We start from the raw sequence: 144,179 nt of genomic DNA, 5'->3' as shown, positions 1-144,179 counted from the left end.
TAAACCACAACAAGTTGTAGACCTCCCTTCTTCTATGTTGAAGGTCTCCCTCTTCAAAACATTAAGGAGCACTTCCTCTAGTAGAAGACTTCAACTTCTTGCCAAACTTGGAAGAGTTTCAAGAGTTGCACTAAGCATTCCTATGGTCAGTGGCCTTCCTGAAACCAACGTAGATTGTCGACCTCCCTTTTTCCAGGTTGAAGGTATCCCTCTTTAAATCATTAAGGAGGACTTTGTCTAGCATAAGACTTCAGCTTCTTGCCATATTTGGAAGAGTTATGAGAAATGAGCAAAGTGTTCCAATGTTGGTGGTCATCCGTAAAATACAACCAGTTGAGACTTCGAGTTCTCCCACCATCATCTCAGATAGCACACTCAACTTATTTTTGTCATGAATTATTGTATTTTTGCAATAGAGCTCTCTTCTTGGACTAGTCTATACCCCTTCATATTAAGGAGGAAATTTTGGATACCTAAGCCACTAAGGGTTGGTGTGGAATGTGAACAGTGACCAAAGTCCAAGGGACAACTTGGTAGATGAAGACCAAGGGTCACAAGAATGTATTATAAATGCATATGTTTCTTAATAGAAATGTAATTCATGTTTATCTTTCACATATGGTCCATTCCATTTGTGTTTTTTAACACAAAGTAAATTCCTTTTGAGAGGCTCTGAGAAAGAAACAAAATGGACCCTTGCTGGATGGGACAAGCTCTGCAAGTCAAAACATGCAAGAGGACTAGGCCTGAGAGACCCAAAATTCATGGGAAATGCCTTAGGAGCTAAAATTTGGTGGAAATGGCTAGACACCCCTACCACCCCGTGTACTTAACTCTAGAAAGCTAAATATTCCCCTAATCATCATAATAAGGATCTCATTTGACTATCAGTTCAAGTCACAAGTTTGGTTATTTGGAACTAGGTCTGAAAAAATAAATGGATCATCTAATAACATAGCTTCTCGGAGATCCATAATGGAAAATGTTCTCTCATCTGAGAGAATGCTTTGCATCAACTCCCAACCTTAAATAAACAACGTCATGCCCCTTACAAGGGCTAATGCAAGGAAGAGGAAAAACTCTAGTGGCTCATTACTAGAAACCAACCCCACAAGGAAGTAGACGGGGAGAATGGTTGGGAATATATGACTAGCAACCCTTTCTAGGAAATTTCGATTGGGACACTTTCAAAGGACTTATTAAATAATTATAGATTCTTGTGGATAAGGAAGATGATAAATTAAGATGAGTCAAAAACTTAGGAGGCATACTTATCCTTAAGGAATCATGTTTCTACTTAGCCAACTGTAAACAATTAGAATAGAAACAATGATGGATTTTTATATGGGGAAATAAGAAATGGACAAAAATCATGCTTTTTCTATGGTTGGTCCTCTAATGGAAAATTCTCACCTAATATAACCTCATAAAATGAGTGTTGTTGGGCCCTTCTCAATGTTGTCTTTGTAAGAAATAGTAGGAAACCATTAATAACCTCTTGAAATATTGTGTTTATGCTTCAACTCTTTGATATTGGGGGGCTGAGGTTTTCAGGATGTCTAAAAAAAATAGAGCATCAGTTCAAGATACCATGGATAATTGGAGACCTCATATTAATTCACACCACATTATCAATAGAGCTTGGAATTTATTTCTAGGGTCCCTTTGTTGGGTAATTTGGAAGAAAGGAATGCGAGAATCTTTAGAAATCGATAGGAAAAATGGGAATTTCTTCTTTCCAAAGTCAAGAAGATAATCCAAGAATCAGTCTCTATTTCCAGCCTTCCCCCCATGCAAGGCCCTCCGCCACCTTCATACCTTTGAATCCTACAACTTCTATATCTGGAAAACATCATTTCCACTGTCACCAAAGTTCCCTATGTGAGCTTTGATACCCATGACACATGGTGCCCCACAAGCACTGACGTTATTAAGCTCAATTATGATGAGGCCTCTAAGGGAAACCCTAGATTTGTAGGCTTCATAAGAATATTCAGAAACCATAAGGGTGAAATCCCCTCAATCTATTATGGGAAATTGGGTATCAACACTAACAATGAAGTCAAGCTACATACTATGGAGCGCAGGTTTGAAATTGCTAAGTATATGAAATTTGTTTCGTTGATTGTTGAAGGAGACTCAAAGTTGGCCACCCTTACTGCCCATAAGCTCTAGAATGGAACTCCATTCGATAAGATGACTGCCAACTAGAGGCTTACGAAGTCTCTCCAATGCATCCAACAACACATCATCAACATTGGTAGGGTGTACTTCTAGGCACTTAAGAAAAACACCGACTCTATGGAAAACCAATTGGCTAACAAGGGAAAAATTGGCACTAGCGAGCTAACCTCCCATGCATGGCATGAATTACCTAATGGAAATATTTATAAGGAATGTGAATATTTCCATCAAATGGACGGATATAGTTATGGTCTTAATGAGCCTCCAAACCAATGTACTAGCTCGTAGATTGCCATTGATGGACTTGTACAAGAAATGTGAAGGTTGTGTGATAGAGAAAATCACTCACACTATGCATAATGATGCTCCTAATGAGAATTTGATATATGTAAATTTGATGATGGATTGCAATCGCCTCAATTTACATCCCTCCACTGGACATATAAATCAATCAATATGTAGGGTTGATCTCATCGTACACGCTAGCCTTTCCTACATTGATGTCCTCATAACTCTCCTTGACCTTCTTAATCCTAGGAAGCTTTATCTTCTCCCAAACCCTAGTCTATTCTACTTCCAATTACCTCGCTCCCCTGCTCATTTCACTGCTTACTTCCCTCTGTGTTCCATCCCCTTCCTTTCCCTCCTTTTGGATAGATCATGCATGACTCGTACCCACCACTCTAGTCGCAACCCTTGTATAGTGGGAGAATGAGAATTCAAAACATGGAACAATGGAAACAAAGTGACATGAGGCCCAAAACTATGTCCAATTCGATATCCCAACAAGTTGCGCTCAATTATCAACACCATCCCTTCAGATATTCAAGAGAATATCAACCACCTAGGCAAGGAAGTGATGAAAATCTAAAGGCATATTAGTATAGAGGAGGTATATGAGCACCTTAAGTGGATTATGAATTTGGGATTCACCAGAGCCCACACAAATATTTGCAGTCGTGCTATTAAACTTACCTAGAATATGAAAACCATAATGGGTTTGGCTCTATAGGAGAGTATGCAGGAAAGACAGGATTTGGAGGAAAAGCTAGACTTATTGGATGCAAATATCATTGTATTTGTTGAAATGGTGCACCATAGGAAATTTTTAACCAAGGGCTCATCGCATTATGAATTGCTCAAGTGCTGTGTAAGAAAGAAGCAAGATGGGAATGATCACTCACTCCCAAACCCCAACCAAATGAAGAAAGAGGGTGTTCCTACTAACTAGGTGAAGAGTCAAGGTGTTCCAACAGGCGGAGCTCCAAAGAAACCCATTGTTGTTGGAGAGGATTAACCAGTCAATATAAGTACCATGTTTTGGAATTTTTTTAGTTTTTTTTATCTCAACCCTATGGGTCTGTCAATTGAACATCTCATTAAGGGTCTTAAAACTTAGCCAGGTAATGGTCTCTCATATAGCTCCTCTTGGGAGTGTTTTGCCTCCAAATTTGCACCTAATTCTAATATCAAGTTCGGTAGGGTGTCGAGTCTAATTTAGTACAGACCTTCAAAGACTCATTTTTTTGTAGATGGTTGGGCTTCTAGTAAATCCGACCAGGGACAAGAGATTTGTATGTTTACTTCAATTCTCAAATTCAATATAATATTTCGCTTACTCACTGATCTAAATTTAAATAGGGACACAATGAATTACAAATATAACCATAAATACAAAGATGCAACAGAAATAGCACTTCCTTTCATTAATATCAAATAATGAAATATACTTACAAACAAAATGGAAATGAGATTAGCTCAGATGATGGTAGGTTATCTCTGAGAAGAGATGTGGCAGCTACCTGCCTCTGATATGAGTTACAATGAGGCTCAAGGGACATTTTATTATTGAACAATAAGAGAAAACCCTAAACAACCAAAACCCTAACCCGAGGAGATGTAACACCAAGAGTTTATGGGCCACATTGGGGTTAGTTGGGAAGCCAACTTTTCAAGATCGTAACTTGGTCATATTATCTCTATTTGACATGCATGATACCTCGTTGGAAAGATCTCTCTAAGGACTACAACTAAATATGTGATTTCAATGAGATTTCCATGATGGAATATTGCTAAAAAACGTCGTTTAGGGCCTCAAAACGAATCTGAAAGTTCAGGACCCGAAAAACTGCCAAGAATAGAAAATTGTGCTATAATTAACGAAACTTTGAGTTCTTTCATGAGATGAGGAAACTTTTGTTGAACTTGTTCCCCAGTGATCCATTTTCCTTGGTGCGAGAGTTGGTCGAATTTGACAACTCAATATAGTTGGATCTTCTGTTGGCAAGTGTTCTTGATCTACGTGTCCATGATCTGATCAGTTGCATCTTGTTCCATGCAGTTTGGATTTAACTCTATTGGTGTGACTTGTTTTGTAATGTTGGATGTGTCCAGTAATGGTGGAAAGTATGGCTGAAGGCGATCCACATTGAACACTAGGTGCAGGCTAAGGAATGGGGGAATGTTGAACTCAAAATAATTATCTCCCACATCCTTAGTGATGGTGTATGGCCCATATCGAAGTTAGTGAATTTTACGGTGGAGCTTAGCAAGGTGCTCCTTTTTCAAATGTAGCCAAACTTTGTCACCCACCTAGAACTTGTGTGGCACCCAATGTTGATCATGTTGCCACTTGTACTTAGCATTGGCTTTGTCCAATATGTCATGGACCTGTTGGCGGATGTGTTGAATGTGCTCAATGAAGTTATTTGCCTTGTTGGCTTTGGACAGGACATGAGTCGAATCTATCAGACTTGCTACATATGGTATGGCCACATCAATGGGACATAGTGGCTAGAATCCCAAGCCCACCTGAAAAGGGTTGTGGCCAGTCGAGTTGTGGAGAGCCTAGTTGTAGTTTTTTTGGACATAGGGGAGGCTCTCATCCCATGTGTGTGGATGCTTTACTTTGTACATGCACAGAATGTGTATGATCATCATGTTGACGACCTCTGTCTGGCCATCAGTTTCGGGATGGAACATTGTGGAATTAGCGAGCTTGGTGTCTAGCATTAGCCAGAGACTAGACCAAGATGTACTGAGGAACCTGTTGTCCCAATATGAGATGATAGAATGTAGTATCCCAAAGTGTACCCACACTTGTTCAAAGAAGAGTTTAGCAGTGACTTCTAATGTGATACTCTTCTCGCAGGCTTCCATAATGGCCATCTTCAAGAATCTGTCGATGACCATAAAAACACAGTCGTTGCCATTCTTAGTAGAAGGAAGGCCTAACATGTAATACATGGAGATGGATCCCCAAGGTTGATTAGGCATAGGTAGTGGAGTATAAAGACCTTTCTTCTTGATGGTCGATTTGGCAATGGCATAGCAATGCAGGATCTGATGTACTTCCTGACATCCTGTCGGAGATTCATCCAATAGAAATACTTCTGCAGTACTGCCACCATTTTTTCGACCCCGAAATGCCCAGTGGCTTGACTGTAGTGCACTTCCCAAATCATCTTTGCATGCTCACTTGTAAGAACACAATGGTGTCATAGGTGGCATAATAGAGCATCCTGGAGGAGAAAATCTGGAACTTGCTGACCCCCCAAGAGCATTGTATGTGTGGCCAAATTCTGGGTCTCTTTTATAGAGAAGTGGCCAATCGGAAATCTTGTGCCCAAAAGAGTTGAGCATGGTGGTTAACACCATGATCGGTGGTTGGTTGAGGCATTCTACAACATTATTTATGATGCCCTTCTTGTACTTGATATTCAAATGGAACTGTTGCAGCTATGTGGACAACTTCTTATGGCTATCATTCTGCAACTTCCCTTATGACTGTATGAACTGTAGGGGTCGGTGGTCTGTGTGGGTGATTGTTTCCTTCCCCAAAATGTAATGCTTCCATTGTAAAAGAAATTATTTATAAGTTTGGGTTTAATCCTTTATTCTTTTTTTATATAGGTCAAAGCACCCATTGAGTGCTTCTAGGGTTTGTTTCATGAGTCATTGTCCTTGACATCTTGTATTAGACCCTTCTTGGGCTTATTATGTCAAAGAAAGAAAATTTATTTCATGTAATTTGGTAATTTATGCTTCCTCCATAAAGTCGACCTCAATGAAGGGATTCGACCACCTTAAAAGGTTATATATAGAATTGAAATTAAACCTATTGTGGCATAAATCTAAGAATAATTCAATCTTTGGTTCTAAGTGAAGGAAAAAGGTGCGAAGAGTGAAGAAAATAAAGAGAATTTATAGCAAAGGAGGAAGAAACACTTATCAAGAAAAAAGGAGTTGAATTTCTCTCTTGTTTTTCCCACATGTGCAAAGAATCTTGTTGCAAGAAGGGACAAAAGTTTCAAGATTGTAGTAGGGGCCAAAAATCTAATGCAAGAGGGCCAACACATTTTATTGGAGTAGTTTTGAATAAAGTTGACTTTCATAGACTTGAAGCAGACTTTTGTCGTCTTGGAAAGAACTTGTTGGGAGGTTGACTTGGTGTATTAGAGGAGGTCTATGTCTTGGTCAAAGGGTCTTCTTTGTCTCATTCTATTTGGTTCTAAAGGAAGAGAAGAGTATTTTTGGGTTTTCCCATAGATGAGGGGTTCTTCCCTAGTTAAGAGCCATGGGGGATTCACTCAATGAACCTATTGTAGAGACTACAACCACCCTCCAAAATTTTTCCTATGATTCGTTTTGTAGCCTCCCTCCTAAATCACAACAGCTCATCTCACACTGGCCCAGGTACTTGAGATTTGATGAAGCTTTATCTTTTGCATTATGGCTTGTGTTTTCTTACTTTATTTACTGTCTAACCCACAAGCCGATCTCTTGACTTGGTTTCAACCATGTTCGAGGCTTTCTTTAGTGAATTGCACAATCCTTGAGGGAAATCAGCCTTGCTCTTAGGAATTGCACAGTCTAAGTTGACAGTGAGGTTTCAGCTCCAAAATTGCACAAAACCAACTAATATCCAACCTTCAACTAGGAAACTATGTAGAGCATGAGAGGCAGCCAAGGCCACTCAACCCAAAAATTGCGTAAAAGATTTTCCCTCAACAGTTGCCCAGTGCATGAGTCAGTGAATTGCCCAATTCTCCCCAAAAATGTGCAATCTCTTTAGGCAATGCATGGAAGCTTTCTCTAAAAATAAAAGAAGCAATAAGTGAAAAATCATCCCTAGAAAATATGGATCTATTTTTATCGACCCAAAGGAGACACTCAAGTTATTTTGGAAACTACCGCCAAGTGTCACTTTTTCCTTGATTTTTAGCCTTCACATCATAAACCCTAAACTAACCAAATATATTTAATGGATGCTACTTGATATCATTAGCACATTTGATATTAGAGCTCTGGCATTCCTAAGGAGATCTAGGAACCTTTGGTGTGATCATGATTGATTTTCTGGGTAAGTATTTCTTTTCTAGTCTTTTGTTGTTTTTTCTGTCACTTTAGTTTGATTAGCCTATGAGAGTGTTGTTTCACTCATTTTGTTGGAAAATGGTTGTCATTTCAACTTGTTTTAAATTGTATAAGTGTTTTTTTAAGTTTTTCATTTCCTTTCCTAAGTGTCACATGCATCACCCAATTTCTACTCTTACGATTATCGTTGTGGTGACTCTCTCCTTATGCTTCATTTTCCTTCAATTTGATTGATTCATGCACTCTTTTCACTTGCATGCATTATCATTCACTTAGATTTGCACTCAAAATCATTCAATCCTTCAAATATGTTTGATTTCTCACTTCCATTGGGCAGTTATGGGCTTCCTTGGCCCGAAACGTGTCTTCCCAAGAATGCACTATGCATTTTTGACACTCAGGGCCTCAACCTTGGCTTCCAGAAATTCACAGAGATTTCCTAGGCTAGGCTCCAACTTCACATTGTGCAATTCCAAGAGCCAGCCCTGATCCTTAGCCACTGAGACTGCACAATGCATAGTTTTTCCTGGCCTGTGCTCAAACTGAACTGCACATTGTGCAGTTTCAATGAAAAAGACCTCCTCACTGACGATTGGGACTGCAAAATTCACAATTCCAACTAGCAGTCAATCACCTCTGAGAACCAATATTGTGCAATCCTTCATAGCAGTTGCCTAGTTTGTTGATTGTTCTAGTCTTGAAGTTCTTTTGGTTTCAAGCTAACATTTACATTCCATGAGTGTCCTCTTTGTCTTCAGCTACAATAGTTGTTGAGCAAATCTCCAACAATTACAAGTAACATGGCTTCCAAGAGATCTAAATCAAAGGATATTGTCAAGAGTAGCATTGGGGAAGTAGTTGAGTAGGTGTTAGTGAATTTGCCAATTTATGTAGACATGTAGTTGTTCATTGAGAAGGGCATGAAGTTAACATCGCAAGAAATAAAGGATATGTTTGCAGGGGACTTCAAGGAATATCTAGAGGATCAAAAGGTTTATATCAGTGTCCACCAGTCAAGCTTACTTAAGGCTTCATGTAGGTACCCCGCCTTCCCACGTGCATACATCATCCACTAGATTATCTCACACACAGATCCAGAGACTATGACATTAAGTAGTTCCAATTGGATACACCTTTCGACCTTTAGGTCAGAAAACTATTAGCAGATGTATCATTTACCTCAGTTGGTGAACCATATGGATTCACTTTTCTATGCCACCCACATATTTGTGAACACCAGAGATACTGTAAAGCATTAGGTAAAAGAGATGCCAAAGTTAAGAGCAACACCCATTCATGTTTATAATACTAAGTCACTCAAAAAGTCCTACCAGTTCTTAATCATCTTTTCATGCCAATTATATGGTCAAGAGAGCATGGATACCTTTCTGGAAAATTGGGTGGTTGTGTTGGACCAGTTGGTGAATGATGGAAGGCTATTCAATTGGTCGATCAATTGGATCTTCAGTTGGAAATCCATGTCACTAACGCTTGAAATCCACCCAAGGATGAGCAGGAAAGATTCTATATGTTTACATATTTACTTGATGCAATATTTGCCCAGCATACTTTCTTGGCATGGGTTGGACATGGAAACCAAAAGAGACTGATGTCAATATTTATTACAAGTTTCTTTCTGAATGTAGCTACCGAGGAGTGATGGAAATGCTAGCTAACCATTTCATCATCACGTTGTACAATTTCATCTTTCAGGAGGATCCACCTTGCATCTCCCAAGAAGCGATGGAGGAAATGCTTAACATTGCAGATTGGTATGCCTCACCTAGTGGCACCTTCATCAGAGTGATTGGCAGAGAGAATCTTCCACATATTCTACCAAGGTATCCCATGGAAAATTTGGTTATGAAAGAGGTCACATATCACCTCTCCATAGGGTTATCATCAAGACTGTATTGGAAGAAGAAGGCACCATGACCTGCCCTTCCTTTGCGGATTGGGTTGTACGAAATTAAGAGCTTGAAAGATGTAGATGTTGAAGCTAAGGAGATAGTGAAGTTCAAGTTCGACACCATAAACTACAATTCGTATGATCCCCACGGTATTCTCAAGAACCACTATGTGAAGGTGTACTATCCATGGATCCATGGGACATGTCATTGTGCAGAGGAGAACCCTTGGAGGTACTGTTACAACTACTCTAGGCTCAATGAACCAATCAGTATAGCCATAGCATGGAAAACTTCTCTGCAAGTAACATCACCACAAGAAGCAACAACAATAGCAGCACTAAGCAACAAACTGGTGTAGGGCAAGGGTAAGAGGAAGATTTTCGAGAACCCAGAGGTTGAGAAAAGCTACAAGTTCATAGAAGATCCTCTCATTGAGAAAGTAGCTTTGGCAATAGAGGCAAAGAGGAAAAAATGCATAAACAAGGCATGGTGAAGGAAGAAATAAAAGAAAAGGCTGGAGGATGCAGAAAGGAAATTGTAGGAAATGGAGAAGAAGTTGAAGGGAGAGTAGGAGCTAAGAAGGAGAGAGAGGGAAGAGAAGTAGAAACAGTAAGAATAGGAAAGGCAAGGTGCAATGACAGAGCAAACAACTCCCATACAGATTAGGAGTCAGAATAGCTAGCGGCTAAAGAATAGGGTGAGAAGATGCAGGATCGGGAGCTTGCTAAAAAATTTGAGCAACTGATTAAAGTGGTACACATGGAGTTGTTGGATAAACCACAGAATCAAGACACTGACATCATGTGGCATGCACCTGAGGTCATCCCTTAGTCTCCACCACCTTCAGAATCAGAACCAGTCCTGAGTGAGCAAGGAGAGGTTGTGCTCCTTGATGATCATTTGGTGATGGATGTGTACAATATATTATTCGAAGAGTTGCAGAAGAATATTGTCCAGGCACGGAGAAATAATTTCCTAGATGATCACGTGTCACTTGCATTCATGAAGGAAAGGGTGATAGTGCCAAATGTCAGAAAACATCCAGTTGCCATGGTTGATGCCACCTTGGCTTATGCAAGATCCATGAGCTCAAATGTAAAGTTCCTATTAGCAAAGAATGAATATATGGAAAAGAACTTGTAGGCAGCCAGGCAAAAGGCAGAATAATCTATAGGTTCCCCAATGGCAGAGATGAGGAAATTGATGCTTCCTAAAGTATCAACCCTTGAGGGCACCATGTGGAAGCTCTACGACAGCTTTTTCACCATGCATAAGGTGTTTGTCCATCTATATGGCTTTCAATAATGAAGAAGAAGTATTGTCCAAAATCTCAAGGGCATACATGCTACTATCACCCATGTGCAAAAATGGAGAATGAGGTATAAGGGATCCCCGATTCACTTTCCAAATATGATGAAGTTGCAAACAGAGCTAGACAAAGCAAGCATCCTCATGTTGATCCAAAACTATGAGCATATCACCTTATTCATCAGCAGCATACAAGCTTCATATGCATGGTTGTATAAGACTTTGGTTGTCATGGTGAGAATGCATAGAATACTGTCAATCGTTTCCCTCACCGAAGCTAAGCACAAGAACCAATTCTGACTAGAGATAGACCGGTACATGGAGCAGATAAGGCGAGGGGCCACTAGTGATGACTTGGAGCTGAGCACACAAAACATGAAGAAGTACATTGGTGGTCTTTTCATGGTCAAGACCATGTTTCACAAGATTTAGGATGAGTTGGACAAACATTCCAAAACCATATACCCATCATTTATGGAGGAAATATTCTTCTATCATAAATACACCATCAGGTTGTTTGGGGACATCGTAGCACAGTACCAAGCTTGGTATCATTATGTCACTGAGATGCATCAAGGGAGGTTTTCAAGTTGGTATTTCCCCAAACTTCTAAGTCATGGTATTTTGCCTTGTTAGGTTGTCTCTACCCTATTTTGTCTCACATGGGTACATGTGGAAAATGTATATTATTTGTAAATATGTTGTAAGCAAAATTCCAAGTGTCATTAGTAGAATGTGAAAAGTCACTATGTAATGTAATGATTTATTTGTAAAGAGGTTGAAGATTCATGAGGGTAGTCAAAGAGTCACAAAAGGGAATGTCAAGGGTCACCCCACCCTTTGTTATAAATAGAACCTCATAACTCTTAGTACAGGATTTTAGGAGCCAAGCTTTTGGCTAGGCTTAGGCTTAAAAAAGGCTTGGTAGTATTGTGACGAGCCTTAGCTTCTCCACAACGTAGAGCGAGTATAATTCTTTGGAGGAGTAGGTGTTATTGATTGTAATGTTCCACTATTGGGGTTTGTGGATGCCAATGGTATATGTATGGATGGAACTTTCACTTATAATAATATTAACTGATAAAGCATTGTTTCATGCATATGTTGTTATTCTAGTTGGACTATTATGGTTGCTTTAGCAATGTATGTTGTTTAACTTACACAATTTCTTATGAACTACTTTGTATGCAATTGTATGAATCTTTTTAAATGCATGTTGTTGGATTAACCTGTCACTTTATTTTGTGGACTATTCCGCATTTCAATTTATGATGTCATTTTGCTTGTGTGTTCCTTTCAGGTTGCATACTATTACAGGATTCTAAGGGACACTCTTCCTTTTCCCCTCCATGTGTTAGAACCCCCATGCATCTCACTTGACTCGCTGCAAGGTTACACACTTGCTTCCGACCAAAGTCATCATACTTATCGTTGCGCACTACCATGGTCAAGGCACTACATTACCACCCACTTCTGGGACTCCTACTCCGAATGGTTTGAGGTCTAGTTGAAAATTATTACCAAGGAGATCCCCGGAATGTTGGTGGGTCCAGCACTGTCAACAGAACCTCTGACATATCACATGTGTTCATGGAATACTAAAAAATACTCTTAATTTGACTACATATTGCAAAATACCTCTAAAAGTCACATTATTTAACCCCCTACCAATATGAATCCAATACACATTTATAATTTAAAAAACCCTACTTTCACCAGATATTGTAGGTATCCATTTTTTCATTAACATTTTTTGTAACCCTTTATATTTTTTCATTAACATTGAGCTCCATTTTTTTATACCTGTCAATGTAAAAACCCTTTACCCCCTATTATATGCTCAATACATTATGTCATTTTTTTCCTCAATATATATCCCCGAATATGAACGCACATGGTACGGTATTGCTTCCCTAGTGAAACCCTCGTGCTGAGAGCCTACATCCTGTGTCCTTGTTGTTTTGATATTCATGCATTTATTTTTTTGCAGTTGTTTGATGATAAGAAGATAAAAATAATACATAAAAGAAGTTAAATAAGATTGCAAATAAATCACAAGTAATTATCAAGATAAGAAAATATTTCAGCCTTTCTGATTTTCTAACAAAGGGCAAGAATGATATTTGACGATAGGAATTAAAGAATGTGAAGAACATTAGGGAGGAAGATTTGTCCTAGAAGGAGTTTGAGAAGTATTTCATAGAAAAGTACCTGTCTCAGAGGTACTATGACAACAAGGCTAAGTATTTTTATGATTTCAGTTAGGGTAGCATTCATATAAAGAGTATATAACAAAAATTTTAGGTATGTGCCCTACCTCAAGAATGAGAAGGTGAAGTTTTAGAGGTATATGAGTGGGTTTCCACAATGATTTAAGGATTGGATTAAGTTTTATATCCTTTAAATTGATGTCAAAGGGGGGAAGAAATATATCGGTGGCTCATGCAGGGAAGAAAAATCTCAATGAAAACCATTAAATGGATGACATTGTGTTTGCTAGATGTAGCATTAGGACTGACCATGAATTTGGAGTAATGAGATGTTGCCATCAATGCCAAAGGGGGATATTGTTGATATTGTTAGGTTGGAAGATGACATTAGTGTGTTGGCATTGATTTAAACTTTATGTATTAGTGTTTTATAATTAATGTCAACCTAAGTGGAGTGATTTCAATCTCATTGTATGGATGAAATGATCAAGTTAAGGGATACTTTTGAGCATAATGTTGGCACTGATGTCAAATGGGATTTAATGTCAAATGCATAGTATGTTTGGAATTGATGTGGTGTGTTTCCTATTCAGTTGGAGTCAGAGCCTTGGCTAGAGTCAAAGGGGGGATATAGATTTGATTTTATTTCTACCTCAATATATTAGTTTAGATGCTCCTCAAAATGGAAATGTTGAATAGTGCTCAGAAAGAGCTTTCCAATGGTATGTTGAAGTCCAAAAAAGGATTCCTAGAGCAAAAGAAATGGTCAATCAAGGTATGTAGATCAAAAAGGTAAACATGCAAGGTTCTAAGGCTAAAGGTTTTGCCTCCCCCTTATGTTTTGCAAAGAAATTTATTTATTTCAAAATTAGGTGGATTTTTTATTAAGGTCGTGACTTAGGCGTATTCAACCTAGTCTGTCATTAGGCAACTAGGGAGAAACAAATATTTTCTCCCATATATCATGATGAAAAAGGGGAGATCGCTTCAACTGGACTGAATAAATCCTTTTGCTATGCAATATCAGTAGTAAGAAAATCTTATTCAAAGACTTGTTGCATTTATCTTCATAAGCCATAGAGAGGTTGATTCTTCTTATTAAGTCGATCCAGCTAATCTTGGACTTGTCGAAATGTTTCTTAAGAGTCAATCATGACCTGCACTAGACTCTCATGGAATGAAGATCCCTATGAAATATCTTGTGCAATCTGCTAGGTGAAGTGGTCAACTAGATTAGGGAGTTCCTTATGTAGTTCAACAACATTTCTTTGCATCTCTTTATTAGCAATGACTAGCTCTTAACAAGCAACTCCAATAAACTCACAATACTCAGATGGTTGACACATAAAATAATATTATGGTGCATTAGGCGGAAATTTAAAAATGGTTGGCCACATCTACTAGAATCTAGAGCTAATATCAATAATTTATTTCTCTAGCTGCTCCTTTTCCCCTTTCAACTGGTCCCTCTCTACAGTGACCATAATATGTTGTTCTTATTGTTGCTCATGACTAGAAACAAGGTTAGTGTATTTTGTGTCTCCAATGACTAAATGGTCTTCCAATTGAGTGGAAAAGCCTTTGATAAATTTAAATAGTTGAGAGATGACTAGGTTTGAATATCATCTATAGATTATGTATCAATCGGAGGAAATATGGCCTATAGAGGCTCAGCACTTGTAACCAACTTTTTTGACTGCCCCTGAGCCAAAGTCTTGAGTTCTTGGATCTTTTAATTTTTTAATTCATCTTGGATCTTAGAAATAACACTAAAAGGTAAAATAGGAATGATATCTTAGGACTGTGCAACTAGATGTAAAACTTCTCGACATTGAATATGATCTTGATTGAAAGCAACAACCTGAGATACTAAAAGAGAGGTACTAGGATCTTGTTGTATCTCAGATGAAGTTTGCATAGGTAGCATGGTAATGAATTTTTCATGTGGTTCAACACAAATGAGAGGGTTTTCTATGGTACTCTTGGGGGTTGACTCAATATCCATCTCAATAGTTTCTCTACCAGTATTTCTAGAGCTGGGAATATCAGAGGTAGTGGCAGATTGTGATGCAATGTGCCGTGATGAAACAAGGGAACATGTGGAATGGATAGGCAAAGAGATATGATTTTCCTTGATAATTTAGGTAGTCGCAATAGGGTATTTGGGCTCATCATCTGTAAGGTCAACAATATGAAAAATTTGAAAAACTGGATTAATTTGGGCATAAGCTTGAGCAAAAGAAAAGGTGTAAAGAGTGGAAGTAGTAACAGGAATGGTAGGTAGAGCAACATAAATTGGACTCATAGAAACAAAAGGTACTACTGGTGACTTAAATGACTCACAAATAAGAGTACCAACACTAGGCATTTCAGAAGTAAAACCAACAAAACTTACTATGGAACCAGCTTCAGACATGGTATGATGGGTAGAAGTCACGCACTCCTAGAACTTCTTTAGTATAAGTTGGAGATCTTGTTCAGTGTTAGTTGCACACTTTTTGGAAGATGACACTACATTATCAGAAGTATTTCGCAGTTGGATTAAATCAAGAGAATATATGGTCTCTCCTTCCTTGATGATACATTGAACTCCAGTCTAAGATAAGACCTCATTATCAAAAGCTTCTTTTGAAACATAATAGGGAAATGTATTCAACTTAAATGTATCTAAGCTGGTAGTTTTAGGGTAAATATAATTATTTCCATGACTTATCCCAAACCATATTTGATGGTCATATTTTTCCAAAATCATCTTAGGCACCCTAGCCCGTGTTTCTATAACATGCACCATTTTAGTTTACCAATTTTCAAATTCTTGCTCATTAATAGTTCTATGAGTAGAACCAACAATTGTTTTCCACAGAGCATGGGAATGAGTAAGGGGTTCATCATCTACAACTTTAAATGGTTCTCTCCCTTATGGAATTCACCACTTCATCATAGCAATTGACATGACTCGACATCCATATATAAAATTGGTTTTTCACTTAGAGACATCCTCGGGGATTCAAAAATTTCATTCAAAAGATAGTTGCATCAATTTAATGATTCTCCTCTATCCCTGGCTTCAACATCAAAAATAACATCTAGGGTACGCTCACCTTTCATATAATGTCGCATAATCTTCCCTGTGATGATATGGAATACAAATTTTATTTAGGGATGGTTGATCATATCAATGACAACGCCGCAACCTTTACGTCAAGTGCCATATTTCATGTACAAATTATCATTACCCTTCTTTTTCCATGTTTAGGTAAATATTCTGTTATAGCTCCAAATATCACCTTATGTATTTTTGATGCTTGGTTTATGGCCTAGGGCAACCCCTCCTTCTAGACTTGGTCCAAATATTTAAAAAACAGTGTTTTACTCCCTGTACGCGACTTTGCCCTGTATTAAACGCGTGTAAACGTAGATCAATATATACCAAACCCAGGTATATGTATTAAAACTCTTAAAAAATTAAATTTCCTTAATTATGGGTGGAGATCACGGGTTTTACCTATTGATTACCTATTAGTGCCTGTGGCCCAACTGTTCCCAACTAAAAAACTACTTTGGGAGAAGTATACAAAGACTTCAATGGGAAGGCCTTAAGGAGGAGAGAAAATAGAGAATTACTTTGCTGAGATTATCCCCTGATCAAGTCTGAAGATCCCTATGCTTCAAGCACTTCCCCAAGTTCAGGAAACCCTTGTTTCCTTGAGAATTGATATCCTTTCACTTGTGGGAGATATCCTTGTGTCGGTTATGGAAGGAGCCTTTTGAAGACCGGGACTGGACGGACCTGGAGGATGGTTCCACTTGGAGCCGAAAGAGGAAGACTCAGGTGAACTCTTTCTATGTTTTTGTCATAGTTCTCTGTAATAAAAGAAACACTGTCATGTTCCTGATATCAATTTTGTTCATGCATCTGATGTTGTTGTTATGGTTTATGTATGAATGATTATTTCAATGTATAACTAACCATCTACTTATATGTTATAAAGTTGATTTCACCATAATTCTTTATCTATATGTTGTTGTGCGTCTTTGAATTGGTTGTTTTGTAGGTTCAAATATTGTGAGGACTTGCTGAGGGTTTGAACCCTGGCTAGAACTACCCGAACGAAGGACCCCCGAGTATGTACATCCTCACATAGTTTGCTTGTTTAGGCATTTTGCCTAAGTTATTTGCTTGTTTCTTGTTGTAGATTACTCCTGCTCTACTAGGGTTCTGACCCAAAGCCCTAGGGGACTTTATCCCTTAACAGAATTGGCGACTCCATTGGGGACAAAAGTCTTATTGTTCCTACTTTGGGTTATTTAGTGCCAATTAGGGCTCAGCGTTCAGTTTGATTGCTGTGATTGTACTGTCTGCTTCTGTAAACTCAGACTTCAAGTCTGATCCTTTTCATCTGGCCTCATTTTTTGTTTTTTCTTGTAAACCTTTATATACGCCCCTGTGTCGGGTTACAGAAGCGTATACACGCTAGTTTCTCTAAACTGAAACCGTTTATACATGGGTTTCTTTTGACTGAAATGTGTGTACACGCACATGTGTAGAGACACAATTACGTATACATTTGTTTTTCATGATATTTTCAAGTCTTTTTATCTGGAAAGATTTGTTTCCTGGGCTATAAGCTTCCGGAGTGGTCAGTTTCTGTTTTCAGATTTTAGTTTTTTAGTGAGCCTACTGTTTCAAGTTCTCTCCTACTTTGAAGAGTTTTTGGTCTTGGTTTGCTTTACAATGAGTGTTATCATTTGTGTTTGAACACACAAGGCTTCTTGTAGAGGCTCTTGATTGTTCTAGTTTTCCAGAATAGAAGATTGCTTGCAATCTTTGTGTCAAACTTCATTTTTATGGTTTGCTTGCTTTGCTTCCCGTTAAGTTTGTGGCCATTCACTTATTCTTGCTTTTCGAAAGTTTTTGTTGACAAGTTTGAAAGCATGCCTTTCCTGATTTCTTGATCAGTGTCTTAAACCTCTTTTTGCTGCTTTTGGATCGTTTAGTGCATCTTGAAACATCTATTTTGTTAAGTTTTCATTCATGTTGAATTGACAACTTGCAAAGTTTCCTTGTGATTTGCTTTCGGTCATTGAGCCTTTGGTAGCATTTTGAGTACTTTTGAAAAGTTTCTTTTATTGCTTTTTTGAAAAAAGAAAAGTCCTTCAAAAACATTGTTTTTGCCTTCTTTTCCAAATTTTTGTTTGGTTTCTTTTGGTTTTTGAGAGTGATTTGGGATCTTTGTGTTTAGTCCTTCTTGTTTTGGGAAAGGATTTGTGTTCAAAATTATTATTCCTTTCAAAACACTTAAGTTGTATTATAAAACAAATTACTTTCATTTTCATTTTAGAGTAATCTAGAATTTTGGCATCATCATGTACACTTTGCATTAAGGTAGTTTTGCATCATTAGAGCATCAATAGTTTTTTAGTTTTTGTGAGTGTGAAGTCTGTTACAAGAAAAGAAAAGGAAAAAGTTTATTGCTTTAATAGAATTTTCTTAGAACTCAAGTAGAAGTTACTTTTCATCGAAGAACAAACAAGTGCATTGCATATAAGTTAGTTTTTCATTAATTTCTTTTGCGTCAACGAACACCATCAGTTTCACTTCTGTATTGTCCCTTTGACTTAAAAATAACAACCACTTAAAATCAAGCGCTAATAAAATAAACTAGAACTTTTTGTATTGTCAATAAATACACCAACAAGTTTTAGGTGATTTAGGGCCTTTGATTAGGCGAGAGGAAAGTAAACTCTCCAAGGTCACTCTAAATTGTCAAACGTAGAAGTCTGAATAAAGACTGAAAATCCAATAGCGTTAGGGATATCAGGAAAGCTCCATGACTGGGAGTTAAGCACGAGGATTTTTGAAGATAAGGATGAGAGATACCCCCTCTCTTACTTGTCAGATCTTACCTCACGAATGTACCACCTGGCTTCTAACATGAGTTGGTATCTTTAGTTGCCTATCCTAGGGATCTACACAGGTGGTTGTGGATGGGAATCTAGTCGCACCTAAGGTAGACGTTGCATCACTTTCAACAGTACTTCTGGAGGGCACTCTTGTGAAGCTTGGGGGCTTGCACCAGCAAAGGTTGTTGTTTGGAGGTCAACGTAAATTCCTCTGATACCTTCGCTAGTAGACCTAGGGTGCAATTGCCCCAATCTATTTTTGGAAGGCCCTTATTATTCAATTTCTTGTATTTTGGTGTCTGGTTATAATCACTCGGAGCGGAAATACTTGGAAGGTGTTTGACTACTGAATTCTTTAGCGACATTTTTAGTGTGTGTTTTGTGCTCCTAGTCACCCTAGCTTTCAAATTTCTTGAGCCTTTAAGTAGATATTATTAAATAATTCAAAGTGGTTGACTGATCACCTAGATGTTCCCGTAGACTTTGTGGGTTTTCACCTGAGTCCAGAGCCTTCTCCTAGAAGGTGTAGGAGCGATTCTACCAGTGGTTTTCAAACAGTGGCAACTGGCGCATCGTAGATTGATCCTCCACTTGGGGGCATCAGTGTACAAGGTAGACCTGGTACTACCATAGAGCTAGAGAGGAGCACACCAGTTCTTTCTTGGGTACTCTTCCAGTCGGAATATAATATTGAGGTAAAAGAGCTCTCAGAGTCGGTTACGGCTCCAAATTCTCCTCTCCCTTTTGATCATTCGGATGTATTGTTATACGTCGGAACTCCGACACAGAGGCCTTCAAGCCCAGGTCCACACACAGACATCCCTTTGATGACCACTTCTAGAAGCATGACATCCACCATGAGTTCTACGAGTATGCAGACTCCTATATCAGTACAAGGGGGAGGAACTATTTACATCCCTTCAACATTGTTATTTGGATCTACTACCAGCACAACCTTGTTTGGGTCTACTTCCATTCCGTCGACGAGTGGAAGTTCCCAAGCGTATGCATCTAGTTTTGGATTCTTCCCTTTTGGAATGCCCTCTCAAGGTATTCCTTCAGTTCCATTAAGCATACCATTAACTACCTCCATGTCCATGATGATTGGATCGACATATTTTCAGGTTTTTCCTTTTAGAAGTGGTCATATACCACATTCCAATCCGACGGTGGGGTCTATGAATTTTCCTTTCACGGGTCAAGGTACTAATCCTTTTTAGAGTTGGGCTAACCCTGCGGTTAGTGGGATCGGAACTGGGAATCCATTTTTTTGCCAACAAGGGAATGTGTCGTACTCCTCGGTCAATTAATTTCGAATTTTTCCACCCTTAGCTAATGCTTGGAACCCTTACCAAGGGTTGTCCACTCTGTATAATAATTCGTTACGGGGAAACTTTACCGGTTACAGAGGTGTTTTGGCTGGAGTTGGTCAAACTTCGAGTTTTGCTGGACCATAAGGGTCACCTTTCGGTTCAGCAGGTTCTACCAGTTACTATGGGCAACCTGGTGCCTTTCAAAATCCAGGTCATTCTTTTCAGACTTTTGGGAACCCCGCCCAATCTAGGTGGAATCCCCAAGGACCTCTAAGACTTCCTTTTTTGGCCATGCTCAATCTGCCAAACTTGACTAAGTTAATGAACAATCCAATCAGATACAATCTAGCTTGGCCTCCGGTCCCAACCAAACTTCCATCGAATATCCCAAAATTCGAAGGGAAGAGTGGGGAAGACCCGGGCGACCATGTAACCACATTCCATTTATGGTGCTCATCGAACTCCCTCATCGATGATTCAATTAGGTTGAGACTATTTCAACGCACCTTAACTGGAAATGTGGCTAAGTGGTATATAGAGTTTCCAGGGGGCACCTTTACATCTTTCGCTGATTTGGCTAACATTTTCTTAAACCATTTTCAGTTGCCTGTCCATTACGAAGCAAGAACTGAACTTCTGGCCAATTTTCATCAAGACACGACTACTCACATTTCTAATCATATTTAGGAATGGAGACGGAGAAAGAGGCTCATCAAAGACGAAATTCCACATGAATTCCAACTCGAATGGTTTTTAAAATCATTACAACCCGAGATCTCCAAGGATGTTTCCATGTTTAGATTTTATTCCGAAGAGTAGGATATCTTTCGCTCCCAATAGTTAGAACTGATATATTCTCAGTTTAGGACCCTTCAGAAGATCTTGCCTGACGCTCCTAGATCCACAATTGATGTAGCCAAATGGAAGCTAGGCCCGCATGCTGATGGTATTGTTGGATCGATTGATGCAAATGTGTTGAACCTTCTGAGCAAATTACAGCAGTTGTCTATACAAACTGCTTCTTCCAATCAGGTTGCACCATCTACTACTCCACCTTCTCAACCTTATTTTCTAAACATCGTTTAGGCTTCTAACCCCAAAGGAAATCAAAATTCTGATTGGAAGAAGAAGGGACGAGGTAAAAAGAAGAATCAATATGGAAAGGGTAATGCGAATAAGCCCGAAAATAATGCTAGTGAGGGTGGAAAAGAGTCTAAGAAGAAAGTTAAGTTTCCATCCAAGCTATGTAGTGGAGACCATTTGACTCATCTCTGCCCAAAAATTCAAGATGCTCAGCACTTGTTAGTGCAGCAAGGGTCTTCTAGCTCCCAAGCTGTCTTAACTAACCCTTTCCCCTAAGGGCAACAGTTTCTTGCTGGCATGAATTCAAATACTGGTACCTCTATAGGGGGCAACCAGGAGGGGGACAATTCCTCAAATTTTTTCATGATGGGTTCTCACGTCAATGTGGCCACACGGTCACGTGATTATGGTGAAGTTGAAACATCTAAGGATAAATTTGTTCCTGGAACTACGGATCCACTTCATATTGAGCAACCCTCTGTCGAGTCTATACCTCAGATACTGAAAGGTTCCGCCAAACGCGCGACTATCAACCCTAATGCTAGGGCAGCCCAAAACTACTCCATTGTGGAGGATCTGGCTCAAAGTCCATGCACTATGTCTGCTTTAGAGGTACTCCAGTCATGTCCAGCTCAACGAAGTGCTTTGCTTTCAGCGATAGGGACAGTTGATCTAAATAATTCTTTAGTTCTCAATGTCAAAAAGAGACTCCCTCATCATATGGATTTTAAAATAAAGTCTACTTACCAGAAAACTAATATTTTTCAAACAGTTATAAATGAGGGAGCTTCCACATGCGTCATGTTGATATCATGTTGGAAGGTCATTGGATTGCCTTCAGTTGTTCCTTCACCCACACTCTTGACAGCATTTGACAGTCATTCTCATAGGCCACACGGGATTATCCCAACCTTTCCTATATGTGTTGGAGGAAATGTCATTAATATCGAAGTAGAAATCGTTGATGCCAACCTAGATTACAATCTCCTCTCCTCTTAGGACGAAATTGGATTTATGAAATGGATGCCATTGTTTCGACTTTGTTTCAAGTCCTTTGCTATCCTCATGAGGGGAAAATTGTTAAGGTTGATTAATTGGATTATTCTCCAGTTGACCCTTGTGCAAATTCAGATTCTATTGTTCTATTGGTGGATAACCCCCGTCAACCTATCGAGAATCTAGGAGTTGGGATTTATTCTTCATTGATGGGTACATTTGATCTTCCCACTCCTATAGCTAGAATCAATGTCATTTCATCTTCCAAAGAGTCTTCACGAGAATATTTCTTATGGACTCGTTATTTTTCGGACCCGTGGACCTTGCCTTCGCCTACAACCACATTAGATGAAGGACATGTTGGTGGAATGGCATTCCCTGTGTCTGCAGTAGAGCTTAGATATCAGCCTATCGTTAACTCTGCAGACGAACATCCTACTTCTTTTTCAAAGGAAGAGTTAGATGGTGACGTGGCCCCAGCTTGGACCCTTGACTCTACTTCTGTTATGGATTGCTTAGATACGGTTTTACCATCTGAGGAAGTAATCTTAGAAGCAATGATGGGTGTAGATCAACCTTGGAAGGACTTACACCATCGTTCATATTTTCTTCCCCCATTGCGAGAAGTCAAGTCGAGGTTCTCCAATCTGCTCACTAGCGATGTTTATACGGTTTCAAACCCTTTTGCTCCAGCACACATTCATGCTGAAGGTAACATGTCGGTCATTTCAAAAACCATACCAATAAACGTCTCTAGGAACCCTAAGATCTAGAAAATGTCTTCATCGGAGCCGAATGTTCCCCTGAAGAAATTCAAATTTACACCGACCTCTTTAAAGAGTTTCGAGATGTATTTGCTTGGTCTTATGAAGAAATGCCTGGTATTGATCCATCCATCGTTCAACATGAGATAAAGACGTATGAAAACACTAAGCCAATCTGTCAGAATCTTCAGCCGGTCAATCCTAGGAAAGCAGCAGCTATTAAAGCTGAAGTAGAAAAGTTTCTCAAGGCGGGTTTCATACATTCTGTTCCTCTAATGGAATGGGTTTCTAATCCAGTCCTGATTAATAAAAAACAAGGAACAATCCGTGTATGCATTGACTTTAGGGATTTGAACAAAGCTTGTCTGAAAGATAATTACCCCACACCGTTTATTGATCAGATAGTTGATGATTGTGCGGGCAATGAGATTTTTTCCTTCATGGATGGATTCTCCGGTTATAATCAGATATCTATCCGTCCAGAAGACTAGCATAAGACAACTTTTGTATCTCCCTGGGGTACCTTTGTGTACAAAAAGATGCCTTTTGGTTTTAAAAATGTTGGAGCCACATTTCAGTGAGCCATGTCATATGCTTTCCATGACATCAAGCATGTCATCAAAGCATACTTTAATGATTTAGCTACTCGTTCTCGAAAGAGAATCGATCATCCTTGTCACCTTCAGTTGGTTTTTGAAAGATGTCGATTTTACAAGATCCGGTTGAATCCAAATAGATACGTTTTTGCGATTACATCTGGTCGGTTGTTAGGGTTCATTGTGTCAACTGAAGGGATTCGAGTTGATCCCTTCAAGGTGGAGGCAATAGTTTGGTTGCCTCCCCCATCTTCCATCTGAAAACTTCAAAGTCTTCAGGGGAAGGCAAATTCCTTAAGACAGTTTATAGCGAACTATGGTGAGATAACTAAAGGGTTTATGCGTTTGCTCAGGAAAGGAGTTCCATTTTTATGGGATGACTTTGCGCAATGAACTTTTGATGCCGTGAAGCAGGCGTTGATCTCTACCCCGCTTTTGAGTCCACAGGATTATGGTAGAGATTTCATTTTATATCTTGTAGCTCTAGAATCAACCATAGGTATGGTTTTGGTTCAGGAAGATGATGCACTCATGGAGCATGTCATTTACTACTTGAGTTGAGGCTTGGTAGGCCCTGAAATATGCTATTCTCTGGTTGAGAAATTAGCCTTGGCAGCCGTCCATGCTGTCCAGCGGCTTTGCCCTTATATTCTGCTACGCAAAACATTTGTCTTAGCGATGGTCAATCCTTTACAATTTTTCCTCAGTAGGCGAGTGATTGGGGGCATATACAATCGATGGATTGTTATTTTACAAGAATTCGATCTCGAGTTCTTATCGGCCAAGTCTAAAAATCAGTGGTTTTTGTAGAATTAATTTTCGAGCTGCCTTGTGGAGAAGATATTGTTTATGAGGAAACTTTTCCCGATGAACATTTGTTCCTCATCGCTTAATAAGATCCATGGTATGGAGATATCATAATCTATCTCCAGACTTCAAAGTTCCCTCCTGCTGCCTCCAAGGATGAACGTTGAAAATTACATCACTTGGCTAAGAACTATGTCATCATTGGTGATACATTATATTGCTGAGGGGTTGATTCAATCCTTAGGCGTTGTTTAACCTTAGAGGAAGCAGAGTCTGTGCTTAATGATTGCCACAATGGAGCTTGTGGTGGTCATCTTTCAGGGCTTGCTACAGCCCAGAAAATCTTGCGTGCCGGCTACTTTTGGCCTTCGCTTTTCAAAGATTGTATTGAAGCGGTCAAACGTTGCCACCCTTGTCAAGTCTATACTTGGAAGATGCACGCACATCTAGCTCCTCTTTTCCCTGTTTTCACTATCGATCCTTTTACAAAGTGGGGTATTGACTTTACTACTTGTAATCCACCTTCAATAGTAAATCACAAGTACATTATAGTGGCCGTAGACTACTTTACAAAGTGGGATAAGACCATGCCCACTTATAAAAATGATAGTGAAACAATGGCATTGTTCCTCTTCAATCAGATTATTTCACGGTTTAGTATCCTGAGAGAGATTGTCACTGACCATGGCAGTCATTTCCAAAACTAACTAATGTCTGAATTGGCTCTTAAATTGGGCTTTCGGTAGGAGCATTCGTCTCCATATTATCCTCAGACCAATGGCCAAGTAGAATCCATTAATAAGTCCCTAAAGACGATCCTGCAAAGGACAATTCACAAAAATCGCTCCAATTGGCATCTCATTTTGTATCCGGCTCTCTGGGTGTACCGAACCTTGATAAAGACTGCCACCAGTTTTACACCTTTTCAATTAGTTTATGGGCTGGAATCTATCTTTCCTATTGAATGCGAAATTCCATCTCTTAAGCTAGATGTTGAGCTCCTTCTAGAGACCTCTACTCTCGAAGAGCGCCTCCTTCATTTGGAACATATCTATGACCATCATCGAGATGCCACCACAATCAATGAGGCTCATAAGAAAAGGGTTAAAACTCAGTACGATAAAGTTGTCTGTCCTCGAGTCTTTTCTGAAGGTGACCTTGTCCTGGTCTATGATCAAGATAAAGACACCTTCGAGGCAGGAAAATTCAAGTCTATGTGGTATGGTCCCTTTATAGTGAAATGAGTTTTAGAAAAAGGGGCTTATGAATTAGTCGATTTTGAAGGGAACAAGTTGGCAGAGCTCCGAAATGGGCTCTACCTTAAGAAGTAGTTTGCCTAGGTTATGGCCAAGCAATGGCTTCCTTGTATATTTTGTATTTTGGTACATATCTTATCGGAAGTTCTTGTGATATTTACACTTTTTTTATCTGCTTTGGTAGGTGTTGATGGATGACTTGGTCTATTTCAGATTCGTCGATGGTGCTAGTCGACACACTCGGAACGTCCCTTCCGCAGCTTGGGTGATATATTATCCAACTGGTCAGTTGATAGTATCAAGGGGAGTATGTATTGGTCGTGCGTCAAATAATATGGCCAAGTATACTACCATCATTAATTTACTATCCGAATCTATTTCTTATGGAATCGATTCATTGGTAGTCTATCTTGATTCACAACTAGTAGTGTCACAATTGAATAACATTTATCGGGTTCGGGATTCTTATTTATATCACCAATATTTGAGAGTGAGGGTGTTGCAAAGATCATTTGTTTATATTACTTATTTTTACATTCCACGATATGATAATTCATTAGCAGATTCTATCACTAATCAAGCTTTAGATTGGCATATCATTCATTTATCAAATTAAAATCAAAAATCAAAAATCTGGAACTATATATATCTATATATATATATATATATATATATATATATATATATATATAGATATATATATATATATCTATATATCTATATATATATATATATATATATATATATATATATATATATATATATATATATATATATATATATATATATATATATATATCATAAAATTGCCCGTGTGTACATAAATTGTTTCAAAAATAATATACAAAATCAGGACTAAAATGCCCATAATCATGTCCAGTACATCTAATGACCCAGCTCAAGATGAGCGGCTAAGTAGGTGACCACTGCTTTGGCCACACACTGAAAAAGGCGAACCCAGTCACATGGCACTCCTACCACACGGTGCTGCATATCGTCTAGGAGATCTTCTATGGCCTCCATCGGTACCTGATGATTCAATCTCACCAAGTTTCCCTGGACTGCGTATAAGACTCTCTTAGTCTCCGCAGTCACCTCTTCAACACCTCTTCCATGATGCCTGTGCCGTAGAAATCTGTCTGGTCATATCGGACCCACATCTGGAACATGATCATTATATCAGTCATTTAATCCCATGAAAAATATCTTTAAGTTCATTTTCATATTTGAAAAACATAAAAAATCATAAAAATTGACAAAACTTTAAAAAATGGTTACCTATCTCTCCCCATGCTATGCCTGGTGGCAACACCAGATCCGAATCTCCCCTGAAATCCATGCCAACATAGGGATAGTCGTCCACAACGATGATTTGCTACCCCCACCAGGAGAAGAAATCATCGTCAAAAGCAGTCATCGGTGCGTCTCTGCCTCCAAGGCATTTCATTAGGTCGGCCCACCTACCCATCCGAGGATCTCGAGGGCTATTGATAGGAATTGATACTCTGGGACATAACCCTGGAACCTTCTCAAAGAAGAAAGAGCACAAAATGTTCCCATATCTGAAGTTATTGGTTTGTACCTTCTAAATGGAGGATAGTTGACTCTCCATATTGGTCAGAAGAGGTGTACACCAGTCAAACACAGTAGTGAGACAATCTACAACCAAGCTCATGGATAGTCATGACGCTTGGTGCAATGAAGCTGATCCATTTACCTTAGCTATAGTGAACAGTATGATCCTCAAGGACAAACTCTCTACATGTTTGATTGAAATTTGGCTTCCAATCTTCTCCGGATGCCCTAGACTGTATATATGCACATAGTCTTCCACTGAAAGACTACCTTGTGATCGTCCAGTCGAATGCACCACTTCTCCTCTCTAGGAGAGTCTAGTGATCAAGTAAATATCTTCTATCTCTATCCTTAAAGGCATTTAGTGAAACGAGTTTTAGAAAAAGGGGGTTAATAATTAGTCGATTTTGAAGGGAACAAGTTGGCAGAGCCCCGAAATGGGCTCTACCTCAAGAAGTAGTTTGCCTAGGTTATGGCCAAGAAATGGCTTCTTTGTATATTTTGTATTTTTGTACATATCTTATCGGGAGTTTTTGTGATATTGACACATTTTTTATCTGCTTTGTCAGGTGTTGATGGATGACTTGGTCTATTTCAGATTCACCAATGGTGCTAGTCGGCACACTCGGAACCTCGCTTCCGCAACTTGGGTGATATATTATCCAACTGGTCAGTTGATAGTATCAAGGGGAGTATGTATTGGTCCTGTGTCAAATAATATTGCCGAGTATACTGCCGTCATTAATCTACTATCCGAATCTATTTCTTATGGAATCGATTCATTGGTAGTCTATCTTGATTCACAACTAGTAGTGTCACAATTGAATAATATTTATCGGGTTCAGGATTCTTATTTATATCGCCAATATTTGAGAGTGAGGGTGTTGCAAAGATCATTTGTTTATATTACTTATTTGTGCATTCCACGATCTGATAATTCATTAGCATATTCTACCACTAATCAAGCTGTATATTGGCATATCATTCATTCATCAAGATAAAATCAAACATCAAAAATCTGGAACTATATATATATATATAGATATATATATATATATATATATATATATAGATATATATATATATATATATATCTATATCTATATATATATATATATATATATATATATATATATATAGATATATATATATATATATATATCTATATCTATATATATAATATATATATATATATATATATATATATATATATATATATAGATATATATATATATATATATATATATATATCTATATATATATATATATATATATCTATATATATATCATAAAATCGCCCATGTGTACATAAATTGTTTCAAAAATAATATACAAAATCAGGACTAAAATGCCCATAATCATGTCCAATACATCTAATGACCCAGCTCAGGATGAGTGGCTAAGTAGGTGACCAGGGTTTTGGCCACACACTGAAAAAGGCGAACCCGGTCACATGGCACTCCTACCAAGCGGTGCTGCATATCCTCTAGGAGATCTTCTACGGCCTCCAGCGGTACCCAATGATCCAATCTCACCAAGTTTCACTGGACTGCGTATAAGACTCTCTCAGTCTCTGCAGTCACCTCTTCGGCACCTCTTCCATGATGCCTATGCCACAGAAATCCATCTGGTCATATCGGACCCACATCTGGAACATCATCATTATATCAGTCATTTAATCCCATGAAAAATATCTTTAAGTTCATTTTCATATTTGAAAAACATAAAAAATCATAAAAATTGACAAAACTTTAAAAAATGGTTACCTATCTCTCCCCATCCTACGTCTGGTGGCAACACCAGATCTAGATCTCCCCTAAAATCCATGCCAACATAGGGATAGTCGTCCATAGCGATGATTTGCTGCCCCCACCAGGAGAAGAAATCATCGTCAAAAGCAGTCATCAGTGCGTCTCTGCCTCCAAGACGTTTCATTAGGTCAGCCCACCTACCCATCCAAGGATCTTGGGGGCTATTAATAGGAACTGATACTTTGGGACATAACCCTGGAACCTTCTCGAAGAAGAAGGAGCACAAAATGGTCCCATATATGAAGTTCTTTGTTTTTCCTTTCTGAATGGAGGATAGTTGACTCTTCATATTGGTCAGAAGAGGTGTACACCAGTCAAACACAGTAGTGAGACAATCTATAACCAAGCTCATGGATAGTCATGACGCTTGGTGCAATGAAGCTGATCCATTTACCTTAGCTATAGTGAACAATATGATCCTCAAGGACAAACTCTCTACATGTTTGATTGGAATTTGGCTTCCAATCTTCTCTGGATGCCCTAGACTGTATATATGCACATAGTCTTCCACTGAAAGACTACCTTGTGATCGTCCAGTCGAATGCACCACTTCTCCTCTCTAGGAGAGTCTAGTGATCAAGTAAATATCTTCTATCTCTATCCTTAAAGGCATTTAGTGAAACGAGTTTTAGAAAAAGAGGTTAATAATTAGTCGATTTTGAAGGGAACAAGTTGGCAGAGCCCCGAAATGGGCTCTACCTCAAGAAGTAGTTTGCCTAGGTTATGGCCAAGCAACGGCTTCTTTGTATATTTTGTATTTTTGTACATATCTTATCGGGAGTTTTTGTGATATTGACACATTTTTTATCTGCTTTGTCAGGTGTTGATGGATGACTTGGTCTATTTCAGATTCGCCGATGGTGCTAGTCGGCACACTCGGAACCTCGCTTCCGTAGCTTGGGTGATATATTATCCAACTGGTCAGTTGATAGTATCAAGGGGAGTATGTATTGGTCCTGTGTCAAATAATATGGCCGAGTATACTGCCGTCACTAATCTACTATCCGAATCTATTTCTTATGGAATCGATTCATTGGTAGTCTATCTTGATTCACAACTAGTAGTGTCACAATTGAATAATATTTATCGGGTTCGGGATTCTTATTTATATCGCCAATATTTGAGAGTGAGGGTGTTGCAAAGATCATTTGTTTATATTACTTATTTGTACATTCCACGATCTGATAATTCATTAGCATATTCTATCACTAATCAAGTTGTATATTGGCATATCATTCATTCATCAAGATAAAATCAAACATCAAAAATCTGGAACTATATATATATATATATATATCATAAAATCGCCCATGTGTACATAAATTGTTTCAAAAATAATACACAAAATCAGGACTAAAATGCCCATAATCATGTCCAGTACATCTAATGACCCAGCTCAAGATGAGTGGCTAAGTAGGTGACCACTGCTTTGGCCACACACGGAAAAAGGCGAACCCGGTCGCGTGGCACTCCTACCATGCAGTGCTGCATATCCTCTAGGAGATCTTCTACGGCCTCCATCGGTACCCAATGATTCAATCTCACCAAGTTTCACTGGACTGCGTATAAGACTCTCTCAGTCTCCGCAGTCGCCTCTTCGGCACCTCTTCCATGACGCCTGTGCTGCAGAAATCCATCTGGTCATATCGGACCCACATCTGGAACATCATCATTATATCAGTCATTTAATCCCATGAAAAATATCTTTAAGTTAATTTTCATATTTGAAAAACATAAAAAATCATAAAAATTGACAAAACTTTAAAAAATGGTTACCTATCTCTCCCCATCCTACATCTGGTGGCAACACCAGATCTAGATCTCCCCTAAAATCCATGCCAACATAGGGATAGTCGTCCACAGCCATGATTTGTTGCCCCCACCAGGAGAAGAAATCATCGTCAAAAGCAGTCATCGGTGCGTCTCTGCCTCCAAGACGTTTCATTAGGTCGACCCACCTACCCATCCAAGGATCTCGGGGGCTATTGATAGGAACTGATACTCTGGGACATAACCGTGGAACCTTCTCGAAGAAGAAGGAGCACAAAATGGTCCCATATCTGAAGTTCTTGGTTTGTCCTTTCTGAATGGAGGATAGTTGACTCTTCATATTGGTCAGAAGAAGTGTACACCAGTCAAACACACTAGTGAGACAATCTACAACAAAGCTCATGGATAGTCGTGACGCTTGGTGCAATGAAGCTGATCCATTTACCTTAGCTATAGTGAACAATATGATCCTCAAGGACAAACTATCTACATGTTTGATTGGAATTTGGCTTCGAATCTTCTCCGGATGCCCTAGACTGTATATATGCACATAGTCTTCCACTGAAAGATTACCTTGTGATCGTCCAATCGAATGCACCACTTCTCCTTTCTGGGAGAGTCTAGTGATAAAGTAAATATCTTCTATCTCCATCCTTAAAGGCATTTGATTAATAATGAACGCATCATCTTCGATACTCCAATAGCGGATTAACATTTCAAGCAAGTGAGTGTTTGCCTTCATATTTGGCATTTTGAAAAATTTTAATAAACCGCATCCTCTCAATGCATCCAAGGCCTGTTGATCATTCATAACCTCATCATCAAAAGTAGCATGCTCCCTTTCCCTCCAGGTGATTTTCATTTTGAAAGAAAATCAAGTTTAACCATTAGATTTTTATGTTTTAATTTCAAACCACGTATACGCGGATCCATTTCATACATAGTTGTGTGTAGGGCCTGCGTATATGTGGGTTTCTCATAACCAACCTACGTATACACTGCGTTGAGATTTTTAACATAATTTCCAACTGTGAAACCTTAATTAAAATTTCTAAAAATAATCACAAATTGATGCAAGCTAGATTTGGGGGTTCCCTGGTGATTTTGAGCCAATTTGAACAGTTGAATTCTTTGGGGGGCAAGATTGATTCTTTTTCTCCATAGCTTTTTCTCTTAGAACAAATGGTAAAAATGGTGAGTCAAAAAATCATTTTATAAGCTTTCAAAATGTCAAATTTTTTCAAAACTTGATTTTGTTTCGTCTCATGAATCTTTTAACTTGGGAGCTTGGATTGTTGAGGATAGGTTGTTTTTCAAGACATTTTGGATGCTTTTTCAGAAATTTCATGTCGGTTCCATGACTACTGACCTGTCATGGCAGGTATCATTTACTCACTGGCATATAGGTTAGGGAAGCCATTTTTCCATTGCATTTTGCATACTAGCCTCCATTTGTCGATACACTTGTCATAGGGTCGATCTCATCCTGTTATGGTTCGTAAACCATCTTCACTTGTTGACTTTTTAAATCATGACACAATGGTAGAGCCATCCTTTTCATGGGCATCGTAGTTAGCACCTCACTGACATTGGTTGCTCATGCTGCTTCATTGAGTAGGCTCGAGAGTCCTCTCTACTCCCTCCATGACTTGTGCGTTGAAGACTCATTCCTCTTTGCTTCTTTGCTTCATTTTGGCCTTATACCCTAGAGGATCCTTTGTGTTGAGTTGTACTACTACATTGCATTTTGACCATTAGCACCTTTTTGGCCTTGAGCCGGCTTCACTTGGACTCGTGTTTAAGCCACTATTTGACCATGACATCTGCAAAATCAAACTTTCAATCCCTTAGCTTCTACAACTTGACACACCCTTAGACCTGTGGAAGGAACATCCCTTTGAGTGTCCTTGACCAACTTTGCCTCCTTGCATTGAGCATAGGAATGTTCCCATCCCAGGAACTAGATCATCTATTTCAATAACACTCATTCTTTCCACTATACTATAGCATTCTTTTATTCTTTTTCCAACTTAAAGAAAAATACAATTTAAAATACATATTCCAAAAAGAGTGGGAACGGGACAACATTTCCATTTATTGTTGGCAGCTAGATTTAGTCGTGCCACCCTTGAACAAAGCACTCGAACGAAGCATCTCCTCCATTTGGGTGGGATTTAGCTTGACTTTGGTACACCTTAACCTTGTGATTGAATCAGTTCTCCTCTGATTGGTTATCTCTTCTAAACATATGGAGAGTTCGTTCGTGCCTCCTACATGATGAACTTATACAGAGTCATCATATGCTGCCACATGATCATCATTGAGTCGTGCATTTGTTCAAGGGAAGTAAGCCTGAGTCGGCCTCTCTGCAATGTCTCTTGACCTGTTTTTCAGTCGGCCATCCCTGGTTTTCAATGTCTTATCTATCATCACATCAGTTATATTGGTCCTTTACTCGTGCCGGTTTGATAAGGTCTCCATTGACTTCTTGCTAGTGGGTCTTGTCCTTATCAATGACGACATCTTGCTCTAAGGATAGGCCTTGAGCTGCACCCTGGCCCTATTTTCATTATTGATAGGTCACCCTGTGCTCAGCATCGATCAGTATCATGGGTCTTTGACTGAGTGGTTTCCCTTGTGTTCGACATCATCTTTCATTATCACACATTGGGAATCATGCAGTGCCTTGGTTTCCATTTGACCCTATTAGTGGATTCCTCGCCTCTGTGTCAGCTTTCATTATTGGTTGGTTTAGAGGGTTTCTATCATTCACTAGCTACATCTTGTGTATGCCAGAAACATGCTTCGGTCAGGTTACTACATCTTTTTTCATCCGATTCCTTCCACATTATTGGCCTACGAGTTACACTCGTGCTAGATTGATGAAGGATGCCTTAATGCCTTCCTTCTAGCAAATATTTCCCTATCGTCTACAACTCATTGCTCTAGGGAAAAGGTCTAGAGTCCATTTGGCAGTACCTTGGGCTTTACAGTCATCAGTGACAGATCCTTCACTATCAATAGTGGGAAACCATCATTGTCTCCTGATTGATAGATTCTTACAGGTGTTCGACTTTAGCTCATCTATTCACACTTATTGGATTGTACTAGGTACCTTGACTCCCATTATCAGTATCGGTGAGTAGTCTCGCATTTGTTAATGGTATACATCAATGACCGGTAATCAAACAATTTCTCACATGGTCGACTTCAGATCATTTGTTCCCATTGTGTAGAAATGTACCATGACAGTTGGTGAAGACCTAGGGTTGCATCAGCATTCTTTGGTTCACTTTTCAGTTTATCCTATTGCTGCTTGTTGATACCATTTCACCTTATATGTTGCAGTCCTTCACAGCGACATCCTATATGCTGGCATCCAAGTTGCGATGTAGTACCATCTTATTCCATCATGTTAATTTGGTACTCTTAGGATCAGTGTTTGACATCAGTGACCAACTCCATCTTTCAGCCTCATTGATCATCTTCTTATATGTGACATTCAGACATGTACTTGTTCGATCATGATCAGATGATCCATTATCTACTTTCAGTTCCTTATACTTGTATACATAGTGGATCCACTTGTGCTTGATATGCAGACATGCTTTACTTTCTCTGAGCATGGGTATGCCTGCCTCAGACAGTTGTTTCTTTCTGATCTTCTTTCGTTGGCTTGGCAAGCTGAAATCTAGTGAAGTCCATCTCAGTTTTTGACAGGTTTCCTCTCCATATACTTAATACATTTCGGCCATCATGTTCCCCTTTTGACCTCATATATTAGGGGGCATCTGTTATAGCTCCAAATATCACCTTATGTATTTGTGATGCTTGGTTTATGGCCTAGGGAAACCCTCCTTCCAGACTTGGTCCAAATATTTAAAAAATAGTGTTTTACTCCCTGTACGCGATTTTGCCCTGTATTAAATGCGTGTACACATGGGTCAGTATATACCCAACCCACGTATATGTCTTAAAACACTTAAAATAATAAATTTCCCTAATTATGGGCGGAGATCACGGGTTTTGCCTGTTGATTACCTATTAGTGTCCATGGCCCAACTATTCCCAACTAAAAAACTACTTTTGGAGAAGTATAAAAATACTTCAATGGGAAGGCCTTAAGGAGGAGAGAAAATAGAGAATTACTCTGCTAAGATTATCCCCTGATAAAGTCTGAAGATCCTTGTGCTTCAATCACTTCCACAATTTTAGGAAACCCTTTTTTCCTTGAGAGTTGATATCCTTTCACTTGTGGGAGATATCCTTGTGTTGGTTATGGATGGAGCCTTTTGAAGACCGAGACTGGACGGACCTGGAGGACGGTTCCGCTTGGAGCTGGAAGAGGATGACTCAGGTGAACTCTTTCTATGTTTTTATTATAGTTATCTACAATAAAAGAAACATTGTCTTGTTCTTGATATCAACTTTTTTCATGCATCGGATGTTGTTGTTATGGTTTATGTATGAATGACTATTTCAATGTATAACTAACCATCTACTTATATGTTATAAAGTTGATTTCACTATAATGCTTTATCTATATGCTATTGTGAGTCTTTGAATTGGTTGTTTTGCAGGTTCAAAGATCGTGAGGAGTTGTTGAGGGTTTGAACCCTGGCTGGAACTATTCGAACAAAGGACCCTCGGGTATGTACATCCTCTCATAGTTTGCTCGTTTAATTGTTTTGCCTGAGTTATTTTCTTGTTTCTTGCTATAGATTACTCCTGCTCTGCTAGGGTTCTGACCCAAAGCCCTAGGGGACTTTATCCCTTAACACACTGGAATGCATAAGAAACATTAGGACCATATGACGACAAACCTATAAGCTTGTGAATATCCTCAAAATTAATGGGATATTATTTTTCTAGCCACAATGAACAACCATAAATTTTGCCGATAAGGAATTTAATTTCATCAAAGACAATTTTTGCAAAGGTTGAAATTCATGTTTAAGCCATAAAGTAGTACCACCACATGGTTTATCCATAGAATCCATGAACACCTCAAGCTTCAGAGTTGGAAATAAAAAATGATCAGTCAAATCATTATCGGCCAAGGCAGCATTTTCAAATTTTCCTGAAGTATCTTCCGTGGATTCAATATAGGGGTGTTGTAGTGGCTACAACCACCCTCTAAAATTTTCCCTATGTTTCGATTTTGGATCCTTCCTTACTATCCGAAACATCTCATCTCGCACTGATCCAAGTATTCATGCTTCGATTGAGACTTATATTTTCTTTTTCGCTTTTGTTTGTTAACTTAGCTTATTCTTCTAAGTCACAAGTTGATCTCCCAACTTGGTCTCACAGCAGTTCTGGGCTTGCCTATAGAAACTACACAATCCTTGGGGAAAGTAGCCTTGATGATGGGAATTATGTAGTCCTAAATGCCAGGAATCCTTGAGCTAAAAAACTGCGCAGTCATGGGAGGTAGCCCAGAAATTGTGTAACCCTCACTAAGCTCAGAAATTGTGTAGTGCACTGAGCCAAAAAGTTACCTAGCTCTCCAAGACTGCACAGTCTTTCTTGATAGTGTGCATGGAAAGTTTCACCAAAAAAAGAAAAAAAGAATCCCTAAAAATAGGGATCTATTTTTAGTATCCCAAAGGAGGCACTTTCTCCATTTTTAGAAACTTTCATGAACTACTACTTTTTCCTTGATTTTAGGCATACATGTCAATAACCCTAATTTTTAAAAATCTATTTAATAAATGCTTATAGAGATTATTTGCAAAATTCAATCTTGGAGATCTAGCATTCTCGAGGATATTAGGGAACCTTCGGTGCAATCTTTAACACTTTTCCAGGTGAGGTATTCTTTTGTTGTCTTTTTCTGCTTTTTCTATCACTTTTTATTTGTTTGGCTTGTGCGAGTGTTGTTTCACTTGTTTCTCTTCATGGTTGTTGACATATTAACTTGTTTTAATTTGTAGAAGTGTTCTTTTGAGTTTTAGATTTCCTTTACCAAGTTTCACATTAGTTTTCTTGTTTTTACACCAATGGTCGTCATTGCGGCAACCCTCCTCACACACTTCATTTTCCTTTTGTTTGATTAATTTCTACACTTGATCCACATGCATTTATCTACACTTAGTTGGGTCTACACTAATCTTCACATTATCTCTCAAATCTACTTGTTTTCATACTTCCTTTGGGTAGATTTGGGTTTCCCTTGGCCAGTTTTCAACTTTCCCCAATTGGACCTGCACAATCCTAAGGCTCAATCCACAAGAATGGCCTCTAGAATTACACAGTGCATAGTCCAAGATGGCTTCAACTACACACTATGCAGTTTTAGGAGCCATCCTGCCATCCTTGGCCACTAAGACTGCACAATGTGTAGTCTCTCCGAGGCCTCTACCCAAGATAAACTGCGCATTTCACAGTTTCAACCATAAATTCTCCACCCTGGCTGCTGCGACTATGTAGTGTGTAGTTCCCACAAGCAGCCTTTACCTCTTGCCAAAGAAAATTGTGTAATCCTCCCCATCTAATGCCCAGTTTTCTACTTGGACTTTCCTTGTAAGTTGATTTTCTTAAGACTGCCATTTTCTTTCCATGAGAGTCCTTTGTATCCCATAGGTACAATAGTTGTTGAGAACCTCTCTAGCAGTCATTGTTACCATGGCATATAAGAGAGTTGCATCAAAGGAAACCACTCAGAGTAGTATTGGGGAAGCAGTTGAGAAAGCATTAGTTGATTTTCCAATGTATGCAAATACTTAGTTGTTTATAGAGAATGGATCATCACTGACATGGTAGCAGATTAAAAATGTTTTTTCAAAATACTTTGAGGTAGACTTAGAGGACCGAAAGGTTTATCTCAGCATCCACAAGTCAGGGTTATACAAGTTTGCATGCTGGTACCCAACCTTCCTGTATGCGAATGTCATCAATTTGATTGTCTCACACATAATACTTTCAGCAAATGTATCACTTTCCTGAGCCAGTAGAGTGCACAGACTCACTCTTCTATGCCACCCATAGCTATGAGAACACAAGAGACATGGTCAAACACTAGGTGAAAGAGTCATCGAAGTTTCGACAAACACCCACCCATGTGTACAAGATAGATTCCCTCTGGAAGGTTTACTAGCTCTTGGTTATATTTTCTTGCATAATCCATGGTCAAGAGAGCACTAAAACCTTTCCTGAAGGGTGAAAAGTCTTGTTTGACCAGTTGGTGAATGATGGGAGGTCATTCAACTGGTCATATCTATTGACTCAAAAATTGAAGGCCCATGTAGCACAAGCTCAAAATCTACCCAAGGGTGAGTGAGCAAGGTTCTATATGTCTACGTACTTACTGGATGAAATGTGTGTGCAACAGTAGTTCCCTAGCATGAACTAGACCACCACGAGAACTTGTCGTGCACATCTTTTGCAAGTTTATTTCAGAATGCAATTATCAACGAGTAATGGCACGAATAACTGACCACTTCATCATCCTACTATATAAGCTTATCTTTGAAGAATATCCACCTTGCATGTCACAAGAAGCAATGGAGGTAATAGTAGATGTCGCAGATTGGTATGCCTCACCAGGTGGCACCTTCATTAGAGTGTTTGGCAGAGAGAATCCTCCACATATCTTACCAAGGCATGCAACTAACAAATTGATCATGCAAGAAGTATCATACCATCTCGCTTTAGGGTTTTCAGCAATGTTGCACAGGAAGAAAAAAGCACCATGGCCCACTCTTGTTTTTTAGATTGGACTATACAAGATAAATGGATTGAAAGTTGCAGACGTCGAGGCTAAGGAGATAGCGAAATTTTCATTCGGCACTAGGGACTTTAATCTATATGGTCCTTGTGGTATTTTTAAGGACCATTGTACAAACTTTACTTTCTGTGGATCGGTGGGGAGTTTCATTGGCCAGAGGAGGATCCTTGGAGGTACTACTCAATGCCTCCAGACTCAATGAGCCAATCAGTTGAGAAAGGAATTCATTGGCTTCTCCACAGACAGTGACAACATTGGAAGTAATAGCATCAGAAAGAAGCAATCCCATGTAGGACAAGGGAAAGAGGAATATTGTTGATAGTCTAGAGGAGGAAAAAAGTTGCAAGATGAAAGCAGATCCTCTTCTCATGAAAGAAACTTTGGCAGTAGAAGCAAAGAGGAAGTGGAGGATACAGAGATCAGAGTGGAGGAAGAGAGAAAATCAGAGGTTGCAGGAAGCATAACTAAAGCTATAGGAGATAGAGAAGAAGTTGAAGGAAGAACAGGAATTAATAATGAGAGAATGAGAAGAGAATGAGAAGAAAGAAGAAGAAGAAAGGTGAGGTGCAATGATAGATGAAATGACACCAATACAGGTTGAGGAAATGGAACAACCAACAGTCGAGGAGGAAGGTGAACAGATGTAGGATCAGGATATTTCTCAGCATATTAAGAAATTAATGAAAGTGATAGACATCGACTTAGAACAGGAGCCGCAGCATGAATATTTTGACTGATGCTGAGAGCACCACATGTCATCCCTCAGTCTCCACCATCTCCATCATTAGATGTGTACAACCTATCATTCGATGAGTTCCAAAAGAGGATTGTACAAGCATGGATGAATCACTTTCTAGATGATCACGCATCACCTACATTCATTAAAGAAATCATGATAGGGTCGAACACTAGAAAGCATCTAAGTTCCATTTTTGAAGCCAACTTTCCCTATGGAGGAGCAACAAGATCAAATGTTCAGTATTTGATGGTCGAGAATGAGAAATTGGCATAGAAATTGTAGGCTTCCAAGGAAGAGGAAGAACAACTCCGAGGAATAGCGCAGAATGAAGTTTCCATATTGGGGGAGATGAGAGCAATGATACTTTTTGAAGTATCAACATTTGGAGAAACCATGTGGAAGATCTATGAAGGGGTTGTCACGGTACATAAAGTAGTTTTTCATTGGCATGGCTTAAAACAGCAAAGGAAAGAGTTTGTTAAAACTATCAAAAACATACAAGCTTGCATTGCCTATGTGCAAGAGTGTACAATGTAGTACAAAGGGTCCCCACTTTACTTAGTGAAGAAAATAAAGCCATAGGAAGAGATGGAGAAAGCAAAGTTTCGAATATTAATTCAGAACAATAAGAAGCTCACCTCATTCACTGGTAGAATTCAAGCCTCATATGTACAGTTGTACAATAGTTTGGATGTCTTGGTGAGAACACACCAGATCTGACCAGTTTTTTCCCTCACTAAAGCTAAACCTAAGAACCAAGTTTGGCAGGAGGTCAAAGAGTACTTGGAGTAGCTGAGACAGAATGCCACCAGGGAAGACTTAGAGCTGAATGTACAAAACATGTAGAAGTTCATTGGTGGTCCTTTCAAAGTCATAGCAATGTTTCTCATGCTTCATAATGAGTTGGATATAGGTTCCCAGATAGTGTACCTGGATGCCATCGAGGCTAGAGTCCACTTTCAGCAAGACAATGTTAATCATTTGGGGGACACCATCACACAATGCCAAGCTTGGCACCAATATGTGACTGAGAAGCATCAACTGAAGGTTGTTGAGCTAGACTTCTCCCAAACTCCAGCATCATAGTGTTGTGTCTTGTTAGGATGTCAAGTTGTCTCTACCCTATATTTTCTTATATGGCTACAAGTGTAAAATGCAATATTATTTGTAATTATGTTGTAAGTGAAATTCCAAGTGTCGATAATGGAATATGAAAATTCATCATGTAATTTGATATGTTATTTCATGAAGAAGTTGAAGAGTCATGAGGGTAGTCCGAAGGTCACAAAGGGGAGTTGAAGAGTCACCCCCACTTGTTATAAATAGAACCATGGACTTTTGGGAGTCAAGCTTTTGGCTAGGCTTAGGCTTACAAAGAGCTTGGGAGTTTTGTGAAGAGCCTTGGCTTCTCTGTAGCATAGAGTGAATATACTTATTTGGAGGAGGAGGTGTTCTTGATTGTAATGTTCCACTATTGGGGCTAGTGGTTGTCAATGGTGTATGTGCGGATGGACCTTTCACTTATAATAATAAAATCGGAGCCAACACGCTTTCATGTATATGTTGTTAATATAAAAGGACTATTCTTGTTGTATTGGAAATGTATGTTATTTAACTTATGCATATGCTTATGAACTATTTTTTTGCATTTGTATGAATCTTTTTGAATGAGCGTTGTTGTATTAACTTTTCACTTTAACTTATGGACTATTCCGCATCTTAGCTTGTGATGTCATTTCGTTCATGTGTTCCTTTCAAGTTGCGTACTATTATAGGCTTCCAAGGGGTGCACATACTTTTCCCTTTAGTGTGATAGAACCTTCATGCATCACACTTGACTCTCTACAGGGTCACACACTTGCTCTCACCTAAATTTATCATACTTCCTGTTATCACTTGGATTTAACCTTAGGCTAAAGGAAGGCAATGCCAGGGTAACCACAAACCACGCTTAGCCAAGTAGCTAGCCCCACTAGGCTAGGAGAGGGCTCTCTCCATAAGGATCTCAGCCAAAATGACTAGATCAGGTAAAGGATGTTAGGCTAGGTATAGTAGCACGAAGTTTTGATTGGATTTTGTAGGGGTTTTGCCAAATTAGGAGAAATTTAGGTCTAGGGAACTAGGTCAGAATTACAGGGTGTTCATCTACTAAGGGTATGGCTTCTTTTAGACAAAATGAGCCATCTTCTCAATATTACTGAACAAGAATTAAGGGAGGTTTAACATCCTCACCCTGGTAAAATGCATGAGAAGCCTGATGTGATAGGTGTACAGCCTAGAGAATCTGCCCTCACAAGTGAAGTACTTCATGATGATTTTCATCATGGGACATACTTGTCCTCAAGAAATCTTAAAGGAAAAAGCCTCTTCACATCATTTCTGTACTGGGGTTTGATGTAAGGCTCATAGTAGTGTTCATCCAGGTCCTGGGCCTTGTACCACTTCTCCCCGACATTCTGAATCCTGGTGGCATATGAAATGATGGATGGTGAAACTATGAAGGTTACCCCAACAAGAGTTATCTTGTTGCACTGAATATGGGCTACAAAGAGTCTAGTGAGCTCTAGGTGGTATTGAACTCTCTCCACCTGCTCACAGAACTCATAGCAGCCAGGATATCTGAAACTTGTGACAGCCAACTGAGAGGCTTCCAATTCCCTAAGTTTTGATGGCTCTTCTTTGATAATCCTACCTCCCTTGTGTGGTTTTCTCTATTTCCTAGCTCTGTCTGTTGAGGTGTCACTGCCTGTGTTTGCCTCCTCCTCATAGTCTCGGTCCTCTTGGTCCATGTTTGAAAAGTTGAGGTTGTATGGAGGGAATGAGTGAAAATGTTTTTAGGAATGAGGGGAAGGGAGATGAGCTTGTGGCTAGGAAATGAATGGAGTAGGAAATGAGAGGGAGGGCATGTTTTGAGAAATTTCCCTTGGGGAAGAGGGATAAAAGGGATGGGAAATATGAAATAGGGATAAAGGGATAAAGGGATAGGAGATAGGGAAATAGGGATAGGCTTTAGAACTGTAGTGAGTGATAGGAGGAAGAATGATAGTTTAGGGTTTTTAGGCATACAAGGAAGATTTTAGGTTTTCATGTTTCTCAAGGAAAATGATGTTTATGATGTGGATATGCAAAAAAAACCCAATGTGAGGGATGTCAACTTACTTGTAGGTAGGTGAGAGAGAGAAAATTTAGAGTTTGTTGGAAGTTTTGAGGCTTTTCTAGCCTTCCTACTCAACACGCAACGCCGGTGCCCAGACGCGCAATGCCACCATCAACACGTAGTGCTAGTGTAAATTTACACTGGGAATTTTACCTAGACGCATAGCACTAGCCTCAATGCACAGTGCCAAGCCTTCAACATGTAGTGCCAACCTATCTACCTCAGAAGCACAATGCCAAGCTTCTTTCACCCAAAACTCACTCAAGCTTGCCTCTTCTTCTCACTTTTTTGACTCCTTGCTTGTCAATGAGAATAATGAACTTAGAAATGAAATGTGGGAGCTTAAATAGGAGTATATTTTGATTTTTCATTTGAAAAACCCACTTTCTAATGTTTCTTGTCCTTCTTGAAAACTCTGTTTTAATGCCTTTTTCTTCTTTGTGTCTTTGCAGGTGGATAAATGCTCAACTTGAACTGATTTTTGAAGTGTTTCTTTGTCTTGAAGCAAGGAGAGATGCTCTGGTGCAGCTGGGATTAGTTATTACATATAGTGACTTAAAATTACATATGAAATACAAATAAACTCAAAATACTCTGTTTTCACCTCAAAAACATGTTTTTGAGGTGAAAATTACATTACGTTAAAAGATAATTATTCAGTGGCTATGACCTACAATCCATCATGCTTGACTTATTCATCATCCTCATACCCTTTCTAACCTTTATTTACATGTTAAAATCAGGCTTTTGACCTTGGAAATAAAACCCTAAGACCTAGTGAAAACATGCCCTATGACCTAATGGAACATGATTGCAAATTGACCATGAAACCATAACTGCAAATAACCTGAAGAAGGGTCAGCAAGTATAATTCATGAGGGGGAAATTGGAATTTTTAAGGAGAAGACAACCATCATTGGATCAGCTTGACATGACCTAATGGAATGATGTGAAAATTTCAGTATGGGACCCCTAAAATGACAATACAAAGAGCAGATTTGATCCTTGATGGAAGTAAACAAATACTGACACTAACATTGGCCTTATTGGGGATGGAAGCTCCTTGGATGTGTCAAGAACACCATAGACCAAATGCCTCGTTAATTGGGCAATACAGTCAAAACAAAAAGTGAAAAGATGACTCAATACAAACTGAAAATTGACTCATAACCAAACCGACTCTAAACTTGACTTTAAAACCAAATCAACCAAACTTGACACTAATCATTCAAACTTTATAGCCTTCACTTTGGGCCCCAAGCTCAGATGACACGATACTTGAAAACTTGCAATGGAAATCAAACTGGTATATACAATGAAGGTGAAGTAACTTCAAGGAACAACCTCAAAAGTAGTAGTGCTTTAGGAGCCTACCATTCACTGGCCCTCCTGAACAATCCTGACCATCCATTTCCTTCAACAAAAATGAATTATGTCCCCAATAAGCTGAGATTTTATACAGTCCTTTCCATAAATTTTCAAACTTACCATGCTTTCCCTTTTCCTCATTCCATGCATCCCATCACAACACTACATCTTCCAGCTGAAACTTTTCTGCTTGGTTTTTCAGTCATAAATCTTCTTTATCTTCTCTTGCAACTGGAAAGTTTTTCGGAAACCTCTTCCCTTGTTTGTTGAAAGTGAATCATTTGATTAATTCTGCACTGAATATCATCCTCTTTATTTCCAGCTTCCTGTAATAATCTCATGATTGGGACTGCAAGTGATTTAGGAAATATTGTATCAGTACCATAAACCAACTCAAAAGGTGACATACCTATGGATTTCTTGTTGCTCACTATGTTGGCCCACAAGGCATTAACAAGCTTCCAATGCCAATTCTTCTTATTTGCCTCCAACATTTTCTTGATAATGTTCACCAAGGACTTATTTGATGATTCAGCCAATCCATTGCCTTGTGGGTAATATGTCGTGGAATGACTCAATATAATATTGTACTTGTTGCAAAACTCAACCATATTCTTGGACTTAAATGCTGCTGCATTATTTTTTATAATATTGTGAGGGAACCCAAAACGAGACAAGATATTAGATTCTAAAAATTGGATAATTATCGTGTCCATGGCTTGCCTTGTTGGAATGGCCTCAATCCACTTGGTGAAGTAATTTGTAGCTGTCAAGATCCATTTGTGTTGTGCTGATGATGTAGGATGGATTTCCCCTATGAAATCAAGTCCCCACCACTGGAAAGGTGCATTTACTTCGAGTGGTTTCAAAGGAAGAGGAAGCAACTTCCTTTTTCCTTGAAAAACTTGGCATTCATGGCAGCACATCACTGTCTTATACAAATTTGAAAGCAAATTTGGCCAATAATATGCTGCTCTCAACACTTTGTTAGCTATTTTTTTCCAAAACAAATGACTGCCACAATCACCTCTATGAAAATCATTCATTACCTGCTGGGCTTCATCTTCAACCAAACAATTAATAAGAACTCCTCCCGAATCTTTCCAATAAAGAGCACTATTTAAAATGTAGAATTTTGCAGACTTGAGTTTAAGTGATCTACCTTTACTTCTTGACATTCCAAGAGGAAAAAGATGCTAAAGAACATAAACTATATCATAATACCAAGGTGATTTGAGAAACATTTCCGATACCAGAATGAGTGAGCCAGCGTCTTCATCCTCTAACATTGTTGCAATCAGATTTATGTCTAGAGCATGCAGATTTGATTCAGCCATCAACTTTGCCAAGCCTTGTCCTTTGATCAGTTTGTTAGGCTTAATCTCAAGATCATACTCCAACATTGCTACTATCCACTTACCTCTTCTTCCCTTCGGATCAGTTTGCATTAGAACATCCTTGACTACTGCATTAGGAACATAGGCTATAGTATGTGAATGTAGAATGTATACTCTGAAATCTTTCAATGCCTTTATAAGAGCTAGTACTTGTTTTTCAATGATATTGTACCGCAAGGCAACATATCGAATGGTCCTATTGAAAAAAGCAATGGGTTTCTCCACCTGATCCCTCTTTTGCATCAATATTGCAGCCATGGTGTGCTCGGATGAAAATGAAAATATAATGAAATCATGAGTATAATCAAGACTAATCAAGACTGGGGCTATGGTCAAAGCAAAATTTACCAAATTGAATGATTTCATGGCATCCTTGGTCCATTTTACAGTGATGTCCTTCTTCAACATATTAGTTATTTCATGTAAATGCTCAGCCAAATTGGGTATAAATCTGTGTAAGAAATTCATCTTACCATTGAAACCTTGAATCTCCTTTTTGTTGCGTGGGAAGTATGTGTGTTGAATTGCCTCCACCCTTGAAGGATCAATGCTAATACCATCTTTAGAAATGATATGACCAAGCAGCTTACCCTCGTGCATGAAAAAAAGGCTCTTCTTTGGATTGAGAGAAATCCCGAACTTCCTACTGTTGTAGGGAAAAGTATCCGACTCAGATGACCCTATCCCACTCTAAGGGTGATAGTTCCTTAGCAACAACTGTAAAACAAACTACTTAAGGTTTACTTCTTTATGAAAGCGAAAGAGAATGGAGAAATGCACTAACCGTTGCCTTGCGCTTAATGTCGAATCCAAACTCTTCTCTTTGGCCGCTTGCTCCTAGCTCCTTGTTCTTTTGCTTGCCCAGCTACAATGAGATCCTGCAAAATAACAAAGAAGGAAACTACAAGAGGCATGCAATCATAACTGGTTCATGGATTAGTGTAAACCAAACATGCAATCATCACAATATATTATTGAAACAAGAGCACATAGAAGAACCTCAATAGCTTTTATTAATGAAGAAGTAAAGGTTCTGAGAGTATTACAACCATTCAAGGCTCCAACCCAGCAACACCTCCCAGCAGAAAGAATTTCTCCTCTTCACCTCTCTCAAACAATCACCCAATAGTTCTATAGTGAAACCAACAGCATATCATTACTTTGCACAAAATTCCAGCCCCCTGAGCTCATAGGAGAGAGCTCAATATATAGATGAATTGAGAAAGGATGAGTCAGCTTGCAACTGATGTGTAGCTGCCTTGTGTCCTCTCTCTCTTCAGTTAATCTTTAGTTGATCTTCAGTTCTTGAGTCCACTTGGAGAACCTTGCTTCCACTTGGAGAAACAGAGCCTCTGACTCATCACAAGGCGAAATACCTGATCCAAGTGTCATTTTTGGAAGATTCCAGAGCAATGACTCAGTGTGCCACTTGTCCCATCTCGCTCAGCGCAGGTGGCCTTTGTTCCACTTGCTTTGCAACGCAGGTACACCATGGAGCAACTGAGTTTCAGCGCAGAAACCTAGTGGAGCACCTGCTTTGATTTCAGGATTGCTTGTTTTTGAGTGTTTTCAGGTGGAGAACTGATCTGAGAGCTGTTGGCTTGCTGACCTTGTTCCTCTAGGGGTAGGAACATCATGCTTAGGGAACTTTGGATCCCTTGGATTATTGACAATTCATGCTTGTTGCTGTAAGGCACAAATTTGTCTATAACAGATGCCCCCTAAAGTATGAGGTCGTTTATCGGGTGAAATGCTTTATTGAGAGGATCCGAAGTTCATTCAATCTGCTGAGAAGTGTCCTGTAATAAGATACAATACGATACATTATTTTTCATACATTTTCATGATCTAGCTGAGGCGGGCATTCCCATGCTCAGCTTTATAAATACATTTTGGTACATAGAACAGATGATCGTCTGATTGTAGACTGATAATTCTCTACTGTAATTATCATCCTTTGAGAAGGATGATCATCTGCTGCAATGATGTACATATCAAATGTCTTTATATCCTGAATATATATCGCAGCCCAGATGGATGAAACTAGATCCGGGGTCTTCAATCTCTTCCAATCTTCACTCGATGTACAAGTCGATCCATGTGAGAATTTCTTGAAGTCGAACATGGAAAGACATCGCTTGATTACCGGCCAATGATGTAAACCGTTAACAAGCGTGAGAGGAATCACCGATAAGGATGATGACCCTCAAGGTACAGCAGTACAATTCACATGGTGGGAATAAAGGACTTGGCGTCGACCACCATGCAAAATCCTTTGGTCGAAGGTCATTGATGTATACCTGTCGCCGGAAGTGAGAAACTTGCCATTGAGGCATGCAAGCTTCAAAGTACTGAAGGGGTTGTTCCTAGATCAACTCCTTGGATAATGAGCTGATGTCGACAAGGAGCGATCCGTCAAAGGAGGGCCTTAATGAATCCCACATCAGTGACACGGAATGGAGCTAGTGACTGTGATGAGGTGAAAACAAACTGTGATGTATGATTCAGGGTGGCGGTCATGAAGTGGATGAAGGATAATGTATGGCAGTGGATGGGACATGGTTGACTCTTTGCAGAACCACATCTCTTGAACATATAACGACACTGATGTGATGGATCGGTAGCATTACCCCAATTGTGGATGGTGTGGCGAGGACCATGGTTATGAGACCGGTGAATGAAACAACCCAACCCGATGTGATACGGAGGACAAAGTGTCATGTTCAAGAGCGACTTGCTACCATTAATGCTGTGAGGTTCTCCCAATTTTTCCCCAGTCATTGCTGACCAGTACCTCTTTATTTTTGTCAAGCTTGAGGAGGATAACATATGCTTGTTCTATAACCTGCCCTTCGGGCAAGCCCATCGCTATGTTTTAACGAGCCTAGCGATAGGGAAACTCGTTCTCGTCTAAAGACAAGTTTGTCGCTATTTAATCATTTTAACGAGTCTAACGACAAGGAAAACTCGGTCCTTTTCATTTTTAGAGAGTCTGAAAAGGTACGGAAAGTTAACTCCAAAATTCCTTTTTCGTCTTCTAATCCCTTAAGTCCGAAAAAGTATAAAACAATACAGAAGGGATGAATTTTCGATTGTTTTAACGAGCCGAACAAAACAAGCGCTCGATCTTTTTGTGCAATAATCCCTCAAGTCCAAAAAGATTAAAATCTAGAGGAGGGATAGCTTTCCGGTCGCTTTAACGAGCTGGAAGGCCAAAACTCGGCAATCTTTTCATATTTTACGAGTCAGTGAAAAGAGCTTAAAGACGACTCGTCTTTCGAGGAATGAGTGATTAATAGGGCAGCAGCAGATTCCAGGTACAGGTTGGAATATTCCAATCACGGCAGTGTCACAAGGATGGCTTAGTGAAATCACTCTTCGCAGCTGTTCCTCAAAATGGGTAAACAAACATATGGAGATGAACGATTGGCCAAATGAACGGATGGAGGTGAGACTGCAAGAACACGACCAAGGGCTTTAATATGGCTGTCAAAGGTTACATTTACCAAGGTTATTTACCGGTTCATTTTTTCTGGGTGAGCTTGAACTCTAGGGGAAGATTGCTCACAACTTATGTTTATTTTTTAACGAGCATGAACTATGTGCTAAAACTGCTCGGATCTTGCGTTTATTTTTTAACGAGCATGAACTGTGTGCTAAAACTGCTCGATTATACCAGTCATAATACAAGAAATGCCTCAGGTGAGGTAGTCATATTTAAGGAGCTATACCTCACTAGTTACTCCAATTTGGCAAGTTTTAACTTTTGCCCCACATCCTTTCTTTATGCAAGCTGGAGACGGCTAATCCTACGAGTTTAATGGGTTAGACCTACAGGTTTAAAGGGAGGACCTAAAAATTTAAAAAATAAATAGTCGTCCCATGCTTGCACTCCAAAAGGTTTGCATGCCCCCAGGTATAAAGTATAATTTCGAGGCGCTGCCTCTTACTTATTATCCGAAAAATGGTTTTGCTTGCTGCCGCAAACTAAACTCTCTTTTCGGCGGTGTCTATCATTAGGTTGCTAAGGATGGTGACTACTTGTTGCAGCAATTTCATCTCTTTCTTTGAAGACTGCCCCTACTTATCCTTCAAAACATATTGTTTTAATGGGTGAGGCTTGACATTCAAAGATGGTGGCTACTTGCTGCCACAAATGGATCTCCTCCTTAGGAGAGCCTACTTTTTTAGACAAAGGGAGACGATCTTTTCGCTCACATAACTTTGACAAAAGAATTTTATCCTAGAACAACCCTCTCTTCCTTTTTCGGACGGGGTACGGACTAGTCTATTCTTCTGCGGAAATTAACTTTATACCCAAGGTTTTCTCTGCCCAAGGCAGGCCAGGGTGCATGCCCCCTGGGTCCCAGTTCTTTCTTTCCGAATTACTCGCATTCATCGGGAAGTAGAACCGGGGGTGGAGGCATTTCTTGAGTGAATAAGCCGTTTAGGGTTGGTATTTGACTATTTGCGATGCGAGATCCCGGAAATGAAAGTTGGTCTACGAGCTTGACCATCTTTCCTTCGTGCGGAAAACACATTACTCTAAAGAGTGAGGAGACTATAGCTCCCATGCAATATATATAGTCCCGTCCAAGGAGTAGGTTATAATCCAAGGGTCCTTGGACGACCATGACATTCATATGAACTGTCTTCTTCCTCAATGTAATGGGAACATTGGGGAGAATCCCTAATGGGCGACTGGTTCCTTTATCAAAACCCGATAGATTTCGCATCTCAGGTAAAAGCGCCGGGGAACCCAGTGCTTTCCAAGCAATAGAGGAAAGGATACTCACAGATGCCCCTTCATCAATGATGGTTCCAGCCATTACCATTCTATAGATTTGGACAATGATTCTGAATGGTATACTGGCTGGTAACCGGGGTCTGCCTAGTTGGTTCCAATCAAAGGATACAACCAGGTTGCTTGGTGGTGGGACCAAATACACGGCCGGATACGACCCTGACGATGTTCCTTCCTGCGATAAAGGAATGGGCGCATTGCCCTGATGCTCATCAGAGTCTGTGTTGATGAAAAGAATCTGGACGGTGTCATCCTTATTCTCTTCAGTGAGGGTGTCATTTGAAGATGAATCTTCAACGACGGTGTCATTTGAGGATGAAACCTCCGAAGGAAGAACCGGGTCAACTGCCGTTTCGACCTTTAGACTTTCGTCTAGTCTGGATTCAGTTGGTTCATTCTCAATGACTGACACTTCAGCTGACCACTTGAGCGGGCCAGCTGGATTTTCAACTATCGAGGGATTAGGCACGAGTTTTTGGTATCCAGGAGGAAGTCGTAACGGTGATACCGGACAATCTTCCAAAACTCTTTTCGCCTCATCTAAGAATGGACATCGGTGGATGGCGTGATTGCCTTCACACAACATACAGGGTGATCTTGGTCTCCCTTTTCGTCCTTCACTCTCGCTAATTGACGGATTGCAATCAACATGACTACCAGAGGTTGATGCTACCGGATTGTGCAACCTGGGGGACCAGTCCCTTAGTATCCGGGGAATACAAGGACAATCACGATGGAAGTGGGTCCCTTTGCAAATGACACATGGCGATTTAGGCCCGGTCGGTGCAGTGTGTGGATTTTTGTCAGATGTCTTTTGCTTGCCCCTAGTCGCCTTCACCATAGGCCCCTTCTGCTTCTTTTCTTTCTTCTTCTTTTCCTTCTTCTCCATGGGAGGCTGACTTTTGCCGGCTCTACCTTGTGAAGATGAAGGATCAGAGGAAGAAATGTAAGAAGTGGAAGGCTGGTGGGCAGCTCTAGACTGGTCTGACTGTTGATTCGACTGCTCAGGATTTGTGGCGATTTGAACTACATTAGTTGAAAAGAGCCATACAGGTAGGCCAATTGTCAATCCTGGAAGTGACAATGTGGCCATATGAGGCGCACCAACATCTCCCCAAGAGGAGAAGGGATTTGGACTTCCACCAAGGTTACTTCCTTGGTTGGTGGGCTCCATACTTTTCAACTGAAAGATCAACGTGGGAATAAGAGGTGATTATGTTCCGTTTAAAATAAATTTTATTAACGACGCTTTTAGACACAAACTTGCTTTTTCATGTTTTAAGAGTCGAGAAAAAGCTAACGATGACTCTAGTCTCCTTCGATGTATTAACGAGCCCGAAGTGACAAATGCTCGGATGGACTTTTTCAGTTATAGAGTTTGAAAAAGGCCAAAAGAAACTTCTCTGGAGTTCTAGGCAGAGGGTGTGCCAAACTTTTCGCGAAACCACAGAATACGTTTTACAGTACGGGTGGTCAATCTTCGTGAATGCTGTGTTCACTGCATCGCGATCAGTAGGGCGGCCGACACGGCTTCCTATGGATAAAGGCTTTGTTCCTATAGGGGTCTCCCAATATATACGCGACGGTACGTGGGAGCACAAGTCCGTATTAGTGCCACCGACTCTCAGGAGGAATCACCCACCTTCGTAGAGATCGACAGTCACTATGTTTAACGACGCCGGAACACGTCTCTACCTAGACCTCTATTTGTTTGCGTTATGTTACAAAGCGTTGTTATGTAAATTGGATTTATTTTAATGTTGATCTTGCTTAGCAGTTTGCCTTTAAGGATCACCACGAGATGTATGTAACAAATTCCTGAATGCAGTCTAAGATGAGAAGTAATCTTTTCAATCTTTCAACTTTGAAAACCTTAACTACTAAGGGAAAAGAAAGGCAAACCTTTTCACACAGATCATAGAGCACACACTAAATGCAAATTTTTCCTAAATCGTCAAGCAAACAGTCAAATGCAAAATGCACAATGCATGTATTTTCTTTTCCCTTTCTTAATGTGGATGGGTTACAAAAAGAAAGTTGTTATATAACTTTGATTTCGATTTAAAGCGAAAGTAAACAAGCTTGTCCAAAATCAAAAGACACCTTAAGATTTACTTGTTTAATCACTGGAAATACATGAAATCAAACCATAATGACGAAATTAAATGACTAATCAGCTATGGACAGCAAACAAGCTAACTCTTTAGACCAGCAAAATGCCTAACACAGGTTCAGATCTAAGAGGCCAAAAGCAAGACTAGTTTACTCTTCGTTATGGGAAATTGTAAATGAATAAGAAATACAAAGAACAAGTACAATTTCGTTATATAACGGAAGCAGAATGATGGCAAGTAATATTGGTTTCAGAACAGGTGCAAGACTGGTAACTGGCAGCCAAATCAATAGTGAAAACAGGCAAGAAAAAGGGAGGAAACCCCAAATGCACTAGGCAAATTTGGGCCAACGCAGGTGCTGCACAGCCAGTCTGGCTCTCAGCGCAGGTAGCCCCTTTGGGACCTGCGTTGCAAAGCAGGTAGCCTGTGTACTACCTGCTTTGGAAAACGAAAGTTGCGTTTTCTCAGTTTCCGGGTCACAATTTTCTCAAAAATGCACAGTTTTTGCTCAAATCAGAAGCAATCAGTCAAGCACACTCAAAGGGATGATTAGGAAGATGAAAAGCTATCACTAAGAGCTTACAAGGATCCTTGTAGATCAGCTCTTCAAATCATGAACTTGCTCAAAAATGAGCCAGAGTAGTTGCCCTCTACTTCGCTTTTGATATAGTCAAAAGCTTTTCGATTTGGTACTCTCTTGTTCAGGAAATGAATAGCAAAATACTACAAACACAATCAAACGGATATGATCCCCAGCGGAGTCGCCAGTTTGTTGTAGGGAAAAGTATCCGACTCGGATGACCCTATCCCACTCTAAGGGTGATAGTTCCTTAGCAACAACTGTAAAACAAACTACTTAAGGTTTACTTCTTTATGAAAGCGAAAGAGAATGGAGAAATGCACTAACCGTTGCCTTGCGCTTAATGTCGAATCCAAACTCTTCTCTTTGGCCGCTTGCTCCTAGCTCCTTGTTCTTTTTCTTGCCCAGCTACAATGAGATCCTGCAAAATAACAAAGAAGGAAACTACAAGAGGCATGCAATCATAACTGGTTCATGGATTAGTGTAAACCAAACATGCAATCATCACAATATATTATTGAAACAAGAGCACATAGAAGAACCTCAATAGCTTTTATTAATGAAGAAGTAAAGGTTCTGAGAGTATTACAACCATTCAAGGCTCCAACCCAGCAACACCTCCCAGCAGAAAGAATTTCTCCTCTTCACCTCTCTCAAACAATCACCCAATAGTTCTATAGTGAAACCAACAGCATATCATTACTTTGCACAAAATTCCAGCCCCCTGAGCTCATAGGAGAGAGCTCAATATATAGATGAATTGAGAAAGGATGAGTCAGCTTGCAACTGATGTGTAGCTGCCTTGTGTCCTCTCTCTCTTCAGTTAATCTTTAGTTGATCTTCAGTTCTTGAGTCCACTTGGAGAACCTTGCTTCCACTTGGAGAAACAGAGCCTCTGACTCATCACAAGGCGAAATACCTGATCCAAGTGTCATTTTTGGAAGATTCCAGAGCAATGACTCAGTGTGCCACTTGTCCCATCTCGCTCAGCGCAGGTGGCCTTTGTTCCACTTGCTTTGCAACGCAGGTACACCATGGAGCAACTGAGTTTCAGCGCAGAAACCTAGTGGAGCACCTGCTTTGATTTCAGGATTGCTTGTTTTTGAGTGTTTTCAGGTGGAGAACTGATCTGAGAGCTGTTGGCTTGCTGACCTTGTTCCTCTAGGGGTAGGAACATCATGCTTAGGGAACTTTGGATCCCTTGGATTATTGACAATTCATGCTTGTTGCTGTAAGGCACAAATTTGTCTATAACACCTACATTTCTGAAAGACAATTCTCAAGTGGTGCAAATTCTCATCATCAGAACCAGAAAATATTGTCAAATCATCTATGTAAACAACCAAGAAAACATCCTTCTCATTAGCAAAATATATGTCCATCTTCCACTGAAAAGTGGCTTCAGCATTCTTCAATCCAAATGGCATTTTGGCATTCTAGAAAGTTCCCCATGGTGTTGTGAAGGCAGTTTTGTCTTGGTATTTTTCGTGCACCAAGATCTGATTGTAGCCTGAGTAACCATCAAGTAATGACATCCGTGTTGCTCCAACTACTCTTTGCAGAATATGATCCATCTTAAGAAGTGGGTAATTATCCTTTAAGGACACCTTGTTGAGGTTCCAGAAATCTATGCACAATCTTATTTCTCCGGTCTTCTTTCGTACCGGGACCAAATTTGAAATCCAATCAGAAAATCTAATTGGAACAATGATGCCAGCTTTAAACAATCTATTTACCTCTTTCTCAATGAATGGTAGCAGCTTTGGATTGATTCTTCTCAACTTCTGTCTGAAAGGATTTTGATCCGGCTTGATAGGACATACTTAGCCTTTACTTCCGGTGACGATGATTTTGATAGATTTACAAGCTTTGGCTTGTCAGCTGTTCCAAGATTTACATCTTCAACTCCTTTGTCCATAGGAATCAAGATTGGTTTTCTTGACACATCATCCTGATCAAAATGCTCCTCTAAAGGTATGAGACCTCTAGGAATAATGTTATCCTTCAGTTGTAAAACCTCCATCTGATTTACCTCAATCTCTTATTCATCGGAATCACCATCATCATCAATGGAAGCATTTTTAAACTTTCCTTCATTCTCAAAAAAGGAATTAATTTCATTATCATCCCAAAACACTTGCCAATGCCTTAAGTTACTAGGAACAACGGGCCTATGTTTGACATGAATTTCAAATTTGTTGCTAGAATTCATTGGAATCTTCAAATTGTTGGCCACAGTAGTGAGTGAATCTGCAATGATGTTTTGAGTCTGGGGTACTGCTGTCAAGGTATATTCAAGAAACATCCTCAAAATATCCAAAACTGTATTTCTATAGGCCCTCATCCATGGATGCTTTGCTTGATATTCTCCTTTTACCTGTTTAATGACCAGCTCTAAATCTCCATAACCTGAAATCCTTTTCGCATTGAGCTTCTTCAAAATTTTAAGACCTGTAATTAAAGCCTCATACTTTGCTTCATTATTAGAGAAATCAAAAGCTAACTTGTAGGAACATACTCTAACATTACTTGGAACTTTGGAGGGCTGGAAAGTAGGGCTTCGAATCCAAATTCCAATACCAACACTGTCCTTACCCACAGCGCCATAGAAGTCCATGCTCCAAAGGTCGGCTTCATCTTCAAGATGCTGAAATTATGTTTCCTTCTCTACTTTACCTTGGTTGATCACTTCATTTTTATGATCTTCACTGTCCTTTTGCTGTTGTGTAGGTTTCTTAGAAGAAATTTCTATTTTTTTATTTTTCATGATTAAGGACTACTCTAAAATTCTCGGAAATTTTTGGTACATCATCTACTTCTATAAGTCGAATAACTACATCATTCAATTCACTATCAGAGTACAAAACAAAGGACTCTAAATTAGTATGTACAACATTTATTGGATGATTCACATGCTTCTCTTTACTAGTGATCATGTACTTCATTTTCTTTTCCCGGTACAACTTCCTCAATTGACCGAAGACAGGGATAGTAGCATAAGAGAAGTCAAGTTGTAAAGTTCCTTTGAGCTTAGCACCCCATGATCTAGATAAGAGCATACCAAATGGAGGCGGTATATCAGCAACTACCACATCCATCAAGACGTTTTTGGCTAGGATTTGATATAAAGAAACCACCAAATCTTTGATGAGACCGATGCAACGAACTCTACCAGAGTCAAAGGAGTACAAATCATGATATTTCCAGGTGATATCTAGGCCCAACTTTTCCATAATGGATTTAGGCATCAAATTATGGGAAGCTCCGGAATCTAACATGGCATTATGGGGAATGTACTCATGCAACCTAAGACTCAGATAAAAGGGAGGGACTTCACTATCTTCAGGCTGACCTTCTATGGCTGGGCCAAAAATGAGTTTAGGATGATCATCTTCAACATTCACCATGTCTGACAAAGGATCAATTTGCAATATTCTACATACATGATGTTTATAATTGTTATTCTTAACCAGCTCAGTCAAAGGAATGGACAGCTTGAATTTAGAAATTTCACTTTCTAAATTAAAGGATGAAACTTTTTCTACCTCTTTGACACCAATGTCCTTCTTATCTGCTTGTTCTTTCGCTGCACTATCTTTTTGTTGATTTTTCTTCTCATTTGCAGTGACACTTGTTGATGGTACTTTGCTGGGACTCGGATTAGCAAGCTGTTTCCCTTTCTTCTAAGTGTTTGAGGAATCATTCTTCGGTTGCACAGATTTTCTTTTCTGAATGGGATTGACCGGTACATCTTTGCGCCTTAAAGAATACTGCCTTTGCTATCCAGTTAAGGCATTCATATAACCACACTAATAATCATCAAATTCAGCTTCTAACACCACATCATTTGCTAAGATGTAATCTTCATCCCTTTGTATGTCTAGAACTTCTGCATATTCTTCATCTTCGGTCATAAATATAGGCATACCATCAGCAGTGAAAACGTGATTAGTTTCAATTACTGGATCTTCGTCATCTTCTTCTTCCATTCCTTGAACATAATTCTGTTGTAAGGGAGTTATTATCTACTATTGTTGTTCTGGTTGCTCTGGGGCCTTTTGTTCTCTCTGTTTGATTCGGAATTGGGGCTATTTTTGTCCTCCAAAATTTGGATTCTGGTTGGTGGTTCAAGTCTATCTGTGATGCTTAACCGGTCAACCATCCTTTCTACTGTTTGAATCAATGTATCCATCTTTAAATATGAACTAGATGCTTCTTCTTTTATGGTCACTCTTTCTCTGATCTCATTCTTGCTTTTTTGGCTAGCAAGTTTGCTTCTACACTTGCTGCGTTCTTTTGCATGTCTTCTAGTGTGGTAGGATCTCGTTCCCACAATTGATATGCCATATCAGCATCGAAACTGTTTGGAAATTTGAGCAAAGCGAATCCTTTAGGTGGTTTAATGTTGGCCGGAATAGCATTGTATACTGCATTAAACCTCACACAATAACCTTGCACACTTTCACCGACATTTCCTTTGATGTTCTCATACTCGGACAAAATCTAAGGTGGACTCTTCTTCACCTCCCACCGATCCAAGAATTGCCTATGAAGGTTGGTAAAGTGGTGATAGAAGCTGTTGGTAAAGCTCTGAAACATTTTTGAACTTTGCCTCCAAAGCTTTGTACAAACAATCTCATTGACACATCTTCAATTTCTACTCCATGGGGGTTAAAGAAATCATTCATTCTATCAACATGTTGCTAAGCCGTAATGGTTTGAGTAGCATCAAAGAAAGGGATCTTGGTTTGATAATCAATGGGCATGGCACCAGGATTCTGAGGTAAAACAAGGGGTGCACACCGGGCAGCCATAACTCGAGGTAGATTTAAAGTAAGGACCAAGCTACTAGGAGTTGATGGACTAGTTGATCTGAAAATGGAATGTACTTGTTTAAGGGTGCAAGGTATCCATTTCCCATAATTTCAAATGTGAGCTATACACTCCAAGTGACCTCTGAAAATGTGAAAACTTCTTATTTCTTATACAGAGATAGACTGTAGGGGCATTCACCGAACATGTCACCTCTAAAGAGAGGATGAGTTCCAGAGGCTACCTAGCCCTCTACAAGCTCTGCCTAAAGAAATAACGAAGTAAACACTTAGAAGTCTTTGACATACACATACTTGAAGTTTGATGTCTTGCGGAATAAGACAAATAACTTTCTGCAGCTGAATAGGCGATTATGTGTGTATGCAAGTTATGTATATTTTTTGTTTAACACTTTATATCAGTTTTGTTTAGCATATCATCTTCAGCAAATAAAGACATCAAAATGATAAAGTAGTTCACCACCTCTGGGCTACATCTGCTAGACCAAACCTCTCAAACTAGGCTTGTCCTCTTGTATTAAAAATGCTACAAAGGCTAATACAAGAATATGAGTGTCTCGAAAGACAGATCTGACTGTAAATATAGAATCAGAAGATAGGAATTAGCTAAACATGCTCTTTCCCAAACACTAAACAGTGAAATTGTACCTTATACAGTACTTTCCCCAATTGGCCCTAGTGGCCCTTTAAACTTGCATGGAGAATTTCAAGGTGAAGATGACCTCAATTGGTTCTGAAACCTCTGCCATTAGACTCAAAAGGTCGAAAATAGCAGACATATGCTTTTGAATCACCAAAAATGGATGAACATAGCCCCCAAACAGCTCAAGCACTGAAATGGCCCTAGTGGCCCTGAAAGCTTCCCTGAAGCTAAACAGTGAGAAGAATGCCTCAACAGGAAAAATGAGCTATAGAAATGGATTCAGAATGCTGAAAACCTTCAGGAATGACCTTCGTTCCACATTCACTGGCTGCACAATTCTCAATGCATCTCCCAAACTGATTTGGCCCTAATGGCTCCTGGAACTTCCACGAAGCAAAATCACCTGTAAATGACCTCAGATGGTAGTGAAACCTATGCCAATGGCTTCAGAAGGTCGAAGAGACCCAAAATAAAATAAAAAAATTCGTCCAAAAAGGACTTTCCTAGCCAAAGTTATGGCCCATTAAAGTTTCTCCAGTCTGCCCTAGAAAAACTCCAACTAACTGTAGTGGAAGTTCAGTTAGCTCCGCCAATTATGGCGGGACCGCCCAAATTTGGTGGTCCACCAAAAATACCGCCAGACAGACCACGCATTAAACGATTAGTTGCAACTGCATGTGAACGGATTTAACATCTGGCAGTTTTCCTTGGTTTTTGTGCCCAAATGTTGGGAACGGGTAGTTAGACTAACGTTAACCCCGCGTTGAATATGGCCATGTGCCCACATAACCAGCATATAACAGTGACTGTTTAGAGTTACCCGCGCAGTTTAGGGAGGTTAGCACCCGGTTTTCTGGGCGGTGGTCACATATATGAGGGGGCTGGCACTTAGGGTATAGCCCCCTTCGAGCCCCACCCAAGCATAATACATAGCTCTTATATCATATGATCCACTATACAAACAGGAACCACTTGTTTGGCCCAACGGTAAGGCATCCCTTTAGTGTCCCGGAGGTCGCGGGATCAAACTTCTCCGCCACCCAAGCCTTTTGGTATACGCCATCCGAACTTGCTGATGTCACCATGAGCCACGCGGATGCCTCCGAGCCTGCCACGTGTCAGCCTACCATTTGTTTCCAGAAAAAAGAATATTCTCTGGAATATTCTGGGAATATCCTATTTTTAAATTTTTTTGAAAAAATTCAAAATTTCAATGTTATTGGGCAATTTTTCTTTTTGGCATAACTTCCTCATACAGAGACCATTTTTCGAACCGTTCGCAGAGCCGGAATCAGGAAGATGAGCTCTATCCAGTCATTTAGGTTCAAACCAGTTCTGAGCACTTTCATTTTTGACCATTTTACGACACTTGGTCCTGAGCTCCTGATCACACCTCCCAAATGAGAAGGGTTTTGGTCCCCAAAAGCTTACTAAATCTCTAAACTGAACTGTATAGCACTTGAGTAATAGAAATATCCTCTTCCGTTCAGCCAAAAGAGCATACTGATGCTAAAATGTCCTGCCTTATCAACTGTCATGATGCCCATCCATGGCACCTCCGCTTCAGAAGAAGAGCTGCCTCCCAAATGAGAAGGCTTTTACAAAGATGAAACACTTCATCATTTCTCCTCTTTACAATCTTGGAGATCAAATTAACTTTTTCCAAGTCAATATTACATTACATGCATGGTTAAAAACAAAGTAATCAACCCTTCAAGTTAATCACACATACATGTTTAAAATACAAGGAAATCATCATGATCCCTGTGCTCATGCATATCATTCTCATGCGTGCAGTTTATCCTTCAACTTTCTCTTAAGTACAATCATAAGTAAAATATCCTCGATCACATGTACATGTACTTTCAAAGCTGAAATGAATATAACTTTCGTTGCAATAGAGTGAGTCTCATACTCAGTTTTTCCATTCTGCAACTTGCATTCCCTTAACAAAGAAATGCATTCAATCAAAAGATATGCAACTTTAATTGGATAAGAATTCTAACCATTTCTTACCAATCCATTTTAAAGGCACTTCCTTTAACTGCACATCGATATCAACATGTGTATCATCCTGACACATATCAATGATGGAAACTTCCTTCCCATTCTTGCCATACTCTTTCTCCAATTTCTTCAATTTTCGTGGAAGCATTGTTGGATTCAGAGTCCAACACCTTTTAGCAATATGTCCATGCTTATGGCAATAAGTGCAACACATGTTCATCTTCTTGATAGCATGATTTGCATTGTTCAATGGAACTTTGGCTTCTTGCCTCCTTTCCTTCAAAAGTTTCATGTATGTTGCCATTCTTTTCCAACATCTAGAAACATTATGATTAGCCAAACCACAAAAAGAACATGCAATTCTTTTCCAATTCTTATGTGGAAATTTTCCATGCTTTACATGATCAAGGGAAATATGATTGAAATCAGATTTATACCTTTCTCTTTCACCTTCATTACCTTCATAAGGTGGTGAATTGAAAGAAGAAGAAGCTCCCTTTGGAACACTATCAATCCCTTTAATGGTTTTAGATCTTTCACCACTTTCTTATTCAAGTGCATGCTTATGCACACCTTCTTCCTTCATGGCTGCTTTGGAACTTTCTTCATAAGATTGTCCATAGCCAAGACCCAAATACTTAGGCCTTACCTCAACCATTATTGGCTCAACTATACCCTATGCATGTTTGCCCAATCCTTTTCCTTCATATCCCATTTTGGACATCAACTTGGACCATATGCCTGTGGTATGTTTCTCAAAAGAACCAACATAAACATTCTTATAAGAATTTGAAGATAAACTAGAATTGTTTACCTCTTCTTCAAGCTGGTACTTGGCTAAGGCTTCTTTCGCAACAAGGAGTTGTGTCTCCAACTCATGCATCCTTTCCAGCTTCATGTTTGCAATATGAAGGTGGCTTTCCATTTCCTACAATTGGTTAGAAAGCAACTGCTTCTCTTCCCTCATGGAATTCAATTGCTCTTGAAGTCTAGAGCTCTTTCTTTCATCCTCATACATTTCTTTCACCATATTCATCATGATGAAAAATTCTTGCTTCAATCCTTCATCAAAAAATCTTGTGAAGGAGGACGATTTTGAGAACTCACTTATGGAAGTTGTCATTATAAAAATGAACAAAAGAGCTTTAGAAAACTCAAACAACAAGTAGTTTGCAGAATAATAAAGCAGTCAATCTTCAACACTGCTTAAGACACATTTCAAGCTACACAATCAAGCTAGTGATGTCAGTCAAGAAAACCTAGTGCTCTGATACCATCTGATCTAAAAATGGAATGTACTTGTTTAAGGGTGCAAGGTATCCATTTCCCATAATTTCAAATGTGAGCTATACACTCCAAGTGACCTCTGAAAATGTGAAAACTTCTTATTTCTTATACAGAGATAGACTGTAGGGACATTCACCGGACATGTCACCTCTAAAGAGAGGATGAGTTCCAGAGGCTACCTGGCCCTCTACAGGCTCTGCCTAAAGAAATAACGAAGTAAACACTTAGAAGTCTTTGACATACACATACTTGAAGTTTGATGTCTTGCGGAATAAGACAAATAACTTTCTGCAGTTGAATAAGTGATTATGTGTGTATGAAAGTTATGTATATTTTTTGTTTAACACTTTATATCAGTTTTGTTTAGCATATCATCTTCAGCAAATAAAGACATCAAAATGATAAAGCAGTTCACCCCCTCTGGGCTACATCTGCTGGACCAAACCTCTCAAACTAGGCTTGTCCTCTTGTATTAAAAATGCTACAAAGGCTAATACAAGAATATGAGTGTCTCGAAAGACAGATCTGACTGTAAATACAAAATCAGAAGATAGGAATTAGCTAAACATTCTCTTTCCCAAACACTAAATAGTGAAATTGTACCTTATACAGTACTTTCCCAATTGGCCCTAGCGGCCCTTTAAACTTGCATGGAGAATTTCGAGGTGAACATGACCTCAATTGGTTTTGAAACCTCTGGCATTAGACTCAAAAGGTCGAAAATAGCAGACATATGCTTTTGAATCACCAAAAATGGATGAACATAGCCCCCAAACAGCTCAAGCACTAAAATGGCCCTAGTGGCCCTGAAAGCTTCCCTGAAGCTAAACAGTGAGAAGAATGCCTAAACAGGAAAAACAAGCTGTAGAAATGGATTCAGAATGTTGAAAACCTTCAGTAATGACCTTCGTTCCACATTCACTGGCTGCACAATTCCCAATGCAGCTCCCAAACTGATTTGACCCTAGTGGCTCCTAGAACTTCCATGAAGAAAAATCACCTGTAAACGACCTCAGATGGCAGTGAAACCTGTGCCAATGGCTTCAAAAGGTCGAAGAGACCTAAAATCAAAAAACAAAATCGTCCAAAAAGGACTTTCCTAGCTAAAGTTATGGCCCATTCAAGTTTCTCCAGTCTGCCCTAGAAAAACTCCAGCTAACTGTAGTGGAAGTTCAGTTAGCTCTGCCAATTATGGTGGGACCACCCAAATTTTGCGGTCCGCCAAAAATACCGCCAGACAGACCATGCATTAAATGGTTAGTTGCAACTGCATGTGAAGGGATTTAACATCTGGCAGTTTTCCTTGGTTTTCGTGCCCAAACGTTGGGAACGAGCAGTTAGACTAACGTTAACCCCGCATTGAATATGGCCATGTGCCCATGTAACCAGCATATAACATTGATTGTTCATAGTTACCCACACAGTTTAGGGAGGCTAGCACCCGGTTTTCTAGGCGATGGTCACATATATGAGGCGGTTGGCACATAGGGGTTGGCCCCCTTCAGGCCCCACCCAAGCATAATACAAAGCTCTTATATCATATGATCTGTTATACAAACACGAACCACCTGTTTGGCCCAACGGTAAGGTGTCCCTTTAGTGTCCCGGACGTCGCGGGATCGAACCTCTCCGCCACCCAAGCCTTTTGGTATACGCCATCCAAACTTGCTGATGTCACCTTGAGCCACATGGCTACCTCCGGGCCTGCCACGTGTCATACTGCCATTCGTTGCCCGAAAAAGAATATTCTCTGGAATATTACAGGAATATTCTATTTTTAAATTTTTTTGAAAAAATTCAAAATTTCAATGTTATTGGGCAATTTTTCTTTTTGGCATAACTTCCTCATACAGAGATCGTTTTTCGAACCGTTTGCAGTGCTAGAATCAGTAAGACGAGCTCTATCCGGTCATTTAGGTTCAAACTAGTTCTGAGCACTTTCATTTTTGACCATTTTACGACACTTGGTCCTGAGCTCCTGATCAGTAGTTGATGGAGAACTTGGAGGAATAGGTGATTGATGGGGAATGATAGGTTGATGAGGAAGTGCAGGTATGAATGGTGGTTGCAAATGAACTTCAAATGTTGAAGGGAATAGTGATGAACTGAGGGTAGTGGACACCGGTTCGGAAAGCTCTGGGATCTTAGCTATAGTGAGGGATGATTGAGGGGAATTTAGGATATACTCATTAATTGACTGGTTTGTCTTTTGGACTTCGAGGTCTACAATAAACTCCGGATCTAGAACTATATCATCAAGTGTAATTTCAGACCTGGTTCTGAATAGGGAAAGGTAAAACAACAAATCAAAGGGGATATCTTCTAAAAACAATCACTCATCAGGGCATGAATCTACTCTTATTGAAGGTGTGGGACTGGCTAAAGTTTCTTGTCTTTTGAGTCTTCTTGAAATCAGATTAGGACTTGCCACTACTGGGGTGGGATTTGGATCAGGATTGGCCCTAGTGTACTTTCTCGAAGCTAGTGTGCTCAAATTTCAAAGATTTATATATTGCTTTATAACTTTCCAATTCAACCTAGTAAATTCTAAAACTCATCATCCATAAGCTTAAGAATTCAAATGAAAGATATTACTGGGGTGATTAGTCTTTCATTTCTCCAGTCGAGTCGCCACTATGTTATCACCTGGATTGAACCTCAGGCTGAAGGAAGGCCATGCCAAGGAACCACAAACCACGTTTAGCCAAGTAACTAGCCCTACTAGGCCGGGAGAGGGCTCTCTCCATAAGGATCTCAACCAAAATGACTGGATCAAGTAAAGGATATTAGGCTAGGTATAGTAGCATGAAGTTTTGATTGGATTTTGTAGGGGTTTCTTTGGATTAGGAGAAGCTAGACAGTTTAGGTCTAGGGAATTAGGTAAGAATTGCAGGGTGTTCAATGGGGCAAGGTAGGAATAGGCTTTAGCACTCAAGAGCTTGATGAGGTGAGATGTTTTAGACTGGTGAGAAGCTAAGAAGGGCATGTGAAATCACAGATCCTTCCTAGACTGCAGAAAACATGAAATGGTGAATGGTTTCCCAAGGCAGAGCACTGATCCAATGAATTCCACCTATCAACTTGAAAACATTCAACTAGAAGCAATGAAATGATTAAAGAAGCATAAAAAACACATTAAAATATGATTACAGAAGGAGAAACTATACTAAAACTCATACCACATGGACCCATAAAAATAGTTGCAATTCTTATTAATTGCCTGCCAAACTACTTACAAAAGGTGTACAATCAAGGTCTGAGCATCTAGCTGAGTCCAACCCTTTACAATGAGAAAAAAGAAGAAGCTATAGACATGATTTAAACCTCCTCCCATCCTTAGGGGTCGAATCCCTAATATTAGGGGCTAATCTGACTAATACTGAACAAGAAACAGGAATATAAGCATCATCAACAACTTGCCTCTAAAAGTGAAAAACTTATTCATTTGAGATCAAACTAACTTCTAAAGCAATGAATATACCCTCTATCACTATTTATCTATCATAATTACATGCCATGTCATCATTTATACTGGTGAATCATCATCTATGAGAGAGAATCCAAGAACCTAGTCAAAAACTAGAAAAATGACAACCCTGAGCAAAACCTGCCCTACCCACAACGCCACTGGCTCAATGCGCAGCACCAATTTCATGCCACTTTTAAAGCTCTTCCTGGCATCAAAATTGAGCCCATGATAGCTCATTAGAAATTTCTTCAAGTCTATTTTCCAAAAAACCTAGAATTTCTGTATTCGAAGATCATTTGGCCCCTAAAAACTTGATTCTTCCAAGACTGTTTTGTGTGTCCAAAAAGTGGTAGAAAGGTCATTTTTAGGGTGTTTTTTGACCTTTTGGTGGACCAGTTCTACCCCAAAATTTTGAAAATTGCTAGGGTGCATGTCCTCATCATTATGAATCCAAAAATGTAAACCATTTCTTCATTGGATGCCCCTAGGAAAAGCACAACGCCAGTGGCACTGCACATCTAGGCCATTTTCCTGTGTGTAGAAATTCAAAAATTGGCAAATGACAAAAACTCTTCTGAATTTGCCAAAAATTGGTGAGAAGCACTCTCATCAAGTGTCTTGATTAGCTAAGGAAGCTTTAGCAAGGATCCTAAGTCGCCCAGTTTTCATTTTCTTGACCCTCATATTGCAAATCTTGTTTCGGGTCCTATAATGTCAGGCCATGTGTCTGATCATCTGATTGTCTCTATTGGCCTTTTGTAGCAACTTCTCGAGATGAAATTTGACTCTCTCAATCCAAGTTTCTCTATCCTCTTCAATCTCCTTCTCAATAGGAGTCAAAGTGACAGGTGCCTCTTTGCCACTTTGTCGTTTCATCTTGAGCATTTCTAGCTCCATGAGGACTTGTTTGTCACTCAATTGCTTGTTTTCTTGCTCCAAATATGTGATGACATATTTGGCCCTCTCCAAATTTTCCACCAAATCTTGTACCTAAGCTTCCTTTTCCTGTATGATGATGTCTTTGATGGTTTCTTCGTCCTGAGCCTCCAAGTCAATGATTTCAACTCCATGATGAGTATACCACTGCTCCAACTCATCATGCTCAGTCAAGTCAAAGTACCTTTCCTCCTAATCATCAAGACTCTACTCTGGCATCTTTTCCTTCCCTTTGTGCAGTTGTTGCACCTATACCTGCTATGCTGAAGAAGAAGGCAAAGCCCCTTCCACATCCTGTGGAGCTAGCATTTGCCTATGAGCTGAAGAAGAAGGCAAGGTCCCCTCCACCTCCCGTGGAGAAAACACTCGCCTATATGCTACAAATAATCTCCTTGTGCCCCTTTGATATGTCATGTAAATAGGAACCTCAGCTATTCTAGTCTCCTTGGCCTCCTCCTTCACCTGAACACTGCTAGAAGGTCCTCCTGCTTCTTGAGACACTAGTGGAGGAATTTGTGGACCCCTGAAGATATCATGAGAAATAAAGGTCTCCCAAGAGATGTTGAGGAGACTGAGATGATGAAGCACAATGATCTTGATCAGGGAATAGTGATAGAGGCTGCTCATCTGCTGAGGGTATGGCTTCTTCTGGACAAAATGAGCCATCTTCTCAATATTCCTGAACAAGAAGTAAGGGAGGTTTAACATCCTCACCCTGGTAAAATGCATGAGGAGCCTGATGTGATAGGTGTACAGCCTGGAGAATATGCCCTCACAAGTGAAATACTTCATGATGATTTTCATCATTGGGACATACTTGTCCTTGAGAAATCTGAAAGGAAAAATCCTCTTCACATAATTTATGTATTGGGGTTTGATGTAAGGCTCGTAGTAGTGTTCATCTAGGTCCTGGGCCTTGTACCACTTCTCCCTAACATTTAGAATCTTGGTGGCATCTGAAATGATGGATGGTGAAACTATGAAGGTTACCCCAGCACCCCAGCAAGAGTTACCTTGTTGCACTGAATATGGGCTACAAAGAGTCTGGTGAGCTGCAAGTCGTATTTAACTCTCTCCACCTACTCACAGAACTCATAGAAGCCAAGATATTTGAAACATGTGACAGCCAACTGAGAGGCTTCCAATTCCCTAAGTTTTGATGGCTCTTCTTTGATAATCCTGCCTCCCTTGTGTGGTTTTCTCTGTTGCCTAGCTCTGTCTATTGAGGTGTCACTACCTGTGTTTGCCTCCTCCTCAAAGTCTCAATCCTCTTGGTCCATGTTTGCAAAGTTGAGGTTGTATGAAGGGAACGAGTGAAAATTTTTTTAGGAATGAGGGGAACGGAGATGAGTTTGTAGCTAGGAAATGAATGAAGGAGTAGGAAATGAGAGGGAGGGCCTGTTTTGAGAAATTTCCCTTGGGTAAGAGGGATAAAAGGGATGGGAAGTATGAAATAAGGATAAAGGAACAAAGGGATAGGGGATCGGGAAATAGGGATAGGTTTTAGAGTTGTAGTGAGTGATAGGAGGAACAATGATAGTTTAGGGTTTTTAGGCATACAAGGGACATTTTAGGGTTTCATGTTTCTCAAGGAAAATGATTTTTGTGATGTGGATATGCAAACAAAAACCAATGTGAGGGATGTCAAATTACTTGTAGGCAGGTGAGAGAGAGCAAATTTAGAGTTTGTTGGAAGATTTGAGGCTTTTCTAGCCTTCCTGCTCAATACGTTGCGTCGGTGGCGCAGCGCCACCCTCAACGTGCAGTGCCAACCTCAATGCGTAGCACCAAGCCTTCAACGCACAGTGCCAACCTCTCTACCTCATAAGCATAGCACCGCTCTGCCAACGCACAATGCCACTGCTCCACTTCTCCAGAAGCGCAACACCAAGCTTCTTTCGCCCAAAACTCACTCAATCTTGCCTCTTCTTCTCACTTTTTTGACTCCTTGCTTGTCAATGAGAATAATGAACTTAGAAATGAAATGTGGGAGCTTAAATAGGAGTAGATTTTGATTTTTCATTTGAAGAACCCACTTTCTAATGTTTCTTGTCCTTCTTGAAAACTCCATTTTAATGCCTTTTTCTTCTTTGTGTCTTTGCAGGTGGATAAATGCTCAACTTGAACTGTTTTTTGCAGTGTTTCTTTGTCTTGCAACAAGGAGAGATGCTCTGGTGTAGCTGGGATCAGTTATTACATATAGTGACTTAAAATTACATATGAAATACAAATAAACTCAAAATACTCTATTTTCACCTCAAAAACATGTTTTTGAGGTGAAAGTTACGTTAGGTTAAAAGATAATTATTCAATGGCTATGACCTACAAGCCATCATGCTTGACTTATTCATCATCCTCATACCCTTGCTGACCTTTATTTACATGTTAAAAGCAAGCTCTTGACCTTGGAAATGAAACCCTAAGACCTAATGAAAACATGCCCTATGACCTAATGGAACATGATTGCAAATTGACCATGAAACCATAATTGAACTGAAGAAGGGTCAGAAAGTATACTTTATGAAGGGGAAATTCAATTTTTTAAGAGAAGACAACCATCAGTGGATCAGCTTGACATGACCTAATGGAATGATGTGAAAATTTTAGTATGGGACACCTAAAATGACAATGCAAAGAGCATATTTGATCCCTGATGGAAGTATGCAGACACTAACACTAACACTTCCCTCTGTGCATTTTTGCATCTAAGGCATGACATTACCACCCACTGCTGGGAATCCTACTCCAAACTGTGTGAGGTCTAGTTGGAACTTCATATCAGGGAGATCCCCTAAATGTTGGCGGGTCCAGCACCATTAACAGGGGGTCAAAAAAACCAAGAGGAAATATAGGCTTAGAAGGATTACCCATAGCAAATGATTGATCACTGTAAACAATGCAAATAGGATGATGAAAACCATCTTGGGAAGTAAAGGGACTTGATACAGAAGCTAGGGAGAAAACTCCAAGGGACTCATAGACACAATAAGATATTGACACTATAATGCTCGACATATATAGAAAGGACTAGACAAGACACTTAATGATTATATTGTTAGTTTTTAAATATGATAACTTGCCAAAGTATATTAAATACAGATATTAATGATGACTAGGACACAAATCTTGATTTCATGACGTAAAATACTTGAAAAGGGAAATATGATGATTATAAAGGGGAGATCGTCGTATTTGGAAGTTAGTAAGAGATATAGTGGTAGTGCACCATAGGTGGTAATGGAGTTAATGGCAATGATAGAAAACACATAGTCTAGGCTAAAAGGACCATGATTTGTAGAGTGTTAATGTATCTCTTTTCATAGTATGGGTGATTCAACCTAAGCACAAAAAAACAGTTTAATCATAACATGGGAAGCCACACAAATGCTCAAAGCCTTAAATAGAAATATTTGGAGTTATTGGCAATTGTCGAGGCCATGAGAATAAGATACAAAGAACCGTGATTTATAGAATGAAATAATGCAACATGGTTCAAATAGATTGAATCAAACCTGAGTGCTTCTCACTCCATGAAAATCTTAATGAAAATGGATTTGGGAGTATTGTGATTAGTTCAAGCTCATAAAATCCATGCATGGAAGTTAATAGCACTAATGTTGTGCTATAAGATAAATACATTAAGGGACCATTCTAAAGTCATTATCACTATGGTGGTTGAGTAATATGATGTAACCAAAGACCTAGGGGGAGTAGCTCTATTGGTGATCGAAGTAACATGAAATATATTAAAATTGAGAGATCCAAGGTTCAACCCCCACCCACCCCCCAACTGTGGCCTAGTTTACGGAGAGGAGGACAGGATGTAGACCACCAAAGGTTTACTAGTATTTACATGTTAGGCAAGCTATTGGGATCCTCTAGGATACCAAGAAAAAAATGATTTAACAAGAGGATGGTGTTCCATGTTGTAGAATAATTGAGAAGTGTAGTTTATAGAAGTTCTAGCATCGTTCTTTGTGTAGCAAAAGAACAAAATAGTGGATTGCATTAGTGCAATGTGTGAGGGTGGAATGTAGTATTATTATGAGTTATGTGGAGAGATTTGTTTGCATTAGAGTGCAGCTCAGAAGGGGCTGAGAATTAATGAGTTGAAGATGGTCGAGAGATGGTGAGTGTTAATTGTATGAGGGCCAAGTGCAGAAAATAGAGTGTTGTTGGATAGATTGAGGAAAAGGTTGAGAGAATGTTGTTGAGAATTGTAGAGGGCCAATAATTGGTAATGAGAAGAGAATAAAATCAGGCAGATTGAGTGCCATATCAAAGTGCCAATTTTATGAACACAGAGCTAAAATTTGGTCAATGGGTGCCATTACAGGGAGCAAAGAGTTCATTATTGAGTGTGGGTTGGAGCCTAAAAACCAAGGAGTTGGAGCTTCCATTTAGTGGATGTACAAAGAGAGCTTGGAGGTTGGTTCCTCATGCAAATGGGTTCTTGCATAAATCAATGGGGTTGGTGCTTCATGGTAATTTGATCAGGTGTCTACCAAGAAGGGTGTTGGGGCTTCCTGCTAGTGGGTTCTAAAAAACAATATAAGGGAGTTATTGCTTCCTGTGAGCGGTGGATCATAATGACATATTATGTAAATAGAGTAGGATATTTTATTTGCATCATAATAACCAAATATTGGTGGTTTTTCTCTTCCGAGTTTCCACATTAAATCCTTTGTGTTCTATTTGTTCACTGCTTATGATATTTTTGTCTATGTATATGTGATGAATTAATTTGTTGCACATGATATGATGGTGGATGCACACATAATGGTTACCAAGTTTCAATGGGAGTATATAAATTCACATAAAAGTTAGAATTATCCTTAATACTAATGCATGCCCCTCCCCCAGTACTAAACATTGTTTGCAACATAAATAAATCCATGTTTTGCCCCCACTCCATAAATCTAAAGACTCATTATCCCATTTAGAAAATACAAAAAAAAAAAAAAGCCTATTTCACAACTAAAGAAGTTTGTAATAAATAAATTATGGGTAATTACTATGGGAGAATCATATTTTTCTACTTCCACATAGAATCATAATAATAGTCCCTTCATTATTATATGTCATCATCCTCATTCATTTCAACAAACCATTCCATCCATCTCTCGCTGCTCCCTATAACAACTTTTGAAGTGTGATTATGAGGTTAATCTTCCCTTATAGCCATGGGTATCATAATCCATCATGAACCTAAAGGAATAAAGTTCCTATCTTCTTATCCAAAGGTTAGAAAGAAATTGCAAAAGGCTAGATGGTTGAATTTTTTAAAGAAGTTTGAAGGTTATGATGCAGATGTGTTGACGTTGCTAGACCTGCCAACATGTCAAGGGGATCTCCCGGGTAAGAAGTCCCAATTAGACCTCAGATTGTTTGGTGTAGGAGTCCTAGCAGTGGGTCGTAAGGTAATTCCATGACCGTGATGTCACACAGAGGCAAGTAAGATAACTCTATCAGTAGCAAGGGTGTGACTGATGCAGAGAGTCAAGGAATGTGTATGAGAGGTTCCAACACTTCGAAGGGAGAGGAAGGTGAAGGTGAGTTCCAAGTTGAAAGGGATCAGTCCCAACTCGGCTAGGAACACACCACACAAAGGACATGCACATCTTCTGATGGAGTAGTCCACTAGGATGCGGTAGTCACAATATACAAGGTAAGATAACACAAACAACACTCACGGATCAGTCTGAGACGAGTGTGATGCTTGATATAGCAAGGTTCATGAGAAAGTTTTGTCTGATGTTTGGCAGAGCAATAGACAAGGATGGTGAAAACATTAACAACAGATGAAACACATTAACAACAAGATTCATATAATTGCATACAAATTAGTTCATATACAAGTACGTAATTTAAACAACATATATCATTAAGGCAACCGGAACAATCCAACTACAATAAAAAAATATGCATGAAAATGTGTTGGCTCTTATTATTAAAGAAGTGTAAGTCACAATCATACAATACACCATGTAAACCTACTAGCCCCAGCAGTGGAATGTTACAACCACATCCGCCTACTCCTCCAAAGAGATGTACTAGCTCTGTACAGTGGAGAAGCTAAGACGCGTTACAATATTGTCCAAGCCTTCTTCAAGATAGTCTTAGTAGAAGCTTGGCTGACCAAAATCCTTTACAATGAGTTATGAGGGACTATTTATAGCAAAGGGTGGGGTGACCCTTGACATTCCCCTTTGTGATAGTTCAACTACCCTCATGACTCTTCACCTACTCTATGACTGTTACATCCAACCAATGACACTTGACCTACACTTGGCATGACTCAACATTACAATGCACATGTACTCATGTGAGACAACATGGCTTGAGCAAGCCTTACAAGACATCACTAACACTCAGTCCACTGTGATGAGACCAACTCTTTGACATGGTTGTGATGGTGAAGGTGGTGAGCTGATGCCAAGCTTGGTCGTCTGTGATGGTGTGCATGCACCTCATGGTGATATCTTGCTGAAGCGAACTCTTGCCTCCGTTGCAACCAATGCATTGGCTCGACCCCTTCATCCAACTCGTCTACTAACATGCACATGGTCTTCTTGGGTGTGTCTGAACCGACAACACATTGATGCATGGTGTATGTGTTGATCTTCAAGTGTGTGCTAGTGGTCATGTGCATCAACTTGTTGAAGTACATGTTCAGGTCTAGTTGGACTTGCTTCTTGTCTTCACCTTGGTGAGTGTGCTGAATGGGTTGGGTTGCATTCGTATGCATAATGACATGCATGCTGTTGAATCCCTTGCATGTGGTCAACAACACTGCTCACCATGTTTGCTCCATGGTATCTACTAAGATGGATCTTTAACTTGTATAGGCGCAGTTTCATCCATGAGTGCATGTTGCACCCAATGTTGTTCATGTTCCTGCTGCAACTCATTCATCTGTCTGTGTAGCTTCATGTTCTTCCTGAGTTGCTTCTTCAGCACATGCCACTCCTTCTTTGTTCCGTCTTCTACCTTCACGCAATCTTCATGTCATGCCATCACTTCATAACCTGAGTCTCCAAAGTTTCTTTCATTATTAGTAAATCTGCTTGATATTTCAACTTTTCTCCACCTCTATGTTGTCAACAACCTTCCTCTTGCATTCACTATGTTCACTTCATTCGATGTGTTCGTTGCATTCGGTATGCTACCTTCAATTGTTGTTCATGATGTTGCTCGCTATGATGTTGTTTCTTGATGTCCTTGTCCACTAACAACTTGATGTCTTCATGAGTAGGCAAGCTCATAGACACTTGTTGGGTAGCAGAATCCCAGTGCAACGGTCATGGGACACGAGGCCCGCAAGTTTGGGTAAGGTGAAGGTAAATATTCCACGATAAGCGTGGAGAGTGATGTATAGTAAGTCAAATTCAAATGGTAGTCCGCCTGAAAATAATGTAAAGAAATGTAATTTGGGTCGGCCTACCCATGGATCATGATCCATGGAAAGGTATAAAGAGAGCGAGGCTCTATGGGTAGAGGTAGCTAAGTTTTGGTTATGATCTTAATGTAAGGGCTTTTTGAGGAAGATCGATTTATACACATCTGTAAGTCTGAGTCGAGAGTGTGGGAAGTGGATAGAGGCTCTACAGTTGTGTGCACAGAGGCCTAGAAGAGTCCGTAGCTTTGTGCGTAGACCCCTGCAGCTAAGTGCACAGATGCAGTCAGTACGTGCGACAAAGCAGGCCGATGCAGGTGAAAGGGATGACTCCACGGCACACTTGGAAAAGGTATAGAGGCTCACAGCCAAATTTTTTGCAGAGACTGCCGAGATGCAGAAGTTGCTCAGCGGCCTTTGGGGAAAGGTCCCGGCACCATCCAAGTGACTCGGGACGAGTCACAATGATTGTGTTGGGGGACTGTTGGGTAGCGGAAGCCCCACGTAATGGTCATGGGGCACGAGGCCCACAATTTTGGGAAAGGTGAAGGTAAAGATTCTGTGAGAAGTGCAGAGCGTGATGTATAGTAGGTCAAAGTCAAAGGGTAGTCTGCCCGAAAGTAATTTAAAGAAATGTAAGTTATGTCGGCCCGCCCATGGATCACGGTCCATGGAAAGGTATAAATAGAGCAAGGATCTATGGGTAGAGGTAGCTAAGTTTTGGTTATGATCTTAATGTAAGCGGTTTTTGAGGAAGAATGATCTGTACGCGTCGATAAGTCCGAGTCGAGAGTGTGGGAAGTGGATAGAGGCTCTGCAGCTATGTGCGCAGAGGCCTAGAAGAGTCCGCAGCTATGTGCGTGGACCCCTGCAGCTAAGTGCGCAGGGCAGATCTGGATGTATTGGTGAAGAAAGTAAATAAAGATAAGTTGCTTTGATAATTCTATGTTAATCTGAAGCATCACAGATCTATATTTTTGAATGATTGATATTATTGTTTGATCTATGCACATATGTTTTATGTGGTTAATCTAAGTATGCGAACTGAGTAAAGCTAATAAATGTTTGCTTAAAGACCATTCTAAGTAATACTTCATCACATAGAGTAGATCTGTAGACAGCACGCTAATAACTAGTAAAGAGTGTTTTGAGTTAGGATCTACGCAAAATAAGCCAGCACGATGCTGCGAAACGGTGCGCAAACCCTCTAGATCACATCTAGACACCCCAAGGGTGAAAAAACCTGGTTCTATCACCCTCCCCTGCTACCTCGGGTGAGACCTCAGTCTGCGCTCTGCGGACTGTTGTCGAAAGGGCCGATAGCTGCAGGATTTGCTTAGCTAAATAATTCTTCTCAACCTGGGTTAGGCCCATATAAGCCAACAACACTTGATTGACTACATCCCCAATCGTGCTTTAAATGGTGTCTTCATCTCTTCTCTCCTAAAATTCATTATACTTGTACTGCTGAGAGGTAGATGAACACCTGCGATACCTGGAGACATGGCAACACTCATAACAAGCAATTTGTCAATCGAAAACTAAAATGAATATGAGAACTGACTTGCAACATACCTGGGTGAATGATCATGAAGCTTGCACAATTTCGGCCGAGAGGTCGGGAGAGCAACTGCCAATACTGCACAAGGTACATTCTGAGCTGCTGAGAGACTAACTGACTGTTGGAATTTTGCAATGCACAATCTAATCTAGCTCCTGACTGCTGGGATTGCGCATTGCACAATTCCAGCTAGGAAGGACTGCTGGCCCAAGGGCAAATTTGCACAATTTCTTGAGCCAAGCAACCACTATCCTCCAGAAATGTGAAAAACAATGCTAGAGTCTATTTTTGGGCAGGAAGGCACAAATCTGGAGAGGAAGGTGAGCCTTCCTTTCTCAGATTGCACAATGTGACCTTGGTGAAAGCAGAGCCCGGGCCAAGGTTGGCCCATCTCGCTGACGGGAAACTAAAAGCAATTAAGTCAATGAATGCATGGCAACACTAAGTGATAGCAGATGTGATAAATAGTGCATGCAAAACATGAATGCAATATTCAACAAATAGATCAACATGCATGTGGGTGAGGTCATTCGCCAGTTGGTCGAACGTCCATGCAAAACAGTTTCATGCATGCGAAAGAAGTGAGATAGCAACAAAAATTGAAACAAAGCTAGGACAAGCTGGAATACATGTAAATGGAAACAAACATTCAAAAAAATCAAGAAAAAAACACTCACACAAGCGAATACACAAAAAATGATAGAAATGTAGCACAAGGCATGGGAAGCAAACTTACCCAAAACAACTAAGCTAAATGTGCCGACTGCTCCTAGATGTGATGTGGGATATCAAAGCTACAAGTTTGAGGTGAGGAATGAGCTATGTTGCGTTCGGTTGATGAGTTTTGATAACATTTAGGTTGTGACGCGCATGCCACAAATCTAGGGGAAGCAACACTTGGAGGGAGGTTTCTAAATTGTTCCTTGCATGTAACCTCCAACTGCTAAAGATAGATCCCTGAAACAAGGGATGCCTTTGCATGCTGCCTTGGGAGAAATAACCCATGCATTCTCTTTTGCTCAATCTTGAAGGGAACTAGTTAACTCAGTTACACATGCAAGAGACTGCTTGACTGCTGGAGAAAAATGCACATTTCTGGCTAGGAGCTGGGCTGGCTTTCCAGGAGATTTGCATAATTTAAGGGTTGAGCAGCTGACTGCTACCCAGATTTGCACAAATCTTGGGCTGACCAACCTACTACTAGGAAAATTTCACAAATCCTATTGGGAGGGTTGGCTAGCAGGATTGTGTAATCCTAGAGCCCAGTAGGCTATCAGAGAGGATTGCACAATTTCTGGAGGGAAGGTTGGTTGCCCTCCAAAAATGCGTAATTTTCAAGGGGAAGCTACTCAGCCTGCAGCTAGAGCAAGTCCGGGTGAGCAGCCTGTGTAGGGAAAAGATCAAATTTTGATCGACAGGCTTCCATTGAGAAAGAAAGGCACTGAAGCTTGAGGACTTGATGAAGCAAGGAAAGCTGATGTGAAGGTTGGTAGGGAGGCTCCAAAATAGGTGAAGGGAAAATTTTGGAGGATGGTTGTAGCCACTACACCAAGATGTCACAAGAGAATTTTCAAAGGTTTTCGATGAAGTTAAGGCCAAAATTGGAGACATTAAACTGAAGGTGATGGAATCAGTCTTAGCAAAGGCTACAGGGCTCTCAAGAATTTGAAAAAACATGTTCAAATGCTAGAAAATTACGGACGAATCATGGAAGTGCTTCCTACAAAATCCAAACATGGATGTCTCAGCATTTAGAAAAGGTATTCCAATATCTGCCTTTAAAAAGGAAATGACATAATTTGATTTTTTATTTTTATTTTTGGAAAATTTTTACATGTGAAGGCATATATGGAGTCATCTTGTTTTCTCAAGCTTGATTGATGTTGCACTATGTAAAGGGTAAAGAGTTAAATTTTTCATACTATTTGCTAAGTAGATTGAGGAAAATGGCCTTTAATATTCAAGAAACTCAAGAAATGTTGACAGGGATATTTATCATCATGGATTGGTCTGAATCATTGTTGAAGTGTAATTGAAATCCCAAAATGATAATTGGAAATATTTTTTAGTGAGAAATCACTTTGTTGAAATCTCATATGAAGAAACAATTCCAAAAACAAGAAAAAGGAGAAGTAGGGTTCCCCCAAACCCTAACCCTTAGAAATAAAATGCATGAAATGGATAAATTCTAGTGCAGGAAACAAAGAATAATGATGTAGTTGAGACATGGGACATCTATACTAAAGAAATAGACAAATTCACCACAACAAAAATTCCACTAAAAGACAATCTTAATATAAATGAACCAAAGATATGCTAGATACTCCAATGAAGCTGGCAAGAGGAAGGCTTAAGAAGAAGCAGAGTGCCAAATAATGAAAGGGAAAATTATCAAAATTGACCAAAGAAGTTAAAGAAAATATTCCAAACATCATTGTTTTTATTTAGTATTGGGGGTTTTCACAGTGCATTATATTAGATGTCATTTTTTGGCATTCAACTGCATTAAGTAAGTCATTCATCTATGACAATTTCCATGAGAGGTAGTCATAACTGACTAATTCTCATAATTTTTTAATAGTCCACTTAGCACTCATTACATCGGGTGATTCTCACATGGGTGAAGAAGTGGGATTGAAACTAGTGAAATAAATCACATAGCGTCAATCATCACTTCCGGGGCTTACACCCGGTAACCAAGAATTCCTGGGAGGTCACCCAACCTAGATCGCCTTTGGCTCAATTGCACTTAAATATGGAGTTTTCCCCATAATGGTGACCTCCCAGGAAGTCCTGGTTACCGGATGCAAGCCCCAAAAGTGATGATTGACGCTATGTGATTTATTTCACTAGTTTCAATCCCACTTCTTCACCCCTATGAGCATCACCCGATGCAATGAGTGCTAAGTGGACTATTCAAAAATCATGAGAAATTAGTCAGTTATGACTACCTCTCATGGAAATGGTCATAGATGAATGACTTACTTAACGCAGTTGAATCCAAAAAAATGACATCTAATATAATGCACTGCAAACACCCCCAATACTTAATTCAAAAGAGTGAAGGGAACTCTAATTGAATGGTTCATGAGGCACAATACTTGCTGAGGTTTTGCAAATGGGGTAACAAGCTAAGTGGGCTTGATTGTGGGGAAAACTCCACAGTTAAGTGTGTTTGAGCCACAGGCGATCTAGGATAGGTGACCTCTCAAGAAGTCTTGGTTACCAGGTGAAAGCCCTGGAAGTGATGATTGACGCTATGTGATTTATTTCACTAGTTTCAATCCCACTTCTTCACCCCTGTGAGCATCACCCAATGCAATGAGTGCTAAGTGGACTATTCAAAAATCATGAGAAATTAGTTAGTTATGACTAACTCTCACGGAAATGGTCATAGATGAATGACTTACTTAACGCAATTGAATCCCAAAAAATGACATGATTGTTTTTCCAAAGCCAGAAAAGAAAAATAGCAAGAGGAAAAATTCTCAAGAGACAAAAGAGTTGGAGCATGGAAGGAAGTGTCAAAGAATTACAAGTAGCATGTTGAAAAAAAAATCTTCATCAGAGGTTATATACCTCTAGGACTCAAAATCACTAGTGCCACCAGTTCTAAAAACAAAAGTCTAAAGATAGATATCATTCAACAACAAGCATGTGATGCAATTATTTTGAATGGTTAGAAAAAGAATCAATTAGGATAAGGTAAATCCTTCTTTTGAAAAAAAATTCACTGATGATGTTCTAACATTCAATAGCCCTCTACAAGATGATAACATTCCTTTCCATATGGAACACAAAATTATTAAAACATTAAAGGGGGGATAGTTGAACTTGAAGTATTAGGAAATCATGTAAAAGGAGAGAATTTGTTGCTCAAAGAAAAAAGTGTCAGAATGCTCAAACACTTATATCATTGGTATCGAAAGAATTTAAAAATCACAAAATACAACAAGATGCTCCAATAGAAAATTAAAGGATTGAAGGCCAAACTATTGATGAAGAAACCCAAGTGGTCAATTTCCATGCAAAAGAAAGGAGTTCAGAGTAATTTGGAAATTTTAATCCAAGCCTCTAAAATAGTTATTTAAAGATAAATGCTACAACAATTTTGAATTTTTTCTACCAACAAGTACATGTGAACATACAAAACCCTAAGCGTGGGGGAATGTTGGGCCACAAGAATTTCATCCTTTTTTATAGTTTTTGACCCTTATCTTTCAATCCTTTGCTACCTATCCTCATATTACTACACTACTATCTTGAAATAAAAAGACATAAAAGCTACATAAATCATGAATAAGGTAAAGGTCAAATATTCTCTTAATTCTATATGTTTTACTTTTTAAACTTGACTTAATTTTCATGAGTTACCGAATTTGACACATTCAATAGCCTCACTAAAATTTTGCAGTTGAATCCAAGGTTTGAATAGATTATGTGCAAGACAGATCATCTAAAGCACATGGGAATATGCCAAATGGTTTCTACATGGATTCAGACCTATTGAGGACAAGTAGAAGAATCCTAGTTGACCATAATATCAAAGTCAAACTTTCAGGCAAACTATGACATGGCGCATATCAGGCATCCATAAAGTATCAATCGAGCCTGATTTTATATCAAGTGAGAGAGATCATGAAGAAACAAATAATTTGAAGGATGGTGATGTCTTTATTCACATGATTCGCCTCCTTGATAGGAAATCATGTAAATTAGAACTTTAATCGAAATCAAACACTAAGATGTTGAATCATAGATCTAGCTTCTCACAATTAGTTTCTTTTAAAACACTATAAAAGTATTCACTAAGAAGTGAACATGTGTTGGATATGTTCAATATGCTCAGATGTTATTATTACTTTTGAATACTTTTGAATTTTGCGCATTGTTTAGTTATACAATTATCTGTGATGGTTGTGCATTCATGAAAGGAATTGATTATTGATCAATAAATTCTCTAAGTTTTCCATCTCTTATGCACCCTAGGAGGGCCCCTTGTTGAGTACATGTTTATATTAGTTTTCATTTATGCAAACTAGATCATTTTCTCTTTTTATCTTTGATTCATTTACGCATTGTATTTTTCTCATTCAATTCTTTTTCTTCTACAGATATAAGTGCTTAAATAAACCATTGAAAATAACAAAAACAATTATTAGCCACTTCTTGTTATTAATATTTTCCCTTTGCATTTAGTTTAGTCTCAAATTTTTAGATATTGTACAGACATGAATGAACTTTGAACTTTGAACATACACACCAGTGAATTCAAGTTTACTTTGATCTCATAGATAAATGATATTTAAATTCAATCTATTAGAATAACATCTATTCATTCTTATAGAATAGATTGTCTTTATTTTCCTTAGCATAGAATTCAGTGACTTCTTTAATAGAGTTTAAGTGATTTCCTAGAATAGAGTTTCTGATTAGGTTCTTATATAATATATTCTGTTGATTTCATAGAATAAATCTTTCTTTGTATTCATTAGAATATAATATATAATAGACTTAAGAATACATTCTAAAACGCTTTCATAAAATAGGTTTAGGTAAGAACTTTAAAAGATTTCATAAGAATAGCATAAGAATCTAGCATAAGAAGTTGATTGCTTTCATAGTACAAGAATCCAATTGCCTTTCATAGCTTGGTTTCATAGAATAGAATTTCATTTATTCTTCATAAATTATAATGGTTCTTGCATTTCACTTAGATTAAAATTGCAGTTCTTTCTAGTTTAGAATCACTGTTTTCTTTAGATTAAATCATATTGCCTTTCTAGAATAATTTGAGATTTTCATAAGTGTGTATGCTCATTTTGGATATCGTTTCATGAGTAGGGCTCTATTTCAATCTTGCAATTTCTTTCAGTAGATTAGATTCACATTTAAAATTGAAAGTCAATTTCCTAGCGTATATTGTACAAGTGTGCTTCACAAGTATACAAACCTAGGTTGATAATTTAATGCTAAGTAATTTAACTCACAATTAAATTACCCAATAGTTGATAGCATTCATATCCTTCATTTCATCCTTATAAACAAAAAAATCCAATAAAGTGGAGTGAAAATAGACCTTGCAAGACATTTTCATGCTTATTGTAATGGAAAACAATGGACATAATTTATTCTTGTAGGTTTCCTTAATAAACTGGTGACTAGGTCATAACTATCCTTCATAGAAGGGTCTACCATGTTTGACAGATAATTATCTTTTGTAGATAGAAGTGAACTCCCTAGATATAGTGTCTTGATCTAGAAACAACAATGACACAAACACTTATGATTTCCTTAGAGAAATTAGAACATGGAGGAAAGACCTACCTGGAGTCGAACGTAAGTTCTCCTCTTCTCCTTGCTTGCAAGCTTTAACTCCAAATCCAAATGTTATAAATAGGACCTGCAAGAAAACAAAAACAAGCAAGAACACCACAACATAAAAACAGCATGAACTAACATCTCTGAACAATGAGTCAAGAAGGCATTGTAATACATATGCATCAATGGGACATAAGTGTAGGAAAACAAAGCACTTTTTGAATTAATGGATATAGGAGATATATAACTCTTTACAGATCTTGACCTTGTAGATATCTCCCAACTATCATTTCCTTCCCTTGTCACAAAGAAATATTTCAATTACAAATCAAGTGCATGGATGGATAATGGATCATTAGGAACAAAGAAACAGCATGAGGGCATAACTAAGAGTCTCCGAAAGCCAACCAATACTCCATGGGAGGCAGTAAATTTATAGGGTAAATGGGGTGGTTTGGGATTTACAAATATAGGACTTGATCCACATATGAGGGAGGATAAGCTCTATGGACAAGAGTTAAGACCCAAAGCATAGGAGTTCGAGATCTATATCAATAGTAAATGGTTAAAACCACCTTGGAAGCTTCTAGAAAGAGAAGATTCGAGATTATTTTTTATTTTTAACCAAATTCTAGAGGCCATCATACCTAAAGCAAAGGCAACATGTGTTGGCTAGAACATTTTTTAAGTGTAGAACCTACAACATTGTAGTTTGTTCAAAGGGAAAGTGTGATGGGTCCAAAAATAAGCATAGGAGTTTGAGATCTCAATCAATAGTAAATGGTTAAAACCACCTTGGAAGCTTCTAGAAAGAGAAGATTTGAAATTATTCTTTATTTTTTACTAAATTATAGAGGCCATCTCACTTGCACCAAAGAAAACATGCACTGGTCAATGTAATTACTAAGTGTACACCGCAAAATAGTGCATGGAGAAGTGTGATGGGTCCAAAAATGAGCTTTTTAAGTTCTTGAACCTATAATTCTTGTAGGGGATGAGTCCAAAGTGTCATTGGATGTTGATTAATCTAGTTTCCAATCCATTTGATTGGTTGTGACAAAATGACCTATAACATATTAACCCCTAAAGTAGAAATTCAGAAGAAGTGATTGAGGAATGAAGTGCTTTACCATGTGACACTTTAGGATCAATAATAGATTGGTTGAGATCGTCATCTATTACAATACATAATCATCATGATATCATTGTTGAGTTAGGCATACCCATAATCAGCATATAAGCCAATTTACATGTACAATAATAAAGTCATGTCTACTGATGATAGGTGATGGGCCCATGCTTGGATGACTTTCTAAATGATCATAGCCATTATAATTTGTGATCTTGTATGAATCCTGAAATCACAACTCGGGTCGATGAAACTAAATTTGGGATCTTCTACCTCATCACTTGATAGAACAAGCCTAACCATGTGAATAAATTAGTTAGAGCACAACATGGTAAACACCATCTGAGTACCGATCAATGATGTAAGTCATTAACATATGCAAGAGGAACCACTGATAATTATAATGGTCCTCATGGTACTATAGTACAATCTATGTGATGTGGATGAATGAGATGAAGTCAAACCCCACAAAGAATCTTTCGGTCAAAGGCCAATGATGAGAACCTATTGTCGAAAGTGAGGAAACATTCCATTGAGGTATGTAAGATCCAAGGCACTTAAGGGAGTTTCTAATTCAACTTCCTGGATAATGTGTTGATGTCAATAGGAAGTGACCATAAGTAGGAGGGCCTTGATGTATCCCCTCTCAACGACATGAAATGGGAATCAATATTTGAGATAGAATGGAATTATGCAAAGTTGGTTTAGGAGTGGTAGACATGAAGTGAGGCTTATGGTATTATAGCATATGTCAGCTGAGGGTGGACTTCCTCTTGAACATATCGGTGACAATAATATGGAGTTGGCAACATTGACTCAAAGACCCATGGTGAAGGTGTAATCATCACAGAGGCAAGAAGATTCTCCAACCCAAAGCAGTCACAGAAATGAAGTGAAAGAGTGTCATGTTCAAGGGTGACTCACTGCCAATAATAGGTATTATGCCTTGTTTTCCCAATTCCCCAACCATTTTTAGCCAGTTCTCTTATTTTTGACAAGCTTGAGGAGGCTAACATATTCTTGATCTATAATTTCATCCTTCATATGAATCCTTCTAAGTATTTTTAACGAACCCTAAGAGGCAGTGGTTAAGTCTTGTCATGCTTGATGAGTCCAACATTGTTTAACAATTTTATGAGTCCAGCAAAGGTGTAACTCAACTTCTTTTTCATGTTTAGAGAGTTTGAAAAGAGGTGAAAAAGAAAACTCCAAGATGTTCCTTTTTGTAAATTTATCTCTTGGACCTGAAAATGCATAAAACAATAACCAAGAGAACCTTTTAGCCATGTGCAACTAAAGTATTCTTTTTTTGTAAATAGTCTATCTAGTCCAAAAAAGGGTTAAACTTATGTTGGGAAGACATCTTTTCATTTACTTTAAAAAGTTTGAAAACTCAAGTGCTAGTTAATATTTTCATATTTTCAGAGTCATAAAAGGGCTTAAAGAGGACCATTCCTAGAGGAACAAGTGATATAAAGGGTGGTAACTAGTTTAAGTCATGATGGAAGTACTCAAAACATGTAGAGGTCAAGAGGCAGGCTAATAAGACCACTCATCATAAAAGTTCCTCAAGAAAGGGTAAAACACCAAGTGAAAGCGAACAATTGTCCAAGAAGATGGTGGAGATGGAATGAGAAAACCAAGGCTTATCTTGTAGAAACAGGATGATAAAAAATGGGAATCACGAGAAGAGGTTTCATTTTTATACAAGCTTTAAACAAAGGAAAAACCTATTCTTGAAAGTGGTTTCATTTTTACACAAGCTTGAAACAAAGAAAAATTATGCTTGACAGTGGTTTCATTTTAACACAAGCTTGAAAGAAAGAAAAACTATGCATGAGATAAGTTTTCATGTCCCTAGCATAATAAATCAATTCTAGGCACATTTCCCCTAAGCTTCATTTCATTCAACTAAGTAGACTACTAGTTACTAATAGGCGGATGGAATGAAGGTTCATTTATGAGATCAAGCGAAAGAATCGACTCGAAATTTACGAGATCTAATCAAAGTCTCAAATTGGAGGGGGATATGTTTCATTTTTTAACAAGCTTGACATAGTAAAATAACTATGCTCAAGGGACCTTATTCATTTTTAACGAGCTTGACACAAGAGAAGGAAGTGTTTGGTAATTTAATTGACCTTAAATTACTTGCGTAAATTATCGTCCAAGGCTGGTAAACTGATGAAGTGTAAGTGTACTATATATACTAGAATTCTTTGATTTTCACACCAATTCTAAATTAAGTTGAGTTATCGAAATATAAATTCTAAATTAAGTTATTGAAATGACATGAGCAAAGAAATTATTCCTAGAAAATAAAATGATCACACTCTTTTATCGAAGACTACTTATGGAAAATATCACACTCTACTTCAAAGAAAATCTCACAACTTTGCATAAAAGTAAATCAATCCCACACCTTTTGTAAATCAAAATTAATTGCACTCTTATAAAAATTATATCTAATTATGAAATCCACAGTACAACCAATAAAAATCTCAGACTTTTAAATCAATCTAACACTTGTAGAATGAAATTTAATTCATTAAACTCACACACTCTGCTATATATCTCAAATATGCTTTGCAAGAATCAACTCATTTATCAATATAACACACTCTTACATGAAAACCAAAATAGATTGAATCTATACTTAAATATGTTCAAACTTTCTCATTACTTATAAATCACTCATCCTTGAAATATAACATATAATTTTGTCTGCAAATAAATCCTTTGTTCTATAAGGCAAATAAAGTACTGTCTAAGTATGAATCATATCATTCCTATCACTATTGTTAAGCTTTATTCATGCGCATATATAAACAAAAGAGATGATTAGTAAAGCAATCATAATGTGAATCTGGAAGAAAATAAAAATGCATCTACTTAGAAAACTTATGAAATTATACGAAAATTATATCTACTAAAGATGAATAAAAATCCTTAATACTCGAGGGGGCCCTCCACGAGAAGGATGTAGTCAAGCTATCGATTAAAGATAAAAGGTTCTTCATAAACTGAATTAAAAATAGAGTTTTAAGTATTCATTGTGCATATAAAATCATTGTGTTTGTGTCTTCTGCGAGGTATTTTTATACAGCCCGTATCATTAAATGTTCAAAGCTCTATGCCTAACCTTGCTAATAGAATGCTAAAATTAACTATGAAAAGATAACACGACAAAATTCACTCGTGATTTTCTATTAACAAATAAAATGGTGAGGTGTATATATATCTTTCATTGCTTGCCTGTTATAGCTGACAGAGTTGACTTTATCATTTACAACTTAACTGGAAGCTTCTCTTATCAATCTGATTCATGAAGGTAAGAGGGAATCATTGAGTGCATTGATCGCCACCTTTCCATATATTTCGCTCTCCAACTAGGACCTTGGAACCTATCAAACCATGGACTTGGCTGCAGAATTAGACATTAGCTGCAAAGTCATCCTAATTCGGTAGCTAAAGAAAATATTAGACTAATAATAAAGAGAATTATAAAATTATGAAATACAAGACAATTATATACTTTTCATACCATAAATCCTATGATTTGATGCCCTTTGAGTGATTATGATGGTCAAAGAAGAATAAGATAGGTGAAAAAGGGTGTCAAAAAGAAGAAATTATGAGGCTCAACAAGAAGTATGATCATAGGTTATTTACCTTAATCATGACCCGCAAGAGGCCATGGCTTCTAAGAGGTTCTCATTAGATGGGAGAATAATATTCAAATAGGAAGATATATTAAGGGATCCAATGGAAATATAAGGCTCCAATGCCCCTATTAAATGATGAACCATATCACCTACTAGATCTAGGTTAAAAGAAGTTGAGAAAACAATGAAAGACTCATCTTCATCAGTAGGTATGGGCATGGGACAAGTTTCCACATAATTAACCTATGGCGGGGGTGATACCAGTTACATATTTGGAATATTTAGAGAATTTGGATGATTTGTAGTCAAATCAGGACCCGTGAATGAAAGTTGATTGATAGTCACAATTTTTCCATCATGTGGGAAACACATCACTCGAAAGAGTGTGGACATGACAACGTTCATAGCATAAACATAGTCTCACTCCAAGAGAAAATTGAAATCCAAAGGGCCCATGACTACCATAACATTAATACATATATTTTTTCCTTCCAACGTAACAAACAACTAAGGAAGGATCCCTAAAGGTTCTCTGGTTCTTCTGTTAAGATATAACATATTTGGAGTAGCGGAAACAAGCTGAGAATAATCCAAATCTTACTAAGAGGTCGAGGATAGAATGCTAATAGAAGCACCCTCATCTACAACAATGTGAGATATATCCTTATTGCAAGACTTCACCCTGATTTGGAAGGGAATGTAAGAAGGAAAATGACTTGATTACTTGGAGGGGGTTCCATGACAATAGGATAAATACCTCTTTCTTTAGTAGGATCAAAATAAATGAGAAGAACCTTAGCGGTCTGATCCTCACTCTCTATCGGAAACATCTGATCAACTGAATGTGGAATTGAGTCAACCATTTTCTCAATCAATGGTTGGTTGGGAACAAACTCATGGGATTCACATTCAAAGAGGGTCCTATTGACTAAATATGGATTCAATTCAATCACTTCATCAACAATGATTGCAGGAAAGTTTTTGATAACCAGCTGGAAGCTACTATCAATAAGTAGTAAATGTTTCTAACAGTTTGGAGACTTCATCCAAAAAAGGGAAAAGGTGAATTGGATGATTCCCTTCACATAACCTACATGGAAACTTGACTTCACCCTTTTTCCTGTGAACCTTATTATCACTAGTTGGTTCTTTGTCACCAACATGATCTCTAGAAGCTGACGACAAGGGCTTAGGTGAGCGTGTGGACCACACTTCTAACACCTATGGAATACCAGGACAATCTCTCAAAAGGTGATCACCCTTATATAACTTGCAAGGTAATTTAAATTTATGGGACTTTGAAGATTTCTTAACATTAGTTTCATTCATAGCAATGTTTTCTTGGTTGCCCACATGCTTATTTTACTTCTTCTTCTTCTTAGCTTCCTGGTTACTAGCATTAATATTTTCACCAAGCAAAGAAGAAGAAAGGGAGGAAGAGACATTAGGCAAAGAAGGAAAAGGTCAACTTGAGGTTGATGTATTTCAAGTGGAGGACTTGGTTGTGGAGTAATTCATACATTCGGGACCAATGAGGTTGAAAACAACCATACCAGTAAATCTATGGTAAATCTGGGAAGGGACAACGTAGCCATATAAGGAGCACCAATATTTTCAAAATGAGGAAAAGGGCCAGGATTCCCGTTAGAGGGGTTTCCTTGACTGGTAGACTCAGGAACTATTGCCATCAAATTCAACCTAACTAAGGAGTAAATGATAATTTAATGTCTCACGAATGTCGAGTATGTTGTTTCATGGTTGATTAATCGATTTTAGAAAAAAAACAAAAATAATATAAATGGGGTAACTAGGAAGAAGAGATTACCAAGTCCCTGTGAATTGCAGAATATTGTTTCCAGTGCATGCAGACAATCTCCCTGAATGTTATGTTCAGCGTAACACAATTAAGAAAGCGAACACCTCAGTCACTTAATGGGGACTTCCAAAATATACCTAGACATACAAGGAAGTGCAGTATGTAGTAGTGTCTTCTAATGTGTCTTATACGATAAGAATTATTCCTATATACTTTTCATACATGAATCTCCACCCGATATACCCAAGGGTATGTGGAGAACAATCCTATATACTTACGTATGTGGACTATTGAATACCTACAGGATGTAACATAGACAGTTAACAACAATTCCTACATTTAACAACACTAGAACATGTCTCTAGCCTATACCACTGTTGGGACTCATAAATGTCATATTTTCATCCACCTTTTTCTTCACTATTCCTTACATTTCATCACCCCATTAACCTTTTATCATATCATCTTCATACATACATTTGGGCTTCACCTTCTTATTTTCCATTTTATTCATTTTTGAATTACAAGTGAATTTATGATTAATTATTAGAAAATATACATATTTTATATATATCTCAAGAATATGTGATTTTTGTGATGTGTAGGAAATATGTGAAGAATTAATTCTAAGAGACTTATCCATATCTCCTCCACCATATTAAGGAGATAATTATGCAAGCCTATTCCTAAGGAGAAAAGCATGGAGGATTTGGTTGGCATATCTTATCCAATTCTTAAAGAGAAGATCATGGAGGATTTGGTTGGCATATCTTATCCAAGATATATGAGAGATTTATGGAGGATTCAAAGGGATCATATTTTGTAATAATGGGAAAGTAGTTAAAAATGCTTCAGAGATTTGTGGGATCATATTTTGTAATAATGGAAAAGCACATTAGTGGATGATCATTATGAGTTGTTACTCATCCCATTGTATAAATAGGAGTACAATCTCCATTTGTAATCTGGAAGTTTTTGTAATCTTAGAATTTTGAAATAAAGGATCATACTTCAATTTTGCTTCTACATCTAAGTCTCCATTGAAGTGGTATGCTTGTGGAGTTGTGGAGGGCCCCTGTGGCCTCACTTGCATGCTTATTTGTTTATAATTTATTTTATGTTTTTGTTTGATTTCAGCTTTCAAATTTTGTTAAATGTTCTAATATTGGAAGAATCTTATTTGAAGGTGTTCTTGTAAGAGGACCGTAAGATTTCAAACAATTATTAGATCTAGGTTTATTTTATTTCAACTTTTAATTTCTTATTAGATGTTCTAATGTTGGAAGAGATCTTGTAGAATATGTTCTTGTAAGAGAATCATAGATCTCAAACAATTGTTAGATCTAAGTTTGATTAGTTATTGAAAGAGATCTTAATGAATGTGTTCTTGTAAGAGGACTTTAAGATCTTGGAAAAATTAGGAATCCTTCTAGATCTATATATTTTAGATAAGCACTTCTAAGTTTACCTTCCCGAGTTGACATTAAATTAAACTCTAATTTGCATCCGCATTTTAGACCACACATTTTGGCACCGTTGCCGAGGAAGTGTAACTAGAAGGATTTAGTATTTATTTTGTGCATTTGTTTTTAATGGGCTAATTTGTGGAACTTGGCGACAGCAGATTCGTAAAGGAGTTCAAAGTTTGGAGCATTTTTTTTTTCATTTTCGCACATAGATAATTTAAATTCATTTTTTATTTTAAACCCCCCATTTCTCACTAATCCATCTACGGATGAGGGCTTTGACAATGTTGAACAAGTACTTCTTGGAGAGCAAGGACAATAACCTTGACCCAACTCTAAGATAGGATTCTCACATACTTGCAAAACATAATGTAAAAATTTTAAATCTTGATGTGAGCATGTTCGAATTTTTAGTCCGTAGATGGCTTCATTGGAAGCATTATTTTACTTAGAAAATAAAACATCTTTTAAGTTAATGTAGAATAGATTAGAAAAATAAAAATGAGATCTCATTAGAAGTCATTCTCATTAGAATTTTCTTTTAGACTTATTTTAAATCATCATGAATAAAAAGAGTTGCTTCATCTTTGCATTTCTATGTCTTGTTTCTATATCACAGGTGAGCCAGGAGCTTGATTATCGGAAAGCTTTATCTTCCGATAGTCTAAATTCCCCCGTGACATTGCAGAAAGAGTGTATATAATGCAAGGTTTTGTTGCAAATCTTAATTGTGTTTTATCCATCCACGCTAACCTGCATAAATAAAAATAAATCAAGAGATTAGTATGCTCTCTTCCCGCGCTTCGTGCGATCTGGAAGATCAGAAAATCTATTGATTTATTCCAATAAAAATACTCTTTCTGAAGAACTAATCTGCAATATGACAATAAAGAATTTTGTGAATGAGAAAAAGATCATCTTAAAATAATTTAGAAGCCCCATAGTGGATGCCAATATCATCAGAACGCAACCCCTTAAAAATGTCCGTTTTCAAAAGTAGTTTGTGGTAAAACAAGGACAAATTTGGAAAAACGAAGACATGGGTTTTTTCCATAATAGAATGGATTATATAACCCAGAAATAATTTGCTTAAATTCCTAACGGTCTATGAGTAAATCATGGTTCTTCGGGACCCTATTTTGGTAACTACGTGAATAAAAACGGTTTTTACAATTAATGTGCAGAGAATTATGGGTTTTGCTAGCAGTGAAACGGATTTTGAGAGATTTGAGAGATTAGAATTTCGTTTCTGGCTCAATCAATGATGAAGATTAGATTCTTCCTCCTTGCCATATATTTCCAAACATATCAGTGAACTTGGCGGGGTTTGAGGGCAGTTCGCTACCCTCTTTTGCCATTTTTGGTCCACATCAATTCAATGCAAAACAACCAGTTGATTGTGAAATCAAGATACCATGCAAACAAGGGGTTTTATATGCTAATTCAAATAATATCCACTGTTGGAATTTATTTTTCATTCTTTTGTTTTTATTTAAAAATAAATAAATAAAATAAAATTTTCTCACAAAATTCATGCAGGTCTGAAAATAAAAAAATGGAACACTTGGAAACAAATTTTGAGAATCGATTTATCAAACATTTGGAGGATTCTATAAATGATGATTATCTTGTTTCAATGGCTTCAAGTTGGCATTAAATATTCATGTTAAATGCTTTTATATCACATGCTAATATGCAGAACACAACAGATCTTTCTAATGCCAATCTTTTTGCTGAGCATATTTCATTTGACCCAAACAGGGAGTATTACTTTTCATGGTTATTTTAAGAATGGATTGATTTTAATATCATGATTATGTAAATTTCAACACTTTGATTGTCCTTAATATGTTTTATTTGGTATGAAATTTTTGCGGAAGAATCATGAAGGAAATGGCCACTTCTTCTTGAACACACTTATGTTTTCTTTCTGCCAAGTTTTTTTTACAAGTTACAAGATAATCAAGAGATCATAAGGAGATTACATTGTGACGACAATTTGTCTTCCAAAGACTAAATTCATGAAAAATTCTAAAGACAAATCCAACTCCACAATCACTACCTTGCACCTCCCTTTTTGAAGCAGATTTTGAATTCCACCAATTGTAAATCCATAAAGCATGACATTTCCATATCCATTTTTCACAACAAGATTTCATCTTCATACACCATGCATTTCCTTACATTCATTTTTGGACGCTTGAAGTCATTCCCTTTCCATGATTACATTTCCTTGTTTTCCTCGCCATGCTGATCCACACTGCTTGTCCGTGAGTTCTTTCCTTTTATAGTCCAACCAAATCTTTTTGTACAAACTCAAGTTAACTGATGTGGGATTCCTTAAGGCCCACCTTTCAACAAGTCTTGCCCCATCGACATCAGCACCTTATCTGGGAAATAGACTAGAGTTCCTATTGAGTACCTAGAGGCTTGCATGCCTTAATGGCAAGTTCTGTCGCTGACGATCATGGGAATACATCAATGTCCCTTGATCTTCAGATCTTGCAAGTGGCTCGACCTCGACACATCCATTCGCACTTCCCAAGATGTACTCGGGTACCTTGGCACTCATTGACATCAATGGTGAGTTGCCTCGCATTGGTTAATGACATACATTAATGGTCGGTAATCCAATGATTTCTATTCATGCTCGACATCGACACATTCTTTCGCATGTTTAGAATTGTACCATCGGGTTTGTAGCGGGTGAAGACTATACACTTTTTCACAACTCCCTCAGCAGTTACAGCAGCGTTCATTCTGATCTATGAGAGTACCACAGTTCCACTTTTAGCATTTCTCTTTTCCATGATTCAGCATTAGCAGTTCAGATTCCTTCATCTCCCGGAATCCAGTTACAACAACATCAGTCACATTTTCCTGATCCAGTAGCAGCAACAGCTACATTCCTATTGCATAGTTCATCATTCTTGGCTAAGTAGAGGTATGTTGTTTTCTAATCTTTAATCATGCAATTCCTTATATGCTAATTTAAATATTTTGGAAAATTCCCTCACCATGCTACATTTCCTTTCATGAGCCATGTCAATTTGCATGAGGACATGCAACCAATTCAGTTGATGGGGGGAGAACTATATTCACTACATATTCACTTCCATGATTCCATTTCTTCACCACACTACATATTCATTTCCATGATTCCATTTCTTCACCACTATCACTCCATTTTTTTCATTTACCATTCACCAACATTTATTTTCCAATGATACTTTGTTGCACTTTGCTTCATACGCGATATTGGCATGCTTCATTAATATTACAAAAGGGCTTTCTTATGCACATTATGATTTCCAGTGAATGTTTACATTATTATTGAAGAAAAGAGAACAGAAAATGAAATGAATGTTGTTAACACAAGAACCAACATTCTTTGTATTCATGGTTGTCACACAAGAACCAACCATAAGAAAATGTAAGTTGTTACTCATGTCTTTCACATATCCTGGAAACATTCATTATTAAAGACATCATCATGTAAAGCCAAAGTTGTTCAAGATGCCAAATGTTCTTAAAGAGACCCATGCATGGTTGCATGAGGACATGCAACAAGTTCAGTTGGGGAGGATGTTGGGACTCATAAATGTCATATTTTCATCCACCTTTTTCTTCACTATTCCTTACATTTCATCATCCCATTAACCTTTTATCATATCATCTTCATACATACATTTGGGTTTCACCTTCTTATTTTCCATTTTATTCATTTTTGTATTACAAGTGAATTTATGATTAATTATTAGAAAATATACATATTTTTATATATATCTCAAGAATATGTGAGTTTTGTGATGTGTAGGAAATATGTGAAGAATTAATTCCAAGAGACTTATCCATATCTCCTCCACCATATTAAGGAGATAATTATGCAAGCCTATTCCTAAGGAGAAAAGCATGGAGGATTTGGTTGGCATATCTTATCCAATTCCTAAGGAGAAAAGCATGGAGGATTTGGTTGGCATATCTTATCCAATTCTTAAAGAGAAGATCATGGAGGATTTGGTTGGCATATCTTATCCAAGATATATGAGAGATTTATGGAGGATTCAAAGGGATCATATTTTGTAATAATGGGAAAGTAGTTAAAAATGCTTGAGAGATTTGTGGGATCATATTTTGTAATAATGGGAAAGTAGATTAGTGGATGATCATTATGAGTTGTTACTCATCCCATTGTATAAATAGGAGTACAATCTCCTCCATTTGTAATCTGGAAGTTTTTGTAATCTTAGAATTTTGAAATAAAGGATCATACTTCAATTTTGCTTCTACATCTAAGTCTCCATTGAAGTGGTATGCTTGTGGAGTTGTGGAGGGCCCCCATGGCCTCACTTGCATGCTTATTTGTTTATAATTTATTTTATGTTTTTGTTTTATTCCAGCTTTCAAGTTTTGCTAAATGTTCTAATATTGGAAGAATCTTATTTGAAGGTGTTCTTGTAAGAGGACCATAAGATTTCAAACAATTATTAGATCTAGGTTTATTTTATTTCAGCTTTTAATTTCTTATTAGATGTTCTAATGTTGGAAGATATCTTGTAGAATATGTTCTTGTAAGAGAATCATAGATGTCAAACAATTGTTAGATCTAAGTTTGATTAGTTATTGAAAGAGATCTTAATGAATATGTTCTTGTAAGGGGACTTTAAGATCTTGGACAAATTAGGAATATTTCTAGATCTATATATTTTAGATAAGCACTTCTAAGTTTACCTTCCGAGGTTGACATTAAATTAAACTCTAATTTGCATCTGCATTTTAGACCACACAACCACTATGTGTGAATCATTAATATTCCAAATGCTACTTAGGTTAATTCATTAATTTTAGAATTTTATCTTGAACTAAGTTTTAATTTAAAATGAAAAATGATGTTACCTAAAATTGTACAATGCAACTAGCATGAGAAAGAACTATTTTCATTCAATGAATATCTATCTAAAGAAGGGAAGGAATTTCAACCAGTAATGTAGAAAAAAGTAATAATTCCTGAAAAAGATCTTCAATTTCATTATTCCAATTGAAAATTTGAAATCCTTAAAAGATTCCAAATCATTCAATGTAATCTATGCACAATTCCCCTTAAATCTATCCAAATTAGTGAAAGAACAATATAACAAGGCTACTTAGAACAATAGTACCTTCCTTCACTAATGCAATGAAAGAACCAATCAAGTGTAAGTAAAGGAAATTCCCGATGAAATAAAATGTAATATGAGATTTCATTAAAAGAGGACTCAAACTGAAATTGGTTGAAAATTCCAAAGATCAAAAGAGATGACACTCAAGGCAATTAACACTCATACCTAATTCAGCACCCCCCAGTGATTGGGGGGGTGGGGGGGTTTGCAAAAAATGGAAGCAAGAACACTCAAATTCTTTTAAGAAATTGAAACAAACCTCTAAGTAGTGACCAAAGGCAATCACACTCAAACTCAAATTTAAACATACTATTGACTTCACAGAGACAGTGACTAGTTCAAAGGCTCAAGAAAAACACTACAATAGAACAAAACTTAGAGCAAGGAATTTAAATGAAAATGTTTTCATCCTACAGGATCATGATAGGTGAAGTATGGAAAAAATTGTGAACCATCACGATTACAAAGAGAGACGTCGCTTTGTCTCAGAACATAAAGTGCACTGGGGTTGATTTTCTCAAAAGACAAAAAACAAACCCTACCAAACTTAGAATTATACTTTTCTAAGGTTGATTACTGTCTAAACAAGTCAAATTGATGGCATCTTCAAAGGTCCTAAAATACTATTCAAAGGAAACCACTAAAGGAACATGTTAGGCCCCTATACTACTAGTGTAACCCCTTATTGCTATTAGTACAACCCACTTATTATATTGATGTACCCATGTAGTGCCCATATTTTCACTATTGTGCCCCATAGAAGCCCACTATTGTTATTATTGTGCGTTATGTCGGCTCTGATTATGTTATAACCCCTTGGACTCCTATATATAGAAAGGAGGTCTTTTCATTTGTATCATCCAAGAATTGTTCATTTATGTAATGTAAAGGAGGTTTCAAGAGGCTGAATTCTAAGGCGTGGATCTCTCTTTTCTATCTTTTTGTGAGCTGGTTTCATAACATTTGGTATCAGAGCTTTGGATTCTAGGGTTTCGCTGCTCCAAACAGGTCATCGTGGAATTTTCGCTATAACGTTTTTTCTGTGACTTTTCAAAAGTCGCAAAAAAAACCCATTTGTGAAGAAATCACGTTGAACCTTGGGTCTGAATTTCAGAGCTTTTCGCGCGATATGTGCGGAGATATGATCTGAGGAAGTTGGTCCTTTTGCAGACTCCTGAATTACATTCAAAACAGGTGACCTGGGGAAAATCGTCATAACTTTCTCTCTGGGGATCGGATTGAACTTTTGTAAGAAGGTACAGAAAGAGGACGGACTGTAGTTTTCTGTATATCCTTTTCAGATCCAAAGGTCGAAACAGTGACACGTGGCACTTCATACAAGTTCGCTCTTCTGGAAAGGTCTATAATCAGGTCATCTTGGGAGATTGTGCATAACTCTTTCTTAGAGAATCCAATTTGGATCAGACCGGTGGCATTGGAAAGAGGACACAGAGGGCTACTATAGATCTCAATTTCAGAACTTAAAGATCTGAAAGTACAGAGTTACAATCGTTTCAAGGTCGGGCTCTTAAAATCAAGAAAAAGCAAGATGAGGAAGTTTGATGGCAAGGATCTGGTAAATTGGATACTTCAGATGGAGCAATATTTTGATCTACATGGTGTACAACTATTACAAAAGGTATGTATTGCATCTTCATATTTAGAACCAGATCAATTTTTATGGTACAAAGGGCTTTGTTCTCGTAAACAACTTGTTACGTGGTCAATTTTCACGGAGGAAATGATAGCACATTATGAGGATACAAAGAGCAACACCTTCTTTAGAGCAACACCACAACAATTGGAAAGAGTAAAAAGGCTTTGTGACATAGTGGAAAGAAAAATTATGGAAACCAGGAAGCATACCACTCAGAACTATAAAGACGGAAGTGTTGTTTCCCCTAGCCTTCCACAACCTACAAGGGTTACACCACAACAATTGGAAGAAAAAAGAGAAAAAGGGCTTTGTTACAATTGTGATAGCAAGTGCACTAAAGGTCATAAGTGTGCTGAGAAGAAATTATTTTACATAGAATATGAAGAGGAGGAAGAAAAGGATCAAGAAACAACAAAAGAAGAAGATATACGCCAGGACCCCACCCCAGAGAAAGAAGAAATGAATCCAACCATATCTTGTAATTCATTGTTCGAAATTACCACTCCTCAAACTATCAAGATAGAAGGACATATAAAGAAGAAAAATGTTCAAGAAGTGAAAGATCACATTGAGCATCAAGAAATAAATCCGACCATATCTTGTAAAGGATTGGAAGAAATTACCACTCCTCAAACTCTAGAGATAGAAGGACATATCAAGAAGAAAAAGGTTCAAGCAGTGAAAGATCACATCGAGCATCAACAACAAGTTCCCCAACTTTTAAAGGATAACGCCACTTCGGTGCAAAATCAAACGAAACAACAGGCACTTAAAAAATGGCGACCTTACCGAATGGGAAGACTCTTCAAGGATGAGGATGTGGAAGCATTGTTTTGTGCTATTTATATTATCCAACCAGATTGGATAAATGAAGCAAGGGATGAATGGAAGAAGGACGAAGAAGTATGGCCACTTATTCAAAAGTTGCAAAAGATCCCAATTCAAACAATATTGCCAGAAATTGAAGAAGAAGGAACAATCATATTGGAACCTGGAGCAGCCATAGAAAAAAGAACCCAACAGCTACGAAATCGATCAATTTCAGAGTATCTCATCAAGTGGAAGAACTTACCCGCTGAAGATTCGACATGGGAGGACAAGAATTTTATACAGAAGCATCAAGAGCTACTCAAGCGTTGAGGACAACGCTTTTTGAAGGAGAGGGGCATGTTAGGCCCCTATACTACTAGTGTAACCCCTTATTGCTATTAGTACAACCCACTTATTATATTGATGTACCCATGTAGTGCCCATATTGTCACTATTGTGCCCCATAGAAGCCCACTATTGTTATTATTGTGCCCTTACATTATTATTGTTATGTCGGCTCTGATTATGTTATAACCCCTTGGACTCCTATATATAGAAAGGAGGTCTTTTCATTTGTATCATCCAAGAATTGTTCATTTATGTAATGTAAAGGAGGTTGCCCCCTCGAAGAGGCTGAATTCTAAGGCGTGGATCTCTCTTTTCTATCTTTTTGTGAGCTGGTTTCATAACAAAACATCTCATTCTCCATTAGATTCACCAAGGTGTTTAACAAATAATTCTCTCTTATGCAGACAAAAGTGAACTCCTAAGATCTAATGGCTTGATCTAGAAACAACAATGACAAAAACACTTATACTTTCCTTAGAGAAATTAGAACATGGAGTAAATACCTACTTAGAGTCCAACACAAGTGATCCTCTTCACCTTGCTTGCAATCTTTAACTCCAAAACCAAATGTTATAAATAGGACCCACAAGGCAACAAAAACAATCAAGAACACCACAACATACAAATAGCATGAACTAACATCTCTAAGAAATGAATCAAGAATACATTGTAATACATATGCATCAATGGGACATAACTATAGGGAAACAAAGCATTTTTTTTGTTAATGAATATAGGATAAATTACATCCCTTTACTAATATTGACCTTATAGATGCATCCCAACTATCATGTCCTTCCCTTGTCAGAAAGCAAGATTTAAATTACAACTCAAGTGCATGGATGGATAATGGATCCTTAGGAAAAAAGCAGTAGCATGAGGGCATAATTAAGAGTTTCCAAAAGCCAAACCAGACTCCATGGGAGGTAGTAAAGATTGTTCCAGCCATTCAGTGATTGGATCATAAAATTCGTTATGGTTGTTTTAAAAGACTCGTGATCTTTGGAAAGATGGATTTATGATTTGAGAGAGGGGATCACAATGGGAATTTCGTATGGATAGATAGATCTGATCATTCCCATCGATCATTTCAAGGCAGTGAGGACCTGCCATAACCATTAGTGCAGGCTGAAGTGCCTCACCTCCTTGACAAAAGTCTGAGGAGAAAGATGTTACACGATGAAGATCATAGTGCGTGAAGCGAATGACATTGGATGTATTGTTGGGAAAATGATCAATTGCATGACAGTCACCCAAGATAGAAGAAATATCAAACCAATTGGTCAAGATGCCAAATCCCCAGTTTGACATGAATAAAGAAATTTTTTGAACAATCTTGAGAATTCTCTGAATGATGGAACCAAGTTCATTGTGCGCTAGATATGAGAGACGGACACTCCCAACCTGAATTAGATGTAAGAGAAGTGCATGAAGACAAACATGTTGTAACAGACTCTTGGATTCAATCATTAGTGAAAATTTGAAATTTTTAAATATCACACCCGAAATAGGAAACATTTTTTACATAGGGATCCACATCGAGTGAAACCATGCAGATAGACGGATTGTTCATGAGAAACTAGATTTGATTTGGTTTGAGGGATGATACCAGAGTTGTCAGGTCCTAACATAACCATCAACATACATTGAAGTGCCTCGACTCCCTTTCACATTTTGGAACTTTCCAGAATTGAAAATTGGCATTTTGAGATGTGAACCAAATCATGCATGGCTTGAGGATGGTTGGTGTTGCTGACTTCAAAACTGCTCTTAGGATGGCAGTCATCTCTATCATGGGCTTCATCAAAGTTTTCAGCTTCAGCAAGTTGACTTGATGAGTTGTCTTCATGCAACATACAAGATGATCACGAGTGGGAAGAGTCATGTGCATTGAGACTGTTTTCATTATGGATAACCTCATTTCCTTGTGTCGATTGAGGAGATAACTCATCAGATGAAGAAAAAAGAGAACGTGGAGTACCTCTAATGCACGTCGATGCACAGTGGATGGTAGGACACACTCTGATACCACTTGTTATAGATCTGACCTGCAAATATAAGATAATAAAAATATACCCAAGAAATAACAAGATCTAAATATAGATAGAAATGCTTCTTTATTGATCAAACCCTTAAGGTAGGGCAACACCATACATTCACTCCTTAAGGAAGGAGAACACTCCACAAGCCATATGCTTGTTCATACAATATTCCTTGACATCTCTCAATGGGGAGTCTCTAGCCTCTATATAGGCCTCATACATATAATACCATGGGTCATTACCATGGTTCCCTCAATACCATCTATCTAATACCATGGGCTTATTACATTATTGCTAACTACTTGTGGTCCCTTACATGATACGGGTTAACCACTTTATTTATTACTATGGCCCATCCCATTATTACATTATTCCCTTGGGTACCTTCCTCTGTACCCCATACTATCCCCCCTAGGTATACTACATTCCACCCCCCTTAAACATGTTTCATCCTCGTAACAAAGAAGAACAAAAATAATAAGATCTACTCAAAAGAGTAGTCTACTCGTACCATGCACATGCATCTAGCCATCCTAGAGAAAGGTGAACCCTCGATCTAGCTAGTGCCTCGCTCGCTTGAGATGGAAGTTGACCCTGACGACTCTTCTTTGTTGCTGTGTTGTGGGTGGATCGTCGCCCCTCTTTATTTTTCATGCAGGGGTTGTTGTCCTTCTTACTAATTCGTTTCCATCTTGTTGGTTGTTTTCTTGCGGGGTGATGTGGGTGGTGATATGCTGAACTTTTAACCAATGGTGTATCTTTCTTTAATTCACCACCTAATGGAGCCTGATTGGTATCTAGCACACGTTGTGGTGTCTACTGTTGTTGCTTATCTTCCAATATGACTTCAACTGGCGATTCATTATCTGATGTATCAGTACGTGTAACATTTTCTGCTTCAGTTTCCTTGGACTCCACCTATTGTTCTGCTACCTGGTTTGATGTTTGTATTTGGTTTTCGACCATCAAGGGCTCATCATCTGATGTGTCAGCCCCTAGAATATCCTCTGCTTCAGCCTCTTTAGACTCTACTTATTTATTGATGGAAATATCGTGTAATGTAATTTTCTTCTTTTTATACTAGAGCTTCAGGAATTTCTTCTGCACATTAATATTGATCGTACCCACCGATTCCATCCAAGGATATCCCAAAACAACATCCACATTAGCCATATCTGAAACATAAAAATCAAAATGCAATAAATACTTGTCCATAGAAATCTTCAAATATTTATAAACTTGCACCTCCTCATTATTAACCTGTGTGTGCTCCATTTTTTTTACTGGAACTTGCAATTTTTTTTGCCAAATTGACATTTATAAGATTTTTCTTACAACTAGGATCTATAGACACAATGATATTCTCCTTCTGAATATATCCATGAACCTGTAATAAGTAGATACCAGTAGAAAGTAAACCCACATGTTTCTCGTTATTTTGTTTTCTAGCATGAGACCATCTGTCTAAAAGGAATTTTTCAAATTCTTCATCGGGTAGGTTGGAACACTTATTTTTGTTAAGTAATTCCCACCATGTCGCTACCTCATCTTTCAAATTATCCATTGCCCAAAAATTCCAATGTCTTTCCCATAATGACTTTCGTTCTTTTATGTATTCTTCAATAATAGGACCATTGTCTTTTCCTATAAAATATAAAAATGCCATGAAGAGGATTTGGAAAAAAAAAATCACTTGGCGAAAATTTGAAATATCCACAATTTAGTCAATATTGCTCAGAGTCCCTATTATAACCTGTTTTCGGAAATGGAACAACCATTCAAATCTTCCCATGTGATAGAAATCCCGATCTAGGCACTGGAATTTCAGGTTCACGTTGCAATTGTCCCGCCATTACAAAAATTTCTAAAAAATGAGTTGATTTTAAATCAGCAATATCTCCCTCAGCCGGACTCCAATTTGACTGATTTTTTTTTGAAATTGGATTTTTTTTGCAATGAACCCAGATCTGCAATTAGATTATGCAAATGTTGACCCAGAACGTACAGATCTAATCTGCAAACTCATCGCCTTGAAAAATATCTACAACACAACTGATTTTTTAAATCAGCGATATCTCCCTCATCCAGAATCCGATTCAGTCGATTGTTTTTTCAAATTGGGTATTTTTTTACAAAGAACCCATATCTGCAAAGGGATTCTACAAATTTTGCACCAGAACATATAGATCTGATCTGCAAACTTTCCACCTCGAAAAATGTCTACAACATAGCTGATTTTTAAATCAGCGATATCTCCCTCATCCAAACTCTAATTCGGTCGATTTTTATTTTTTTTAAATTGGGTATTTTTTGCAAAGAACCCAGATCTGCAATGAGATTTTGAAAAATTTTCACTAGAATTTATAGATCTAATCTTAAAACTCGCCACCCCAAAATGATCCTGCAAAAAATAAAAATAAAAATTCTCCACTTTTCCCAAGAAAGTGTTCCAATACCACTTGTTATATATCTAACCTGCAAATATATGATAATAGAAATAAACCCAAGAATAAAAAGATCTAAATATAGAAATGCTTCACTTTATTAATCAAACCCTTAAGGTAGGGCAACACCATACATTCACTCCTTAAGGAAGGAGAACATTTCACAAGCCATATGCATGTTCATACAATACTCCTTGACATCTCTCAATGGGGAGTCTCTAACCTCTATATAGGCCTCATACATACAATACCATGGGTCATTACCATGGTTCCCTCAATACCATCTATCTAATACCATGGGCTTATTACATTATTTCTAACTACTTGTGTTCCCTTACATGATACGGGTTAACCACCTTATTTATTACTATGGCCCATCTCATTATTACATTATTCCCTTGGGTACCTCCCTCTGTACCCCATATTATCCCCCCTAGGTATACCATAGATAACTCATCAGATGAAGAAAAAAGAGAATGCGGAGTATCTCTGATGCACATCAACGCACAGTGGATGGTAGGACACACGGGAAAGTGGGGTGAAGAAGAAGTTCTGATATGGATGTCTGCTTTGACCGGTGAAAATTCTAGATCTAAGTTAGAGTGTACATGAGAGAATGGCAGATCACATGATGTGTATGTGCGTTCATCACCACATATGGAAGCATGGGAGTGATGACATCCCAAGACTGGAGGTTGATCGAAAGAATTAATTGTGCATGATTTTTCACCAAGATTAGCGGGTTGAGAATCATTGAATAATGGAAGCTCATTGTCTTGATGTGAAACATTTTGAAGCATAGAAGATTAATTGATTGTGTATTCACCTTTTTGTTTCTCTACCTGTGTAATGAGACTGCCTTGCACATGGCCGCAATTTGAGCCAGCAACTTGAGAATCAAGCAAATGCACATAACTGGATGGTGAAGTGGATTAACCAAACGATTCATGGTACAAGGAGTCATGGCTTGTAGATGATGGATAAGGCAGAGATGCAAATCAGACTTGAGATTTAGGTTATGAATGGTGATGTACTCTTGCGGAATGGACAAATGAGTCTTCACCATAGGCTTTCTAATCCATTTTGGAATTTCCTCCATTGAAGCGGGAGATGGTTGAGAAGATGGGTTGGGAACATGTTGCGTAGATTTCTTAGCTTTGCGACCATTGCAAGGGGGCACCCTCTGTGTAGATTTATCAACTTTGCAATCACTGTGAGGGGGGCACCCACTTCGAGACTAGAAAGGGAGGAGGACAAGGAACAAATGGGGAGTTGGGCTCCTCCTCTACTAATGGAATGGCTTCATGATCCATAAGAGTTGAGGAACAAGGGAAATTAGGAGGTTCACCATGTCAGGAAACATGAACCAAGTATTTCAACTCTTGACTCAAGAAGTCAAGGTCCAAAAACTGTTCAAAAATTTTGTGATAGAGGTGAAGAAAGCGGGTAGAAAAGTCCTCAACTAATTCGCGATACTTCATTCTTAGATGAGAGATTCTTTCATGGACATCTTGGTGGTTATACTTATCGAAGGCTTGATGGAGCTCCTTGAGGAGGGTAAGAAGGGAATGGATGGAAGTAGGTGGCAGGGTATGACACTACCGATTAGCATGACCTTCAAGGGTGAGGAAGAAAAGTATGCAAACAAGCTCTTCACTATCGATTTCATGAGATATGTTGTAATGTCCCTTCCTAATAATTTTCCCAAGGTGAGGAGAAAATCAATTTTGGCAATTTTGGTATTTTGGACTTTAGTAAAATATGTGGGAGAACTTAGGAAAATGGGGTCGATGTGCTTTTAGTGGATTGTGGGGGGCACTCACCCACCCAAAAATATGCACCTCATGAAGGCAATTTGAATTTCCTAAGTGGGGATCGAAATACTTGATGGGACCCATGTGGGGCCCAAGGGAGAAAGCATAAATAGGATGAAGTAAGCAACATTTGGGGATTTTGATCATTTGAATAATTTCATTGTTTCTTTCACTAGTTAGCTAATCTACAAAGTGATGTTCAACACAAGAGCTTCTGAAGGAGTGAAGCTCATCCCTCTCTTCAGTGGACTTCGAGTGCAACCCTAGGAGGGCTTCCATTGCCCACATCAAATTGCCATCTTGTGGAGGGAAATTTGCAGTAGTGTTACAGGGAAAAGTGTCTATATAGAACTGCTCTATCCCACTAAGGTGTGACAGCTGCCTTAGAAACAAACAGAGAAAAGCTACTTTAGTTTTTCCTTTATGAATTATAGATAGAGAGGAATAGAAAGACCAACCTCTGTCTTGCGCTAATCTCCTGATTTGATCCCTCTCTTCTTTGATAGTCCTCAGCTACCTGCTCCCTTGCACGCCCAGCTTCACAAAGTACCTATAAGATCACAGAAGCATAGCACTATACAAAGACATGGATCTATAATCATAAACAATCTAGGATCAGATGTAAATTGACCATACAAATGTAACAAGCATCAATGACACAAAAGCATGGAGGAAATCTCAAATAGCTTTTATTGATAAACAAGAAAAGAGCCAAGAGGAGTTACAATCAGTTGTTCTGACCCAGCATCAACCTCCCAGCAAAGAAGCCCCTCTTCACCTCAAACAAAGCTTAGATCACCCAACAATCTGATGTTTGTCTCAAGAAACCAACAACAATTCCTTACAATATGCAAAATTCCAGCCTTTGGATCTCTGGGATGAGGGATCCATATATAGATATCTGTAAGGGGGATGAGTCAGCTTGGGTTTTTGATTAGTGTCTTCTCTCTGATAGTTCTTGATGCCACTTGGATATCTCATTGATCTCTTACTCATCCTTGGGCGATTCTGAGAGGCAAGTGTCCCAGGAGAAGTTTCTGGAAGATTCCATGATCATCCACCTCGCAAACTGTCTCCGCCACTTGTCTTTTCTCGTCCATCGCACCCCATAGAAGGGATTTTTGAAATTCAACGCACTTCCCATGTGTACAAGGTGCGATGCATCGCACCCTGGCCATGGATCAAGTGCAATGATCCAGTTTTGACCAGTTCTGAGTAGTTTTTCATGGAGAACTTCTAGGAGAAGCTGTAATCAGTTGACCTTGTTCTTTTAGGGGTTGGAACAACACCTTTAGGGACTTAGGATCCTTTAGTTTATGGACATTTATGCTTGGGGTTGTAGGGCCCAAAAATGTCTATAACAGTTGCCCCCTAAAGCATGAGGTCGTTAATCTTTGGATGTCGGGTGAAATGCTTTATTATGAGGATCCGAAGTTCTTTCAATGCTGGGAGGAGACCTGTAATAAGATACAATACAATACATTATCTTCATAATATTTTCATGATCTAGCTGAGGTGGGCATTCCCATGCTCAGCTTTATAAATTCATTTTCATGTACATAGGATAGACAATCGTCTGAGTGTAGACTGATGATTCTGATAGAGCCATCATCCTTTTGATTGGATGATTATCTATGTAGTAATGATGTACATTTGATGTCTTTATTTCCCTGAATATATATCGCAGCCCGGATGGATGGAACTAGATCCGGGGTCTTCAATTTCGTTCGATATTCACTCGAAGTACAAGTCGATCCATGTGAGAAATGTTCCGAAGTCGAACATGGAAAGACATCGCTTGATTACCAGCCAATGATGTAAACTGTTAACAAGCGCGAGAGGAATCACCGATAATGATAATGACCCTCAAGGTACTGCAGTACAATTCACAAACACCACGCAAAATCTTTCGGTTGAAGGCCATTGATGTAAACCTGTCGCCGGAAGTGAGAAACTTGCCATTGAGGCATGCAAGCTTCAAAGTACTAAATGGGGTGTTCCTAGATCAACTTCTTGGATAATGAGCTGATGTCGACAAGAAGTGATCCATCACAGGAGGGCCTTAATGAATCCCACATCAATGACACAGAACGGAGCAAATGATTTTAATGGAGGTGAAAACGATCTGGTGATATAAGGTTCAGGGTGGCGGTCATGAAAGAATGTAGTATAAATGTATGGTAGTGGGTGAGACACAGGTGAACTCTCTGAATGACTTCTCTTAAACATATCGGTGACACTGATGTGATGGATTGGTAGCATTAACCCCAAATGTGGATGGTATGATGGGACCATGGTGATGCGACCGGTGAATGAAACAACCCAACCCGACTCGGACACGGAGTGGAAGTGTCATGTTCAAGAGCGACTTGCTACCAACAAAGTTTCTTCAAGTTTTCTTCCCAATTTTCCCGAGTCATTGCTGACTAGTACCTCTTTATTTTTGTCAAGATTGAGGAGGATAACATATGCTTGTTCTATAACTTTCCCTTTAGGCAAACCCATTGCTATGTTTTAACGAGTCTAGCGATAGTGAAACTCGTTCTCGTCTATAGACAAGTTTGTCGCTATTAAAATTTTAACGAGTTTAACGACAAAGATAACTCGGTCCTTTTCAATTTTAGAGAGTCTGAAAAGGAACGTAAAGGAAACTCTAAAATTCCTTTTTCATCATCTAATCCCTTAAGTCCGAAAAAGTATAAAACAATACAGAAGGGATGAATTTTCGATACTTTTAATGAGCCGAACAAAACAAGCACTCGATCTTTTTGTGTAATGATCCCTCAGGTCCAAAAAGATTAAAATTTAGAGGAGGGATAGCACTTCTGGTCCCTTTAACGAGCTGGAGAGGCCAATGGCTCAGCAATCTTTTCATATTTTATGAGTCAGTTGAAAAGAACTTAAAGGAGACTCGTCTTTTGAGGAACAAGTGATAAAATGGGTAGCAGCTTATTCCAGGTAAGGTTTGGAATTTTCCAATCACGGCAGTGTTACAAGGATGGCTAGTGAAATCACTCTTCGCAACTGTTCCTCAAAATGGGTAAACAATCAAATGGGGGTGAATGATCGGCCAATGAAAAAGTGGAGGTGACGCTACAAACACGACCAAGGCTTTAACGGCTGAAGTACTACATTCACGATGGTTATTTACCGGGGAATAGTTCATTTTTTAATGAGCTTAAACGCGGGGGGAAACATTTGCTCATGGCTTATGTTTATTTTTTAATGAGCTTGAACTATGCGCTAAAACTGCTCGATGTGGGTTTATTTTTTAACGAGCTTGAACCCTGCAGTAACACTGCTCGTGGCGGGTTTATTTTTTAACGAGCTTGAACCCTGCGGTAACACTGCTCATGATAAGTTTGCATGCCCTCAGCATAATAACGCAAATCGAGGTGCATGCCCCCCAAGCTTCATTGCATTCAACTCGGTGGTTGGAATGAAGGTTTACCTTTGATATTTGGAAAGGGGATTTGTTTCATTTTTTAATGAGGTTGACACAGTAAAAGAACCATCCTCAAGACTCCTTGTTTCATTTTTTAATGAGGTCGACACGAGATAAGAACCGTCCTCAGAATCCACCATATTTACAGTATTTGATAGAGAATAAAAAACTGAAGGATGATTAAGGTTGCTGGAATAATCTTTGTGGTAATTTGGAAGATGGGAGTGATGGTGGTAATCTTCCCATGGTGCCTCCCCTATCATTGAATGAATGATTCCTTCGTCTGTTGAATGTACATGCGACGAAGGATTTGAAGAGGTGCCATATTCCTTAGACCTATCTATCCAAACACTCGATGAGCGTTGATTTGGGTTTGCCCCCCAGGCCAAGAAAATTGATTGCTACAATATTTCTAAAATGGCGATGATCCATGCTGACAAAATGTTTAGATATAGAAGATTTCATATTCTACTGTGGCCACTTCCGCCAGATTACTCGGAGGTGGTAGGGAAAAAGTACCCATTAAGGCAGGGTCTTTTAGGAGACCTACTCCGATATTTTGGAGCGAATGATTGCTTCCATGGATCATTGGAATGCTTCCCGTAACTTGTGAACTGTTGGGGAGAAATGTTTGTTGGTCGACGATTGTAATTCCTCCTTGGAAGGGAAATGCAATCTTCCTGAAGTAGGTCGACACAACTGCGGCCATGGCATATATCTAGGGCCTTCCCAGTAGGATGTTGCAATCGAGGTTTCCGTCGATTACTTCAACATCAATTTCTACTGTTTTACCCCCCAGTTCAACTTGCAAGTTATTTAAAATCCCGTATGGAGTGTATGATCGTCCATCAAATGCTTTTAACATTGTTGATGATAGCGACAAGGGTGGTGAGCCTAAATTTTTCCAGCAACTCATCGACATAATACATGTGGATTCCCCCTCATCAATAATTGTTCAATGAACAGTTTTGTTGAGGGCTTTCACTTGAATAAGGAAAGCTAGTTGAGCTGGTAACTGAGGGTCATATCCTTTATGATCGAAGGCCACAAGATTGGAATCCATTGGGTCAATCCCACCTATTGCTGATAATAAAGCTTGCTCTCGGGAGAGGCAATTTTGCGGTACCTCAAGTTTCGGCATAGCGGACGGCGATTGGGCCAGGTCCTCTATTATATTATAATTTTGTGTTATTTTTGCACGAGGATTAAATTTCAATTTGTGTACTACTCCCTTTGGCGACTTTATCATTTGTTCAGGAATGATGGGTGGCACAACTTCGGTCAAAGTTGTTGTCGAACTACTAGGTTGTTCATTAGCCTTGTTATTTGACAGCTGTGGATTCCCGTAATCTTTATTCCTTGTCAAAGCATCATTTTTCTGCTTTGATATAGACAACATAAGCACTTGGGATCGGGAAGCATTTTGATTAGCAACCAGTTTGGTTCCCGGGTTTGGAAACGGATCAGTCAATACTGTTGAGGTTTTTGAACTCTTAAAGAGTTTCTTAACTTCAGCTTTATGTGGACAATCTCTCGTCCAATGATCCTCATCGCATATATGACACCCCGCAGGGGGTTTCCTTTGCCTAGAAAGGTTTGTAGAAGGCTTTTCAGGAGATGACTCATCCTGCTTCTTTTTTCTCCCTTTCTTTTTCTTCTTGCCCCCTGGTTGCTTCAGTTGTTTGCCCTTGTCGGTCGACACGGCATTTACTTCCAAGGCAAGAAGTTCCTCATTTGCATTTTGACTAGAAATCTTGTGGGCCTTTTTGGATGTAGCCTTTGTCGATTTCGTGTCTGTCGCGCCAATCATGCCATCGTCGGCATGAGAGTCATTGTTTGATTTAGGAGGAGGAGGAACTGAGAATTCGGGTCTAGGGGCATTAGGTATTTTATCATAGAGCGTGCCAGACTAAGTGTAAATCAAGTCCAAATATTGTGCACGAGCGATAACTTGCTCTTCTGTGACAACTCCCCCTTTTGCCACATCTTCCGTGATGGAAGGTAGTAATGACTTGATAAACCATTCAGCTAAGAGCTGATCGGGAACATACGTTTTTACCATTCTACGACGACGTCGCCACTCATGTATATGATCAGATATGTGAGTGGCCGTCGTCTGTTTGAAGTTGGTAAGGAGTTCCGTTCCCATTTCGTACCTTATTGGTAATTGAAAATGGGTTAAAAAGGTTGTGGCTAGGGTACTGAAGTTGTCGAATAAAGCTCTAGGCAATTCGATGTACCATTTTGCCGTCGGACCAGTTAACGTCCTCCGAAAAAGGCGAAGTCTTATCGAATCATCATTCAGGGTGTTTGATGAACACCACAGATGAAAGGTCATCACATGATTCGACAGATCTTCACCCGGATTTCCATTAAATTTAGGAATATCTGACAGAAGTTTATGCGGAATCGCTGGCCACCAAGGGGCATAAGAAATTGGATCATTCGTCAACCGGTTTAGATCTGGTAATTCTAGAGTTGCTACAAAGGGCAACTGTTGATTCAGGTTAGGCGAAGCATACCCAGGATAAGATGGAATCGCCTGAGCAGTGGGTCTTTGCATACCAGCATAATGTATTTGATGCTGGCAACTTTGACAAGGTTTATGGGCATAACCATTATAATATGGTTGTTGATAACCGTTTTGGAAATGCGGTTGCCCATTACTTACAAAGACTTGTTGCTCAGGTCCTTGATATGATTGCTGGAATGGCGGTTGTTGAGATTGAACCAGCCATGGTTGTTGGACCATTTGTTGTTGCCCAATACTGGATGATTGACCAAGATGAGGAGTCATAGTACTTGTTTGAGCCTGAGTCGCTCCAGATAAGGAGGCACTAACCTGAGGTTGTGATTGAGTCGTTGAGACAAGAGGTTGTTGTATTGCAACCTGAGAAACTTGGGGTTGACATACAACAGGTAGCGCTTGTACTTGCGACGCAGTCACCATAGCAGGTATAGTGGGAATATTCGACACAGGGTGGACTGGTTGCATTGAATATACAACCCTTGGTTGCTGAGGCAGTATTGGTACCCAACCGCTGGATGTAATTCCAGTTTGACCTGAACTTTGTTGTAAACTCCCATATGGTTGTTCTCCGAGAGGGAACAATGAAAAGGCATACTTTCCTCCATATGGTGGCAATCCAGTACTTAAAGGGTAGATTGGCCTTTGAAGGCACATTGGATCAATTTGTTGAGTTTCAACATAAGAAATACCAAATGATAATCCGGATGAAGAATTAGGAACTGACCATGTCGTCGAAACAGTCCCTGATTGGACTCTGGCTTGTTGTTGATAACTTGCCGAGACAGATGGTATACCATCGAACATCGTTGGAGTAGCAGCAGGAGGCTCTGCCACTACTGCGTCGGATGACACCTTCCTGGATGTCGACGGTTTTTTAGACATATCTAGTCTATCCAAAAGATTTTCTAGCGATTCTACAAGAACTTTGCGATGAAGGGAGACTAACTTCTAAGACCAACGTAGGAAAGGGTGATGATTATTCCGTTTAAAATAAATTTTAGACGCTTTGACACAACTTGTTTTTTCAATTTTTAAGAGTCGAGAAAAAACAAAAGATGACTCTAGTCGCCTTCGATTTTTAATGAGCCTGAAGTGACAAGTGCTCAGATGGACCTTTTCTGTTAAAGAGTCTGAAAAGGAATGAAAGAGACTGCTCTGTAAATCTAGGTAGAGGGATTACCAAACCAATCGCAAAACTGCAGAATACTTTTTTATGGTACGGCAGTCAATCTTCCCGAATGCTGTGTTCAATGCATTGCGATTGATAGGGCGGCAGACACGGCTTCCTACGGATAAAGGATTAAGCCTATTGGGGTCTCCCAAAATATACTCGACGGTACGTGTGAGCACAAGTCCATACTGGCACTTATCGCCTCAAAGTGGAGGAATCACCCAACCATCAGTGAGAACAACAGTTACCAGGCTTTACGACGCCGGAATACGTCTCTAGCCTAGACTTCTAAATGTTGTGCGTTAAGTTCCAAAGTGTTGTTAGATTCATTGAATTTATTTGAAGTTGATCTTGTTTATGAAGTTTTCCTTTAAGGTTCACGATGAGATGTAGATGTAATTCCTAAAATGCAATCTAATATGATAAACAAACTTTTTATCTTCTTTGTGCAATGAAAATCCTAGCTACTAAGGAAAAGAAAGACAAAATCTTTTCACAAAGAGCAAAGAGCACACTCTAAATGCACTTTCCTAAATCAAGCCAATCAGACTGTCTATATGCAAATGCACATACATGTATTTGTTTTGACTTTCTTAGTATATGAATGCTAAAAAGAAAGTTGATGCACAAATCTGAATTTGTTTTCAAGCGACAAATATCAACAAGTTTCTTTTCGAAATCAAAAATGGAGACGATCACCACACCTTACGATTTTGAAATGAATACTTGTTCTTGACACTAGAAAATTACAAATTCAGACCAAAAGCAATAGTAACAGGATAATCGACCATCAACAGAAATCAAACTCTTTCCTACGATTGAAATCGACACTTGCGACAGTTTCAAATCATAGGACGACAGTACGATTATGCTACTTTTGCAAAGGAGAACTGTAAATGACTCAACAAACACACAAAAACATCTGCAGTTGTTTTGTACAAATAAGGTGAAATAACAGCAAGGAAAAAGGGTTTCAAACAGACATATACTGATCACAGGAAGCAAAATTCAGGAATAGAACTGGAAAGAATGAATCACAGAAGCCACAACTGCACAGAGCTAGTCTGATCAGCGCACCTGTAACACAGAAAATCTGAAATGCAGCGCAGCTTGTCCACTCGGGAAGTGCGCTGAAATTCAAAATCTCTGAACAGTACCTGCACTGGGCCAGAAACGAGACTCTGTTCGGGTTCCGGGTCACAGTTTGCAGTTCAGTTCTTGGGTTTTGGCCGAGTAAAAAGTAATCAGTAATGCAACAATCAAGGGTAGATCTAAGGAGGATATAAGAGCTATCACAAGGGCAATCAGATAGTTTGTGAATCAGTTGTTTAAATCATAAACAGATCCAGTAGATGGATTGAAGTAGCAGCTATCTACTTTGCATTTGTTATGGCAAATGCAGTTCGAATGCTACTTGTAAGTTTATGAAATAGACAACAAAGAATGATAAACAAACAAACTAATTAGCTCCCCAGCGGAGTCGCCATTTTGTTACAGGGAAAAGTGTCTATATAGAACTGCTCTATCCCACTAAGGTGTGACAGCTGCCTTAGAAACAAACAGAGAAAAGCTACTTTAGTTTTTCCTTTATGAATTATAGATAGAGAGGAATAGAAAGACCAACCTCTGTCTTGCGCTAATCTCCTGATTTGATCCCTCTCTTCTTTGATAGTCCTTAGCTACCTGCTCCCTTGCACGCCCAGCTTCACAAAGTACCTGTAAGATCACAGAAGCATAGCACTATACAAAGACATGGATCTATAATCATAAACAATCTAGGATCAGATGTAAATTGACCATACAAATGTAACAAGCATCAATGACACAAAAGCATGGAGGAAAACTCAAATAGCTTTTATTGATAAACAAGAAAAGAGCCAAGAGGAGTTACAACCAGTTGTTCTGACCCAACATCAACCTCCCAGCAAAGAAGCCCCTCTTCACCTCAAACAAAGCTTAGATCACCCAACAATCTGATGTTTGTCTCAAGAAACCAACAGCAATTCCTTACAATATGCAAAATTCCAGCCTCTGGATCTCTGGGATGAGAGATCCATATATAGATATCTGTAAGGGGGATGAGTCAGCTTGGGTTTTTGATTAGTGTCTTCTCTCTGATAGTTCTTGATGCCACTTGGAGATCTCATTGATCTCTTACTCATCCTTGGGCGATTCTGAGAGGCAAGTGTCCCAGGAGAAGTTTCTGGAAGATTCCATGATCATCCACCTCGCAAACTATCTCCGCCACTTGTCTTTTCTCGTCCATCGCACCCCATAGAAGGGCTTTTTGAAATGCAACTCACTTCCCGTGTGCACAAGGTGTGATGCATCACACCCTGGCCATGGAGCAAGTGCAATGATCCAGTTTTGACCAGTTCTGAGTAGTTTTTCATGGAGAACTTCTAGGAGAAGCTTTAATCAGTTGACCTTGTTCTTTTAGGGGTTGGAACAACACCTTTAGGGACTTAGGATCCTTTAGTTTATGGACATTTATGCTTGGGATTGTAGGGCCCAAAAATGTCTATAACAAGTAGTATTGTCAGTCACACACCTAGTTCGAATTGCATATTGAAGGGACTGCATCATCCTTAGTATTGTCAGTCACACACCTAGTTCGAAATGCATATTGAAGGGACTGCATCATCCTCACTCAGGACTGCATAGTCGCTAGAGAGGGACTCTTATTTGGGGGTTTAGCTGGAGGATTTGGAAGCTAGGTTGTGGAGAGATTCTTGGGGGCCTAATTTGGGGAGGTTTCCATTATTGTGATAGCAGATTACAATAGTTTCAACTGCAGGCAGTGAGGACCAGCATTGGAGGAGAGCCAATCCCCAAGGGGTCGATATTGGACAATTCAAAACCAGGCAAAACCCTTTCTGGGTTTTTCTGGGTTTTTCGAAAGGAGTACATCCCCAAAGTTTCAGAAATTTCTATGTTGTTTTGAGGGGGTAAATTAGAGCCAGAGGGGGTAAATTAGAGCCAGAAGTTGGCCAACAAAGGAGTTTTGAGGGAACACCACAGTATTTTGGAGGTAGCAAAGATTACAGCAGCTAGGCACTATTGTATCATCCAGCTAAGGCTTGTAGCTTACCTTGTGCAAGCCCAAGTGCACTCCTTCCATCTCATATTGTACTCCTGCAATTATAATTAATGAAAATTGGCCAATTTGGTGTTCCGCGAAAAATCTCTATTTACATGTGTGTTTACTAAGTAAATTTTTGTGTTGTAATTATTACATGTCTTTGTTATCTCTATAAATTTCTACTTTGGAACATTACATTCACAGAAATGAAGAAAATCAGAAATGTGCTTGGCTACAGACGTTATGTCCTCACTGTCAACTTTAATAAGGATAAGTGATCGAGAAGCTCATCGGGGAGTGATAGTTGATTCAAGGAGAAATGGGAGAAACACCCTTGGAGAATGATTTGAGTATGATCCATTTTGATAAGAGATTCGAACCAGATGCAACGGGCTCAGCTTGTCATCTTCCCCTCCCTCTAGTGCCAAAAATGTTGACGGTGTTGGACCCACCAACATTCAAGGGATCACCCCAATATCAAGTCCTAACTAGACCTCACACCGTTTGGTGTAGGATTCCCATCCAGTACGATGGCTCGATTTCCATTATCTTAAAGATATGCCTTGGCTCTTGCTTGTCAATGAATGAGAGTGGTTCACTTCGTCTTCAAACAACGATGTTTGCGTGCCTGGTGAGTGCTTAGTGTAACTTGTGTCTAAGTTCTTTCACTGTAGAGGGAGAGGGTGAGAGTGAGTCTCAAGTCGAAAGGGAATAGTCCCAACTTTGTTAGGTATAAACAACATAGCAAGATCTGTGCAGCTTCTGGAAGAGTAGTCCACATGGATGCGGTAGTCACAAACACAAAGGTGAACGGATAGCACGTAAAACCCCAGTGGAGTAGTCCACACGAGCGTGACGGTCATTATAATAAGTTTAAAAGAATGAATACATCGAGTGTCCGGTGGAGTAGTCCACATGGGCATGACAATGATAATAACTGATACAACACATTTCCAACCACATATGCACTAAAACAACCGAAATAGTTCAACTATCTTAGTACAAGTTAAAGCAACATGCATTACAAGCATCCAAAGAATAGTCTTACAAATGAATACAATACATGTGTGAAAACATGCTAGCCTATTCACAAGAATCTAAATTAAACGAAAGTTCCAAGACGCATCCGTACACCATACATCACTAACACTAATAGCGGGGCGTTGGAGCCACTGTTCGCTCCTCAAAGAAAAGACTACAGAATCTCAAGGCTGTGTAGGAGGAGCCAAGGTGAAAAGTCCTTTGAATGTACAAATGAGGGGTATATATAGCCAAGGGTGAACTTGACCCTTGTGACTCTTCGACTTCCCTCATCACTGTTTGAATTACATGACTCTTCAATTGACATTACTCTTCAACTTCCATGTTACATTACATTGATTATAATAGTGTGGCCACAACAGTGATGTGGCTAAGACAACTCATGACATGACTCAACATGATAGTGCGGGTATGTTCATGTTGATGGTGGTGTCCATGTCAAGCTGCAGTGCTGCTGAATGATGAGTGTGCTCTTGGTGTATCATAGCTTCACCTTCACTTGGCAAGGTGTGCGGAGTCTTTGATGGTCTTGGTGTTCGCTTGATGTTGCATGTACATGTACCCCCTTCGTTGGTACTTGACATGCTTCATATGTTCATCCATTCATGAACAAGTCTCCTAGCATGCACTCCTTCCTCATCCCGTTCGTCGTCACACCATGTCTCATTCATGTACCTGTATCTGGAATCACTCATGAAGAGATGACATCAAATTTAGAAATCCCCTATTCAACCATGATGCATCATCTTTCGTTTTCGGGTGCAGGTGACCAGGAGAGAGGACAACGCTTTGAAACTGTGTGAAGCACATTTCAGTTCGGGATGTAGGGCTTTAGGGAACTATCAATAAAAATTGCACAAAGATCATTGGGAAGCTGGGTTGAGTAGTCTAGAACAGCAGTGACATTTTGTGGGATCTGGCTCAGCTGGGAGGTAGAACTGCATAATTTTTTTTGGGAAGGTAGTGCAGGAAGTAGAGGACACTGGCACTAAAAACTGCGCAGATTTTTAGGCGATGCTGAGAGTGGGTTGCAGGATCTTGCTGGCCAAAACTATGTAGAACTGGGAGGAAGTCATGTAGCACATGTCTGCATAGTTTTCGAGTTGAATAGGGTGTCAGGAAGTTGGTGGACAGTCCAAGAAAACGACGTAATTTTCAAGAGGAGCAATAGGTCAGATGGTAGGGAGACTGACTGATAGAACTGCACAATTTCCAGAGACAGTGCAGTGACAAGCAGTGGGTGCCTATCCCTCATGTTTGCAAAATTTCTTCATTCAGTGGAGGCAGGCATGATGACATCTTCTGTGCAATATTTTGGAGGAGTGAAGCCCAGGGTCACTACCCGGTAAAACTCTCTAGTTTGCCAATGGGAGGCTTGATGGATTAGCTTGAGAGCAGCACAGATTAAGAGGTATTCTTAGGAAACTTATACATTGTTCAGGGTGAAAATCAGCCATGTCGATTCTAGGATTTCGAAGTGTAGACTTCATGGGAGGCAGCCTCAAGCTCTACGCAATTCCAGGTAGCAATGCTTAGTTACTAAGGGTTGAGACTGCGAAGTGCAGCTCAGTGGATGTCTAGTTGATGGAGGGTAGTCTAGTCGATAGATTTTTGGCAAAATTACTAAGTGTGTGAGCGAGTGAACTCATGTGTGCATGACCTTTCAAACACACACTCAACATGACTTGACGACAACACACCTCGCACCAACAAGACAACATGCTCAGTGTGACTGACTAAAGGGTGTGAGTGACAAGTGCGACACTTGAGATAGATCGTTGAATGCCCACGATGACACTTGCGCGACATTGAATACAACTTCGTGTGCGAGTGTGAAAGATTCTTACATAGTGAACACAACTTGTGCACATGAAGATAGACCTTGAATTATCTAGAACACGACTGCAAGCATGACATTGCGACCAACATGCTAAAAGACAATCAGTGAACGGTCAAGCTAAGAGGGTGTAAAGACTTGACACAAGCTCATGGGATGAGGCCGAGTTTTTGCAGACATCAAGGAAAAACCAAGGAAGGCTCCAAAATTAGATGCAGGCCAAAATTTTGGAGGGTGTTGCAGCTACTACAACATACCCCTTTAAATTTCCCTTCCATTGGATCACAGCCCATTATGCACTCTATGCCAATTAGTATTGGATAGTTTCATTAAAATAGAAATGATATTGTTTATGAGTATATGTCTTCCAAAATGACAATGGTAACGAACTCTTGGTGTGAATCATAGTAGTGATAATCATACTTACAACATAAAAAAATATCAAATTTAATGGGTCAAGATGACGATATTACATCCCCCCACCCCCGCCCTTATATTAACAGTGTCCTCATTATTCTCTTTCTTTAGGAAGGTTCCATCTATTTAGTTTTTAGTTATACCTATGTTGATGGGATTTTTTGACCTCATCAACATTTGGGGAAAACCATCCGGTTAGGGCCCCAATTAGACCCTTTTCCACTTGGGATAGTTGCTCCGATTGAAATTATGGGACCAGTAACCCTTTAACAGCAAGACTGCATGAAATGGGGTGGATGATGGTGATGAGTGACCATAAGTAATACATTCTAACGAATAAATTATAAATTAATGTAAACTATTATAATAACCATGTAAGCTGAAATCATATGTCCTAGAAAGATGTCGTAATAAACACAATAATATAGATTATTATGATATTACAATATTAATTCAATAAAAAGAAAATAATTTAATTAAATAGTTAATTAAATTAATTTAAATAAAACATCACATATGATAAGTATTTCTCTATTTATTTTAGAAACTAAATTTCATTCAAACATATCAGAAGTGATCGTGAAATATTGATTGTAATACATATACATGAACAATATCAATAAACAATGCCTTTCAAAGAAAAGAAAAAGAAACAATGGATAATAGTGTCTGAGACTGAGAATATACTCATTATGGAACTACTGGTGGCTTAGATTTATATTAAGAATAACTTAAATACAAAAGTGTAATTTATGTCCCTTCTTCTCTGCCCTTCTTTCAGAGAGGGAAACTTATAGTCAAAATAAAAATAAGGTCAAAACAAACTACTCCATTAATCTCTCAACAAAAATAAATGATAAAGGAATAATCAAGAAATTGTTATAATAGTCTTGAGCCTAGGATGAAGATTGACCAATGGCGAGTTGTTGTAGCTTGTATACATCCATCAAACTGATGAGCTCAGGATGATACTTAGGCTTAATCCTTATCTGGCTAATAAAAATAGCAGTCTTCAATGGTGACAAAATTTGTGTGGTAACATTTGACAAGCACCTGAGTACCAACCATTGGCTATGAGGCTTCACGAGAAACTGCCAATGATGCTCAAGGTCAATCCTGGATAACTGCTCAATTCTTTCAACCATTGTTCTACTATGCTCCAACCAATTTTTCAATAATGTCTTGGCATCTGGAAGTGAATCTTCTGAACAGTTAGAAACTATATTTTCTTGTAACAAAGTATCATTGATCGATTCAATGATAGTATTGGAAATATCTCGAACCTCATTCACTGCAGCTTCATCTTGTTTCATTCTAATCTCCCATTCCCAAAAAATGATTAACTTTTGAGCCTCATCAATTTTAGGGGATTTTTTTTCCTCCTTCTGTAATCTCTTGCCAACTCAAGAAATCAATTAATTGTTCATTCACTTCATCAAAATAATTCATCATTTCAGACAGCTGATCAACAAGGGAATTGCCTGTTTTACATTGGTCCTGAATTAACACAAGCTTATTGCAAAAGATATTTTGTTGATTCCTGAGAAGAGAATTCAACTCTTTGGCTTCTTGTTTAAACTTTTTCAGCTGAGGATTGGCATGAAATTGTTCTAATTTTCTTTGCATCTCTTCAATCTGATTATCTTTTATCTTTGTCTCCTCTCATGCTGAAATTTCAACACTTCAAATTTTTTCTGTAATTTGGCTAATTCATTATGCCACTGATTAGTAATCTTCTTCTTTTCTGCATTAAATGTTTGTTCCATTGAAATGATATTTTCTTCCTTCTCTTTCAAAAGTCCTTGGACTTCTACTGCTTTATCTATTGTAGTTGAAGCATAAGCTCCTGTGAATTGAGTCAACTTTTCTAATTCTTCTGTTGGTGCAGCAAAAGAACCTTTCCACAGAACTTCAAAGGAAGAAACTTTTCCAGGTACCAATGCTTAAGATTGATCAATTTTTCTCTTCTTTCTTCCCCTTTTGACTACTGCCTTATGTTGGGGACTATAGAATGTGTCTAAAGGAGTAATTTATGACACATTGAGAGTGACATTGGAAGAAGGGAAAGTTGGAATAATTTCAATATGTTTCTGCTCATGAACAAAGGATTTATCAATTGTAACTTCTTTTTACTTTGTATCTTGTTTAATACCCTTGGGAGTATCCTAAACATTGATCTAATGTGAGGAATTTGTCATTTGAGTGACTATGGTTTGACTCTTGGTCTTTGGATTAAGAGTCATATTAAACTCATTCTAGGCCTCATTTAATTTAGGATTAAAAATCAATTCTTCTTCCTGGGATGTAGAAGAAACTATGCTGACTTCTTACCAGCCTTAAGGAGGAATCACTAACTGCGAGGAAGTATCAGGCTGAATAGAAGATATAGACAAATTTTCAAGAGGTAGTTGTAGTAAATCTAATGGAAGAGTGGTTATCCTCGAAGTTTTGTACTGAGTAAACTAAGTTGTTTCTTCCACCATTAATTATCCATTCACCTGTTATAGCACTATTTCATCAGAGGAATATTGTGCAAACTTTTCATCCAACTTATCTTCCTCGTGAATAAACTGTCTAATTTCCTGGGAAGCAGTAAATTTTTTTACAATTGAGCTTGAATCATACTACCTATTAGGAATAGTGGGAAATTTGAGGGCTTGAATAGCTAGGATTTCCTTTTCAGCATGACGGTAGTTAGTCAATGAAAATATGATGAATCATACAGGAAATACAGGTCATTCTCTCTTTTTTGACTCTTTCAACACTTTAGTAATACCATAGCCTAAAATCTGATAGGCTACCTCCATACTAACTAACTTATATGGGATAAATAGAGGAAAAACATGAGGGTGAGAAAGGCTTCCCCGAACTCTAATATAAGTGAATAATTCTTCACCAAATCAATTTTCAACCTTACGAAGATCATCCATAGCTTCCTGCAACATTGTGGGTGGCCGAGGTTCAAAAATGGCCTCATATATCATAATCATTACTCTATGACAAATCTAGTAGAAGTAATCAAAGTATTTGGTTTCCCATAAGATGTCATGATAAATTTGAATAGGTTTTGGATCCTGAATGGACTATTTCCAACCCATAGCAGGAAAATCCATAGGAAAATACAGGGTAACCATAACATACCTAGACATGTAGAAAGGAGGCAACTTATCTTCCAAAATACTTCTAGCACGTCGAAAATTTAAAATATGGGTGGCCAAGTTATTAGAAATAATGGTATCCCAACCAAATATAAAATCCTCGGAAGCACCATCAATTAAAGGTACCCAGTCCTCAGGGAAATTTGACACATTAGGTTGTCCATGTAATCAACGCAACATGGTCATGACTTGGGAAAAAGGAGAAGCGATGGAATCAAGTGAATACTTACCAGTTTCCTTAGCTTTATTCTTTTTTGAGTATTTTCTCCATTCCCATATTGGTACTAACATGTGTCCATGCTCTTTTATTTAGGGCTCGAAGAATTCCTTATTATACATACAATGAGGATTTGGCAAGCGATACATACTTTGGAGATCTTTACTGGTGAAACAACCTATCACTATTCCTCTTTTGGTTTGAATGCATCTCTCAAAAATATCCAAATTCTCGACTACCCATCAGACCATGTATGTATAAGGAAATAATCATGGTCTTGCCCTAATTCTGTGAAGAAATGAGTTGGCTACATCCCTTAGAGTGGCTTTCGAGACAGGATTTTTATCTTCTATCATGATTGTTATAATGATAAGCTTGGGATCTTCTTTTTCAAAATGCTAATAAATTTCTTCCCAGGAAGAAATCCCAACATCTCTAGTACACACTGTATCTGAGAAAAATCATGCTCCTAGATTTTTTTTCTTCAACATCTTCAACAAATGGGCTTGTGGATTGTTGTTGTGGAGTCTTTTTCTTAACTTTACTCCCTTTCTTCATCTCTTCTACTTACCTGAGAGATATAGACACAAAGATCAGTAGGAAAATTGCCTTATGGAGGCTCACAATGGTGTAATTAGAAACAACGTAAAAGCCTTTAAAAATCATTTGAGAAAACCAAAGTTTAATTAATTGAAGACTTTTATCCATTTGTGGTTCATTATTATAATAACAAGTAATTTAAATGAATAGATGGTGGAACATGTGAAGATCATCACATCATCCATCAAAATAGATAAATCGAAGGGCAATTTCGAATAAATTTACGATATGTTGTTTCTCTTAGATGGAAAATCTGTGATATATAAGTTTTGCAATAGAAATCTTGAGACAGAAGTGCTCTGATATAAGAGTTCTAAGATAGATAAGTTTTGAGATATAAGTTTCTCGGAAGGGGTTATTCTTGTAAGTATTTTTAAATAAACATTGCGATATGCAAAGTCCCTATAAACAAAGACTTAATATATCATGACTAGATATATATTTGTGTGATAAGTAACTATATCAGAATATCAAGAAGTAGAAACTTGGAAAAGGAAAATCTTGCAAAATTCTATTAAAATGTCTCGATAAGTCTACTTTGAGACTATTAATCCTCACTTACAATAAGTATTTGTTTATTTAGTTTTCTTTTATAGAATATTTCAAGGCTTTTCAAATTCAATTTCCTTTTTTCTTATTATTTTAAAAACTTAAGATGACTTATAAAAAGTAAAGGGTCCCCATTATTATTATGACTTAAAATAAAAATGGGGGGGAAGAGGGTCATTGTTTACCACAACAATTGGCGACACGCTGGGTGAAACAGTTAACTCTGAATGTTATAAATCTAACCCAGAAATATATGATAATAGAAATAAACCCAAGAAAAAACAAGATGTGAATATAGATAGAAATACTTCTTTATTGATATCAAACCCTTAGGGTATGGCAACACCATACATTCACTCCTTAAGGAAGGAGAACACTCCACAAGCCATATGCCTGTTCATACAATAATCCTTGACATCTCTCAATGGGGAGTCTCTAGCCTCTATATAGGCTTCATACATACAATACCATGGGTCATTACCATGGTTCCCTCAATACCATCTATCTAATACCATGGGCCCATTACATTATTACTAACTACTTGTGGTCCTTTACATGATACGGGTTAACCACCTTATTTATTACTATGGCCCATCCAATTATTACAATATTCCCTTGGGTACCTCCCTTTGTATCCCATATTATCCCCCCTAGGTATGCTACATTCCACCCCCCTAAACATGGGAAGAACACAAATAATAAGATCTACTCAAAAGAGTAGTCCACTGGTACCATGCACGTGCATCTAACCATCCAAAAGAGAGGTGAACCCTCGATCTCGCTGGTGCCTCGCTCGCTTGAGATGGAAGTTGACCTTGGCTGCTCTTCTGTGTTGATGTGTAGTAGGTGGATCTTCGCTCCTCTCTATTTGTCATGCGAGGGTTGTTGTCCTTATGGCTAATTCGTTGCCATCTTGTTGGTTTTTTTTTCTTACAGGGTGATGTGGGTGGTGATATGCTGAAGTGTTAACCAACGATGTATCTTTCTTTAATTCACCACCTAATGGAGCCTGATTGGTATCCGGTACATGTTGTGGTGCCTGTTGTTGTTTCTTATCTTCCAATATTACTTCAACCATTGAGTCCTCCTCTGATGTATTAGTACATGTAACCTTTTATGCTTCCACCTCTACTTGTGTTTGATTATCAACCATCAAAGGCTCATCATCTGATGTGTAAGTGTCATTAGAGCTTTTTGCTTCTACCCCCATAGTCTCTACTTGGGTCTTAATGGAAATATCCTGCAATGTAATTTTCTTATTTTTATGCTAGAGCTTTAGGAATTTCTTCTACACATTAATATTGATAGTACCCATAGATTCCATCCAAGGATATCCCAAAGCAACATCCATGTTATCCATATCTGAAGTATAAAAGTCACAATGCAACACATACTTATCCGTAGAAAGCTTCAAATCTTTATAAACTTGAACATCCTCGTTATCAACCTGTATGTTTTCAATGTATTTTGTTGGAACTTGCAATTTTTTTGCCAAATTAACATTAATAAAATTATGCTTGCAACTAAGATTTATCGACACAATGATTTTCTCCTTCTAAATCAATCCATGAACCTGCAATAAGGAGATACTAGCAGAAAATAACCCTTTAGGTTTCTTGGTTTCCTTCTTTCTTGTACCAATAAAATCTTTGCTAGGTTATGTGCCTGTCCATCTGAGCTTAGTAAGAGATCCCAAAAAATTATATTTATGGTTAAAGTGGTCACAAATGGATTTTGCGAACATCTGCCAAGTAATTGCCCTTGGATAGCATTTAGAAAGCCCCTGCCACCATTGTCATGTTTCTTGGTTCAAGTAAAGGTTTCCCAAACTTAGTTTAGTTCCATCATCTACGATGCGCTCCAAAGAGAAATATTCTTCCACAAGTGCTACCCATATTTCTAGATCAAAGCCATCAAATTTGTATAAATTCTTATCTAGGCCCGCCATCACAAAAAAAATTTGAAAAAAGCGCTGATTTTAAATCAGCAATATCTCCCTCATCCGGACTCCGATTCAATTGATTGTTTTTTGAACTTGGGTATCTTTTCACAAAAAATCCAGATCTACAATTAGATTCTGCAAATTTTTCACCAAGGCATCTAGATCTGTGCCGCAAACTCACTACCCTAAAAAAATGTCTGCAACACCACTGATTTTTAGATCAGAGATATCTCCCTCATCCAAACTCCGATTCGGCCAATTTTCTTTTTTTGAAATCGGGTATTTTTTCACAAATAATACAGATCTGCAATTAGATTTTGAATATTTTGCACCAAAACATACAGATCTGATCTGCAAACTCGCCGCCCTAAAAAATGTCTGCAACACCACTGATTTTTAGATCAGTGATTTCTCCTTCATCTAGACTCTGATTTGGCCAATTGTTTTTTTGAACTTGGGTATTTTTTCACAAAGAATCCAGATCTACAATTAAATTTTGCATATTTTTCCCCAAAACGTATATATATGATCTGCAAACTTGCCGCCCCAGAAAGTTCCTGCAAAAAATTAAAAAACAAATCTCCACTTTTGCCCAAGAAAGTGCTCTGATACCACTTGTTATAAATCTAACCCAGAAATATATGATAATAGAAATAAACCCAAGAAAAAACAAGATCTGAATATAGATAGAAATGCTTCTTTATTGATATCAAACCCTTAGGGTAGGGAAACACCATACATTCACTCCTTAAGAAAGGAGAACACTCCACAAGCCATATGCCTGTTCATACAATAATCTTTGACATATATCAATGGGGAGTCTCTAGCCTCTATATAGGCCTCATACATACAATACCATGGGTCATTACCATGGTTCCCTCAATACCATCTATCTAATACCATGGGCCCATTACATTATTACTAACTACTTGTGGTCCCTTACATGATACAGGTTAACCACCTTATTTATTACTATGGCCCATCCCATTATTACATTATTCCCTTGGGTACCTCCCTTTTTACCCCATATTATCCCCCCTAGGTATACTACACCAAATAAATCAATTAAATTCGAAATAAAAAGGAATAAATATGAAAAAATCAAAATGCTAAAGTTAAGATTTTCTATAAAAATATCTCTGAAAAATGAAAAGAAAAGTCTAACATTTGTAAACTTCACCACCTATTTATATGAAAGAGTAATTTATCTCTAATATCCAATTATTAATGTTAGTTGTATTGAAGAGGAAAATCATATTCTTGAGTTTAACACAAATATATACTTTTATGTCATAGGTAGTGCCACTACTGCTAGTAGGTGTTTGTAGCCTCGACATGGCTACCTTTTAACCAAGGAAATACTAGTATCCCATCCACTAATAAAGATTTTAGAGGAATTTAGTTCAAACTTTTTTGTTGTTTTCTTTTCCTTCAAAGCCATTGTCCTAGATTGATGACCAAATATTAACAATATCATTAACAAGTATTAACAGTAGCGAACAATTTGGCTCGTGATGAGACCTCTTCTCTTACAGTTGTTGGATGTAAGCCATTACCCTAGTTTGGTGGCCATATTTGGTAATGTTGCTATCATTACTACCCATGATCATGGTAGGCTGGCTCTTGATGAGACCCCCTATCTTTCAAGTTTTATATTTTTGAATTACACTCTAAAAATATTTAATTAGTGGATGGGGAGGAAAATCCACTCCTTAAGAGATGAGGATGACAGATAGAGTCATAGGAAGTTAAACCCTTTTTATAGTCTTTGTCTTTTTAAGTAGCTTCTTAAAGTTATGGCTTGTTATGAGACAAAATTGTCCTTTTATAGGTTTTAGGTTATGAGTAGTTTATAGAATAATAAGAACATAATCATTAATTCAACACGAGAAATTCTAATATTCAAGAAATTCTCAAAAATAACATAATGATATCATATTATTAATAATTTTCCTTTTAAAGAATTTCATAAAACTGATTAGAGAATATATTAATACAAAATACCCAAGTATAGGACCAAAAGAGTAGCACTCCACTAACCTAATAAAATAACTAAGAGGAAAATTGGTTTATACATATGATTATTTACATATTTACAAAAGGTAGCATGAATTTCAAGAAAAATATTTCTTTAGGATGAGCCCATTTATAGGAAGGGACTCTTTCTTTCCCTGAAGGTCTTGGAGAATGAAAGTAGATGGGCCAAGTTTTTCCACAATCTGAAATGGTCCTAACCAGAGTTTCTGGAATTTTGTGTGTTTACCTTTCTCTTCATGTGCTTTGTCCCATTTCAGTACAAGATCACCAACTTCAAAAACTTTATTTCTGGCTAAACTTGTATCGAACCATGATTTAATAGTATTTTGATGTTTAGCATAAGTTTTCTTTGCCTTATCCCTCCCTTCTTCTAATTTCAATAATTGTGATAATATTAGTTGAAGGGAAGAGCACGGTTGTTCTTCAATAGATTGAACTAGAGTTAATCAAGGAAAAGCAACATTGGGGGCCAGAACAACTTCTCTTTCATAAACTAAATAATAAGGGTAATTTCATAAGGAAGATTTATGAGTTATTCTATATTCCCACAGAGAAAAAATCAGAGCTTTATGCTAGTCTTTCAGATTTTCATCTATGGTTCTTTTTATAATTCTTAGGAGCTTTTTATTTGTAGATTCCACTAGTCCATTCCCTTAGGGATAATAATTTATAAAATATTTAATATTAAATTCTCTTTCTAATGTGAATTAAGTTATTAAGTTGCTAGAAAAATAAGATGCATTATCAAACATAAGAGCGCTTGGAAGGCCAAACCTAGTAATAATATGTTGATCAATGAATTCAATCACAACTTTAGAGTTGACCACTTTTAAAGGCACTTCCTCCACCCATTTAGTAAGATAATTTGTAGCATTGAGAATGTGTTTATGTTGCTTATACGAGTCAGGAACAATCTCACCTATAATGTCAAACCGCCATTGCTCAAATGGTTGTTTGATATTCACCGGTTGCAATGGTAAGGTTGCTTTATTTTCCTTCCCTGAAGCAGTTTGACAAATTTTGCATTTCCTGACATATGCATGATCATCCTTGAATAAGGTTGGCCAGTAATATCTAGCATGGAGTATCTTGTGAGCAGTAGTATCTCCACCATAGTGTCCACTAGCTAGTCCATCATGCATTTCCTGTAAAAAAAATTCCAACTTCATATTTTTTGAGACATCTAAGAAGGATAGGATCATGACTTTTTCGAAATAAAATACCATTCAGAAGTTGATATTGGTTTGATTTTAGTCTCAGTTCTCTTTTATTTTTAGAATCATGTTCAACTAGTGCATAGCCATTATTTAGATGGAATATGAGATCAGCATATTAGGATTCAGTTTTTACAAGGCATACCTTTGAAACTTCACTATTTTCACATGTATCAGCTTCAGATGTATTCTTGGATGCACCAGCTACCAATTTGCAAAATTCTTTTTCTCTAACAATTTTAGCAAATTTAATCTCAAGGTAATGTTCTTGTAAAGTCGTGACCCAGTTAGACCTCTTTTCTCCTAATTCTCTTTGAATTAGTAATTTTCTAACGGCTTGGAATGGCACAATTACCTTTTTATGTGACTTTAATAGAAAAGGCCTAAAATGTTTGATTGATTTGAAGACTCCAAAAGCCTGCTTCTCAACTTTTGATTAATTTAACTCTACTCCCTGTAATGTTTAACTAAAGAAAGCAACATGAGCTTCGGCATGTTCTTGATTCTTTTGAGTCAACACTAATGCATATGAGTGATATGAGGCAAAAGTATATAAAGCAAATTCTCTAGAATAATCAGGAGAAGATAACGAAGGAGCATTAATAATAGCCTATTTAATGGATTCAAAAGACATTTTTTTTGTCTATCCCCATTTATAAATTGCCTTATTTTTTATCATATTTTGTAGTGGCATAACAATTTGTGAAAAGTATGGCACAAAACATTTGACAAAATTAATTTTCCCTAGAAATGATTGCATTGAATTTTTATTATGTGGAAAAGGAATCTTAGAAATGGATTTGACCCTTTCAAGATCTATGCTAATTCCATCTTTTGAAACAATAAATCATTAAATGTTTTGTTAAGTCAAGGAAAATAATGATTTCTTGGGATTAAGTGATATTCCAAACTTTTTGTATATTTCAAAAATATGTTTTAAGTCATGAATATGATTACTTCTCTTTTTAGAATAGATGGTGATATCATCCAAGTAAACCACCACTGATTTGTTTATCAAACCCTTGAAAGCTATGTCCATGGCTCTTTGAAATGTTGTTCTTACATTTATGAGAACAAAGGACATTTTCTGATATGCATATATTCCTCATTTGGTTCTAAATGTTGTCTTCAACCTACCTGTAGGGTGAACAAAAATTTGGTTATACCCAGAAAAAACCATCTAAGAAAGACATTAGTTCGAAACCTGCAACTGATTGTAAGATCCACCCCATAAGAGGCAATGGAAAATTTTCCTTCTCAGGTTCTCTATTTAAATTTCATAAATCTATACAAATTGTAATATCCCAATTCTTTTTCCTAACTAGAACAAGGTTTGATACCCATTTGGAATGTCTAACCAGGAAGATGATTTTAGCTATGAGCAATTTATTCAATTTAGTTTTAATTTATGACTCAAGATTGGGTTAAATCTTTCTGAGCTTCTATTGTACAAGTTTAACATGTGGCAACATCAATATTGTATGCTAAATGATAGAATAGTATCGTAATATTTTCAATCATCATAACTCCAAGCAAAGACATATTTGTATCTTCTAAATAAATTATAAAAGAGAGTATTTCATCATGAGAGAGTCTGACCCCTAAATTTATGTTTTGTGGTTTTTCTTCAGACTCTAAATTGATGTATTCAAATTTTAAAGTACTTCTTTGGAGCTTGCAATTAGTTGGTTTTTTAAATCTATCTTTCAAATCATACAGATCTTCTAATTTTACCACAAATTTTGGCAACGAATTTTCAGTTCGTTCATCATCAGAGGATATATTAATATTTTTATCATGTACATCCTCATCAATAATCTGATCTATGTATGTTCCTTCGGATGTCAAAAAACTCAGAATGTTAGCATCATCATTAAACACTCTCCAATTAGTAACGTTATCAAGGATAGAGGGCCTGAAAAATCAATTCAATGGAGAACCTATCAGGACTAAAGTCCTTAGGAGGAATGAGTTTTGAAGCAATGTTGGCTAATAGATCTGCATTGGCATTTTGAATTCTAGGGATAGGAGATATATTAAATGCCAAGAAGTGGGAAGTTAAGTCTTGGACTAAAGAATGATAATGTTTTAAGTGATTTGAAACACAATGAATATTATTTCTTACCTGTTTAACAACAATTTTAGAATCAGAAAACACTTTGAGAAATTTAACATCAAGGCTAATAGCCTTATGTAGTCCTTGAACAAATGCTTCATATCCAACCACATTATTAGTGAATTCAAACTCCAGTTTGCAAGATAGCATAGTACTTTCTCCATTTGGACTTACTAATATGCAACCAGCCCATGCACCATCATTAATTGACTTAGATCCATCAAAATAAAGATTCCAAAATAAATTATCAACAGAGTTATTTACAGGTAATTCTATAATATTTACACATCTAGATGAGTTTGTTTGACAAAAAAATCAATCTGAGAGGTAAAAGACTCAACAGGAAAAGGAAAATATTGTGCAAGAAAATTTCCAAAACAATATTCAGTAGAATAATTTTCTAAGATATTATTCTAATCTCCCATTCTAGACTAGGATCCAATCCTGCATTTCCTAGGCTTGCACCTCTAAGTCTACAACTCCCTAGTTGACAATTTAACATTGGGAATTAATAGTGTAAATATTTAGCTCGACAGTGACCATAAGTAATATATTCTAATGAATTGATTATAAATTATTGTAAACTATTATAATACTTGGGTAAGCTAAAATCATAAGTGCTAGAAAGATTGCATAATAAACACAACAATATAGATTATTATGATATTACGATATTACTTCAATTAAAAGAAATGAATTAAATTAAATTAATTTAAATAAAACATCACATACGATAAGTATTTTTTTGTTCACTGTATAACTTAAATTTCATTCAAACATATCATAAGTGATCATGAAAGATTGATTGTAATACATGTATGTGAACAATATCAATAAACAATTCCTTTCAAACAAAAGAAGCATAAACAATGGATAACAGTACCCGAGAGAATGAGAATATGCTAATTATGGAACTGTTGGTGGTTCAATTTTATATTAAGAATAAATTAAATAAAAAAGTGCAATTTAAGTCCCTTCTTCTCCAAATTTAGAACCCCTACCCCTCTTTCAGAGAGGGAAATTTATAGTCAAAATACAAATAAGATCAAAACAAACTACTCCATTAATCTCTCAACAGAAATAAATGATAAAGGACTAATCAGGAAATTGTTATAACAATCTTTAGCCTAGGATGAAGATTGACCAATGGTGACTTGCCACATCTTGTATACTTCAAAAAAACTAATGAGGTTAGGAGGATACTTAGGCTTAATCCTTATCTAGCTGGTAAAAATAACAATCTTCAATGGTGACATCATTTTCATGGTAACATTTGACAAGCACCTGAGTACCAACCATTGGCCATGAGGTTTCACAAGAAACTACCAATTATGCTCAAGGTATATCCTCATTAACTCGTCAATTATTTCAATCATTATATTACTACGCTCTGACCAATTTTTCAATATTGTCTTAGCATCTCGAAATGAATCTTCTGAACAGTTAGAAACTATATTTTCTTGTAACGAAGTAACATTGATAAATTCTATGACAATATTGGAAATATCTCAGACCTCATTCACTGTAGCTTCAGCTTGTTTCATTCTAATCTCCCATTCCCGAGAAATTTAACGTCAAGATTAATAGCATTATGTAGTCCTTGAACAAATGCTTCATATCCAGCCACATTATTAGTACATTCAAAGTCTAGTTTGGAGGATAGCATAGTATTTGCTCCATTTGGTCTTACTAATATGAAACCAGCCCATGCAATATCATTGGACCCAGATCCATCAAAATAAAGAGTCCAAAATAAATTATCAACAGAGTTATTTACAGGTAAATCTATAATATTTACACATCTAGATGATTTTGTTTGAGAAAAAAATTCAATCTGAGAGGTAACAGACACAACAGGAAAAGGAAAAGATTGTGCAGGAAAATTTCCAACGAAATATTCAACAGAATAATTTTCTAAGATATTATTAGTGAAGGTGATTGACTCATTTTCTCCATATAGATCAGTAACAATATGTTTCATGTTTTTCTCCCTATCAATTATAATCTGATTAGGTTTTCCATTGTAAGGGAGCCAAAGATGAGACCAATATGTAGCATTGTACCCATGTAACTTTTCAAACAATCCCTACTAAGAATAAGACCATAGAATTCATGGATATCGGCAACCAAAATATCTATAATCTAAAACACCTTTGAGTTAGATGAAAGTCTAATTAAAACTTCATTCTTCTTTCCTAGAACCTTAACTTTCATTCTATCAAGTTGGACTATTTGTACGACATATTTCTTGGGTTTTACACTTAATTTCAAGCATACCAAGGCATAATATTTGAAGAAGCACCCGAATCTACCATAAAAATATGAACATTTTTGTTGAAAAGTTCAAAATTTAAAAGGAAAGGAGGTGTATTGGAATTAGATCTATCTCCAATTAAAATTGCATCAGAGAGGTCAAGCTTATCAGAAGGGGGATGAGGAGGCTTATTCTTTCCTTTAGAGGTTTTAGTGGTAACAGAAGTTGAAGGTAATGGTGAAGTAGGAACTATTTTCAACTCATTAAGTAATAATTTATGTTGTTGCCTCAACTTACTAACCTCATATAGAGAAATATTAGCCTTGTTTTTCTTCATGTCCTCAACTATGTTATATTCAATATTATCTGACACTATTAAGGTCTTTGATGTAGAATAAGTAGAAGGAGGATTACTTAATGTAGACCCTGAAGATTGATTAGAAGTATTTTTAAGTGTACCTTTTTCATTTGATGGCCTATTTTAGCTTTTTTTATTATTTTGTATTGTATATATAGGTCCTTTGCTTTGAGTACTAATAGGAAGAGCCTCTTCTTTTTCTTCGTTTCTGAAGTGGTAAGAATAAAATCCCATAGGCCGTTTGATTCGGTTACTTATTCTTCCTCTTCTTCTGTTGCTAATATTGTCTCTTCCTCCTCTTCCTCCTCTTCTTCTTCATTTGAACTAGTAGTAGATATCTTAGCAGGAGGCTGAGATTGAGCAGGCATATTTATTTTTATTTGTCTAAAAGGTCTTCTTGTTGAACTTTCAACTACTTGTTTTTTTAATTCAACCATCTTATTGGAAATAGTTTTGAGGACTTTCTGTAAACCTTTTAGATCATAAGGATATTTGGAAACTTTATTTTTTATTCTTCTTTGAAAGTGACTTTTTTGGCTGGTTTTCTTTCCTCAACATCGATTTTCTTCTAGGGGCTAATACCCTTTTCTCAATAGCCAACTCTTCTTTCATATTATCAGTGAGTACTATCTTTTGAGCTATGTCAATGAACTTAGCAATATTTGAAGGCATGGCATTAATATACCATTTGATTTGAACATCGACACCTCATTTAGATGTAGTTGGGATTTTATTTAAAATTTTATTAAATCTTGAATTAAAGTCCTTAATTTTCTCATTAGGAGAGGCTTTAAGATTAGAAAATTCATTAATTAATGTTGCTATTGTTTTATCATCTCCAAATTTCTTAAGGAATTATTCTTCAAATGTATGCCAATCAGTAATTGACATCAGGTAAGGAAAAATACCAAGATCCCATTGATCCTTTAAATGTGTAAGGAAATAATATACACACTTCATCTTCTTCATAAACTCCCTTAAGATTAATTGCCAAAATAAAGTTATGTGGATATTCTTCTGTAGGAAGTCCATCATCAAGATTAAATTCAGACAGCCATTTCTCTGGATGTTTTGGGAGAGGATGCAAAAGAGGATTCATTGCAACTATTCCTGGATTATTCCATGGTTTTTTTCCCATTCTGGGATTAATAATATGACCAGTGGTTGATTAGGTAGATCATAGAAGTAGTTGTGCTTGATGAAGGTACAATTGAAGTATTAGAAATCGATATTCTCGCCCTAGCAGAACTATTAACGATAGTAGTACTAGTTTTTTGGGAAGAAGAAATATGAGGGGATGGAAATATATCTGTGGGAAAAAGTGTCAAAGGATGATTTGGATATGGTAAAGGAGAATGTGAAGAAATTTAGGAGGAAGTAGAAGGAATAGGAGTAGTATGAGGTGGAGGAGATGTAATCTTCTCACTAGTCGAGGAATCAACACCAGAGGTAGGCATCTTTTTCCTATGAGTTGGTAATGGGAATTCAAATGGTTTAACTCCAAGTTTCTCACTTTGTCATTTGGTAACAACTCTAATATATTTTAGTGAAGAAGTAACATTACCTTAAGAGGGTTCGGGTTAAGTAAGTTGTTCACCAGAAATGGAATTCCTTCCAATTTCTGTATGAGATTTGGAAGTTTAGGTGCTTCGATTGGATGATATGAAAGTGGTGTATTTACAGAAGATTCACTATTTGATGCTCTGACAGGACTAGGAGATTTTAAATATGGTTCAACAACATTAGATCGTGAATTAGGCGATGTGGAATGTGATCAAGAAGTTGAAGGACTATTGGAGGGGATTAACTCTTAGGATGGCCCCTTGATTTAGAGTGTGATCTCCTTATCATTCATAATCTATTGGCCCTACTTCTAGTGCCAAAACTTTTTGTGGGATTATTTGATCTCATCAACATTTGGGGTAAACCACCAAGTGAGGGCCCCAATTAGACCCATTTCCATTTGGGATAGTGGCTTTGGCTATAAATATGGAACCAGTAGCCCTTTAACATCAAGAATGTAGGAAATGGGGTGAATGATGGTGATGAGTGACTGTTGGGCTCCAGTTTTGTCATATTTTCTTCTATATAAATACATTCATCATTACACCTTCTCCCGGCATTTCGTTAATAATATATCCCTAATTACACCATAAACCTCGATTATCTCTTGTTATTCATCATATGTGCTTAATACATAATTTTCCATATTTTCAGTGATTAAAATGATGATTATACGATAGTTTTGTTGATGACGGTTTAATTATATGTTTCTACGTCCAAGCAACATGTTCCTACAGTTAATTTGGTACTCCAACTTGCCTGGTACCTATTTATGTGCTCTGTGCTCGTCCAATACTGAATTAAAGTTGAAACTTTAGAAGCTTCTATAAGACAATTAGGGATGTGGGTTTTTTGGGAACGACATTGACATGCAGACACCTAAGTCATAATTCACTCAACTTGCACATGTGGAACTCCAGCTCAGAAGGAATATTTTTGCAAAAGAAATAATAAAAATCTCAAACTGCCAACTTGTGCCTCTGTTTGTGTGAAAATGGGAAAAGATCCTTCCAAACGGCCAAATGGGTTTCGATAAAACATAACCAAATACAAAGCCCAGAAATGGTTTCTAAAAATTCACAAAGGATAGAGAGATATCAAAGGGTATTTGACTCGAATGTGTAATTTCGGCATAAAAACTGAGATTTTTGAGATTTCATTCTAAAAATTGTAAAATTGGTTTTAAAAATTGTAAAATTGGTTTTAACCAAAATATAAGTTGGAGAAATTCGATTTTATCCATTCCTCCATGGGTTTTATGTATAAATAAGCCTCATAGGGCTATGAGAAGGGAGACTTTTTGTCATTATGATCATTCTTTTGTAATGGAGGAGGAAGAGAGTTATGATTTCATTGTTGTAATTTGAGCTTAGTTTTTAATATATGGAAGGTGATTGATTCCAAATTTGTGGTGCATCCTTGGAGTTCATTTGAAGTGCCTCTAGTAGAAATTTCCATCTTGGGAGGGCAATTTTCATTGTATTTTTAATTTAAATTTATTATTTACTCCGTTTGCATGCATCTAGTATCATAGATTTCTTTGCAAACTCTATTTCTCAGGTTGTATGTTAGAATTATTTTTTCTATTTCAAAAGAACATGAAAGCTTAAGACAAGAGATCTCACCACTCACCTACATGCACCATTAAGTGAAGACTCTTGTGATATCTAACATTTCCTACAGTTTGTTTTATTTAGTTCAATTTGAATTTTTCATAGCTTAGCTAACCATTACAAGAATCCATTGAAGGATAGAAAAACTGAAGTAAGCTACTTACGATTAATTACACATAAAATATTGTGATCTGAACCTTTATAGCACAAGTTATTTCTATATCTCGGTGATGAATCCTTAGTGGTAATTTCCTGTAATTTGTTTTACTTTGCTCATATTGTTGTTGGCTTTAGAGTAGGCTAGACTAGGCTCTAATCCTGCATTTCCTGTGCTTGCACCTCTAAGTCTATGACTCCCTGGTTGAAAATTTAACATTGGGAATTAATAGTGTAAATATTTAGCCCGATATTTTTGGTGTCGCTACTGGGGAGGTGCTGAAGGGATTAGAGCATAGTTTCTTTCAAAAAATTTATGTGTGATCTTAGTTGCAGTGCAACTAGAGGGTGGAGATTGTATGGTAAGACGTGAGTGAACAACCATGCATCCACTATGGTGGGGTTGCACCAAATTCTAGTTGTCTTTAATTCATTTTCTAGTTTCTTCTTCATATGCGTAGAATTAAAGGTAGGATCCAAAGCTTCATTTTTCCTTATTTTTCTTTCCACGTGTTTTTTTCTTTAGATTGATTCATGGATAGAAGAGAATCCTAACTCATGTGAACAGATAATTTGGTGACAACAGGGTCTTAGTAGCATGGTGGTGCTTCGAGTACATGATTGGTTAGCTTGCATTTGTTTTATGTGTGTTTCCTTTTCAATTCTCTAATATTTTTAAAAGTTCCTGGGTATTATAAGAACAACCCCCCCCCCCCCCCCCCCCCCCCTCTTACACTAATCCATGTGTGAAACATGACCCTTAACTAGCAACAAGGACTCAAAGATGATCAGGAGTTTGGAAGAACTCTCTCCATCCTAACAACAACTAGTATCTCAATATTTTCCTCTCGGAAAGAACAAATATGGGCAGTGGTCAAGAACCTATCTACCTCTCTAGAAGTGATAGAAAAACAAGATTTCCATGAGCTACATCCACAAGAATATCTAGAAGCCTTCTTTGATCACCAACCTGTAGAGGAGACTGAAGAATCATTCAATGGGGAGAATCTACTAGGACCTGAGATCTAGAAGTCCTTGACATGCACATCACCAAATCCAGTATGGATCCAAGAGACAAACCATTCAAAAGAAGATGATCTATGTGGCATGATAGAGGGTGATATGAAGAGTGGTATAAATGAGGAAGTGAACCAAGAACATCAAGATTACATTGAACATTGGTTTCAGATGACAATCAGATTGAGCCACCACTCTCTTCTTCGACAACTCTTTACATCCTATCATTCAAGTCAATTGGTTCCTCAGGTTTGAGTACTTATTAAAGTATATTGTTCAAACATGAATGTGAGTATATCCATAATCTTGTTACGCACATGGCTTCAATGGAAGTATTCATATACTTGAAAAGGGATCCTTTCTTAGGTTAGGTAGGATAGTAACAAATATAGTTGTTTTCTTCTAGCCGTTATGATGACCTATCTTCCTATTTAACCTACTACCTAGATCTGTTTATTCATCTTGTCCTGAAGATGAACCACACAGGATGGTTCGAAACACGTTGACCAAAATCTTCAATGTGATTTATTCCGAAAATATTTTATATAACAAGAAAATAAATGTTGCATATAGTTGTTAGTTTGGTAAAGCATCACTTTTATGTCTTCTGCAATAATTACCAATGTCAAGTTGATACACTAATCTTAAGGGAGTATTGTTGCTCCCATAATTGTTAATATGTTTTCAGTTGATAGATATTTTTCCAAGTTTTCTAAATAAATGAGGCCATGACGATTTATTGGAATTTTGCAGGCATTATCTTTTCAGCTGGATTGGGAGAACATCTTCATGACTGATTCAGGGAAGTAATTGTATTTCTTTTGGTTCTGTTGTTTCATTAAAATGTCTTTTATTTTGATATTTTGTTACCTAATATTTTTTTTGGAAAAACTAAATCCTTTTTCTTCTATTACTTTCCTAAAGACTAAAATTTAACCTTTATTAGTTTTGCTCTACTATTTTTCTGAACTATTTTCCTTGAAGAAATTTACAATTTAGGTTATCATTAATAATGAAAAACTAAAAAGAAAAGAATTCAATTATCAAACCATAGACTTTTTGTCACAACAAATCATTTTCAAGAGATTTCCTTTTGATTCTTTATAAATAATTTCATATCATTTATAGCAGTAACTCATAGTCCTGTCTTTAATTATGCCATGGGATTATATAAAGTTAAAAGTCTATATTATGGGGGCCCATAGGTATCTATTACAACCTGATCTAATCTCAAAGTTGGTCAGTAGAGCATCCTTATTAAGACTTGCAAGAGAGTTGATGAAGTTTCTACTCATAGTGGAACACTACTTTAAAGGTGAAAGAATATATGAAAACTCTTATTAGTATAACTTTAGGTGTCTTTTGGTTATTCTTTGGCATCCTCATCCATATCACATTAAAAATGGCTCATTCATGCTATGTCCTTTGAATACCTGTAAGGACCTTATGCGTCTAAGACAATATGTAAGTAATTTAAGTCACTCTAAAAGGTATCATCCTATGTCTTTAAGGGGCTTTTTGAAGGCGCTCCCCCATCTACCAGTTGCAAAGGAATGTTCATAAGCTAAATCTAAAATGGTAAGGAAACATGGGACTAGCACCTTCAGTGTAAAATAGGTTTAAGAGGTTAACCCGTTGAGTCTATAGACATCTACTGGCAGTGAGTACTAACCTATGATACCACCAGGAAAACCCATCGAGGCTATGGAAGCTCGTGAGCAATGGGTCATTCTGCCTAAAGAAGTGTCAACCAAACCAAGGCTTTTTTTCTACACATATGATGGTTACTCTATAGTGTTACAATAAAAGAAGCATGTGTGGATGAAGTCAAGGGTAAAAATGAACTCCATAAATTTGCTACTAAAGAATGGTCTTAAGGTAACCTTGAGTCCTCTATCATTTATTTTTCATACTATATATAAGATGTATTATCTTAAGACTGGGACCATGATCTTAGAAGCCTAATATACTCAACTGTGAAATTTATCTTTATTACTTGAATGACTGTAAATATTTTGAGAGTGAAAAAGGGTTGACCAATTTCCTATGGGGTTTTCATTTGTTGAGATTGTTGATACTCTTTTATTTTCCTTTCTAAATGAGAAGAACAAAATCCCTACCCGCATTTATACAAGACTTTCTGAGCATAAGTGTTTCTAATATTTTGATGAAGTTTGCATAAGCAAGGAAATAGAAATATCTGTTATAGAATAGAAAACTTGGTTATACATAGAGGATGAATATTCAAAATTGATTTTTGAAAACTGCTCAATTTTCATGCATTCTTGCTAGTTGTCATCAAATATTTATTGGAAATTTTAAAAGAATGTGGCATTAGATGTAATTCATGATTATGATCAATTTGTATTTTCATGATCTTATGATCTTATTTCTCTATGTTCAGGATTAGCACTCATAAATTGTGGGTTCACAATTTATTAGCAACTCTTATATTTTGTTCTTAGCAACTCTCAAATTGGTATCAGAAAGTTTGTAGCAGTTTGCATGAGGACATGCAAACTCTTGGGTTTGGGGGAGAAGCAATCCTCATATCCCTTCCAGATCTTCAAATTCCTAGTAGTATCTCTAGCATCTTCAACTAGTTCTTTTTCTCTTTAGTGGATCAACTTTTGTTCTCTTCAGCTTTCATCAGCTTCCATCAATTCTCAGCCTTGCTCCATTTCATCTTCAAATTTCAGCAGTCCACATCATGATTTTGCAGACATTTCATCATGTTCTACATAGTTTCCACTTCAACATGCATTAGAATTCAAAGCAAAGGTAACTTGAGGTAAAACTAGTACAAATATTTTTAATTTACTAAGAACTTGGAAAACATGATGTATAACCACTATTACCCACTCCACACTCCACTATGCATTATCACAACTACTCAGTAAACCCTCCATCTTCATTCCACTTGTCATAATGAACAATATACTCTGATGATAAGACCAAGAAATGAAAAGGAAATATGTGGTATACAAATACAAAGCAACATAGTGTCTTAAGTCATCTTAAAGAGGATGAAATCATTGTTTCTTATCCAAACAAAGAACCACAAAGTAAATATTGGTCTTAAAATTGATGTAAGATACAAAGTATAAAGACGTCCAAGTTCATACGACCACCATTCACCATCACTCTAATACCCTATCCACTACTTGTCCTCCATCTGTGGCAGTTTCCAGAGTGTCGCTCCACAAGAACCAACATGTACACGAAATAAACAATGTCACATAAATCTATAAGAAGAGTAGCATAAGTTCACATTGTTTGCATGAGGACATGCAAATCCTTGGGTTTGGGGGAAGTGTTGGGCTCGAGTTTTGTCATATTTTCTGTTATATAAATACACTCATCATTACACCTTATCCCCACATTTCGTCAATAATATATCCCTAATTCCACAATAAACCCCCATTATCTCTTATTATTCATCCTATGTGGTTGATACATAATTTTCCATATTTTTAGTGATTAAAATTATGATTATACAAAGAGTTTTGTTGATGATGGTTTAATTATATGTTTTTATGTCCAAGCAACATGTTCCTATAGTTAGCTCGGTACTCCAACTCATCTGGTACCTATTTTTGTGCTCATTTGGTAACAGATTGTGCTCATTCAGTACCTATTTCTGGGCTTTGTGCTCATCTGGTACCACACTGTGCTCATCCAGTACTGAATTAAATTTGAAATTTTGGAAGCTTATAGAATAAAATTTGGGACATGGGTTTTTTTGTGAATGACATTGACATGTAGCCCCCTGAGTCAGAATTCACCCATCTCGCATGAGTGGACCTCTAGCTCAGGGGGAATATTTATGCAAAAGAAATAGTAAAAATCTCAAACATCCAAATTGCGCCTTGATTTTTGTGCAAATGGAAAATTATATTTCCAAACGGCCAAATGGGTTTCGATAAAACATAGCCAACTACAAAGCCCAGAAATGGTTTCTAAAAATTCACAAAGGATAGAGAGGTATTGAATGGTCTTTGACCTAAATTTGTAATTTCGATGTAAAAAACCCAGATTTTTTAGATTTCATTCTAAAAATTGTAAAATTGGTTGTAACCAAAATCTGAGTTGAGGGAATTCGTTTTATCCATTCCTCCATGGGTTTCATATATAAATAAGCCTCATAGGGCTCTGAGAAGGGATAAATTTTGTCATTGTGATCATTCTTTTCTAATTGAGGAAGAGAATTATGATTTCATTGTTATAAATTGAGCTTAGTTTTCAATATATGGAAAGTGATTGATTCCAAATTTGTGGTTCATCCTTGGAGTTCATTTGAAGTGCCTCTAGTAGCAATTTCCAGCTTGGGAGGGCCCCTCAATATTGGTAATATGTTTTTCATTGTATTTTTAATTTAAATTTATTATTTGCTATGTTTGCTTACATCTAGTATCATAGATTTCTTTGCAAGCGCTATTTCTCGAGTTGTATGTTAGAATTATTATTTTATATTTTAAAAGAACAGGAAAGGTTAAGACAAGAGATCTCAACACTCACCTACGTGTGCCATTAAGTGAATACTCTTGTGATATCTAACATTTCTTGCAATTTGTTTTATTTAGTTTAATTTGGTTTTCTCATAGCTTAGCTAACCATTACAGGAATCCATTGAAGGACAAAAAAATTGAAGTAAGCTACTTATGATTGATTATAGATGAAATATTATGATCTGAACCTTTATAGCACAAGTTATTTATGTGTCATAGTAATCAATCCTTAGTGGTAATTTCCTGCAATTTGTTTTACTTTACTCATATTGTCGTCGGCTTTAGATTAGGCTAGACTAGGCTCCAATCCTGCATTGCTTGGGCTTCCACCTCTAAGTCTACAACTCCCTAGTTGATAATTTAACGTTGGGAATTAATAGTGTAAATATTTAGCCCGATAGTGACCATAAGTAATATATTCTAATGAATTGATTATAAATTACTGTAAACTATTATAATACTCGGGTAAGCAGAAATCATAAGTGCTAGAAAGATTGCATAATAAACACAATAATATAGATTATTATGATATTATGATATTGTTGGCATTATGATGTATGCGTTGCACTTGATGGCAACCCACTTGTATATGGTAACTAGATTAATCTATAGAAGACACATCATATGTGACAGAATGCATGACAGGAGTGTTTACAAATGTGATGAAATGCAGCGTAGCTTCAAAGAATCAGTTCAAAAAGCAACTCACTCAGATGACATATCACAGTACTGCAGGTTAATAGCACAGAGTTATAGATCAGACTACACAAAATGAAGAAAGAGAGGTAAACACAGGTTCAACATTGACCAATCCACGTATACACGTGGATTCACTGTATACAAGTCGCATATATGTACACACGCACTTTCAAAAAAGGAAAAGTGTATACCTTGGAAAACTAAGTGTTTGGTTTGAAGTATCTAGTCCATGGTATTTTGATCTATGGTATTGGTCCAAGGTATAGACCCCAGGTATTTGATCCAAGGTATTGGTCCTAAGTGGTTTTGGTCCATGATATTGAGAAAGGCCTAAAACTATAAAAGGAGGAGAAGATCATTAGGCCTGGTGTGCAAGAATCAAATATCTAATGAAGTGTGAGATCTAATATGCAGGTTATTGCCTTATGGTGTTGTGCTTGATCTGGACCAAGGATGAACCTTAGCATTTGATGAAGGATAATATCTAATGATGTATCAGGATCTCAAGGCTTGAAGTAAATTATCTTTATGTGGTTTGATCATGTATCTAAATAAATGGCGCATGTTGTAGTCTGTAAATATGATGATCTGGGTATCACTGAAGTCTAGAATAGTTGTAATGTTTAAATCATCATTTATAGATCTGTATGGAGTTTCACTTTAGAAAAGAAGCGTATACACGTTGGTTCTGCATATCAAAGCAACGTATACATCATAAATTTGATTTGCAGATATGTACATTGGTTCGCCTTGAGGAAAGCGCGTATGCACGCAGGTTCGACACATGGAAGTAGCGTATACCTTATAATATATGTTTTAGTTGCTTATGTTTGTTGTTTTAGTGTTCTGGGTTTTGTCTTGAGTTCTGGTTACTGTATTCTGGTGGCAGCATTCTGAATGATCAAATTGATGGAGTAATTGATTGATTCGGTTGTGGTTGGTTCAAAAGGAGATTAGTTGATGCAGATATTTTTTATGATTGAATTATGTTATTGATGGATCCAGTCTAAAAATTTATGAAATATGGTCCCTAGAAGAAAAGAGAAGGTTGTAGCCTTCTGTAGGCCAGAACCTACGTACTAGTAAACATATCAACTAGTAAAAGAGCTAGGGGGTTGTAGCTCCCTTCTAGTAGAAGCTAGAGAACAAGAGAAGGTTGTAGCCTTCTGCAGGTAGAAGCCTATGTACTGGTATAAGACTGCACCAGTACAAAAATAGTAAACAAAATTCTCTTATTATTAAAAGAAGACAGAGATGATTGTAGCAGGGGGTTTTCACCCACATTGGTTTTCCACCTTATATCTTGGTGTTCATGTGTGTTACTTATGTGTGATGCTTTATTCTATTTTTATTGCATTGTCTAATGAATTCTTGATATACTGGTTAAAGTTCAATGCATAATAATTTGGGTAAATCAAAAGATCTCTGCATATACATTAGTTGCATTAAGTACAGTTGCGTATACATGCTAGTTCACTAAGGTGAAGTAGCATATACAAATCAGTTTTGAAAATTAAGTTATTGATCTGATAATACTGATTCACCCCTCCTCTCAGTATTATTCCCAACAATTGGTATCAGAGCAAGTCCTTCAGAAGAAGCTTGATCGCTTGAAGGAAGATCCTTCATCATGAGTAATCAAGAAAGCGGGAGATCCATCAGACCGCCAATCTTCGATGGGAGAAACTTTGTTTATTAGAAGGTAAGAACCACATCCTATCTTCAATATCTTGGAACAAATGTCTGGAAAATCGTGGAAGCAGGATATACATTTCCATCAGCAATTCCTACAGATACAGCGGGTAAAAAGCAATATGAAACCAATGCCAAGGCTATCAATATTGGGAAATCTGTCACAATCAGAGTTTTTCAAAGTTATGCAGCTCAATTCAGCCAAATAAATATGGGACAAAATCGTTCTAAGCTATGAAGGAGAGTCTCAGGTAAAACGTGCTAAACTGCAAACTCTAAGAATTCAATATGAAACTCTCAAGATGCACAATGATGAAAGTATAGCTAGTTAGTTACTTCTTACGTATAGATGAGATTGTTAATTGCATGAAGAATCTAGGTGAAGAGATAAATGAAGTTACCTTAGTTGATAAAGTTTTAAGATCCTTATCTGCTAAATTTGAATCAAAATTATCTGCCATAGAAGAAAAGTAGGATCTACAGACTATTACTATGACACAACTTCACAGAATCTTAACTTCCTTTGAGATGAGAAAAGGAGGTCCATCAGATATAAGAGAAGCCACATTTAAAGCTTCAGCAAAAGGAAAAGAAGAACTCAATGAATCAGGACATATTTCAGAAGAAGAAGAGGAAGAAAACTTTGTCAAGAAGCTTCAACGGGGTTCTGGAAGATTCAGAGGTAAACTACCTTTCAAATGTTTTGCCTGTGGTAGAGTCAATCATTATGCTACCAAATGTCCTCATAAAGACAAATATGATAAAGGGAAGGAATCTACAAAATGGAATAGAAAACAAAGTGTAAGTAAAAAGAGCTACTACACTCATGAAGATAGCGATGGTTTATTAAATAGTGATGAAGATGAAAATAGTAATCACTATAGAATTATGATGGCTTATGAAGATGATAATTTTTTGGATGCTTTAGATGAAGATGAATTTTATAAAGAAATCTCTAAACTCAAAATCTGTTTAGAAGAAAAGAATATGATTATAGATACCTTGACATACCAACTTGTTGAAAGAGAAAAACACAATGAAAAGCTAGAATGTGAAATTGTGGGTCTAAGAAAGGATCTTTAGAAAACCAAAGCTCTCAATCTTAGATTTGCTAAAGAATCAGAAACCTTAAATGAAATTATCAAAGTGTAGTGCTCTCCTCTGATAAAGACAGGACTTGGATATACTAAAGAAACATCTCAATCACAGAAGTCGTTAACCTCCACTAAAAGCTATCTTGATGCAGCAAAGAGCAGTGAACAGTTTGACAATCATCAGCAAAGGCATAAAGTAGATCACCAGGTGAATCAGGCTCAATTTACTTCAAGGATGAAAAGAAGCCACAATCAACCTTAGGTAAATCATACTCAATTTTCTTCAAAGATAAATATCAATAGAAACTACAATCAA

This window comes from Pinus tabuliformis, chromosome 2_1, assembly GCF_031772625.1.
Source record: "Pinus tabuliformis cultivar Carrire ecotype Pingquan chromosome 2_1, CPIR1, whole genome shotgun sequence".
Taxonomy (NCBI): Eukaryota; Viridiplantae; Streptophyta; class Pinopsida; order Pinales; family Pinaceae; genus Pinus; species Pinus tabuliformis.
This window is presented reverse-complemented; position numbering follows the sequence as displayed.